The sequence below is a fragment of the Phyllobates terribilis genome, unplaced genomic scaffold, assembly GCF_046119375.1.
Source record: "Phyllobates terribilis strain yellow unplaced genomic scaffold, ASM4611937v1 Scaffold_2__4_contigs__length_985480577, whole genome shotgun sequence".
Lineage (NCBI taxonomy): Eukaryota > Metazoa > Chordata > Amphibia > Anura > Dendrobatidae > Phyllobates > Phyllobates terribilis.
In genome coordinates, this window is record NW_027362762.1 from 455,030,812 (window position 1) to 455,139,224 (window position 108,413).

At 44.6% G+C, this 108,413-nt stretch overlaps 1 protein-coding gene across 1 annotated transcript; it reads left to right on the plus strand.

The window, feature by feature from the left end:
- The first annotated feature begins 19,693 nt into the window (after nt 1–19,693).
- Nucleotides 19,694–54,632, plus strand: RNF19B (ring finger protein 19B). The gene is made up of 9 exons (XM_073665651.1): nt 19,694–20,269; nt 27,948–28,153; nt 28,292–28,436; nt 28,520–28,682; nt 34,868–34,982; nt 35,066–35,203; nt 35,792–36,014; nt 48,249–48,380; nt 52,131–54,632. The coding sequence occupies exons 1-9, from the start codon at nt 19,776–19,778 to the stop codon at nt 52,525–52,527; spliced, it is 2,013 nt and encodes a 670-aa protein (XP_073521752.1). The 5' UTR covers nt 19,694–19,775; the 3' UTR covers nt 52,528–54,632.
- The last annotated feature ends 53,781 nt before the right edge of the window (nt 54,633–108,413 follow it).

A 108,413-nucleotide genomic window follows, 5' to 3' on the forward strand; every position in this document is an offset into this window, starting at 1 on the left:
TCTCCGGTTCATGGCACAGTGGAATCACTACATAAACACGCACACGCCAGTCAGTCCGGGCGTGTGCATTACAGAATGGTAAGGAATTTTTAATTCAGGTATATTAGAAAACAGTTTAGATTATGGCTCTAAATAGATAGGGATTTAGGATGTAAATTACTTTGGATTTCGGACCACCCCTTTAAGGAATTCCACAAGTACATTAATATCAATAGACTGACTCCAATCTTATCTTTTGTAGTTAAGCATCTAATGAGCATTGGCAAAATTCATTGTGGAGGGGGAGGGGAGTAGTAAGAGCTGTGAAATTACCTATTATGATTGTTGGATGCTGTGTTGGATGTGTTATCAGTCACTGTAATGCTGTAATTCTACTTTGCTGATAAGGAAACTGCTGTCAACTCTTCTTGAAACAACATGAAGTATGAGTCTAAAATGGCTCCTAGTATGAAAATTCCAAGGCTACGAATTTTGTTTAATACAGATTGTGATACAAATTTTTATTTATTTTTTAAATTTTGGCAAGGTTTTTTTTTTTAACTCAAAAACCTGTTTTAACCCCTTCACCCCTGAGCCTGTTTTCACATTCTTGGCCAGGCCAAATTTTACTATTCTGACCACTGTCACTTTATGAGGTAATAACTCTGGAACGCTTCAATGTATCCCAGTGATTCTTTGACTGTTTATTTGTGACTTATTGTACTTCATGAAAGTGGTACATTTAGGTCGATTTTTTTTTTACGTTTATTTGTGAAAATATCGGAGTTTTGGCGAAAATTTTGCAATTTTCAAACTTTGCATTTTTATACCCTTAATCCAGAGTTATGTCACACAAAATAGTTAAGAAATACATACATTTACCACATGTCTACTTTACATCAGCATAATTTTTGACAACATTTTTTTTCGTTAGGAATTTAGAAGGGTTAAACGATTATCAGCAATTTCTAATTTTTCCAACAAAATCAATTTTTTTAGGGACCACATCACATTTGAAGTGACTTCGAGGGGCCTATTTGACAGAAAATACTCAAAAGTTTCACTATTTTAAAATCTGCACCTGCACCCCTCAAAATGGTCAAAAACACATTCAAGAAGTTTATTAAACCTTTAGATGCTTCACAGGAATTAAAGCAATGGAAAAAATTAAAATTGTACTTTTTCCCACAAAAATGTTGTTTAGCCTCAAATTTTTTATATTCATAAGGGTAACAGGAGAAAAAGGACCCCAAATTTTTTTGTGCAACTTCTGAGTACGCTGATACCCCATATATTGTGAAAAATTACTGTTTGGGCACACGGCAGAGAAGGATTATCATTTGATTTTAGAATGCAAAATTGGCTGGAATCGATAGCAGACGCCATGTCGCGTTTGCAGAGCCCCTGATGTGCCTAAACAGTGGAAACCCCCCAAAAGTGACCCCATTTTGGAAACTAATACCCCTCAAGGAATTTATCTAGATGTGTGGTAAGCACCTTGAACCCCAGGTGCTTCACAGAATTTTAGAACATTGAGCTGTGAAAATGGAAAAATACATTTTGCCATAAAAATGTTGCTTTAGCCTTAAGTTTTTCAATTTTACAAGGGTAAGAGGAGAAAATGGACCATACAATTTGTTGTGCAATTTCTCCTGAGTATGCCCATACCCCATATGTGATAGAAAACTATTGTTTGGACACACGGCAGGGATCGGAAGGGAAGGAGCACCATTTGACTTTTGGAGCACAAAATTGGCTGGAATAGACAGCAGACACTGTGTTGTATTTGCAGAGACCCTGATGTGCCTAAACAGTGAAAAAAAAAACACAAGTGACCCCGCTTTGAAAACTACACCCATACAGGAAATTATCTAGAGGTGTGGTAAGCATTTTGAGCTCACAGGAGCTTCACAAAATTTTAAAGCATTGGTCTGTGAAAATTAAAAAAATTTTTCCCTCCAAAAATGTTGTTTTAGTCCCAAATTTTTCACAAGGTTAACAGGAGAATATGGACCATATAATTTGTTGAGCAGTTTCTCTTGAGCACTGGGATACCCCATATGTGAGTAGAAAGTCTTGTTTGGGCAAACGGCAGGACTTGGAAGGGAAGGAGCACTATTTGATCTTTGGAGTGCAAGATTGCTTGAAATAGATTATGGACGCCATGTCGCATTTGGATAGCCACCAAGTTTCCAAAACAGCAGAAACTCCTACAAGGCATGTTTGTTCCTTGTATGTGGTATTATTTGGTCACTATGTGATGGTAATATATGGTCTGGTCATGGGGTGACTGTATTTGTCCCTAGTATGTGGTATTATTGGTCATCTTTAAAAAATGTATGTGACACATTCCCTTAAAGAAAAATAAAGAAAAACATATCTAAAAAGAGTATTGGGCATTATAAGAAATGTTTAATAGGTTAGAGTAGAGTAGGGCCCGGCCAGAAGAGTCTCCTTGTCCTTGTGGCGGCTTAAAAAATCTTTTGGCCAAAACAAAAGCTGCTGGCTATGTATGTGTATGGTTCAATGGGAGCTGGTAATGTGTGATTGGTGAGGACATGGGGCAGAAGTTGAGTTTTTCCAAGAGTAGGCGATGGGACTGTGGAGGGTTCGAGGGGTGGAGGAGGAGCTGGGGTGGAGCCTGGGGCGAAGTCTCAAGGGGGCCCAAAAATTTTGCCAGTATGGGGCCCTGAAATTCCTGGTGGTAGCCCTGATCACCCACACTTGGTTTTGGCTTAAAAATACTGAGGTAAAATACTGACCAAATGCTGATAGTATTTAGTTACTGTCACTATATGAGTGGCTGTAACCATGGATACCTAAGCTACTGCAATGCCTTGCACATGGGGTAAGCAACATAGGAAATCGGAACTATACTACATTTCTAGTTGGAGGTATTTGCTAATATTATTATTACACCTGCTACATATTGTGATAGGATCTTGGATATGGGAATACTCCGTTAAAGAACATGACGTGTATAGCACATCATGATGCGGGAACAGACACTTGCTCATGATGTGTTATGTACGTCATTGGTTGTTAAGGAGTTAAAGGGAATGTGTCATCAGAAAATGCACTACTGTTTACAATTCAGTTTTTGTAGGGAAAATAATAGCTAAGTTTTTTCCATATCAATCAGTAAAAAAAATAATGAAGTCTTGCAATTTTCATACTGGCCACTGGAGCTTTCTAGACTTCCTGTTCTTTCAAGAAATCCACAAGTACGTCAGTAGCAATAAACTGACTATCTTTTGTATGGAAGCTTCTAATGAGCAGGTGCAAAGGTGACTTCTAAAAAGGCTGTAAAGAACAGGAAGTACAAGTCTAAAATAGCCCTAGCAGTCAATGTGTGAATGTAGCATTGTTCTGCTGACAGAGTCCTTCTGTCCTATGGTAAACAGCTGTGCATGAAGGAATAAACTTGGTCAGGTACAATACTTATGTGAGAGAACAGACTCCATTTTGTGTCGGTGGTGTCCGTCTTGTCTTATAAGGCTGAGTGCACACGATGCGGTTTTAATGCTTTTCTGCGGCGTTTAAATTGCTGCGAAATGCATTAAAATCGCTTGGTAAGAGTTCTGCCATGCTTAGCAATGATAATCCGCATGTGCTGTGCACATGATGCGGAAATTTCCACTGCGGATTATCATTGCGGCACAAACTGCAGCACAACCAATTTACTTGACTTGCATTGAATCGCAGCAAACCTGCATGCATAATATCTACACATGCGGATTTGCTGCATTTCAATGTAATCAATAGGCGCAAAATCGCATCGGAATCGCGCCGCGGCTGGTACCCGGGTTGGGAGAGGAGGCTGCTACTTCTCTCATCCGACTGCTGCTCTAGCAGATAACAGCAAGAGCAACGTGGATGGGAGAAGCAGCAGCCTGCTTCTCCCGGCCCGCATGCCAGCGGCAGTGTAAAAAAGAATAAAAAAGTAAAAATTAAAAATAAATCTTCATACTCACATCTCCGGCGGCCCCCGGTATCCTCCTGGGCGATGCTGTCCCGTCGGGGGCTCGCTGCACACTGTGGGGCGTGACCATCAGGTGATCAGGACCGGCAGCAATCAGCTGGACACGTGACCATCAGCTGATTGCTGAAGCCGGAAATCAGCTGATCGGTCTGCTTCACAAGGTTCCCACGGTCTCTAGCTCACCGGGGCTCATCAGCTGATCTTCAGCTGATGAACCCCAGTGACTCCCTGCAGCATGCACACTAACGGGGTGATTTTACACACCTGTCAGTATACAGTGCTGTATTCTACAGCTGTGACATCAGTGATGGCTTATGTGACAGCTGTAGAAATGATTCGTATCATTGCGGGACAGTCGTGATTGTGGATTGCGTCGTTGACGACAGACAGGTGAGGAATATTGTTGCTTGTTTTTTTAATTTTTTTTCAGGAGATCGAGGACTTCGCGGAGGCATGTAATAAAAAAAATTGTAGAACCGTGTCTGTTTTATTTAATTAAAATTCTTTATTCTGGCCGTGTCTTTTATTGAAAATGTGCCGACCATTTTACTACACAGTTAGTAATGGGGGCGTCTTATAGACGCCCTCCATTACTAACCTAGGCTTTACGTCAGCCGCCAATAAAAGGCTGACATGAACCCCAACCCCATTACCCCCTGCCACCGCTACAGGGCAGCGTGGAAGAGCAATGCTAAGCGACCAGATTTTGCGCATCTTATGGATGCGCCATTTCTGGGACTGCTGAGGGGTGATATTAACCCCTTTACCCCCGAGGGTGGTTTGCACGTTAATGACCAGGCCAATTTTTACAATTTTGAGCACTGTCACTTCATGAGGTAATTATTCTGGAACGCTTCAACGGATCCCCCTGATTCTGAGATTGTTTATTCGTGACATATTGTACTTCATGATTGTGGTAAAATTTCTTCGATATCACTTGCGTTTATTTGTGAAAAAAACGGAAATTTCGCAATTTTCAAAATTTGAATTTTTATGCCCTTAAATCAGAGAGATATGTCACACAAAATAGTTAATAAATACCATTTCCCACATGTCTACTTTACATCAGCACAATTTTGGAACCAAAATTTTTTTTTTGTTAGGGAGCTATAAGGGTTAAAAGTTGACCAGCGATTTCTAATTTTTCCAACAAAATTTACAAAACCATTTTTTTAGGGACCACATCACATTTGAAGTCACTTTGAGAGGTCTTTATGACAGAAAATACCCAAAAGTGACACCATTCTAAAACCTACACCCCTCAAGGAGCTCAAAACCACATTCAAGAACTTTATTAACCCTTCAGATGCTTCACAGGAATTTTTGGAATGTGAAAGAAAAAAATGAACATTTAACTTTTTTCACAAAAATGTTACTTTAGACTCAATTTTTTTTATTTTCGCAGGGGTAACAAGAAAAAATGGACCCCAAAATTTGTTGTGCAATTTCCCCTGGGCATGCAGATACCCCATATGTGGGGAAAAACCACTGTTTGGGCGCACGGCAGGGCTCGGAAGGGAAGGAGTGCCATTTGACTTTTTGATTGTAAAATTTGCTTGAATAATTAGTGGACGCCATGTTGCGTTTGGAGAGCCCCTGATGTGCCTAAACAGTGGAAACCCCCCACAAGTGACCCCATTTTGGAAACTAGACCCCCCAAGGCACCTATCTAGATGCATAGTGAGAACTTGGAACCCCTAGGTGCTTCACAAATTGATTCGTAAAAATGAAAAAGTATTTTTTTTCCACTTTTTCATTTTTACGAATCAATTTGTGAAGCACCTGAGGGTTCCAAGTGCTCACTATGCATCTAGATAGATGCCTTGGGGGGTCTAGTTTCCAAAATGGGGTCACTTGTGGGGGAGCTCCAATGTTTAGGCACACAGGGGCTCTCCAAACGCAACATGGTGTCCGCTAACAAATTGAATGGAAAATCGGCTCAAATTGTTAGCGGACACCATGTTGCGTTTGGAGAGCCCCTGTGTGCCTAAACATTGGAGCTCCCCCACAAGTGACCCCATTTTGGAAACTAGACCCTCCAAGGCACCTATCTAGATGCATAGTGAGCACTTGGAACTACCAGGTGCTTCACAAATTGATTCATAAAAATGAAAAAGTGGAAAATAAAAACACTTTTTTGGACTCTGCTACATCTAGTTAAACTGTGAACTGTCAGTTATAGACTTTTACCTGCTACTTCCCTTATTTTTCCCCATATTTTCCCCTGTTACTCCCTGCGTGGAGATTGACCCTGTTATCATAAACCTCCCCTGTTTACTAACCCTGTATTAGCTGCTGTGTTTCTGTGTCACTGCATCTAAAGTACCTGTGTTACATTTGGCGTAGTCGGCAGGATGCAGTCGTTAGACACAGACACTGCAAAGCAGTCCATCCTGGGAGCCCCTAAATCTAGCTTGCCACTGGGGGCCATGCTCAGCAATCTCCCAAAGTTCACCGGCGACAATACGATGCTGTGGGACTGGATTAAGAGAGTTAGGAGTATGTTACGTATGCATCCGATGACCCCAGCTATGCAAGCTGAAATAGCCTTACTGGCCCTGGACGGCGAGGCCCGACAATCCGTGATGTACCGCCCTCCCCATGACCGGGATACTGTAGAAAAAGTGGTGCTGATACTGGAGGAGATGCATGGGGATCCCACCAATGTAGGAGAGCTGAGGATACGGCTGTTTCACCAAGTGCAGCAGGAGGGGGAGACTGTGACGCAGTATGTTAATGCCTTACAGAGGGTGCATGCCTATATCACTAGAAAAGACGACATGGGGAATTTGGGAATGGGCCCCCCTGATGTGATCTTAAGGGACCAGTTTGTGGCAGGCCTCAGGGATGTGCAGCTGAAACAGGCCTTGCGGGAGCGCCTGCGCACCAACCCACGTATGACTTTTCTAGAAGTGGGGGCAGAGGCACGTGTGAGAGAGCAGGAGATGGGGGTGACGGCCCTGGCAGGGATGGTCCGGAGTAACGAGGTACCCACCCACCTGCAGCTGAACCGGAATGGGCTCGAGAGATGCGAAAGGAGATACAGGAGATGCGGGATGAATGGTCCAGTCTCAAGAAGACCCCTGCCCCCACACCAGATGACCAGCCCAGGGGATGGGGATGACTCGGTACCAGGGCCTTTGCCTTGGGGATGTCGCGGTGGTCGGCTCCCGGGCCCGTACCCTGGGGTCACTCTTTGAAAGGGTGGATATTTGTTAATTTTATAAGAGTTTATGACGCCACCTGTGGTTTCTGGTGAGAATCACCAGCGCTGCGCAGTCCACTGAGGCCGGTGATAAGGCAGCTTGATGGTATAGCTCCCCACAGGTGGAGCTGGGCCTCAGGGCACCGTACGGAAAGGGGATGCAGGACAGGCGAGACCCAGCCGGGTCAGGGCAAGAACAGGGACGGACACGGTAGTCACTTCAATACCTTTTACTGATGGAAATTCAGGCACGTCCCGGAGCACTGTAGGGTGAAGGGTGCATATCAGGATCCTCCCCAATGAGCGGGTGTAGGGCCTCCTGTTTCTTGCTTCTGCGTAGTAAGTTTCTGACCGGCCTGGAGCTAGGCCTAACTTTGTCTCTGTCCTGCGCTGGCTGACCTTGTGGTAGGGCCTTTTCTTGGAGTACACGCTCCTCAGCTTGCGGGGCCTATGTGTCTCCTGGCTCTGCTACGTATCAGCACTTTAGCGATCCTGGGACTTGTAGTTCTCCAGGGATTCCAGTTATGCCTTTCTGGGTCATAGAGATCCTGGTACACTTCGGACCCGGTGTCCGGTAACTGCTTCAGGGTGAGCTAGTTAAGTTCCTCTGCCCCCTATGTACTAACTCTCCACTCGCCTTCGGCCTACTCGGGCCCTCACTAGGCTATACACACTAACGGCAGTTTGCCGCACTTCGCCGATCTTATGGCGCCGGCACACCTAAAGCTCACTATTCTGAGCTACAACTGAGTCTGGACTGTGCTCCACTGCAGACTAACCTCTCTCAGGCTTCTCTACTGCAGGATCTCTCTCAACAGACTTGGCTCTCTGTCGACTCCAGACTGAACTGCCTGGCTCCACCTTCCCTATTTATATCCCTAACGGGCTCCCTCTGGTGGTCTGTGGTGGAAGGTGGAGATGTGTGAATGTTTATGGGGGCCTCTTGAAGAGGAATCCATCAATGCACTCTTCCATGATCTGTGATACCAAGCGCAGCTGGGCGTCACACAGAGATACCCAGATCGATTTCCCCAGTTTTGGAAAGAATTGAATTCATGCCCCCCCCCTGCAGGTGAGTTTCGTAGAAGAGTGAGGCAGCTCTACACAGGCAGAAACACGACCTGCTGGAAGTGTGGAGGCGCAGGACATTACGCCAGGGCCTGTGCTAGCGAGGGCGGCCCCTGTCGCGGCAGCCGCTAAACTAGCAGGCTCCGTGTTTGGGGGACACAGCCCGGAGCCTAAGGAAGGGGAAAGAAAAAGAGGAAGTCCCAAGGACCTGGTTTCCACCAGCCTGACAGTCTGGGCCGAAATAAGCGGTCGGGCTGTTCACTGCCTGATTGACACGGGATCCCAGGTGACTATGATGACAGAAGCCTACTTTCAACAGCGATTTCCAGAGATAGCGCGGCCTGAATGGGGACCAGTAATTAGACTCACGGCAGCTAATCAATTACCCATCCCGGTCGCAGGGGTGGTGTGGATGAAGATCCGAGTGTGTGGAAAAGATGTGGGAAAAAAAGGAGTCGTCCTGGTCGCAGGGGGAACTGAAAGAAATCGGGTAAATCCTGATCAGTGAGCCGATGGATGTTCCTCTAGACCAGTGGGACCCGCGAACCCCCCAAAGGAGGGTCTTTCAACAACTGCCCAGGCTCAGGAGAAGTCGAGTGAAGGGAAGATCCTGGGGAAAATAATAGTGCCAGCAGCTACGGTGATCACCTTACTGCCCGGACAAACTGTACTCACGTTATCCGCACAGGCCTGCACACCTCCTGAGGGGGTCGAAGTTCAGATAGAACCAACATCGATGGACAAAGTACCCCCCAGAACTCTTGGTGGCTCGGACACTGGCCACTGTTCAGGGTGGCAATGTTATAGTGCGGTGTTGTTAGTCTGGGTGAAGATGATCTCACATTTCCTCCCAGGGCGGAAATAGCCCAGATTCTGGGAATGCCAGAGAAGTTGGTGCGACCTGATGTGGTACAGCTGTCCGCTGTACGAGGAGACCCCTGGACTCTGGCGGTCACTGTGCCGCCGGAATCCCACCGGGCTACTGCAAAGGGGGGACGAAGAATCCTAGAACGAATGCGGGCTGAATTGATGGGACTTACACCTCGACAGGTGCAGCAGGTTGAGGAGATACTGGAGCAGTACCAGGAAGTCTTTGCTCGCCATGAGGATGATTTTGGTTGCACCGAAGCCATTACCCACGAGATTCCCACGGGGAGCACTGCCCCAGTGCGGGAGAGATACCGGCAGAAACCTCCCCAGATGTATAAAGAGGTTAAGGAGATGGTGTGATACGGGGGAGTCAGAGTCCGTGGGCAGCCCCGATTGTCCTGGTCCGGAAGAAAGATGGGACCCTGCGGTTCTGTTTGGACTATAAACGACTGAATGCCTGTACAGTACGGGACTCTTACCCACTACCCTGAATCGAAGAGTCCCTGTAGGCCTTAGGGAAGGCAAGATACTTCTCCTCCTTGGATCTGGCCAGTGGGTACTGGCAGGTGCCCGTGGCCGAACATGACCGTGCGAAGACGGCGTTCATATTACTTATGGGACTGTACGAATTCAATCGGATGCCCTTCGGCCTGACTAACGCCCCAGGACGTTTCAGCATCTGATGGAGAGGTGCCTGGGCGATTTGAACTTCGACTCGACACTGATTTACCTTGACGACATAATTGTCTATGCCGCCACCTTTGAGGAGCACCTCCAGCGACTGGAGCAAGTACTGAGTCGCCTACAGAGTGATGGCCTAAAGGAGAAGCCCCAGAAGTGCCACCTGTTCCGCAAACAGATTGAATATCTCGGTCATACTGTGTCCGGTGAAGGAGTCAGGCCCACCCAGGAAAAGGTGGCCGCCGTACAGGCGTGGCCTACCCCGAAAACAGTGAAGGACGTTCGGGCCTTCCTGGATACTACCGAAGATTCGTGAAGAACTTCACCCGCACAGCCAACCCATTGCTGGAGCTACTTAAGGGAGTGCCGGTGGGCTCCAAGAATCAGGCGATTCGTTGTGGAAGCAGCCAGGAAGAGGCCTTCCGTGCCCTAAAAATGGCCCTGACCGAGGCCCCAATACTTGCCTATGCGGATTTCTCCCAACCATTCATACTCCATACTGATGGGAGCCTACATGGTCTGGGAGCCGTGTTATCCCAAGTACAGGAGGGGAAAGAGCGCGTGATTGCGTACGCCAGCCGCTCCCTTCACGACTCCGAGAGGAACCCAGATTATTATAGCTCTTTCAAATTAGAGTTGCTGACCGAGAAGTTTGCAGAGTATTTGTCCGGGTCCGAAGTACTGGTGAGAACAGATAACAACCCGCTGGCCCACCTGGAGAATGCAAAATTGGGGGCCCTGGAGCAGCGGTGGGTGGCCCGCATGGCCAGGTACCTGTATAAGATCGCCTACCGACCTAAGGCAGAGAATACTGACGTCTCTCCAGAGTGACATATGAACGGCCTGATCATGACCGCGATGAAGATTTGGAGGCGGATGAGACCCCTAGCTTCCGAAGTTTTGTGGGACCGCTGGCCGCGGCACAGGGACAGTTCGGAGAGACGTCGGAACAACAAGTGCTAGGGCGGCCAAGAGATGACTGGATCCGACTTCAATAGACTGACAGAGAAGTTGCTCAATTACTTCAATGAGTGGCTTTGCGGCAAGTCCCCAGTCGTGAAGAGAGGAGTACCCTGTCCCCGGGAGCACTGAAAATGCTGGGACAATGGGAGAGACTGTGTTTGCGAGACGGACGGCTGTACCGACGGGTGCAGCTACTGTGAGAGTTCGGGACCACCTGGCAAGTGGTGATCCCAGAGAAGTTGATCGGAGTAGTGGCTAAGGAGGCTCATGAACAAGGGGCTCACTTTGGACCAGAGAAGACGTTTCAGTGGTTGCAGAGGCTGGTGTATCATCCCCGACTGCGAGCAACAATAGAAGACACTTGTCGAAGATGTCGGAGCTGTGTGTTAGAACCCTACTGTTTGTTTTTTCCATCTTGTGTTTTGAGGTCACGTGACCATCTGCCTTTATATTCCAGCTCCGCCCTTATGGCTGTGCTGGACTTCAGAGTTTGACTATTTCTCTAGCCTGGTGCTTCGGTGCCTTTCTCTGTCAGTTCGCTTGGTCCTCTGGGACCTCTAGTACATTTTTGTCAGTTTGTCTTTTTGTGTTCTGCAACAACTTCTCTGTTTAGGAGGTGTATCATTTTTGTCCCAGTCCTTAGTTCTTTTAGGGACCCCTCCCTTAATTCTATAGGTCTTCGTTCAGACTAGCCGAGGACTAAGGCGGGTCTGTTCACTAGGAACAGGCAGCCCGCTACATCGTAGGGATTCAGCTTAGTTTTACTGTAGGGACAGATCTCCTGTCTTTCCTTAGTATGTGTTGCAGATCATAACAGTAAGTCCAAACCAAAAAACTAAAAGGAAAGAAATTCGGGGATCAGTATGGTTTCCATCCAGAATTTGGCTCAACGCCTGCAGGGATTGTCTCTGGAGGTGGCCGAGCTCCAGCAACACGTAAGTAGCTGTTCTGGAGCGCATTTTGTTGAACCCAAGGTAGAACTACCTGATTTTTTTTATGGTAAACAACAAGATTTTTTTTCCTTTAAAAATGCTTGCTTGTTATATTTTCGTTTGAGACCAAGGTCCTCCGGGAATGAATCACAGCGCATTGGTTTTATTATGTCACTTTTGCGCAATGAACCACAGGGGTGGGCCTTTTCTCTCCAGCCTAATGATCCGTGTTTAAGGTCTGCTGAAGAATTTTTTTCTGCTATGGGGCTATTATATGATGATCCTGATCGAATCTCATCTGCTGAATCAGAACTCAGGCGTTTGAATCAGGGGTCAGATGATGTTGAAAATTATTCCACACACTTCAGGAGATGGGCTTCAGAAGTTAAGTGGAATGATCCTGCGCTGAGATGTTTATCTCTTGCTGGTCTGAGTGAAAGGGTTAAGGATTTGCTAACTGCATTCCCTGCACCTGAGACTCTGCAGGATGCTATGCAGTTAGCTGTTCGTATAGAGAGGAGACTGAGGTGCAGGCTCAATGAGGTAAAGACTCCTGTAATGCCAGGTCCTAGTCCCCAGAAAATCTGCTCTGACGGCGGAGAACTGATGGAGGTTGGGGCGATGTCACTCCGCTCTCAGGAAAGAGACCGGAGGTTTACCGAGGGATTGTGTCTTTATTGTGGTAAAGCTGACCATTTGATTAAGTATTGTGAGCGTCGTTTAAGTAAAGAAAAAAAAAAGGTCAGTTACACCCGTATAGCTTGTTTATGCTCTGCAGGAGTATTTCTTTCTGGGAGCACTACTCTGCAGGGAGATTTGATTGAATTTCAGGTATTTGTGGATTGTGGTTCAACACTTAATGTGATTGATAAAGGGTTTTTGGAAAACCTTAAATTGAAATCCAAACCTTTGTCATCACCTACTTCTGTGATTACAATTGATAACACTCCTTTGAAATGTATTACTTACAAGACTGCTGCATTTCCCCTCACTATCAATGGAGTTCACCAAGAAATTTTGGACTTGGTTGTTTTAGATAATTTACCCTCTCCAGTTGTTCTAGGATTGCCTTGGTTAAAACTGCACAATCCTTTATTGGACTGGTCTACTAATGTGATTAAGTCTTGGAGTCCGAAGTGCTATGATAAATGTTGTAATGGTCGCATTGCGGCTGTGGAAAAAGGGGAATTACCGGTACCTATTCAAGATATTTGGAGGGTTTTTTCGGAGGAGGAGTCGCAAGTTTTACCTCCTCATAGGGATTATGATTGTGCTATTGAGTTTGTTCCGGGAGCTACTCTTCCCAAGAGTCGCTTGTTTAATCTGACTATCCCTGAAAGAAAGGCCTTGGAGGAGTACATACAGACTAGCCTGGCTGCTGGTCACATTAGACCTTCTAAGTCACCTGTGGCAGTTGGATTTTTCTTTGTTAAAAAAAAGGACGGCGGTTTACGTCCATGTCTGGATTTTCGTGAAATTAATAAGATTACTGTTGCGGATCCGGGTGGTGGAATCTCTGTGCTGCGGTGCAAGGAGGGACCCAGAGGGGCGTAACTAAGTATCAACTCAGACCGACCTAGGTCGTACGGCGGCTAACGACTCTGTGACCAGGGAGGGACCGAGCAGAGGGACCAGGTGCTACTCTGGGGACGACCTTGTAAGAGAGCAGGTGACTCCCACGGGTCAGATGGCTGAGACTGACCGATACTGCAGATGGGCACAGCAGGCAGGCTGACGAGAGATCCGGGTAGATGAACTGGCAGAGACAGCAGGAGACAGGCAGGAGCCTCTAAGTAGGCTGTCAGGTGGTCACGGCAAGTGACAGGCAGGATCCTCTAGGTAGGCTGTCAGGTGGTCACGGCAAGTGACAAGCGGGAGCCTCTAGGTAGGCTGTCAGGTGGTCATGGCAAGCGACAGGCGGAAGCCTCTAGGTAGGCTGTCAGGTGGTCACAGCAAGTGACAGGCGGGAGCCTCTAGGTAGGCTGTCAGGTGGTCACGGCAAGTGACAGGCGGAAGCCTCCAGGTAGGCAGACAGGTGGTTACGGCAAGTGACGGGCAGGAGCCTCCAGGTAGGCAGACAGGTAACAGGCAGGTGCTTCCAGGTAAGCAGGCGGGCAAAGCCCATAGACAGACTGGCGGACTGAACAGAAGACAGACTGTCGGGCTGGGGAGTAGTCAGGCTGGCGGACTGGACTGATAGTCAGGCTGGCGGGCAGGACTAGTAGTCAGGCTAGCAGCGGGACCTGAGGGCTGAAGCAGAGGTAAGTACAACGTGCATCAACTATTGCTCAGGCACCTCCATTTTGGAGGAGGTGCCTTATACATGGGAGGGCCTCCGGCAATTGGCCGGGGACTCCTTAGGGCGGCGCGCGCGGACCCTTTAAGAGGGAGGGAGCGTGCGCGCGCCCTAAGCACAGTGCCCGGGAAGCTGCGCGCGCTGGCAGCAGAAGCAGGAAGAGGAGCGCTGGAGGACGCCAGGCAGGGAGCGCGGCGGTGAGAGGGACGGCGTCTCTGTCTGGCAGTGGGCAGAGACGCCGATGCTACAATTACCGTACACAATTCCTACCCATTACCGTTAATTCCTGACTTGTTTAACCAGTTAGTGGATGCCAAGTGGTTCTCCAAAATTGATCTCCGGGGGGCATACAATTTGTTACGAGTGAAGGAGGGTGATGAATGGAAAGCTGCTTTTAACACTCCGGTAGGTCATTTTGAGAATCTGGTGATGCCTTTTGGTCTTACCAATGCACCTGCATTTTTTCAGAACCTTATTAATGACATCCTGAGACCTTTGATTGGTAAGAATGTGGTTGTGTATTTGGATGACATTTTGATTTATTGACCAGATCTAGAGTTCCATTGGCAGAGTGTACGTGAAGTTTTGCAGTTATTGAGTGATAATTCACTCTTTGCTAAGCTGGAGAAATGTGAGTTCGCTGTGCAGAAAATTAGTTTTTTTGGGCTACATTGTCTCCAGCGAGGGCTTTGAGATGGACCCTGTGAAGGTTCAGGCTGTGCAGGAATGGCCTAGGCCTATTGGTTTGAAATCTATCCAGAGATTTTTGGGTTTTGCCAATTATTACAGGAAATTCATTAAGAATTTTTCTGTAATTGTTAAACCTCTAACCGATCTCACCAGGAAAGGTGCGAATACGGCCCAGTGGACTACTGAGGCCATTGAAGCGTTTGAGTATCTCAAAGAGAAGTTCAGTTCTGCCCCTATCCTTATGCAGCCTGATGAGACCAAGCCTTTTTTGGTCGAGGTCGATGCTTCATCGGTGGGGGTCGGAGCAGTTTTGTCTCAGGAGAACAAGGGTGGAGTACATCCTTGTGCCTTCTTTTCTAAAAATTTTTTGGAAACCGAACTGAATTATGATGTTGGAAATCGGAAGTTGCTGGCTATTAAACTTGCTTTTGAACATTGGCATCATTTTTTGGAAGGCGCTAGATTTCCTATTCAGGTTTTCACAGATCATAAGAATTTGATCTATCTGGATGCTGCCAAGCGCTTGAATGCCCATCAAGCTAGGTGGGCACTTTTTTTTTCTCGGTTTCATTTTTCTGTTACCTATATCCGTGGTACTAAGAATGTTAAAGCCGATGCTTTATCTCGCAGCTTCTCTCCTACGGTCGGTGCCGAGGAAGAGGAGAGCATTTTACAGAAAGGAGTTGTGGTGGCGGCATTGGACTCCGTTTTGGAGAATGGGATTCTGAAAGCTCAAGATGATGCTCCATCTAACACTCCCCATGGGAGGTTGCTTGTGCCTAGAGCCTTTAGGAGAGATTTGTTTGTGGAGTGTCATGAGTCTCGTTTGGCAGGTCATCCAGGAATTTCGGAGACTAAGAGACTTATCAGTCGCAGTTTTTGGTGGCCTGGACGGCAGAAGGAAGTCATCAAGTGGGTGCGTCAGTGTACTGTGTGTGCTAGGTCAAAGGCTTCACATACTCCTGCTGCGGGGTTGCTTTGCCCTCTGGAGGTTCCTAGTGCGCCTTGGACGCATCTCACAATGGATTTTATTACTGATCTCCCTGTGTCCGAGGGCTTTACTGTCATCTGGCTGGTCATGGACCGTTTTCGTAAGATGTGTCATTTGGTTCCATTCATTAAGTTGCCCGGCGCCAACACACTCGCTAAGGAGTTTGTTAAGGAGATTGTCAAGCTCCATGGCGTTCCCACGGATATTGTTTCTGATAGAGGACCTCAGTTTGTGGCTCCCTTTTGGCGTGCTTTTTGTGACAGGTTGGGAGTCCATTTGTCATTTTCGTCTGGTTATCATCCTGAGTCTAATGGACAGACTGAAAGAAAGAACCAGGATGTTGAACAGTTTTTGCGTTGTTTTGTGGCGGACAATCAAGAGGTGTGGTCTGAGTTTCTGTCTCTCGCAGAATTTGTTCTTAACAATCATACATCCTCCTCTGCTGGGTGTTCTCCTTTTTTCTGTTGTACTGGGAGACATCCGTCTTTTGGTTCATTCTCCAAATTGGGGTCGGCGGTGCCGGAGGAGGAGAATTTTTCCGCTGATTTGGAGAGAGTTTGGACTAATGTACATTGCAACCTTCAAGAGGCTAACAAGAAGTCCAAGAAGTATTTTGACAGAAAACGTAAGGAGGTTTTGTTTACTGTGGGTGACATGGTTTGGTTGTCCTCGAAGAACCTGCGGTTGAGGATTCCCTATAAATAACTGGGTCCTAAGTTTGTGGGTCCACTTAAAGTGCTTCAGGTTGTTAACCCGTCTGCTGTTAGGTTGGATGTCTCTACTTCCTGGAAGATTAATCCTGTGTTTCATGTTTCCTTGTTGAAAAAGGCTGATGTATCTGATAGGAACGCCACTGTCACTGTTCCTCCAGTTGTGGAAGACGGCTAATATGAAATTTCTCGTATCCTGAATTCTAGATGGCATAGAGGGAGATTACAGTATCTTGTCTCCTGGAAGGGTTTCGGTCCCGAAGACAACTCCTGGGTAAGGACGGATGATGTCTCTGCTCCTAGGCTTGTTAAAGCTTTCCACAGGAGGTTTCCGGATAGGCCTGGGCCTGGAGGATCCGGATGATCCTCATAAAAGAGGGGGTACTGTTAGAACCCTCCTGTTTGTTTTTTCCATCTTGTGTTTTGCGGTCACGTGACCATCTGCCTTTATATTCCAGCTCCGCCCTTATGGCTGTGCTGGACTTCAGTGTTTGACTGTTTCTCTAGCCTGGTGCTTCGGTGCCTTTCTCTGTCAGTTCGCTTGGTCCTCTGGGACCTCTAGTACATTTTTGTCAGTTTGTCTTTTTGTGTTCTGCAACAACTTCTCTGTTTAGGAGGTGTCCCATTTTTGTCCCAATCCTTAGTTCTTTTAGGGACCCCTCCCTTAATTCTATAAGTCTTCGTTCAGACTAGCCGAGGACTAAGGCTGGTCTGTTCACTAGGAACAGGCAGCCTGCTGCATCGTAGGGATTCAGCTTAGTTTTACTGTAGGGACAGCTTTCCCCTATCTTTCCTTAGTACATGTTGCAGATCATAACACTGTGAGCTGGTTAAGCCCCCGGAGCAACGGGTCCCCATACAAACCATTGTGACTTCTTCCCCCTAGGAGGTACTGATGATCGACTATTTGACTGTTGGACCGGCGCATCTCGGGTATGAACATTGCCTGGTAATGACAGACCACTTCACAAAGTTTGCAGTAGTGACCCCGACCAGAGACCAGACCGCCGAGTCAGCTGCGCAGGCCATCTGCCGAGACTTCATTCGGGTGTACGGCTGCCCAAAGAGGATCCATTATGATCAAGGTGCCTGCTTCCAAGGCCGGGTGATGGAAGAGCTGCACCGGTTGTACAAGATTGAGAAGTCACGGACTACTTCTTACCACCCTCAAGGAAATGGGGCCTGTGAACGCTTGAATCGAACACTGATCCAAATGCTCCGCACGTTGGAGGAAGATTGGAAGGTACGATGGCCTGAGTTTGTGGCTGAGCTGGTGTGGGTCTACAACAACCGAGTGAATAGTACGACGGGGTTCACTCCTTATACCTTGCTGTTTGGGCGAAAGGGGCGAGAGTTAGAGCTGGATCCCGAGGACGACTACCCACGGACGGGGATGTCTTCCTGGGTCCGGGAACATCGGCATCGACTGCAGACCCTCCGACGGTTGGTACAACAAAAGTTTCAGGAGCTCAAACATCATGAGACATTGCCTCTTCGAGGGACAGCTCTGAGGCCCGGGGAGCGGGTGTTGGTTCGGGACAGGCGGCCCCGGGGTAAATTGAGTAGGCGGTGGGAACGGACCCCACACCGAATGAAGTGCAGGATTGGCGCTGAAGGACCTGTGTATGAAGTCCAACCCGAGGGGGCTGAAGGAGCCGCTACCAGAGTGGTTCATTGTAGTATGCTGCGACCCTGTCTGTCTAAAGATGACAAGGATGGAGAAGAATTACCTGCTTCTAGAGAGGGTCCTGTCACAGTTGCCCCAAGCCACGATGTGGATGAAGAAGAATTGATGATTCCACCTCCGAGCCCCAGCACTCGATTACCTGCAGTCCCCAGTGCAGGCAGCGAGGGAACAGCATCGGTTTGAACCACCGGGCAGGCGGAGATTGGGAATCCGAGTGACCCTGCACCCCCAATCGGTCAAACTGAGTTACGCCGGTCAGAACGGACAACAGCAGGAGTGCCTCCTCACCGTTACGAACAAGATCAATTCATATGGCACCATATCGTCCAGGAAGTCCAAGAATGTGACCGCTTGGTGAAGGAACTCTCGTCCATGGAATGGCAAGTTAAAAGAGAGCGGGGTTGTAAGAGGGAAGACCGGGGTGTAAGTACTTTCAGAACAAGGGATCCGAACTGCCAGGGCCGTACCTCTGGTTGCAGGGGGGAGACAGACTGCGAGCACAGGAGTCAGGTGACTGGGAAGCTGGGGGCGTGTCCAGAGTGAGAGCTGGGAGGTCAGGTGACCGGGAAACTGGTGGCGTGGCTAGACAGAGGGGGAGACGAGGACTTATGCGCGGGAAAGCGGCAGGAGAGTCCCGCTCAGGAGAGCAGTGTGAGAGGGTCCAGGCTCCTGGCTCCAGTACTTGGAGCAAGATCTGAGTGCAGTGGACTGGAGGAGTCAAGCCGACTAGAGGCAGAATAGACGCAGGTTCCGTGGAGCTGAGCACGTGAGGTGCCGTGTTATGGACTAGGGGGTCAGCGGGTAAAACCGGAGACCGCCCGCTGCCGCCTGAAGACGGAGCATTGTTTGGGCGGGGAAGCCTGAAGAAAGCAATACCGGCATCAGCTGGCAACTGACTTGTGGAGGAAAAGAGTCAGCTAAGTGTAAAAACTGTCAATTACAACCGGTTCGACCCTGCTACATCTAGTTAAACTGTGAACTGTCAGTTATAGCCTTTTACCTGCTACTTCCCTTGTTTTTCGCCATATTTTCCCCTGTTACTCCCTGAGTGGAGATTGACCCTGTTATCATAAACCTCCCCTGTTTATTAACCCTGTATTGGCTGCTCTGTGTTCCTGTGTCACTGCATCTAAAGTACCCGTGTTACAGCCACTGCTGCAGATTCACAACAAAGCAGCAGGGAGGCAGAGCAAGAGCAATGAGTATAGCTGACTTTCTTATTTTTAACCTCAGCAGCCTGAAGTTTAAATGATTTTTTGGGGGAAAGCCCCTTTAAATTTGCATTGCTGATAAATAAGCATTAATCAGTCCCATTTAATCAGATTTTCCACGAGTGTTTCTTAAAATGTAATCTGCCCATGATATTATGCATCACATTACTAAGCTACTGATGTGTCTAGTAATAATTTCTTGTTTTATACTACACTGCACGGAAGCAACTAACGGGTCAGCAGACTCAGCACTCCTATATCCCTCCCTCCATGATATCATATCACTTTATACAAACATACACATCCGCCAGTAAGCTGATAAGGCACTTTAGGTTTCTGCGCCTGCTCCGTGACCGTAGTAAGGCGTGGTTTAGAGTCTCCATATGACAGCACGTATTTCTCTCCGCCACTTCCATTCGCGCATGGCTCTTATATCGCGCAGGGCGCGCAGGCGCAGTCCACACCCGGACTCTGATCACTTCCTGGTTTGTAGCCCTCGGTGCTCGTACCATGACAGAGGGCTCCGCGGAGCCTCCCCCCTGCCCCGGGGCCCGGCGCCGCCGGCTTCTCTTGTCTTTGCCCAATGTGTTCCCCGGACGGACTCGAGCAGTTCCAGAGCCTTCGGTCCCCTCTCCACCCCCGTCTCCACCTCCTCCACCGGCGGTGCCGGCCTGTCCTCCCCAGCCCCCGTCTTCTCCAGGAGGCCAGGACTCGCTCCTCGAGTGCCCGTTATGTCTGGTGCGTCAGCCCCCCGAGGAGCTGCCCGAGTTACTCAGCTGCCGGCATCGCTCCTGCCTGCGCTGTTTGCGGCAATATCTTCGCATAGAGATTACCGAGAGCCGGGTGAACCTGCGGTGCCCGGAGTGCGCGGAGCGGCTCAGCCCCCAGCATGTGCGGGCCATCCTGCGGGACCCCCAGCTCACCCGCAAGTACGAGGAGTTCCTGCTGCGCCGCTGCCTGGCGGCTGACCCGGACTGCAGGTGGTGTCCTGCCCCCGACTGTGGGTGAGCCTGCATTGTGGTGGGGGTGGTCCTGCTGGATGTGTGTGATGGTGGGGGTGGTCCTGCTGGATGTACCTGATAGTGATGGGGGTGGTCCTGCTGGATGTACCTGATTGTGATGGGGGTGGTCCTGCCGGATGTACCTGATAGTGATGGGGGTGGTCCTGCCGGATGTACCTGATAGTGATGGGGGTGGTCCTGCCGGATGTACCTGATAGTGATGGGGGTGGTCCTGCCGGATGTACCTGATAGTGATGGGGGTGGTCCTGCCGGATGTACCTGATAGTGATGGGGGTGGTCCTGCCGGATGTACCTGATAGTGATGGGGGTGGTCCTGCCGGATGTACCTGATAGTGATGGGGGTGGTCCTGCCGGATGTACCTGATAGTGATGGGGGTGGTCCTGCCGGATGTACCTGATAGTGATGGGGGTGGTCCTGCCGGATGTACCTGATAGTGATGGGGGTGGTCCTGCCGGATGTACCTGATAGTGATGGGGGTGGTCCTGCCGGATGTACCTGATAGTGATGGGGGTGGTCCTGCCGGATGTACCCGATAGTGATGGGGGTGGTTCTGCCGGATGTACCCGATAGTGATGGGGGTGGTCCTGCCGGATGTACCCGATAGTGATGGGGGTGGTCCTGCCGGATGTACCCGATAGTGATGGGGGCGGTCCTGCCGGATGTACCCGATAGTGATGGGGGCGGTCCTGCCGGATGTACCCGATAGTGATGGGGGCGCTCCTGCCGGATGTACCCGATAGTGATGGGGGCGCTCCTGCCGGATGTACCCGATAGTGATGGCGGCGGTCCTGCCGGATGTACCCGATAGTGATGGCGGCGGTCCTGCCGGATGTACCCGATAGTGATGGCGGCGGTCCTGCCGGATGTACCCGATAGTGATGGCGGCGTGCCTGCCGGATGTACCCGATAGTGATGGCGGCGTGCCTGCCGGATGTACCCGATAGTGATGGCGGCGTGCCTGCCGGATGTGCCCGATGGTGGTGGTGATGGCGGCGGTCCTGCCGGATGTGCCCGATGGTGGTGGTGATGGCGGCGGTCCTGCCGGATGTACCTGATGACGGTGGTGATGGCGGCCAGGTGTGCGTGGTGGTGGTGGTGGGTCAGGCTGATCGTGGTGCGTGCATTAAAGGATGCTAAGATAAAAGCTGACCTCAGTCCTGCCTGATGAAGCTTTAGTCAGATCACTATAGACATAGGTGGGGTTGTGCCATGTCTCAGACTAGCTAACAAAGTCCTTATTGTGAGAACACTACCATCTATGAGCTACAGTAGATCCAAAAACATTTTGGTTTTTGGCCTTCACCTACTTGTACAGGGACAGTTTGGCACAGCGCTGTATTTGGGTTATTAGTCAGGGCTGTAGCTCAGCTTTTCTTCACCCGCAGCAAAGATTCAGCTGATACGAAGCCCTATATAAATATATTAAACATATGCTGTATATAGGTCCTAATGTGAAGGCGGTTAAAAGTATCTCTCCTTCATGGGGCTGCTATTTTGTTTTTTTTGAGCTGTATGCAATAACGTAGTCTAATGCTACATAGTTGTGTCTTTTCTAAAAAGTGCCACTCCATTCTGCACAGATCTGTAGTATTTGTTTAAAGTTGCTCACACACGTTACACAAATTCACACTTTCTAGCAGCTATGTGGTGAGTAAAGCCTGCTTTATGCTCTCCCTCCCCTTTGGTCTGCCCAGACAGATCTGCTTGGATCAAGTTACAACAGCCAGTGAGGCTCTTTGCCGTTCCATGGGTAATTATTGTATACCAATGTGCTAGGAGAAAACATTAAACTGAGTTGCTGCTTGCCTCTCCCCTCAATACAGTATGGAGTATTTCCTGCTGCTCTCATTGTTGACAAGCTACAGCACTCCTGACCTCTGCAGCGAATCACTGGGCTCAGCAGCTTATGTTGTTTGCCTTGACATCACTTGCCAATTCTGGGATTGGTTTCAGTGGTGATTTACATTATTTTGACTTGCCATTGCTAACAAAGGCGGGAGCCACAGCTCAGAGGCATTTCTTAATCGGAGGAACGTGATTACAATCTTCATTTATTATTTTGGTCTAGAGTAAGCCCATCTACAACAATGAATTCTACATAGAAAACCCCTTTAGGTTCACACATAGCGTTTTTGATGTTTGTGTTTTTTAACCACTTTTTTTTTGTGCAGGGGGAATGCATCATTTCACAGTACAGCAAAATGAATGAGATTTGTAAAATCTCATTCACATGGTGAAGTTTTCAACCTGTGGTGCGTTCCCGCATTGAGAGCCGAATGGCTTAGCCATTAAAAGCGCAAAATTCTAATCAAAACGCATTTAAAAAATGCATGTAATTTCTGCTGCGGTTCTCTGGCCGCAACCTGCTTTTTCCACTCACAAAAAATGTTTTTTTTCCCCATTGTAAAACAGAGGATTGCAGGAAAATCGATGCATACACTTGCGTGCGTTTTTTTTTTTTTTGTCCAAGTATTTTTTTTATTTTTTTTTTTCGTCAGTGTCATGTCACTCTCCCACCTTTTGGATAATGCAATATCCTATGTGTTAAAAAAAAGAAAAAGTTTAGTGACCAATAGACATCTTTTTACTGACCTGCGATATAAGAGACTAGGGCTCCCCAACAGGAGACAATCCTGTAACTGTCACCTGTACGTTATAGCTGACAACTTGCTGCATCAACCACAATCAGTGTTGGCACCGACCATGGACGTTTAACCCTGTAGATTCTGCTGTCATTGGTGACTACAGAATCTAAATACAGAATCTAAATAGTCAACAGAGTTTGGGGGGGGCTCCCTCTTTAACCTCATCGGCACCCTGAGATCTTGATTGTGTGGTCCTGTTTGCCATGGCAGGTAATGGCCAAATAACGGCCGTAGAGTCTGCCGGCTATAGTGACCTGTTCAGAGGTTATCAAAATGTAGGTGGTAAAAATAAACTTTTTCATGCCACTTTCCATTCCTGAAAAGAACCAGAAGGGTTAATGAACTACCTGAAAGCTATTTTAAATACGTTGAGAGTGCAATTTTTAAAATGTTATGACTTTTGGGCGGTTTCCAACATGTAGGACCCCGAAAGTCACTTCAAAACTAAACAGGTCCCTATAAAAAGTTTTGTAAATTTCCTTGAAAATATGAGAAATTACTGCTACATTTTTAAACCTTCTAAAATGCTAACAAAATGCATCAGCACCATTTGTAAAGTGTTGTTTTAAGGCAGACATGAGGGAAATGTTATTCATTCATGTTTTGAGTGGTATGACTATTGGGATTAAAGGGACAGTCATTCAAAGCTTGAAAATTGCAACTTTTAAAACATTTTTGTCAAATTTCTGATATTTTTATAAACGCAAAATATATCAACCTAAATTTACCATTATTACAAAGTATCATGTGTCACAAAAAACAGTCTTAAAATCAATGGGATATGTTGAAGCGTTCCAGAGTTACTACATAGTGACACTGGTCAGATTTAAAAAAAAAAAAAAAAAAAAATTTGGTCTGGTCACTAAGGGGTTAAGGGCAAAAAAGCATGAAAAATGCATGTAAACTTTCAACTGTTTTTATTGCATTTTTTTTAAAGACCCCATTGATCTCAAAGTGTAAATAATGTAGCAAATATGCTGAAAGAAATCAAAGCAGAATGCGTTTTGAAAAAAAAATATGCTACATGGGCATGAGATTTTACCCATTATCTCATTTATTTTACTGCCAGCACTGCTCTAAAATGCAGCGTTTTTATAAATGCAAATACATGTGGAAAAATTGCGTTAAATATGCTACATGTGAACAAGTCCTTAAAGAGTAACTGCACTCGAATAATTTTTGACTCATCCCAGTGAAATGTGTTTACAGATGACCTGTGGCCAATTTGTGCTCTCGTTTCATTTCTGTTGCTTTCCTGATTACTCCAGTTTTATATTTTTTTCCATCTGTCATATGGTTCCAGAGATATTGGCCTGTATTTAGTGCTAACTTTTATGGCTTTTACCAAGGGGCTGTGGCTTGCTGGATTCCTTGGGGGCATGTCTTTAGGCTGCGTTGCATGAATACCCTGTGAGCAATGCTGTAAACAGCATAACAATTAGCACTAACTGAAGACCCATATCTCTGGCACTGTATGGAATACTCAGGGGAGCAGTGGGAATTGAACGAATACAAACTGGCCATTTTTGAGTAGGTGACAGGTCCTCTATAAACAATTTAGGTAGCTAGACCCTTATTTCTGACACATAACTGTTGTCAAAAACTATGAGTGCACTCATGTTGCTGTCTGAAATATATTGTTGTCAATACCTTTACTAATGAATGCAATCTGTTCTTTTAGGAAGAGTTTACAGGAGTTATGTTTTCAGTAGAAGCAGAATTACAAGGCTAACGTGCGTGTGTTATATCCTGAGACAAAAGGAAGTTATCGTGTTTAAAAATAAATTTAACAGTAAAACCAAATTGAATCACTAGGTCACTTGCAGTGAGTGACAGGTCTGTGCCAGTTGCTGTCAGCGGATGGGGAAAAGTGGTGTCTTGTGCTTCTCTGTTAGTGGTGCCCAGCGCTCTTGCAGAGATCAACTGACTGTTGGTACATAAAAAAAGATCGAAGGCTTGGTTTTAGCCGCCATCGTCCTCTCCTCTTAAATAGACCCCTCCGGTACTTCATCTCCCTGTAACTACACAGGAGCATCCTGTGTTGCTAAGCAGTGGACTGGGCGGATATAGAATGCCTCTTGGCAAACGGCGGAGCTCGGAGACCATTCACTGGGGAGGCACCAGTGGGAGGATTTCTATTACAAGTGTAGAAGTGGTGATCACATACATATTGCCTTTGATATCTTGAACATTGTTTATTACGAGAGGCTAGAAATAAAGATTGAAGTTGTTAAGAGGTTATGCCAGAATTTATTATTTCTTCAAGCTCCCTGAAGTCTCATATCCTCTTTTAATTTAACCTCGCCATGCCCTCAGATCCTCACTAACTAATTTCTTATAACTTTCTGTATCCATCTCCTCTATAATTGTGTTCCTCTGCTCAGTGGGTGGTCCTTCATTGCTGCCCATGTGATCATTGTAACTACATTTCTCACAACCACCTGCTCCTCCAAACCCACTGTAGAATAGCAGCCGTCTACTGAACATGTGACCTGTCATATCCATGGGCAACCAGGCCTGCAAGATCCTAACATGAGTGTCAGCAGGGGGCAATATCTGGAGCAGCGAGCACTTTTGGAAATTGATTGCATTTGATAACTTAACTTAATTTAGTTGAGACTAATATCTCACTGAGCTATGATTGATATTGTGGCAATAACCCTTTAGTTAAAGGGAACCTAGCAACTAGGACGTGACATGTACTGTACACTGCCCCCATAGCGTTGTTAGTGATGCAATGTGCATCACTAACGAGCTGTTTTCATGAAAATTGGTGGTATCCTAATGCTTTTCTAACATTTTATATACCTGCTAATATTCAGTCATAGGGGTGTGATTCTCAGATTCAGTCATGGACGGGTGTCGAATTCAGTTAGTGCTGGAGCCGCCCATGACATCTGAATACTGCTCCTGGCAAGCGCTAGGTTTGAGGGGCGCATGCGCATTTGCACACGTCAGGCTGATGCTGTGTGATTACCAGCTTCACTGCGCACACGCCGTCATCTGTGGCTCCCGATTTGTGCGCAGTCAATGTATCTTGTGACCGCATCACTAAGGCTATGTGCCCACGATGCAGAAATGCTCAGGATTTTTCCTGAGCGTTTCTGCATCTCCTTGCCAGAAAAAACGCATGCGGATTGTACATGCGTTTTTCCTGCCAGGGACAAGCGGATGTGAAGCGTTCTTCACATGCATTTCCGCATGCGAGTTGTCAAGTTCTTTCCAAACGATTTTAGCATCACTTGGAAAGTGCTTGACAACTTGGTCACACTATATAAATCCATGCAACCGGCATGGATTTATATAGTGTGGCCTGAGAGAATGGTAAAAGATAAATATTATACTTACCTACTGATGGCCCCCGGTGTCCTTGTCCAGGCTTGCCGGCAGCTTGCGGTAGACTAAAGGACCTTCCGACGTCAGCGGTCGCTTGACCTGTCACATGACTAAATGACGTCACCGCATAATATAATATAATATAATATAATATAATATTTTTTTTACAGGTTCTATGGTACCCGGGGTCCGGAGGAGAGTCTCCTCTTCTCCAAACCCGGGTACCATCCGCACATTGAAACGCATGGAATCCGCATGTACAGATGCAGTGATGCGGATGAGATGTGGTCCAATGCAAGTCAATGGCTCCGCGCTTCTGCAAAATAATTGGTAGTGCTGCATTTTTTTCCGCAATGATAATCCGCAGCTTAAATTTCCGCAGCATGTGCACAGCACATACGGATTATTGGGGAACATAGCAGACCTTCTACCAAGCGTTTTTTAAGCGTTTCTGCAGCGGAATTGCCGCTGCGGAAACGCTTAAACGCTTAGTGGGCACACAGCCTTACAAAGCAATGGGGGCAGTGTAGATAGTAGATAGGACATGACAGGTTCCCTTTTAAGACAAAATGATGGCAGTAGAGAGAGGGCATGCAAAGCAGTACTGTTTTCATGACCATTGTCATAAGTGGAGTTATACAGATCAAAGGCTGGGGGCATTGGATCAATGCCTGCACCCTCCACCCCCAGTGTCAACAGATAATTGAAGCAGGTTAATTACTCTGTATACACACTGTCAATGTTGCACAACCGACTGGCCAGCAGATGTGTCCCTTTGTCTCCACTGGCACATAGGTATGCTGGGGCGTCAATGTTTTCACCTTGTGTAGGTCTGTCTGTATGTAGACAGGACAAGGTAAAACAATAGTTTTTTTTTTTATTACAATTCTACTTTTACATAATACATAGATATATCAATGATCGGGAAGCATATTCTCATCTGTGGGTGAAAGTACAAAAGTTTTAGTAGCTGGCAACCCACAGGAACGAAATATCTCCCTGAATTATGGATATATCCTATTCATGTGTGGTATGTAGAATGCTTCAAGGATGTTTATTAAGATGAAGGCCATATTGTTTCTCTACAAGGTTCCTGAGGGAAATATGACCCAGACCAGAAATGAGGGCTAAAACTGGTTTAGAATCAGCCGTCCCCCTTTTACCTCAGCAGAGTAAAGAGCGAGGGGTCTGGTGAGACCCTTTATAATATGTCATCTATGGAATATCCATGTCATACCCCAGGAGAAGCAACAAGTATTGCAGATCTACTATTTCTCGCGGTCCATAAACTTTCACGGATTCAGTTCAGAAGACATATCTATATTGGCTATATTATTTTTTTTTTTTTTAAGCACTGTACTTTTTTGTATTTTAAGTCAAAGATGTAGTAATTTTGTCCCTTTTTGCTCTAACATACTCACAATCACAAAGAGAAGATGGCTTGGTTATATATCCTTGTAGTAGCCCATTCAGGAACTTGGGAGAGCTGGGTGTGCTTATTGATCAGTGTGTTGCCAGTGCAAGCGTCTTGCTCGCCATTCGACCAGGCCAGTGGTGGCAGTGAAAAGGGTGGCGTGGATGTGGGGAGCGCATAGCTCATTGTTGGCCTATTGCGATCTGAGGCACGGGTGTTATAAGCGAGTGGTGTCCGTAACCTCCATCTATTGTGTTGTTTCAGGTATGCAGTTATTGCCTATGGCTGTGCCAGCTGCCCCAGACTGGTTTGTGAGAGAGAAGGTTGCCAAACAGAATTTTGTTATCACTGCAAACATGTGTGGCACCCAAATCAAACCTGTGACATGGCACGCCAGCAGCGGGCGCCTTCATTTGGGGTGCGCAGGAAGCACCCATCTGGGATCAGCTATGGTCAGGAATCTGGTTCAGGTATGTATTTCTCTGATCTATCTGGCATATATTGTTTAGGCACTATGTGAAGTTTATAGCAACATATAAAGCTAGAGGTTATGTTGGAATCTTCTATTCTGACCTTACGACAAACTGCCAAATATTGTCTTTTCCCAGCCGATGACATGAAATCATGCCCTCGATGTAGTGCTTACATCATCAAGATGAATGATGGGAGCTGTAATCATATGACCTGTGCAGTTTGTGGTTGTGAGTTCTGCTGGCTCTGTATGAAGGAGATCTCTGATCTACACTACCTCAGGTAATCCTTTTCACTTCTGAAGTTCTTAGAAGCTTAATTTTTATTGATGGCATTAAAATCTCATTGAAATTATTCTCTTACAGCCCCTCAGGTTGTACATTTTGGGGTAAAAAGCCATGGAGCAGGAAGAAGAAAATTATTTGGCAATTGGGAACTTTGATTGGTGCTCCAGTTGGCATATCCCTGATTGCTGGTATTGCCATTCCTGCCATGGTCATAGGGATTCCAGTTTACGTGGGAAGAAAGGTTTGTTTTCCTTCTAGTAATAGTGTGTACGTTTAGCAGGATCCTTGCTGTATCTTAGTTTCACATGTTCATCATTAGATGAATGACTAATAAAAATGCTTTTAAGGAAACGTTTTCTCAGGAATGAACAATGAGCCTTATTTATCAAGTGTCTGGGAAAGAACCAACGGAGCTCCATTTTCATTTCTTAGAAGTTGAAGCTCTGTTGTGATTGGTTGCTGTCAACAAGGACATTTTCTTTTTGGCTCTGTTCACATGCCTGTTTAATACACGTTCAGTTTGTTTGTTACATTTAGAGATTCAGACCTACAGAACTACTCTGCTAAACAGATCAGTTGTATAACTGATGCAAAGTGGCACCTTTGATTATAATGTGTTTTTTCTGGATTCCATTTTGTGTCTGTTCAGAACTTTATTCTTCTGTTCTAAAAACAATGTGTTTTTTTTCTTCTGTCCTGAAAACAGACACAAAACAGAACCCAGACCCATCTCCTAATTAATGGGGTCCTTCTGCTTCAGTTGGTATTAGTAATGTTTCATATCCGTTTTTACATGAATTTCTTTAAATGGAACAAATGGAATGTGCAAATAGAAATGTAAACTTAAAGAGAGGAGTGCTGGGAGAATAGATTAAAATGACCACCATCGCATATTTCAAGCAAGCTGCAACTGTCAGGACTGGTGCAGCCTGAAGAAACACCTCTTATCACGTGTCTCAAAAAAACATCCAGATTGTGAGAATTGTGAACAAACATAAGTGGTCTGCTCACTCAGCCATGGAGCAGGGCTGTAGTAGGAGGGAAAAAAACAACTTCTCTGCAGTCTGATTCTGATTGCTGAGTAAATCTAAGCTGTACAGCAGGGCACGGTGACAGGCTGAGCGCTGAGGGGGATTGAAGCAGGAGAAGAAAAGCCCATTCTACCTCTTTTTTTTTTTGTCCTTTTTACAATCCTGCTCTGTGGCTAAGTGAAGCATGTTTGCTCATGATGAGGCTTTGACAATCAAGATGCAGGTTTTGAGGGGTGTTTTTTCGAACTGCAATGCATTCTGACCCATGATTGGGATGGGTTACAGGCTTCTAATATGTGTCTGATGCCATTTTGATCACATTATCAGAGCACCTTTTTAACCTTAGACGGTGTTGATAAATGAAGCTTAAAGGGAACTTGTCATGTAATGAAGAAACGATATTTACCTGCAAATTTAGGGGGCTAATCTGTGAGTAAATGGTATTAAAATCATGCATGTCTCACTGTAAGCCTGGCTACAGGGGGAAAACTACCTTGCATCTTTCCTGTAGCCATTTGTTTTCAATCATAGATCACAGCTGCCCCTCCCTGTATAGTGAGTAGTAAGTGTAACCGCTCTCTGCACCACCCCTATGACTGAAAGTGAGCAGCTATAGGGAGGATGTCCGTTCATGATCTCCCTCTAGCTGTGCTTCCAGTAAGGCTGCCTGGCATGGGTTTAACACTATTTGGTGATTGATTAAAACTAAATGTTCAGATAAATGGCATTTCTGCACATAGGTTCCCTTTAATATTTGTAGAATGTTGCTGTCTCCAGTAAGGCAACTGCTCCTCCTGCTCCCACACTCTACTGGCTGCCTAGAATTGAGTGGTAGATGTGTTTTGCTGATTCCTACTTATTGCATTTCAATATTAGAAACTGGTCTTATTTTCTACTGATATACACTGTAAACATAAAAAAAAATGATTCCTACCCCTCTATTCTTTCCTCTGGCACAACCTTTGTTTTGTTAGCTAATTCTATTCTCCCTTTGCAATTCAGCAGACTTGGACAAAATTTTCTTATATTCCCCACTATTTTCTATGCATTTTAAAATATTGTGTCCACCTCTGTAGCAAAGTTAGGCCTATCAATCCATTGTCCCCATTTTTTTTTAACTTGTTAGGGAATCCCCCTTTTGACATATCTCTCTTTATCAGTATAATCACAGTCGGTGCATGTGATTTCTGCCTAGCTAAGTAGGACTACCAGTAACCAATGTTTAGCATTTTTCTGATGTGGTCCAATATTTTGACAATAACTTGTTCTGCACCTCTTCCCCTACATAGCCCAAATGTCCAACGTTCAGATCCAGGGGTCCAGTGATTTCATAAACATACCTGAGCAGATCTGTTTCTTTCATCCACACTGTACGTCAAACATTGGGGCCCCGATTCATTAAGTCTGGCGTTGTACAGGCCAGTTTTAAGCAACGGGGCTGCTAGAGTAATGTGTCTTAATTCATTAGGAGTTGCTCGCTACGTAATGAATCGGGTGCATCTTACAAGTGCCGGTGTCTCCGGAAGAAATGTACTTCAGTCAAGGATAATAATGATGATTAATTTGACTGACAGACTTGGCCACGTCATGCCCCACTCACGTTTCTTTCATATTGGCGTAGCTGGCCGGAAATAGCATGAAAATGTCAGTCTCAAATCTTTTTTTTTTTTCTTTGCAACTTCTGATTTGCTCAAAAATTTTGCTAAAATTATTGAAGCCTTTTACGTCAGAATTCTAAAAGCCTTAATGAATCTGCCCCTAAATGTCAAATATTTGTTCAATCTGCTATCGCATAGGTTTTGCTGCAGATCTCACCCTATACATTGCAATAAAAATGTATTCAACAAGAAGAGTTGACATGTTGTAAATGTGAAAAATCTGCACAACATATGCATTAATATCTGCAATTTGTGAATGAGATTTGTTACATTCCATCAACATTGCTGGTATTTGATTCTAATCTGAGGCTAAATCTGTGCTGTGGCCATTCATTCTTATGATTGGTGAGGGTTCTAAAGGCTAACTGCTCATAAAATGAATTTCTTTAAATGATATTCATTAACTGAAAAGAGCAATGTATTTGGCATAATTCTTTCATCCAAGTAGGCACATACTTTCCTTCATATATTTGGTGCTGGTCAGTTTTTGTTTTTTTTTGTTTAAAAATACTGTATGTATATATTCCACAAAGGGAGACCACACATTCCATTAAAGGGAATCTATCAGCAGGTTTTTGCTGTGAAATCTGAATACAGCATGCTGTAGGGTTTAAAACATGGATTTCATCCATGCCTCTTTTATCAAGCTTCCAACTTTTGTTTACTTGTAGTAATTGTTTTATCACAGAGAGCTTATCATTGGTCAGACACAGCAGCCTCCTGGTCTGACTCCGGCCCCTCCTGTGATAAGCACCTCACTGTCTATAGCTTTGTACACTCAGAGCCTGTTGTGGGCGGGGTTAGCTTTCTCAGCTCTGCTGCATTGGTAAATCTTACAATCAGCTTTATCTGCTGCACCCAGTAATCTAAGTGATGCACCGTTGCATTCAGCTTCTCTTTGCCTACATCATGCTGCTCTCAGATGAGGTAGCAAAAACCTACTGACAGATTGCCTGTAAGAAAAAGTTAAGGTTCCTTAACTTTCCTCTCTATTGGATGTGCTGCCTCTTTTAGTGGATTTTTATAAAGAAAACAGGAAACTGCAGTTCATTACCCCTTTTTAACCCTTTCATGACATTTGACGTACCTATACGTCATGGAAGGGAAGGAGTTCCCAACCAATGAAGTATATGTACGTCATGCTGATCTGCGTGGCACAGTAACTGTGCCCACACGATCGCCGCCAGGAGCTCAGCTTACATGACAGCTGAGACCCGGCTCTCACAGCCAGGAGTGGTGCCAAAACCGTCTATGGCTTTATTGATCGCAACATTTAGGAGGCTGGGAGCGTCCGATCGGCGCCCCCCCCCCCCCCCCCCCACCCCGAGACGTCATCGCAAGGACCCAATGGTTGCCATGGGGACCCAAGGTAGTCATGACCACATCTGGGTCACCAAACTACGGAAAGTCTGATAGACCATGCTCTGAAAGTCTGATCCAGCCGTGTCAGTCTCCTTTTAAGAGTGCATAAAAGTGCTGTCAGCAACAGTTTTTTTTTTTTTGTGCTCCGCTGAACAGAGGCCAGACTGAGTCCAGAGTAACTCTGCTGCCTCACTATAGTGAGTGGATCTTTTGGGGGTTTCATATGAATCACGTCATTCAGAGACCTACATGGAAACCCTGATGTAAGTGCTCAGCATAGAGCACAGGATGAATGTTATGTAAAATGTTCCCAACAAAAGCTTAAAATCAATCTACAAAAAAAAGCAAGTCCCCACTCAGGTCTGTCAATGGAAATATAGGGGACTTCCATGTTACTGGTTGCACAAAAGCTCTCAAAAAGAGTGAGAGTTGACAGTTCCAGAAATCTCACGTTACATACATGTCATATAAAATATATCAGCTGTTGACTTCCGAGGCTGACAGATATTGCTCAAGGCCTTTTTGTTAATGTCAGAGTACGCTTTACAATTAATCGCTGGCTTCTAAGTAAGTTTTTGTGATGCCATTCTGGAAGGACTCTGCTTACCGTTCCTTCATATTAAACCCTTCAACCACCCCTTGACTTTGATGGGCCTATCTGACAGAAAATACCCAAAAGTGACACCATTTTAAAAACTACACCCTTATGGACCTGAAGGAGCGCTATTTGATTCTCAGATATCCTGGAGGAGATCCCACAGGAGACCATCCGCAACCTCATCAGTAGCATGCCCAGGCATTGTAGGGAAGTCATACAGGCACGTGGAGGCCACACACAATACTGAGCCTCATTTTGACTTGTTTTAAGGACATTACAGGCTGATCCAACTTTGATGTAGTGTGTTTTTCCACTTTAATTTTGGGGGTAACTCCAAATCCAGGCCTCCATTGGTTAATAAATTTGATTTCCATTGATGATTTTTGTATGATTTTGTTGTCAGCACATTCAACTTTGTACAGAACAAAGTATTCAATGAGAATATTTCATTCATTCAGATCTAGGATGTGTTATTTGAGTGTTCCCTTTATTTTTTTGAGCAGCGTATAATATGCAATAGTCGGCACTCCGTTCTTGTGGCGGTGGACAGTGAAACTAAGAGAAACCCCGTCACTCGCGTGTTAGTGGTCACTTCATTGAATCGTATGCCACATAATCCACACAAGATGTTTCAGCCCATCCCAGGATTTTGTCAATTGCCTGGGATGGGCTGAAACGTCTTGTGTTGATTATGTGGCATACGATTCAATGAAGTAACTAGTAACACGTGAGTGTCGGGGTTCCTTTTATTCTACTGCATAATGCACTGCCACGAACAATGATCTTTTGTGTAATTTCGCCCAACAAAGAAGCGTTTTTTGCTTGTTGTGCTGTGAGCACGTTTATCAGGTAACATGCACTGGTAGGTAAGCCCGTTCACGATAATTGTGCAGTGAAGGGGGGCCTATAAAGCCATGTATATCTGGATGAGATCTAATTTCTGCCTTTGGCTTAATCCCTGGCTACCTGCACTTTATTGGCACCTGTCCTTTCACTCAGGACAGCATTTGTCTCAGCAGGTGTTCTTATGTGGATGAGATAATATGCTGAATACATTGGTGTCTTCTGTTAAAATGATTCTGGTTCCTTTTAAGTTATTGCTAGGATATGCATTCACTTTTTAGGATGGTAAAAACCCCAAATTGACAGTAATCCCCCATCCATCTTCCTGATTGGTGGTATTGACAGCTGGGACCATCTCCAATTATGAGAGTGAGACTTTGGATACTGAATCCTGTGCTCTGCAGACCCTTGTCATGAATGGGCAGAGGTGCTCATGTTCCATCTTTGTTCCTTTCATGGTCTATAGCAGTGTTCCCCAACTCCAGTCCTCAAGGCCCACCAACAGGTCATGTTTTCAGGATTTCCTTAGTATTGCACAGGTGATGGAATTACTGCTTGTGCAGGTGATGTAATTATCACCTGTGCAATACTAAGGAAATCCTGAAAACATGATCTGTTGGTGGGCCTTGAGGACTGGAGTTGGGGAACCCTGGTCTATAGGACTGGCAGAAATGGCTACACACTATACTCTGCTTTCTGCGGTAGTACCATAGATTGAGCATGTGCACCTCGGCCACATTCGCTTATAGGAATAACCCTTGTGATAAATGTCTGGAATCAATAGGTCTTTCTCTTTTTGTTATTTCTTGTTCTTTCTTCCTTCTTGCCACAATCGCCTCTCTCCTTTTTCATTATGGTTATTCGTAGTAGTAGTAATCCCATCCACAGAAGGAGTCTCGTGTATCTCTTATATTTACCTGTGACTTCTCTACAGATTCATGGCCGCTTTGAGAACAAGAAAACCTCTAAACACAAGAAAAATTTGGCTGTGACCGGAGGAGTTATCTTATCTGTAATTGCATCTCCAGTGGTGGCGGCAGTCAGTGTTGGTGAGTTAGTGACCAGGAAAATAAGAATTTCAGACTTGTATTGTTTTGGTACGGACTTATGTCTCTGTTCTGTATATCTTTAGGGATTGGTGTTCCCATCATGCTAGCTTATGTGTATGGAGTGGTGCCAGTTTCATTATGCCGTGGGGGAGGATGTGGCGTTAGCACAGCTAATGGCAAAGGGGTCAAAATTGACTTTGAGGAAGATGGACCGATTACAGGTAATTTAGCAGTGTACTTACTATGAAATGTGCACTTTAAATTGGGACATCTTTAGGTGACTGTCTTAGACAATGTTCACACACGTTTTTGTTTTTTTTCTGCAACTAAATCTGCTGACAACTTTTCTCTGGCAGGAAAACAGCTGTCAAAAATGCGTGTTTTTTAATGCATTTTTTTTTTTTTTTTTTTTTTTTCGGTCCTTCTGTCTCTATTTAGGCATGTACATAAAGTTCTGTGAAAAAAAGAATCCCATTTTATTTTGCCATCAAAAATGCGGGTTGCAGCATTTTTTTTTTAACCACCCATTACTTCCTATGGGTGAAAAAGCGCTGCAAAAGCGCTGAAAGAAGTTACATGCTCTATTTTCCAAAAATACGCAGCAAACAAAAAGCCAACATGTGTGAACAAAGAATTCTGGTTTCTCATACTCTTTGCTGGTACTGCAAAATGCAGCTGAAAATTTGCATAAAAATCTGCAAAATACGCTGCAAAACACAACGTGTGAACATAGCCTTATGGCCTGTAAACAGATTTATTGGGCCTGTTTAATATATGTGCTATTGTTGATGCTCCTTTTCTATTTTTAGTTGCAGATGCTTGGAGGGCACTGAAAAACCCAAGTATTGGGGAAAGCAGTATGGAGGGCCTTACTAGCGTCCTGAGCACCAGTGGAAGCCCCACAGATGGCCTTAGTGTTCTACAAGGAAACTACAGTGAAACTGCTAGCTTCGCTGCTCTCTCTGGGGGTACTTTAACTGGTGGGACATTAACTGGTGGCATGCTGAGTGGAGGAAGAGCCAAGTACTGCAGGTATTTAATGTATATTTAAGGAAAGCACTTTGGTCTCAATCAAGCACTTCACAATCACATTGCATCTGTTTTCCTAGAGCAGTTAAGAGAGATGAGTTTCAGGACTGTTTTCCTGATGCATTCTTGTTGAATTAGACCCATGTCCTTAACCCCTTCAGGACCTGGCAATTTTTAGCTTTTTGTTTTCCTCCCCCACTTCTTCCCAGGACACATACCTATTTTTCCTCCTCTTTTCTCCATACATACAGACTTGAGGGCTTGTTTTTTGCATTGTTTTTAATAACTGCATTTGCTTTACCACGCAATGTACTTTAAAGGGGTATTCCCATCTCAAAGACCCTATCCCAATATGTAGTTGGTGTAATAATATTAGCAAGTACCTTTTTAATTTGATATGTAGTATAATTCTCCTGATAACCTATATTGTTTACCTCATGTGCAGGTCATTGCAGTAGCTTAGGTATCCATGGTTACGACCACTCATAGTGACAGTTAGCTACTAGTGGTTGTAACCATGGATACCTAAGCTGCTGCAATGCCTGCTCATTGAATAAGCAACATGGCGAATCAGATGAACTATACTACATCTCTAATTTGATGATATTATTGCACCTACTACATACTGGAATAATCTTGGAGATGGGAATATCCCTTTAATTACAGGGGGAAAATAAGCAATTTCTCTGTAGTTTTTTTGCATTTTGTTTTTACAGCGTTCATTTATGGTAAAATTTGACCTGGTAGCATGATTCTACAGGTTAGGCCATGGCCCCTCTATCAGTATTTAGTCCGTATTCAGTCGGTATTTTTTTCTCAGGAGTGTGAGCCAAAACCAGGAGTGGGTGATAAATGCAGAATTGGTGACTTGTTTCTATTATACCTTTTCTCTGATTGTTCCTCACCTCGTTTTGGTTCCCACTCCTGAGAAAAAATACTGACTAAATACTTCTATTGGGGCCATGACCTTCGTACAATTACAGTGATGCTAAACTTGCATGTTTTTTTTTTTCTACACACAAAATCAGAATATTTTGTTTAACATTTAGATTTAAAAAAAAAAAAAAAAAAAAAAGTTTGTCACCACTTCCTGAAACTTGTAAAGTGTTTACTTTTACATAGTGCAGTATATAGTTAAAATCATGGTCTCCTTTTAACCACTTCGCGCCAGAGCCTGTTTTTGCCTTCGTGACCAGGACAATTTTTTCAATTCTGACCACTGCCAGTTTATGAAGTAATTACCCTGGAACGCTTCAACGTATTCCCCTGATTCTGAGATTGTTTTTTCGTGACATATTGTACTTCATGATAGTGGTAAAATTTCTTCGATATCACTTGCGTTTATTTGTGAAAAAATCAGAAATTTGGTGAAAATTTTGAAAATTTTGCAATTTTCAAACTTTGAATTTTCATGCCCTTAAATCAGAGAGAGATGTCACACAAAATAGTTAATAAATAACATTACCCACATGTCTACTTTACATCAGCACAATTTTGGAACCCAAATTTTTTTTTGTTAGGGAGCTATAAGGGTTAAAAGTTGACCAGCGATTTCTCATTTTTCCAACAAAATTTACAAAAACATTTTTTTAGGGACCACATCATATTTGAAGTCACTTTGAGGGGTCTTTATGACAGAAAATACCCAAAAGTGACACCATTCTAAAAACTGCACCCCTCAAGGTGCTCAAAACCACATTCAAGAACTTTATTAACCCTTCAGGTGCTTCACAGGAATTTTTGGAATGTGGAAGAAAAAAATTAACATTTAACTTTTTTCACAAAAATGTTACTTTAGACCCAATTTTTTTATTTTCACAGGGGTAACATGAAAAAATGGACCCCAAATTTTTTTGTGCAATTTCTCTTGAGCGTGCTGATACCCCATATGTGAGGGAAAACCACTGTTTGGGCGCACGGCAGGGTTCGGAAGGGAAGGAGCGCCATTTGACTTTTTGAATGTAAAATTTGTCTGAATAATTAGCGGACGCCATGTTGCGTTTGGAGAGCTTCTGATGTGCCTAAACAGTGGAAACCCCCCCACAAGTGCCACCATTTTGGAAACTAGACCCCTTAGGGAACTTATCTAGATGTGTGGTGAGCACCTTGCACCCCCAGCTGCTTCACAGAAGTTTATAATATTGAGCCGTAAAAATAAAATTTTCACATTTTTCCCATAAAAAACATTTTTCATCCCTTAATTTTGCATTATCATAAGGGTAACAGGATAAATTGCACCATGAAATTTGTTGTACAATTTCTCCTGAGTACGCCGATACCCCATATGTGGGGGAAAACCACTGCTTTGGTGTACGGCAGGGTTCGGAAGAGAAAGAAGCGCTATGTTGGCTGGGATAGGCAGCAGACACCATGTCACATTTGAGAGTCCCTTACATGCCAAAACAGCAGAAACCCCCACAAGTGACCCCATTTTGTAAACTACACCTCTCAAGGAATTCATCTAGGGGAAGTAGTGAGCATTTTTTAATTTTTAAATTTATACCATTGGGCAGTGAAAAATGCATAATTATATTTTTACCACAAAAAAATGTTTTACCCTCAGATTTTACATTTTCACACAGGGCAATGGGTAAAAATGGTGCCGAAATGTGTCACACAATTTCTTCTAAAAGTGGCAATACCCCATATGTGGCTGTATGGTACCGCTCAGCCATACGGCGAGATCTGGGGGGGACGGAGTGCTATTTGACAATTGGAGAACAAATTAATGTAGAATAGGCATTTGGATTTGGGAGCACAAAATTTTCTGAATTTCTTTTGGGGGGCAAGGACCATTTTGCTTTTCCAGAGCCTTTCTGCTACCAGTAACTTGGAAGTCCCTTATATTTTTAACAGATGATGGACCTGAGTGGGGACTAGCTTTTTTTGAGGACTGAGTTGAAGCTTTTATTGGGAACATTTTACGTAACATTTATCCGGCGCTCTAGGCTGAGCACTTACATCGGGGTTTCCATCTAATTTTCCAAGTGATGTAATTCAGATGAAACCCCTGCGGGATCCATTCACTGTAATGAGGCAGCAGAGTTACTCTGGACTCCGTCTGGCCTCTGTTTAGTGGTGTCCTTTTTTTCAGAAGTGCACAAAACTGTGGCCAACCGCACTTTTATGCACGCCTAAAACAAATGACACCGTGGGATCCCAGGCTAGACGGCATCCACAGTGGCCTATATCTGCCTCATTACAGGGAATCTTCCATCATGGGTTCTGGCTGAATCACGTATTTCAGAGATTTCACGGAAACTCTGGTGTAAGTGCTCAGCGCAGAGCACAGGATAAATGTGAGCAGAGCCTTACTGGGATCTTTGGGAGACATAATAAACAAATCAGTAGCAGGTGAATAATATTTGTTTTATTTATTTTTTATGCCGTTCCTCGTGTGATATAACTGATTAGATTACTTTATTCTTCGGGTCGGTGCGATTACAGAGATACCAGATTTATATCGGGTTTTTATGACTGACAGCTGTCACACACTAAAATACGCTTTTTTTGCAAAATCTAGTTTTTGCATCACCATATTTTGAGAGCTATAATTTTTCCATATTTCGGCCGATAGTCATGTGACGGCTTGTTTTTTGCGGGACGAGTTGACAATTTTATTGGAACCATTTTTGGGCACGTGACATTTTTTGATCGCTTTCTATTCCGTTTTTTGGGAGGTAAAGTTAACAAAAACAAACACTTCAGGAATTGTTTTTTGAGTTTTTTTTTTTATGCCGTTCTGCGTGTGGTAAAAGTGATCAGGCAGCGTTATTCTTCGGGTCAGTACGTTTACAGCGATACTACACTTACTGTATTTTTTTATGTTTTGGCGCTTTTACACAATAAAACAATTTTATAGAAAAAAAAATATTTTTTTTGCATTGCTTTATTCTGAGCGCTATAACTTTTTTATTTTTCGGCTGATGGAGCTGTATGGCGGCTTGTTTTTTGCGGAACAAGATGACGTTTTCAGCGGTAACATTTTTATTTCTATTCTGCTTTTTGATCGCAGTTTTTTCCACTTTTTGTTTGGCGATATGATGAAAAAGCATATTTTTTTGCTCCGTTTTTTATTTATTATTACGGTGTGCACAGAAGGAGTTAATTAGTGTGACAGTTTTATAGCTCGGGATGTTTCGGACGCGGCGATACCAAATATGTGTACTTTTTTTAGTTTTGTAATTTACGGATTTATTGGTTTAATATTTTTATTTATTTTGTGATTTTTTTTTTTTTTTTTTTTTTTTTTTTTTTTTTAATAGTTTAAAAACTTTTTTTTTACTTTTTTTTTACATTTTTACTTAGTCCCTGTATGGGACATTAATTTTTATTTTTCTGATCACTGATCTCATGTAATGTAATAGACATATATTACATTACATGAGATCTTCCCTGACTGTTTCAGTCAGTCTCCTGTCTGGTATCAGCTACATACAGGCTGAAGCCAGACAGGAATGACACCATATATGGCAGAGCTGGAGGCGGTCATGTGACCTCCAGCTGCCATAGCAACCCCAGGTCCTCAAACGAAACGGAGGTCTTCGGAGGTAAGTAAGACGACCCCCTCTCTTCCTGCTGTCTCCTATATGCCGCGATCACTATAGATCACAGCATATAGAAGACAGCAAAGGGTTAACATCACTGGGACCTGATCTAATCAGGTCCCGATGATGTACCCTGTCAGAGCTAACGCTCTGCACCGGAATCGCAGTGCTTGCAGGACCCTAGGGGTCCTGAGCACTGCGAGACCACCCACCGTTTTTAAACGTCGGCGCTGCACAGAGCCCGGCAAGCGCCGACGTTTATCTACAGTGGGCGGTCGGGAACCGGTTAAAGCTTAAATAAGTACCAAGATGGCAGCAACGGGGCCTTCAGGCCCCCAGTTATCATAGCATTCACTGTTAACCATTTCAATTTTGCTGTCAGTCTTTACACAATCCAATTTACACAATCCTTTTAATACATCATCCTCTGTAACCTCTCACAATATGAGCCAAGCACAGGAGAAATGAATGTTCTATTAAAGGGACTAACATTCTGTCCTACGAAACAACTTGATGCAGCTCAGTTTTCTAGTGATATCTTCCGCAGATTACGGCTGAAAGAATTCTTTTATAACCATGCAGATATCACATCATAAGACAATGTGAAAGACACATAAAAAAGAGGACAAACTAGACCCCACAACCTGTACACAACCAGATTCTGGATCGCTACATAGACTGTTTCCGTAAAAAAAGTTAAATCTGACATTTTGGACAGACAGCGCAAAGTGCCAAACATTATCAGCATGGAGGAAAGAAAAGCCATACAATCTTTAAAAGCTAGCAACAATATCATCCTCAAACCAGCAGACAATGAAGGAGTTGTAGTCATCATGAACACGTCAGATTACATCCAGGAAGCACACAGACAACTCTATGATAGAAAATACTAAACTCCACTTCAGGAAGATCCCACCAAAAAATACACAGATGAACGAACACATATCCGTGATTGATTCTACTTTATACTCGCTACTGTAACTAATACCAGACAATCCCCAAACAAGTACCTTATACATGTTACCTAAAATACATAAAGAAGGTAATCCTGGGAGGCCAATCATTTCTGGCATTGGGACATTAACGGAAAATATCTCAGGCTGGGTAGAGAACATTCTGAAACCCCTGGTGAGATGCACACCCAGCTATATCCAGGACACCATGTATATTCTCTGCAAACTGTCAGCCCTGGGCCCACTTTCAGAGGACACAATACTAGCCACAAGGATGTAGAGTCTCTCTACTCCAGCATTCCTCACGAGGATGGGATTGCAGCATGCAAACATTTCCTACAAAAAAAACAATCTGGCCACAGAACCAACTCTGCAATTCATCAGGTTTGTGCTCCATCAGAACTATTTCTCCTTTGGGAATAATTTATACCTGCGATATATGGGCAGCGCCATTGGAAGCAAAATGTACCCACAATATGCTAACCTATTTATGGCTAAATTAGAGAGAGTTCTTGTCATCTTGCTCTATTAAACCACTAGCATACTTCTGCAATATTGATGATCTGCTAATTATCTAGACAGGCTCCAAAGATCTGCTCACCATCCACAATAACTTCAAATTCCACCCAACCATCGGGCTCACCCTTAACTTCTCAGTCTCAAATACATTTTCTGGACACTACCATATACATCAAAGAAACACCATACAAACATCAGTTTACCATAAACCCACAGGATGTCTGATAAATCTTGGATGAAACAGCTTTCATCCAAGACACACACAAAAATCCATCATCTACAGTCGAGCTCTGCGGTACTGTACATTCAAATCTGTTCAGACATTAAGGACAGAAAACTGCAGCTGCTATTACTGAGGAATACATTCCTACAACAAGGATGCCATCCACTGGTAATACAACCCCTGGCAAAAATTATGGAATCACTGGGCTCGGAGGATGTTCATTCAGTTGTTTAATGTTGTTGAAAAAAAGCAGATCACAGACATGGCACAAAACTAAAGTCATTTCAAATGGCAACTTTAGGGCTTTAAGACACTCTCTAAAAGAAATCAAGATTAAAAATGTGGTACTCAGTAAGGGTAATTTTTTTCAGACCAAGCAGAGGGAAAAATTATGGAATCACTCAATTCTGATGAAAAAATTATGGAATCCTGAAAAACAAACACACAATAGAACACTCCAATACATCACTAGTATTTTGTTGCACCACCACTGGCTTTAATAACAGCTTGCAGTCTCTGAGGCATGGACTTAATGAGTGACAAACAGTACTCTTCATCAATCTGGCTCCAACTTTCTCTGATTGCTGTTGCCAGATCAGCTTTGCAGGTTGGAGCCTTGTCATGGACCATTTTCTTCAACTTCCACCAAAGAATTTCAAATGGATTGATATCCAGACTATTTGCAGGCCATGACACGGACCTTATATGTCTTCTTTCAAGGAATGTTTCCACGGTTTTTGCTCTATGGCAGGATGCATTATCATTTTGAAAAAATGTCATCATCCCCAAACATCCTTTCAATTGATGGGATAAGAAAACTGTCCAAAATATCAATGTAAACTTGGGCATTTATTGAAGATGTAATGACAGCCATCTCCCCAGTGCCTTTACCTGACATGCAGCCCCATATCATCAATGACTGTGGAAATGTGCATGTTCTCTTCATGCAGTCATCTTTATAAATCTCATTGGAACGGCACCAAACAAAAATTCCAGAATCATCACCTTGCCCAGTGCAGATTCGCGATTCATCACTGAATATGACTTTCATCCAGTCATCCACAGTCCATGATTGCTTTTCCTTAGCCTTTTTTGCTGTTTAGGTGTTAATGATGGCTTATGTTTAGCTTTTCTGCATGTAAATCCCATTTCCTTTAGGCGGTTTCTTACAGTTCAGTCACAGACATTGACTCCAGTTTCCTCCCATTCGTTCCTCATTTGTTTTGTTGTGCATTTCCTGTTTTGGAGACATATTGCTTTAAGTTTCCGGTCTTGACGCTTTGATGTCTTCCTTGGTCTACCAGTATGTTTGCCTTTAACAACCTTCCCATGTTTGTATTTGGTCCAGATTTTAGACACAGCTGACTGAACAACCAACATCTTTTGCAACATTGTGTGATGATTTAACTTCTTTTAAGAGTTTGATAATCCTCTCCTTTGTTTCAATTGACATCTCTCGTGTTGGAGCCATGATTCATGTCAGTCCACTTGGTGCAACAGCTCTCCAAGGTGTGATCACTCCTTTTTAGATGCAGACTAACAAGCAGATCTAATTTGATGCAGGTTTTAGTATTGGAAATGAAAATTTACAGGGTGATTCCATAATTTTTTTTTCCTCAAAATTTAGTGATTTCGTAAATTTTTTTTTTTTTTTTTCCCCTTGCTTGGTCTGAAAAAAAATTACCCTTACTGAGTACCATATTTTTAATCTTGATTTCTTTTATTGTTTCTTAAAGCCATAAAGTTGCCATTTGAAATGACTTTAGTTTTGTGTCGTGTCTGTGATCTGCTTTTTTTTCAACAACATTAAACAACCGAATGAACATCCTCCGAGCCCAGTGATTCCATAATTTCTGCCAGGGGTTGTAGATGAACAGATCCACAGAGCGACAAGGATCCCAAGAAGCAGCCTCCTGGATTAGACCGAGGGAGGACAACAACAGGGTGCCTCTTGTGGTCACATGCAACCCCCACATGAACATCCTAAAGAAAATTGGTGCTGATCTCCAACCCATATTCCACAGAGACCACAGACTGAAAGGAATATTCCTAGTACTACCACTTATCTCCTATAAACAGCCCCCTAACTTAAAAGGGTTGTCCCTAATGATAAATAGAAGCTTCTTTCTTATTACCTCCTGGTGCTGCTTCTGCCTGTGAGCGGCGCTATCGGTGGCCGCTCACAAGCAGCACGTGACACCCCACTGACATCATGTCAAGTGAGGCGTGACTCAGCGCTGGGGTCCCCGCAATGGCTGCTGGGTTGTGGGCGGGGTTATTCCTCGCATCACACCCAGCATCCACCGTGCGCTTTCCCAATGAATGGGGACAGGGAGAGCGCGCGGTGGATGACGAGTGTGACGCAGGGGAATAACCCCACCCACAACCCAGCAGCCACCGGTGGAACGCGGAAGAGGAACCCTCGGCTGCAGCCTGGACTTGTCGTGATGTCAATGGATGTCAGAGCCGGCTGCAGCCAGGGGTCACGTGATGCCTGTGAGCGGCCACCGATAGCGCCGCTCACAGGCAGAAACAGCACCAGGAGGTAATTAGAAAGAAGCTTCTATTTATCATTAAAACACATTTGGCATATTTTTTAAAAGTACTGGGCAACCCCTTTAAGGAATTTACTTGTCAGAAGTGTCCTCATCACCATCAGTGACATTCACATTCGCAAAACTTGTACCCACATATTACCATCTAATACAGTCCGCATACCAAACACAAATCAGGACTACAAAATCATGGACTTCTTTTCATGTACATCCTCCAATGATACAATCTAAAAGGTGCCCTGAAGGTGTCACTATGGCGCCCCTGAGGGTTCGACCGCCACAGGAATGCTGCACTTCTCTAATGGAGTGTGGTGTTCCTCCTCTGAGGTAAGCCCAGTGCGATGGTTGTGACCTAACCTTTTGCATCCAACATCACACTTCTCCACCAGAGGGAGCTAGTATGCACTAGGTGCTGCTCCCCTGGTTACAGGGAGACTGGGGAACACAAAGTGGTAGGAACCAGTTAGTGGGTGTGGGTGCAGGAACAACAAGTTGGTTACACTTCAGATTTCATATTTAATAAAAAGCCATCTTGGTTCTTGGTCTGTCAAGCAGTCTTGGTTGCTGTCAAACTACTGTGTGTAGTGACTTCCCTCCGGGAGCGCAGATCCTGTGTGGGCCTGCACCGAGAAGGGACACAGCCTTCGTACCCTGGCTTTGGGACGAGAGGTAGGTTGTGGACAAGGAATGTCTCAACCCGGCCAAGGACCAGAATCAAGAAGGCCCGGGAGCTTTAGAGTGTGGCTCCCTAGCAAATGGGTCCCGGGGAGGATGCAGACGGAGTGGAGCACGCCACCTGTCCTCGCCTACCTGATCTATTCAGAGGGATTCCGGCTGCAAGAGGGGTACCGGCCCCCGACACCCGACCTTGTACTCAATGTCCTGGACGGGAAAGCCCGGTTAGGCCCTGAGGATCCCACTGGGCATCGGATGGAGAGGAATTGCCACCCGTGCCCTAGTCCTGAGAGGAGCTCAGAGGGAGACCCGGCCTATCCACACACGCACAGACGGGAAAGGGTGAAGTCCGTAGTGCAGGAACACTCTGGTGTAGGGTCGCTACTGAACACTGGACTTTCTCGGAGGTAGTCGGACCCCTGTCCCTGGTGGCCGCAGGACTCCGCGAGGAGCAGGGAGTCGCTTTCCCGCTGTCATCTCTAAGTGAGTAAAGGCTTGGAAGTTCACACCTATGGCCTCCGGACTGTTCATTACGCGCCATACCTTGCGACGCGGTGCCCTTACTCCTCGCACTGCTACTACCCCCCCCCCCCTCTATCCTGTTTGCCTGCCCTGAGGCCTTGCTCCGCCTGTGGGGAGCAGTAATAACTTTAGCCGCCACGACACCGGGCCTCAGCGGACTGCAGCGGCGCTGGTGACCCTTCACCAGGCACCACAGGTGGCGTAGTCGTTAATCAGCCACTCAACCCGGACAAGCCCACACCACCTCTTTCTAATGTGACGGCCCTGAGCACGGGTCGGGCCCGGGCCACGGCTGCACCCCATCTCTTCAACACAGGGCCCGACACCGAGTCCCCCAACACCCAGGGTAAAACACGGGCTTGTCTGAGTAGAGGCGTCACAACCATATTTGGGAAACCGTGCAAAAACTACATTCAAGGATGTGTCTGTAAATTCAATCAGTAATGAACTGGACACGCCTGTGGGAAAATATTTCTCTAGTCTGGAACCATTGTATGACAGATCTAAAAGTCTTAAGTCCCCGTCTCACATAGCGAGATCGCTGCGGAGTCACGGTTTTGGTGACGCAACAGCGACCTCACCAGCGATGTTATGTGTGACACTTTGCAGCGATCAGGCCCCTGCTGTGAGGTCGCTGATCGCGCAAAGTGTCCTGGACCATTTTTTGGTCCTTGCCCTCCCGCTGGTCAGCACACATCGCTGGTCCCGCTAGTCACACACAGTGATCAGGCTGGTAACCATGATAAACAGCGGGTTACTAGGGGCACACGTGCTCTTAGTAACCCGCTGTTTATCATGGTTACCACTGTGCTACGGTGAGCGGTAACCTCCCGCTCACCGTAGCAGAGTGGTAACCATGATAAACAGCGGGTTACTAAGTGCGCGTGTGCCCCTAGTAACCCGCTGTTTATCATGGTTACCAGCCTGCTCCTGCTTCAGCAGCAGGCTGGTAACCAGGAGCAGGACATCGTGGAAAGATTCTTTCCACGATGTCGCTGCTCCCCTGATCGCTGGTGAGCCTGCCTGTTTGACAGCTCACCAGCGATCACTTAGCGACGCACCAGCGATATCGGCCAGGTCACATCGTTGTCGGGATCGCTGGTGCATCGTTATGTGAGACTGTACCTTCAATGCTAAAAAGTAATTTCAGGGACGACAGAGAGAGGGAAATTTGGGAATTCAAATTGATAATAATGATCAATTCCTTGACAATGGGACTCAATTTAACACCTGGATTTATGGCTCCCTACATGGATACAATTGACACCTTCACCAGACATACTAAAGGTAACTAAACATTCCCACAGCCTCTCCCATTTGTAATGAAAAACTCTTAATTTGAGTTCCTTGGCTTATCATTAGGAGGCATCACCCCTTACACCTCATGAACAAATGTCCTGTTGTAATCTCTTAAATGTAGGGTTGAGCGAGTAGGTTCTATTAACCCTTTCGCCGAGTATGCTTGGGCCGAGCTCCGAGTATTTATAGCTGCTTGGTGATGAGGTTAAATCGCTCCCGTCTGCATGATTTGCAACTGTTTGGCAGCTTTATTACATGTGAGGAATGTGTAAGAAATAGACATTCCTCACATGTAATAAAGCTGTCAAACAGTTGCAAATCATGCACACGGAGCGATTTAACCATATCACCGAGCAGCTATAAATACTCGGAACTCGGGCCGAGCGTACTCAGCGAAAGGGTTAATAGAACCTACTTGCTCAACACTACTTAAATGTTGTGCCTTCATTTTTTTTTTTAATTCATTTGTAATCCCGCCTGAAGAAGGAGCCTCAGTTCTCTGAAACCTTTGCTTATATATATTCTTTATGGTTAGCCAATAAAGTTATAACTCCTAGAATACTTTTGTCATTTTTGGACATGAAAGTATTTACATTTTTTTTTCCATTTCCTGGCTGACACGGTACCACAATATAACTTTGTATTGTACATCATGTTGTCAATCTTAAATTTTGTCACAACCGCGGCCAGAACTCTACTTATAAATAGATGCCAATTGTTTAGTATAGCCGCTATCTGACTTGTATGTGGAGGAAGCTGAGCTCCTGAGCCCCTTCCACTTATGCCACCCCAGCGCAGTGCATGGTTTTTTCTATTTGTATAAAAGGAGTTAAAGGGAACACTCCAGATTTGTTTTGCCTAAATTTTAAATTTATCCACCTGAAGTGTAACCATAGCAACATGTTTGTTTTTGTCCCTTTTAATTACTATTACTGTTGTTGCAGGCTAGAAGTTCAGGCAGATGTACAGAAAGATACTTGCCAAAAAGATTCTGTCAGCCTTGGAGCCGCAAGTGATAGTGCCAGCACTAGGGCAATGGCTGGCTCAATCATAAGTTCATACAACCCACAGGAAAGGTAAGTCTTTGTTTTTCAGAAAATGTTTTTCTTTTCTTTACTTGCTCTATATATAATTCCACTTATTTAGATCCAGAGGTGTAGAAAAATGGCCAGTCACATGAAAGGAACAAGCTAACTGGAGCCTTTTATAGAGAGCTATGTATTGTACTCTATGTATGGAAAAGTTGGTGGGCCAACATAGTGTAGTCATAAGAACCAGGCACAGACTTAAAGAAATAGTCTCATCAAATTTATTTTATTCAATAATTCATCCTAATTAAAGTGTTATAATGGTGTGTAAGTGTATTAAAATCCTTACCTATCGGAGTCTTCCCCAGTGCTGCTACGGTCCTCTTTTGGCCCACATGACTTGAAAATAGGCTAACTGGCTCACACAGGGATTTATGTATGGACTGGATGTCTTTATCAATGTCAGTCTATGGAGCCTCATTCTGAGTCTTATAGACTTAAAGGGAATATGTCAGCAGGTTTTTGTTATGTAATCTGAAGACTTCAGGATATAAGGACTAAAACACAGAATTCAGGGATGTTTCACTTGTGAAAGTGCTGCTGTTTACTAACTTTGAAGGATTTCTCACTAAGAGTTTAATTGCCAAACTAGTCTACGAAACACCTCACTTTGTACATGGAGAGCCTGGTGGGGCAGGGTTAGCTTCCTCAGCTCTGCTTCATTCTGAATGTAAAGGCTCTGATTGGGTGCAGCCGCTCTCACACAGTCATCTAAGTGATACATTGTTGGATTCAGCTTCTCTTTGCCTTCATTTACGTTGGTCTCAGATGAAGTAGCAAAAACCTGCTGACAGATTCCCTTTAATTTGGAAAGCATCCCACTGTGAGCCACCATAGCTGCAGAGAGCGTTCACATGGTTACCGGAGAGCAGCAATGGAAATCAGAGAAGACTATCTGTGAGTATTTTAATACACTTACACACCATTGCATAGGTAATTAAGAAATATTATTAGTTATACATTTTGCGGGGATGACTTATTTCATAGATTTATGTTGCAAATAATGCAAACACTGTTACTTAAACAATACAGTAGATAGACCCCCTAGGCACTGGGTTCCCTATTCACAGATTGGCTCTAATAGCTAGGTTAATTGTGTGTTCATATGACAGATGGCTTAGTTTTGCCCAAAATACTTCAGTGTTCTCCCAAATCACAAGATATTACAATTCCAAATGAGAAGCTGATGTAGGAGACTTATTTCCAAGTAAAGTGGCAACTAAGTGCTGTATTTTCTGCAGGGTAAATAAACCATTACACATTCCCTATTGTATTTGATAGGCTGATCATGTAATGTACTTGGATGTGACCCATTCTATGCAGTGACTCTCCCCCCTCTGGCTGATGAAGGACATGATTGCCAAACTTATTCAGTTGCCACTATGCTGACTGACAGGACGGAAGGGGTGAAAGCTATTCAAAATCTCTGACCTGCTCAACGAGGACATGGTTCCAGAGATATGGGCTATTTTATTTAGTGCTCATTTTTTATGGTTTTTACCAAGGAGCCATGGCTCAAAGGATTATCTGGAACTGTGTTTTAGGCCTATTCACACATCCGATTTTTTTTATTTTTTTTATTATTTTTTTTTTTTTTCCCCACGTACACGAAAAATTGATTATTCTGATCAGACTTTGAGCAGAATGTGGTCTGAGTGTCATCCGGTTTGTCTCGTACACGGAAAAATAAAAATAAGTTTCTCCGTTCTGACAGTCAATGAAAATCGGACTGCACTTTGTCATCTGAGTGCAGTCCGGGTTTTTTTTTCCAGACTCATTGACTTGCATTGCCGATTTTGATCCGACCCTCGGAAATGTCTCCATGATTTTCCACAGACCTCTGTCCACGAAAATTCAGACATTTGGTTGACCCCATAGACTATCACAGATATTGGTGCTATCTGTGAATAAAAACTGAGAGAACTCGTTCACGAAATGAGACCTTTGACTGTTCAGCCTTAATACACTCTGAGCGACGCATCCTTTGTTAAAGAAGACCCATATCCGTGCAACCTTATGGCAGATTAATAATCAGGGATCCAGCAGCACTAGAATAAGAGCACAAGCTGGTCAGTTTGGAACTGGTGATGGGTCCTTTTTTTATTTTGCGAAAAACCTCAGGAGGATTTATTATGGAAACATTGTTCCCAGTACAGAGAAACCTTACCAGTATTAGTTCACTCTCTAGGGACCGCAATCTGTGCAAACCTAATGTAAGCCGAGTTGTGTGAAAGCTGTAAATAAAGATTTATTAGGTAATTGTTCTTCTCAGAATCGTTCCAAACGGGAATGTTTTTAGAATAGCACATAGCAGCAAGGATTTCTAATTGCCCAGAGCTTCCCAGTTAGCAGGTTACAACGTTTCCTAGTGATTATAATAATGTGTATGACCTTATAATACACCTGGGTTGTAATGCATTTTTGTTACAAAAAAAAATCCTTTGCTTGCATTATTATTTTGTTTTTCTGTAAAGCTGAACTTCCAGTAAGTTGCAATGTATGATCCTGCTTATATGTAGAACAATGTTACAAGGAATGACTGGCATGACGTGGCAAATATGTCAGAAGGAATTGTGGCTCTTTAAAAGTGGTTTAGTATGACAATGTGGTCCTCTGATTAGGAAAGTTTGTGCACCCCTGCTTTACATAATCCCCAGGGATGGGTTGGGAACTTTAGTTCTAGTACAACGGATGTGATACCAGTTCTTAAAAATATAATTTATTTTGCAGTCAGTATACTCTCTTACTATTTTTAGAGAATTATGTAAGTTTTTTTGTCCCATCATCACTGATGAAAATGTAGACCCAATCATAAGGTCACCGTTGTCATTTGTTGCAGAGAGTTATTCTGTCATTATACTTTAGCACCCATGATGTCGTAGGGTAATAAAGTAGACGTTTCACCATCTCTTTTTATGTCAAACATTTTTGCATTGAAGCTGAAAGCCTTTCCTGACCTGATGCTATTTTCACACTGTTAGTTTGTAACAATGGATCTGTTCAAGCAATCCGTAACCATAGCAGCTGCATAAATCCCTCTCCTAGCCCTCCACTCTAGATTGATCGTGCTTACCTACATTACATTACTAAATAAACAGTCTATAGCTACTTGAAAGTAGCTTTGGCATTTTAAAGTGTATCTGTCTCCAGATTTTATAATAGAGACCACATACATTATTGCATAGATTTCATGGACTTGCTTTGAAAATCCACGGCAGAATGGCTGAATAGTTCAGATATTAAAATGAGCATTTTCTGAGATCAGCTATAAAATAAAATGCCTCTCAAGTCCAAGTGTATTCACTCTCTGCCCAGTCTGACAGCTGCAGTTTTTACTGAGCAGTGTGAGATCGTAGCAGCAGGAGGGACACTGAGGCGCTGTCAATTGGGATAGGTGGGCGGAGATTGAGCAAACCTTGATAAAGGATTATACAGCTATGCTGATGGATTGACAAAGTAAGTACACCAGTTTCAATAGGTCTGACATTTTAATTTATGGAGTTTGTTTTGTGAAATATTTTGACAAATCTGCTTTGAAGAAACTGTTTGTACAAAGTTTTACTGTTAAAGCAAGGTATACCTTGTATTTATGCAAATGCTGTATTGCTAGTCCTGTTCAGGATAGAGATACAATTTTCCATATGTGTGGTACCTATCCATAGATTTTTTTTAAACAGTTGCCAAAGTGCTGATGTCTGACCCTGTTCTTGAGTTTTTTTCCTTATTGTTTCCTAATAGGGAAGTCAATAACCTGGAAATCCAAGTTCATATAGAAGCCAAACCTTCTCGATACCAGCTGATGAGTGAAAGCAGCACAGAGGAATCTTTACATGCAGGTGCTCCTCTTGTAGAGGGGGAGGAAGATGATGCTTGCAGGGGCCAAGTGACTACTCGGGACATCACTTTAGCACAACCTGAGAGTATCCGCAGTGACCTGGAAAGTTCTGATGCTCAATCCGACGATGTGCCTGACCTGGCATCAGAGGAGTATGATTCTCCCCATGTCCTTCCACCATCTCCTCCTGAACAGTGTCACGAGAGCCCTCCTCCTCCTCGCATGTGTGCACAGCAGGAAGGGCTGTGTGGACGAGAGGAAGGCCTCTCCAAACTGGAATTTATAGAGGTGAGAGTGTGAAGGAAGGTGCTGCTTTACTTGCCTCAGATTTTTAATTTCTCTTTAAAAGGCTTAACGCCTCTGTGTGAATGGTCAGCCGGTCGCGGGATCCAGTCCGGTTTGTGGCAAGAAATTGCAGCAGCCATTCAGATGAAGGTGGGAATGAAGCCTAAGGGGGGGGGCAGTTCTCATTCTGCTAATGGAGAGCCAATTGGTGCACAGCCCCCCGCCATACGCCAGAAATGCTTTTGTCTTGGACCTTTATATTCCACTGTTCTGCCTGTCACTGTGAAAGGCCTGTGTCTCGCTCCTGTAAATTTCCTTAATTTATTGACTTTGGATGTATAGAAAATTAATTTGGTTCTGTGGAACGTTAAAAGGGATTTGGTGAAATCAGATTTTTCTTTTCTTTTTGTTTCCTTTGTAAGGAATTGTTGATTAAAAAATAAAACCTTCATAAAGAAAAGCTACTAAATAATTTAATTCTTGAGGTTGCAGATGTTGTACTGTAGGACGTGATGTTTACATCTGATGTACTTGAAAACCCTGAGTAATATCCAATAAAATGACTGGGTATCCTTGGATCTCCTCTGTATAGTCTGATTGGTAACACAAATACATATGGAAAATGCCAGTCTATACAGGTTCATCAAAATATGGGTCAATATTTCATTTCCTGTGTGCAGCTGGCAAAAATCTTCTGGAAAAGCTTGATACGTGTACATGACAATTATTCCGTATTGCACTGCATCTTAAGGGGGTTGTTGGCATACATTATTGATAGTTTATCCTTAGGCTTGGCACCCTACTGATCAGCAGATTTGCTCAGCCAATGGCCGGATGTAAACTTTGAATGGAGCTGTGCCGTTCACCTTTGTTCAATGTGTACAGGCTACTGCCGAGAACGGCACATTGGCTCCCATTCTCTTAAATAGGAGCTGAGCGACAGTACAGTTCAATGTTTAAGTACGGCTGCCACCAGAGCCAATGACAGGTAATCTTGGGGATGCTGCTATTCGGACCCCCACTGATCTGATATTTATGACCGATCATGAGGATAGGTCCTCAAACTTGTATGCCTGGACAGCCCCTTTAAAGGGAATCGGTCATCAGTTTTTTGCCATGTAATCAGAGAGCATAATGTAGAGACAGAGACCCTGATTCCAGCATCCCTTATTGGGCTGCTTAGTGTAATTTTGATAAATTGCCTGGTGATAGTGATTTTATCATTAGAGGACTAGTAACCATGCTGCAAGGTAGTCCTCTATTCATGAGCGCTGTATGCCCCCCACCACTGGTTGGCAGCTTCTGTGTACACTGTACATGGGCAGTATGCTGTCACTTAGTGGTGTAGGTTATACAGAGCTCAGCATTCACAGAACTGCTAGATCTGCAGCAGATAAAACTGGGATTTTATCAACATGACCAGCCCAGTAAGTGACACCGCTGCAATCATGGCAGCAAAAACCTGTTGACAGATTATTTTTAATAAGGTATTTTTGGCTACACAAAGTCAGAATTCCTTTGCCACTAGGATGGTGAATGAAAACCTACCTCTATGTTTTATTTAATTTTTAGAAATTGTGAATGTAGATAAATATGCAGTCCAGAAAAAAAAGAATTGTCACAGTTTGATTGTATAACACATTTGCAGGGTTTCCAGTATAATTAATATGCTTGTACATTGTTGCCATCTTAAATATTTATATTTAGGCTTAAATCAGGTACGATTATTGGATCTATTTTATGTAAACTTAAGAATTTTTAATGTTAATTAAGAATATAGAAAGAGTAAAACATTTCCCATAAAACGCTTTGCATATATAAACCTTCATAAATCCTGAATTGATTGTATTCAGAGGATACGCTGCTGAAGAAACCAGACTTTCTCAATAAATCCATCTAAATAGATTTGTTCATACCATTTTATGGCCTATAAAAACAGGACTATTGAGAGCTGTATAATTGTATAAATAATGGCTAATAAATAGCACTGACATATATTACGATGCTACCGAGAATGTATTTATTTACAACAAAGCGTAATCACTGTATACATTAAAATGAATTTAATTTCAATTATTTACCATTTTAAATATCTGAATAAATACCAGACCCTGAAAATCTTTTAGGCTATGTTCAGATCAATGTATGTTTGTCAGTGTGCTGTGTGCATAACAGACTGCAGATGGACCGCTAATTGACCATGTAGTACACCTTTTTTCCCTAGGTCTTTGGTTTCTTCCAACACTCTGGCATACCCAGAGGAAGACCCATGCACCCCATTTAGATATCCCTGGACTCCAGTGCTAACCACTGAGCCGCTGTGCTGTTCAGGAGTGTATGTGATCTATGTGGAAAGATCCCAGTCTGTATTACCCATGTCTATTTTCCACACTAAACAATGCTAGTTTCTGTGGCGCATATTTCCCACAGCCATGCCGACAGTATGCAGATGTGAATGACTTGTGGCAAAATGTTTTCAAAATATAGTCTTAGGGGGTTATTGTCACGGGAATACTGCTGGGGATGGTCACAGGTAAAATACAGTATAAAACAAGTGGGTGACATTTTACAAATGTCCATCAACAGTGCTCAGCATATACACCCCCTTTGTTCTTGTATTCAGTGAGATATTGATTAAAATCTACAAAATGCAGTCCAAATTTTGGAAATTGAAAAACTTTTTTTTTTTTTTTTTTTAGCATGAAAGTAAGATTTTGTAATAAGTTACATTTATTAGTCCATTTTACTCAGATTAGTTGATGCAGAAATGAACATACCCCACATCAAAACGGTCTAGTATTTAGTCTGACACCCTCCCCACTGATTTTTAACCCCTTTACAGCCTGGGACGCACCAGGCTGTAACCCCCTGTTCAGCGTGGGCTCCAGCGCTGAGCCCACACTGAACTGGGCACATGTCAGCTGATTCTTACAGCTGACATGTGCCTGCAACAGCCGGGGGTGGAATCGCGATCCACCCACGGCTGTTAACATGTTAAATGCCGCTGTCAATCTCTGACAGCGGCATTTAACATCGCCGGCCGGAAGTGCGTCACTTACCCCGTCACATGCTCGCGGGTCACTGATGCGTGGGCATGACAACCCTGGGTCTGCAACAGACCCCAGTGGTTGTCATGAGCTGATCGCTATGAGCGCCACCTAGTGGTCGGCGTTCATAGCACAGGAGCATTTCTGCTACATAGAGGTGATCTGCTCATCACCTGTATGCAGCAGAGGCAATCAGACAAGTGCTGCTTCTAGTCTCCTATGGAGACTATAGAAGCAAGCAAAAAGTGAAAAAAAAAAATGTTTTTAAAAATATAAAAGTTTAAATCCCCCCCTTTTCGCCCCATTCAAAATAAAATAAAAAAAACACATACACATATTTGGTATCGCCGCGTTCAGAATCGCCCGATCTATCAATATATAAAAAAAAAAATTATCCGATCGGTAAACGGCGTAATGAGAAAAAAATTCTAAACGCCAGAATTACGTTTTTTTTGGTTGCCGCAACATTGCAATAACGGGCGATCAAAACATCAGATCTACCCCAAAATGGTATCAATAAAAACTTCAGCTCAGCGTGCTAAAAATAAGCCCTCATCCGGCCCTAGATCCCAAAAACAACTTTGGAATTTTTTTTTCACCACTTAAATAAAAAATAACCTATACATGTTTGGTGTCTACGAACTCGTAATGACCTGGAGAATAAGAATTGCAGGTCAGTCTTAGCATTCAGTGAACGTGGTAAAAAAAAATAAATAAAAACATCTGTGGTATTGCACTGCTTTTGCAATTTCTCACCGCACTTGGAACTTTTTTCCCTTACACTATATGGTAAACCAGTAATGTTGTTCAAAGATACAACTCGTCCCGCAAAAAATTAAGCCCTCACATGGCCATATTGACCAAAAAATAAAAAACGCTATGGCTCTGGGAACAAGGGGAGCAAAAAACGATAATGCAAAAAAACGGGAAATCCCAGGGTTGCGAAGGGGTTAAGGACTTTCCAAAGTGGGTGTACTTAAATAGGAGGAGTACTATACAGTGCATGCTTTGGAGTGCTTCAACAAAATACAACCATAATGCAGATTTTCCCACTTTGTAGAGGTTTGCCATCTGCAGTGAAACCACCAGAGCGTCTGGCAAGATCCGACAAAGTTTCCACTAAGTTTGGATCAGGTCTTGCAGACTTGGTCCTGCTCTAAGCTGATATACCGTATATTCCGGCGTATAAGACGACCTGGTGTATAAGACGACCCCCCTACTTTCCTGTTAAAATATAGAGTTTAGGATATATTCACCGTATAAGACTACCCCTTTTCCAACGCATACCAAACACCGGTAAAAATAAAAAAAAAACAGATTTGAATTTAACATGGTCCTTTTTTAATTTAAATTCTTATGACATGCAGGTATATAGCAGGAAAACTGTCACTCATAAACATATTAAAATAGGGGGGACCCCACGTCATTTTTTGGGGGGGTCCCCCATTCTAATAGCTAGTAATGGCTAGGTATTCAGCTGGGGGCTGATATTAGTAGCCTGGGAAGCTCCGTGGGTATTACCCCCTTCCCAGACTTCAAACATCTGCCCCAGCCGTCTGCTTAACCTCCGCTAGAGACTATAATGATGGTGGATCCCACGCCAATTTTCTTTTTAAAAAATCCTTTATTTTAACACTAAATGACAATTGAGGGGTTAATAAAGATGCAGTCCCTAAATTATTATTAATTTTGTAATTAATTTTTCCCAAAAATGTTGACGTGGGCTTCGCCATATTTTTGTGTCCAGCCAGGTACAGCAGGCAGGAACGGGCTGCCCCCAACCACCAGCTGCCTATTTGTACCTGGCCGGACACAACAATATAGGGAAGCCCTTTTTTTTTTAATTATTTCATGAAATAAAAAAAAAAAAAGACGTGGGGCTTCGCCCTATTTTTGTGTCCAGCCAGGTACAACTAGGCAGCTGGGGGCTGGAATCTGCAGCGCAGGGAGGCCCAAGCTTTCTGGCCCCCCCCCGCTGCAAATTGCAGTCCGCAGCCACCCCGGAAAATGGCACGTTCATAGAAGCGCCATCTTCTGGCGCTGTACCCAACTCATCCAGGGCCCTGGTGCGGTGGCTCACTGGGTAATAAAGGGGTTAAGGCCAGCTTGGCATTATCAGCTGGCCCTAAGCCCGAAATTCATGGGGTCACGCCAATATTAGACATGACCGCCATGAATTTCTAGTAAAGTAATTAAAAAAAACACAAACACCCAGAATAAAGTCCTTTAATTGAAATAAAGACACAATTTTTTAATGTTCTAAATTAAACCATACTTACCATCACGCCCATTCCAGCTGAAGCCAACGATCTCCTGCAATAAAAGTAAAATAATAAAGCAACCTCATCCTTACCTCTCCATGGTTCCCAGGACCGGTCCAGCTCTGCTACATTCACATGACAGGCTGCACCGCAGCAGAACGCTGCCATCCAGCCTGTCATCCCGCAGACACTGAGAAGCGCAGGCATGCTTGTGCTCCTCAGTGTCTGACTGTGACGGCATCCAGATGAGCCGAGATCATGTCCAATGAACTCGGCTCACCTCATGCACGTCACTGACAGCGTGGGAAAATTCTCCTGCTCCCCGCATGCGCAGTAGAAGTTTCCCACGCTGTCAGTGACGGACGTCCAGGAGGTGAGCTGAGTTCATTGTCGGCTCATCTGGATGCCGTCACAGCCAGACACTGCAGAGCGCAAGCATGCCTGCGCTTCTCAGTGTCTGCGGGATGACAGGCTGGATGGCAGCGTTCTGCTGCGGTCCAGCCTGTCATGTGAATGTAGCAGAGCTGGACCGGTCCTGGGAACCATGGAGAGGTAAGGATGAGGTTGCTTTATTATTTTACTTTTATTGCAGGAGATCGTTGGCTTCAGCTGGAATGGGCGTGATGGTAAGTATGGTTTAATTTAGAACAATAAAGAATTGTGTGTTTATTTCAATTAAAGGACTTTATTCTGGGTGTTTGTGTTTTTTTTAACTTTTACTATGGGGTTAGTAATGGGGGTGTCTTATAGACGCCTCTCCATTACTAACCTGGGCTTGATGTCAGCTGGCATTATAAGCTGACATCAACCCCAGCCCTATTACCCCCTGCCACCGCACCAGGGCAGCGTGGAAGAGCGAGGCTAAGTGCCAGAATTGGCGCATCCTATGGATGCGCCATTTCTGGGGCGGCTGACGGCTGGTGTTTCTAGCCTGGGAGGGGGCCAATATTCATGGCTCCCTTCCTGGGCTATTAATATCAGCCCCCAGCTGTCTGCCTAGCCTTTGCTAGCTATTAAATTAGGGGGGACCCCACGTCATTTTTTTGGGGGGGTCCCCCATTTTAATAGCTAGTAAAGGCTATGTATTCAGCTGGGGGCTGATATTAGTAGCCTGGGAAGCTCCGTGGGTATTACCCCCTTCCCAGGCTTCAAACATCTGCCCCAGCCGTCTGCTTAACCTCCGCTAGAGACTAAAATTAAGGGGAACCCCACGCCAATTTTTTTTTAAATAAATCCGTTCTTTTAACACTAGATGACAAGTACAGTAACCAGCACTGTCACTGTACTTCTTATATATGTGACTGACATGTTTCTATCTATCTAATCTATGTGTGATGCTCTATCTTTCTGTTATAAATTGTCGGGTACAGATGCTGAAATGCCGGCCGGCTTTTTTAAAGAGACGGTGCATGAAAACACTAATATTTGTTTTAATAAATCCTTTACACTAAATGACAAGTACAGTAAGCAACACTGTCACTGTACTTCATATATATGTGACTGACATGTTTCTATCTATCTAATCTATGTGTGAAGCTCTATTCTTTCTATTCTAAATTGTCGGGTGCCGGCTTATGCCGCTGCTGAATTGCCGGCTTTTCATATATTGTCACAGAAGCGATGCGAACTTCCCAGCTCCGGACACAGCGCAGCGCTTCTGTGACAAGTGAAAGCTGTCGGCACAGAAGCCCTGCGCTGTGTCCGGAGCTGGGAATACGCAGCGATGTGTCAGTTTCAGCACAGAAGCGCTGACTGTCTGGACCTACCGCCGCCGTATTTTAACTCCCTCCACCTTATATTAACTCCGACATGGCAGGGATACGGCCACGGCAGCTTATTAACACCCCCAGAGTATCCCCACATGTCAATTTCTGAAAGTTCAAAAGCATTACCGGCGTATAAGACGACCCCAGACTAGACAGAAGATTTTTCAGTCTTCAAAAGTCGTCTTATACGCCGGAATATACGGTAGTTGTATCATGTATTGGGTAATACTCTGTGTGAAACAGCTTGGATCTTCATAATGCTGATGCGTTGTAACAACAAAAAAATTGGGAACATTTATGCCGTGAGAAGTATTTAGCACAGAACATTGCCTAGATTGTTTAACATTGTATCCTCTTTTTTACCTATGAAAGCTCTAGCGAATAATGGTGACATAGGGCTTGTTCACACGACCGTATTTTTGGTGTGTGGGTAGGGACCACACTCAATATTATTCAGTGGGGCAGTGCAGATGATCAATTTCTCACCCCTGCACCCTTTCCCTCTGGACCAAATCTTCATGTGAGAAACATCACAGTATGTACTTTCAGAAATCTGATGAGACTTACCCATTCAAGTCTATAGGTGCCCAAAAAAAAAGCTCTGATGCCATACGAATAGCAAGTGGTTTACCGATACATTGTAATTCTATATCGTCGAAAGCCATAAAATGGTTTTGTAAATTAATAGTTGCTGCTGTAGAAAAAAGCCCCCCAAAAAACAGATTGCATATAGATGATAAGTTAAAAAAACTCGTCTTGAGTTTTCAGGGTGAAACTGACTTTTTTTCAGTCATAAAGCCACCAGGAAATCAATGCATGGAGAGCTAGTAAGCCATCAGTGACAAGCTGAGTATCTGGTATCTGCTTCATGCAGAATACTGATCCAAATGATACTCTGGGATGGAAAGTCCTTCCTGGAAATGTGCTAATTTCTTTTACAGCCCACTGATCTACAGACCTATGCCACTTTTCAATGGAGGATAATTAATTAATTACTACCTGCTTTTGGACAGTGGGAGGAAACCAACACAAATGTCTAAAAGTGTTCTGGGTGTTCAAAAGTCTTAACATTTTGCAAAACTCTGAATTTTGTATTGAGAAGAATCTTATTGGCCCATCGGGAAATAAATTGCCTTATGGAAAATACAACTTGAAAATGAATTAGATAGTGAAACAGAAGGATATCATGCTGTTTTATAAAATATATTTTTAATGTTTTTTTTTTTTTTTTTTTTTTTTTTTTACATTGAAGCTCTGTTGAATAAAGGGGGATAGTTGACGTATTAGGGTTTCTTGACACTAGGATCACAATTTTTTTTTTTCTTTTTTTTCTCATAAAATGTGTTTTCCTTTTAAATATTAATGGAATAGTTTAGTTCTAAAAATGTTTTTTAATGTGTACTCCCATTTTCCAGGAAACCATTTTTTTCATGGGTTTCATATTATCTGCTAGCTTATATTCAATAGGATCCTATTAGTTTGCTTCCAGTTTTTTTACAATCCTTCCTTGACATGTGATGGACACAGCATTGCGGGACTCTCTACCATTACCAGCACCCGTGTAGCCATCACATTACCAACACAGATTTCTATCCACTAGAAAAAAGAATGGATCAAGTAAGTATATTAGAAAATTGTACAACATTCCCTTGTACAAATACCATTAATCTGTAGAAACTAGAATACCAATAACCATTATAGAACTTAAACATTCATTTCCCAAAAAAGAAAAATATTTTATAAAGAGTAAATGTGTGCAGTAGAGCTGGAGATAGGAATGTTCTTTTCAGAACTCATCTCATATGCTGCACCTCTCAAACAGGGAAAAAAATCTGCCACCTTGATCAGAAAATGGATGAGTTGGAATGGAGAAAGCAATTACTTTTCTCCTTCGCCCATTGCAATACCATTACTGGTCCTCCAAGTGCCAGGATACCAGTAAAAATGAAAGTAATTAACTCTCCTATAACCTCCATAACCTGGAGTAGAGAATTCTGGTATTAGAGCGTTGTTTATGTGAAGTGTTAAGATGGAGGTACAGGGGCTGGAATAAGGGGGGGGAGGGGGACACAGCAAAAGCTGTGTCTCTGTTTGTGTCGGTGGTATGTTCCAATGTGCCATACTCTGCATATTCATTGATCTCCATTCCAAGCTGTGTCTGTTTGTGTCGGTATGTTCCAATGTGCCATTGTCTGCAAATTCATTGATTTCCATTCCAAGCTGTTTAGGCCGCCTCTGTCTCCTAATTATCCTCTCCTGTGTTTGTGAATTGTCTCCTTGCTGCTTCTCCCTCCTACTTACACCTGGCCTATTCCATGTGCTTTGGAAGCTTTATAAATTAAGAGCTACAGGTCTGTCTCCACGAGTATGTCTCTTGAGTAACCTGCAGAAATATGCCAGAAATGGTCCAGAAGTGAGTGACCAGAAGGTACAAGTTACTACCTATTAAATGTACTCATCTTCTCTATTCTCCCTTTATACTTTCACCATGCTTACATATGCATTAACAGTTTTTGCTACACTAATCCTCACTCTTCTTCGTTATCCCCAAGCCCCAGCACTCGCAAGCCAAATAAGCATCTCTCCTTCCCTCTTACCTCCCCACCTGACCTCATCTGCTGACCTGCTTCTCAACTTCAGATCTGTCCTACTCAAACATAAAACAAGCTGGCCACTCTCCTCCCACCTGCTCTCCCTCTCTGCTTCTTCTCACTGCTGGTGATATATCTCCCAATTTTGGACCCCACAGCTTACACCCTCCACTAACTCCCCCTCCTATCGCTCCCAACCAAATACAAACTACCCCAAACTCTCCTACGTTAAACCTGTGCCCTTGACGCCCACCCCCTTGCTCCCTCTCTCTGGAGCACTCTTGAATGCCCGCTCTGTCTGCAATAAGCTACATGTTATTTACAACCTCTTTACCTGTCGTAATCTCTCCTTCCTGGGCATCAGACACCCACCGACACTGCCTCCCCTGCTGCGCTGTATTGTGGCTTGCACTTCACCCACACGCCTCGTCCTGGTAACAGACATGGTGGAAGAGTGGGTCTTCTCCTTACTGCCAACTGCACCTTTAACCCTATCCCACCTCTACCTTCCCTCATCCTCCCTTCTTTGGAAGTCCACTCTGTCCGCATTTACTCTCCCTCCAACTGGCTGTGATATACAGACCTCCGGGCCCGTTCACTCCCTTCATTGACCAGTGTTCTCCACCTGGCTTCTCCACTTTGTCTGCTGACATTTCCACCATCATCATGGGAGATTTCAACATCCCCACTGACACTCGCCAGTCAGCAGCATCCAAACTTCTGTCGCTCACTTCATCTTTTGGACTTACTAAGTGGTCCTCCTCAGCCACCCACACAAATGGACATACATTGAACCTTATCTTCACCCGACTCTGCTTCCTATCTAACCTCTCAATCCCCCCCCCCTCCCTCTATCTGACAATCATCTACTCACTTTCTCATCCCTGTCCTCCTCACCTGTCACCCATATTCAGCAACAAGCACACACCTGCAAAAACCTTGCACATCTAGACACTCACACACTCTGACTCTATTCTACCACTGACATCCATATCTTCACTCCACGACTCCGACAGCGTCACTGCTTTCTACAATGCCACTCTCACATCAGCTATTGACTTGGTCGCATGGCAGAGTGCGACGAATCAATAGACAACCCTGGCACAATAACCTCACTAAAAAGCTTTTGCAAGCGTCCTGGGTTGCAGAGCGTTGCGAATGTGTTTTCTTTCAACAAGATAACTTCACTGCATTCAAACAAGCAACACTCGCATTCAAATCAGCCCTCACCTCCAATAAACAGGCCTACTTCCCAACCCTCATATCCTCCTTATCCTACAACCCCAAACAACTATTCAACACTTAACTCCCTCTTCTGCCCTGCATTGCCCCCACGACCTCCCTTATCACTGCTGAGGACGTTGCCACACACTTCAAAAACAAGATTGACCAAACAAGGCAAGCCTTCATTGTCTGACCACCACAACCCCTTTTGTTTTCCAGACCACTGCCCTTCCCCCATAACCTTCCTCTCCAACATCACTGAAGAGCTTACCTGCCTCCTCTCCAAATCACACCTCACCACTTGTGCACTTGACCCCATCCCACCTCCTCCCCCAACCTCACCCCCACACTCATCCCATCTCTTCAACCTATCACTAACTTCTGGTACCTTCCCCTCTCCTTTCAAACATGCCACAATCATGCCTATACTGAAAAAGCCATTCCTTAACCCAACCACTTTGTCCAGCTATCGCCCCATATCGCTTCTCCCATTCGCCTCCAAACTCCTTGACCAACATGTTCACGCTGAACTTTCCTCCCATTTCTCATCTAATTCTCTCTTCAACAACCAACAATCTGGCTTCCGTTCCTACCATTCCACCGAAACTGCCCTTATCAAAATTACTAATGATTTACTTACAGCAAATAAGACAATTCTCCATACTCCTAGACCTGTCCTCTGCCTTCGACACAGTTGACCACTGCCTCCTACTACAGATTCTCTTTTCCTTTGGTGTCAACGACCTTGCCCTATCCTGGATTTCCTCATACCTTTCCAACCACACTTTTAGTGTCTCCCATCCTCTCTCTGTTGGGAGTCTCTCAAGGCTCTGTCCTAGGACCCCTCCTCTTCTCGATCTATATGAGCTGTTCAAGGCCAAGGGTAAAGTCCCACAGTGTCCAGTACCACCTGTACGCTGATGACACACAGATCTACCTCTCTGGCCCAGACGTCACCGCTCTTCTGTCCAGAATCCCAGCGTGTCGATCAGTCATATCCTCCTTCTCCTCTCGCTTCCTCAAACTCAATGTGGACAAATCTGAACTCATCTTTCCTCCATCTTGCATATCTTCCCCATCTGATCTATCTATCACAATAAATGACATCACTCTTTCCCCTGTACCAGAAATCTGCTGCCTCGGTGTAACCCTTGACTCTGCTCTGTCTTTCAAACCACACATCCAAGCCCTTGCCATCTCCTGTCGCCTCCAGCTCAAAAATTATTTCCAGAATCTGTCCTTTCCTCAACCCTCAATCTACTAAACTGCTTGTGCACACCCCTCCTCTCCCACCCCTTCCCTTGCAAATCTCTCCACTGGCTCCCAATTGCCTAGCGTATCCAGTTCAAACTACTCACACTGACCTACAAAGCCATCCATAACCTTTCTCCTCCATACATCTCTGAACTAATCTCCCGATATATTCCCTCACGTAATCTCCGGCCCTCCCAAGACCACCTCCTCTCCTCCACACTTATTCGTTCCTCACCCAATCGCCTCCAAGACTTCTCCCGAATATCCCCCATCCTCTGGAATTCTGTGCCTCATCACGTCCGATTATCCGCTACATTCGGCTCCTTCAGACGGAACCTGAAAGCTTACAAACTTCAATGACCACGCTGCTGCATCACCAGCACCAGAGCTGCTGCAACTCCCCACCTTCTGTCTCCTTCCCAATCCTCTAGAACAGGGTTCCCCAACTCCAATCCTCAAGGCCCACAGGTCATGTTTTCAGGATTTCCTTACTATTACACAGGTGATGGAATTATTGCCTGTGCAGGTGATGAAATTAGCACTCATACAATACTAAGGAAATCCTGAAAACATGACATGTTGGTGGGCCTTAAGGACTGGAGTTGGGGAACCCTGCTGTTAGAATGCAAGGCTGCAAGGGCTGGGCCCTCTTCCCCCTATACCAGTCTATCATTTAGTTCATTTACTGTAAGTGATATCTGTATTTTGTATGTAACCCCTTCTTATGTACAGCGCCATGGAATCAATGGTGCTATATAAATAATATTATTAATAATAAAAAAAAAGGGGGAAGGAAATTTTTTTTAAAAAAGGAATCATGTCAACAGTACGGGGAATTACTCACCATCATCATATAAAAATTCTTGAGAATCCTTGAGAATTCTTTGCCGCCCTGTTTCACAAACCTGATTCATAATAGTTCCTGTAGTGATGAGCTTTAAGTGGTCATTACTCGAGTTGGCCTCTGATTCTCCGGTGACATGTTCGAGTCCCCGCGGCCGCATGTTTCACGGCTGTTAGCTACAAAACATGCCAGGATTGCCTGACAAACACGGGCAATTCCCGTTTTGTGGCTGTCTTAACAGCCATGAAACATGCGGCTGCAGGGACTTTAACATGTCACCTGAGCACCCGCAATACTTGGTTCATACCTGAGCTCCCTAGGCAAACTCGAGTAATGAACACTAGTGCTCATCACTAACTCCAGTTCAAACAAGGTGACCAGAGACCTGAACCTTGGTTGTAAATGGTCTAAAGCGAAAGCTCTACATAAAGGCAGAATTTCATGGTTTGGTATAAAGGTGATTGATACTGACATAGGGCCGCCATATAAGTTAGTCCGTCAAACCCAACAATTTTGGCAGGATTCTTCCCTCGACCGATGAAGTTGAGCGAAAACTTGGCCATGTAAATGTTATCTTCTGATCCTTTTGTTCCCAGGGAAGATAAGCCACCTCCAGAAGGTGTCTGGTGTCTAGAACGAAAAATATTCCATCTCTAGAGAATTTTATAAAAAAAAAAAACCTTTAATTTGAAATTCCTTGGGGGTTTAAAAAAGAAAAAAAAAAAATTGAAATAATGAGAACATGATGGAATAATATTTTTCCACTAAACGTGCTGTTTTATGTAAAAATGTAAGTAAAAGAGAAGACCTGTAGCATAACCCATATGATAAACACCATTAACCCCTTTCCGACCAGGTCAGTAATAGTACGCACCAGGTCGGGAAGGCCGGTTCAGCGGGGGCTCCGGCGCTGAGCCCGCACTGAACCGAGCGATCCACCTGTGGCTGTTAACATGTTAAATGCCGCTGTCAATCTCTGACAGCGGCATTTAACTTGCGCGTCCTAAGCACCGCCCATCGGTGACCCTGTCACGTGATTGCGGGTCACCAATGGGTGGGCATGACAACCCAGGGTCTGTCATGTCTCAATTGCTATGAGCGCCACCTAGCCACCTAGTGGTCAGCGCTCATAGCAAGTGAGCATTTCTCCTGCATACAAGCGATCTGCTCATCGCTTGTATGCAGTAGAAGCAATCCGACAACTGCTGCTTCTAGTCTCCTATGGAGACTATAGAAGCAAGCAGAAAGTGTAAAAAAAAAAAAAAAAAAAAAAAAAAAAGTTTTTAAAAATATTAAAAAAATATAAAAGTTTAAATCGGCACCCTTTCGCCCCATTCAAAATAATATATATAAAAAAAAACAAACCACATACACATATTTGGTATCGCCGCGTTCAGAATCGCCCGATCAAATATAAAAGAAGAATTAATCCGATCAGTAAACGGCGTAACGAGAAAACAATTCTAAACGCCAGCATTAAGTTTTTTTGGTCGCTGCAACATTGCAATAAAATGCAATAACGGGCGATCAAAACATCGGATGTACCCCAAAATGTTATCAATAAAAACGTCAGCCCGGTGCGCAAAAAATAAGCCCTCACCCCGGCCCCAGATCCCGAAAAATGGAGACGCTACGAGTCTCGGAAAATGGCATCATTTTTTTTTTATTTTATTTTTTTTTAGCAAACTTTGGATTTTTTTTCCACCACTTAAATAAAAAAGAACCTATACATGTTTGGTGTCTACGAACTCGTAATGACCTTGAGAATAATGATGGCAGGTCAGTTTTAGCAATCAGTAAACGTGGAAAAAAAAAGGACCCAAAAAACAACTGTGGAATTGCATTTTTTTTTTTGCAGTTTCACCGCACTTGGAATTTTTTCACGTTTTCCAGCACACTGTATGGTAAAAGCAGTGATGGCGTTTAAAAGTACAACTCGTCACACACAAAATAAGCCCTCACACGGCCATATTGAATGAAAATTAAAAAAGTTCTGGCTCTGGGAAGAAGGGGAGCAAAAAATGAAAACACAAAAACAGAAAGACCCAAGGTCGTTAAGGGGTTAAAAAGAATTTAAAAAAAAAAAACGCCCAAAAAGAGAGGATGATCAAAAAGTCATATAGAAAAATCATGGTATCACTGAAAACGTAATCTCCCGCAAAAAAAGTGGCTCTTCGTATTAAATTTTTTCCATGGGCAGCCCATTTGCCCGGCAATTCTGGTGGTGTATAATTATCTACACAAAAGACTCGGAGCTCGCTCAGTTTGGACACTTGATTAGTTTTCAAGAGCACGCAATTGGTCTTTTCCTCATACTTTTTTACAGACTGGATAGTGCAGATAGACGCTTGTATCTAAAATGCAAAGGCACCAGATGCAGTGGGACCCTGCCCTGAGCTTGTCTATATAGTGTGCCATGACACTGTTGTACTTGCTGCTGCCAGCAGGGTGAGCTCACGGCTACTTCATTGCTAGATTTATAAATCCATATGCAGTTAGTGCCTTCTAGTGGTTTCTTCTTGCTGCTAGATTTGTATAATTAGCAAGTCAGAATAGTAGAAAATACCTATATCATGGCTTTCTAAACTTGGGTGGGTCTTGGTGAGGTGCAACTGGGGAGGCCCTTTTGGACGGAAGTAATTTATGCTGTACAGTCCTTTCTTTACCTATAGAAATGTTTGAACTTGGTGTTCATTCACACAGGTTTTTTTTTTGTCTTTTTTGCGCACAAGAAAAATTATCCATTTTTGGTTAAAAAACAAAACCTCACTAGGATGCAATACTAATGGCATCTGAGTGCTGTCCAGTTTTTTCACTGACCCATGGACATAAATGAGCAATTTTGATCTGTAAATGGAGTACATTTTTTTTTTGCTTGTTTGTTTTTTAAATGGATAATTGATATGCAAAAATAATATGACTTGTGAACATGGTCATAGAGTATAATAGTTGTGTGTTCCATACTCAAAAGGAAACTGAACACACACATGAAATATGGCCTAATAAACACGAAGCTTATTTTTGGGTTCTGAGACGAGCATTAGGCTATGTGCCCACGATGCAGAAATGAAGCAGAAAATTTCTGCAGCATTTCTGCATCTCCCTGGCAGAAAAAACGCATGCAGATTGTGCATGCTTTTTTCCTGCAGAATACATGCGGATTCACATGCGTATCCACATGTGTTTCCGCATGCGCACTGACAAGCACTTTCCAGGCGATAGCATCACTTGGAAAGTGCTTGACAACTAGGTCACACTGTATAAATCCATGCAAACGGCATGGATTTATACAGTGTGACCGAAAAAATAAAAAAAAGCCATACTCACCCCCGATGCCCCGGTTTGTGCTGCAGCGCTCGTCCTGGCTTCTTCCGGGTTGCCGGCACATCGCGAGACAGCCTGCGGTCACATGACCGCGTCGTCATCTCAGGTCCTGGAAGGAGAAGCGCTAACTTTACTTTTTATTTTATTCTTTTTTTTTACAGGTACAATGGTACCCAGGTCTGGATGAGAGTCTCCTCTCCTCCAGACTTGGGTACCATCCGCACATTGAGACGCATGTTATCCGCTTGTACAAATGTACAGACGCGGATATTATGCGTCTCAATGCAAGTCAATGGCGGCTGTAATGCAGCGACTTGCTGGCATTACGGTAATGGTCCAGGATGTGTTTTACCTGACCATGTACCTTCCCCCTCAGGTGACTAGTCACATGACTGTGACATAGCACAGGTCCTGCGCGCACAGAATGTCTGTCTGATCACATGACTGTGACATCAGCAAGGTCGTGTGTGTGTGTGTGTGTGTGCGCGCGTGCGCGCGCACGGGATGCATATATGAACCCTGCTTCATGGGAGACAGGTGTGTTCTGTGAGAGAGGCGTAAGGCCTGTTCCTGTGTATGTGGGACACCGACCGTGTGAGGCCTAGTGAGGCCGAATGAAGCCGAATGAAGCCTGGTCCCTGAAAGGCAGAGCCTGGATCCTGTGTGGATGCTAGTGGCCTTGGAAGGCAGAGGCTTGAGTAAGAGTCCTGAAAGGCAGAGCCTGGGTCCTGTGTGGATGTCAGTGGCCTTTGAGGGAACGACGGCTGGGAGACCCCTACCTGGGAAGCCGCAAAGCCACAGTGGTGGCGGAGTAATGGACTGAGACAGCTAAACCCGGCAAAGGTAATACCCTGTGTTATATGGACATTAATATGGACATTGCTATTTTATTACCTTGCTGAAGGCTGTTACTTGGACCACTTGGGCCTGTCTGCTACTTGAGAGACTCCCGGATGTTAAGTATGTAAACATGCGGGTGGCGGACTAAGATGGACTGTGTGAACTGTGGTTTATGAAGTGTAATAAACTGCAGCATTAAGAAATACCGGAAGGACATTGCTGGTGTGCTTTGATTTACCCGCTGCAGCGAGTATTCCCCATTATGATGACTAGTGCTGCCTTACATATGGTTCGAGAATGTAGTACTGTGTGCCTTTGCTTCAAGTGTGGATCCTCCATTAGAGGTAGAAGAGGAGGTGACGTTGCCAGTAGCAACCTCCGGTACGGTACCGAGTCAGAAGGATCTGACAGCCCTGAAAGAGGAGGCGGCCAGTCGTGACCAAGAGCTGGAGCCTATCGGCCAGCAGGGTCAGAGTGACGTGCAGCAATTATGTGAAAACCTGGGGAACGTGTCCTCAGACCAGTTGATCCTGGAGTCTGAACAGCAGAAAATGCACCAGCTTATGAGGAACTGGCAGCGAGATGTGGAGCAAAGCCACGCGGAAATTAACCAGTTGAAGCTTGAGAAGGAGGCGCGGCAGGATGGTGTTTCTGGACGTGAACAAATCCTAGAACGACTGCGCAAACCGCTCAACCAGGAGCTGGGTGACTCCAAGAAGGAGTGTGGTGAACGCAGTAGGGAACTGCAACAGAGTAAGAGAGATTATGAGGATCTCCTCAAGGTGAAGGAAAAACTAGAGGAGGATAAGGCGGGTGCAGAGCAAGTGCGCCAAGTGGTTGAGACCACTCTGCAAGACACCCATGAGGAGAATGATGATCTCCGGGGAAAGACCCTAGATCTGGAAGCTCAGGTGAAGGCGCTACAGATGTCCTGTGATACTCTCCAGAAGGCGGAGACGTACCTTAAGGAAACAGTCAGCAAGATGGAAGCCGAGCGAGAGAGGATGGAGGAGTCCATCGGAAAAACCACAGACCAGGGCCAGGAGTTGACCGTTGGTGATGGGAGGGATGAAGCAGATACCTCCTCGAGTGATGTGGGCTCGGAGGATTCGGTGGATGTCAGAGCCGAGATCAAGCAGCTCAAGGAGTTGCTACAAGCCCAGTGGATGCGAGAGAAGCGTGAGAGACTGGCTATAGAGAGCCGAGTGGGCGCATTGGAGACGGAGAGGTCTGAGAGAGCTCTGCTGCTGGAAGAGCAGTTGAAGCAGGAAGAGCTTCAGAGATGGACTGCTGAGAGGCGAGTAACTGAGCTGGAAGGAGAAGTTTTAGAGCTCAAAGGTCGCTTAGCAAAGTGTCAGTCACGCGGTGAACGAGGCCTTCTTGGAGAAGGAAAAGGGCGAACACGTTGCACTCACTCCCTTATACCATGAGAAGGTGGACCTGAGGAGAGCTAAGAGAGTGTTAACCACAGATAAATATGAGATGGAAGTGGTCAAGACGGAAATTCGTGAAGTTGTAGCTGTGAGTCAACTCGGAAAGCATACTGGGTGAAGAAGCTGGAGGTCAGTTGTCCCTGAAACCTGAGCTGGTTGATCGTCTGGAAACCACTGGTGAGACAGAAACGTCTCGTTACAAATGCCTCGTAGATGTACCCGAGGATTTGAGGGAAGAATGCACCAGTGAGTCCGTGCATGAAGAGTTTAGGAAAGCCGTGGGAGCCTGTAAGGTGTACTTGACCTCAGAAGCTAAACAGCTGGTGGTCCTGTCCACGACCGAAGTCACAGTGAAGAGGGTGGCTATCCTAAGTGACATGCACTGGCGATGTATTCGCACGAAGCGGTTTCTCCGGTTGAAGACGGAACAAGCTGTTAGACTACTGGAGTTGATGAGGGAAGCTCACAGTATGCGTGAAGAGGTCATCCGGGTGCCTCATGTTCTGGTGAGGAACCTCGTTGGGAGAAATGGTTGAGCCATGCAGGTGATGGTCAAGAAGTCTGGTGTGGTGAAAGTAAGCAGTCCACGTGATCGTCAGGACTGGATACCAGACGAAGACTACATGGTATCATTCTCCGCTGTAGGAACAGAAGAAAGCCTGGGATATATGCGCATGCTGTTAGAGTACCGAGTGACCTACCTGCAAGAGGTAGAACAGTTGAATCTCGCTAGACTGCGAGTGGATAGACAGCATCATCTGAGTAGCAGAAGATGGCAGCTGTCTAGAAATTATGAGACCAGACAGAGAAAGGGCCCCCTAAATAACAGAACAGCTATAGCTGGAGTTAGGGACTTTTCAAGATGTCCTGAGAGTAGTGGGCGTGGGTTTAGAGGTAGTGAGACCTCCAGTAACTCAGGTTTGAGCAGCCCATACAAACGACCCAATAGAGGACGAGACATTACGGAGTCGAACCGGACCTTAGATACCAGGGCATGTGAGTCACACCGCTATATGACTGACCGCTGGGAGCGGGGGAGACCTGATAAGGTTACGACCCGGAAAGGTGATCTGACGAAGTCAGTGACAGTGACAAGTGGTAGGTCCCTAAGGAATGGGCTAATGTCGTTGACTAATGTTCCAGGGGCTGAGTAGCACAATTGTAAAGTACATGGTCTGTATGTGAACTGGGGGTTATAATGTCATTGTGTATATTATGTGTTCAACCCCTCAAGTTTGAACAGAGGGGGGGGATATGTAATGCAGCGACTTGCTGGCATTACGGTAATGGTCCAGGATGTGTTTTACCTGACCATGTACCTTCCCCCTCAGGTGACTAGTCACATGACTGTGACATAGCTCAGGTCCTGCGTGAACAGAATGTCTGTCTGATCACATGACTGTGACATCAGCAAGGTCCTGTCTGCATGTGTGTGTGTGTGTGTGTGCACGGGATGCATATATAAACCCTGCTTGATGGGAGACAGGTGTGTTCTGTGAGAGAGGCGTAAGGCCTGTTCCCGTGTGTGTGGGACACCGACCGTGTGAGGCCGAGTGAAGCCTGGTGCCTGAAAGGCAGAGCCTGGATCCTGTGTGGATGCTAGTGGCCTTGGAAGGCAGAGGCTTGAGTAAGAGTCCAGAAAGGCAGAGCCTGGATCCTGTGTGGATGTCAGTGGCCTTTGAGGGAACGACGGCTGGAGACCCCTACCTGGGAAGCCGCAAAGCCACAGTGGTGGCGGAGTAGTGGACTGAGACAGCTAAACCCGGCAAAGGTAATAAACTACGTTATATGGACATTAATATGGACATTGCTATTTTATTACCTTGCTGAAGGCTGTTACTTGGGCCACTTGGGCCTGTCTGCTACTTGAGAGACTCCCGGATGTTAAGTGTGTAAACATGCCGGTGGCGGACTAAGATGGACTGTGTGAACTGTGGTTTATGAAGTGTAATAAACTGCAGCATTAAGAAATACCGGAAGGACATTGCTGGTGTGCTTTGATTTACCCGGTGCAGCGAGTATTCCCCATTATGATGACTAGTGCTGCCTTACACGGCGCTTCGGCAAAATTAATGAACATGCTGCGGATTTATGAGCGCTGCAGAAACGCTGCGGAAAAATCCGCAGCATGTGCATTGACATTGCGGAATGCCATTGGGGACCATGGGGTGCGGATTACCGTGCGTTTTTGAAGCGTTTCCGCTGCGGAAATTCCGCAGCGGAAACGCATGAAAAACTCATCGTGTGCACGCAGCCTTAGGCCACGGCCCCACTATCAGTATTTGGTCAGTATTCGGTCAGTATTTTTTCTCAGGAATGGGAGCCAAAACCAGGTGAGGAACCATCAGAGAAAAGGTATAATAGAAACAAGTCACCAATTCTGCATTTACAGTGGGTATGGAAAGTATTCAGACCCCTTTAAAATTTTCACTCTTTGTTTCATTGCAGCCATTTGGTAAATTCTAAAAAGTTCATTATTTTTCTCTTTAAAGTACACTCTGCACCCCATCTTGACTGAAAAAAACAAATGTAGAAATTTTTGCTGATTTATTAAAAAAGAAAAACTGAAATATCACATGGTCGTAAGTATTCAGACCCTTTGCTCAAACACTCATATTTAAGTCACATGCTGTCCATTTCCTTGTGATCCTCCTTGAGATGGTTCTACTCCTTCATTGGAAGAATCCAGCTGTATTTAATTAACCCCTTTACAACCCAAGGTGGTTTGCACATTAATGACCAGGCCAATTTTTACAATTCTGACCACTGTCACTTTATGAGGTAATTACTCTGGAACGCTTCAACGGATCCCCCTGATTCTGAGATTGTTTTTTCGTGACATATTGTACTTCATGATTGTGGTAAAATTTCTTCGATATCACTTGCGTTTATTTGTGAAAAAAGTGGAAATTTGGCAAAAATTTAGCAATTTTCAAATTTTTAATTTTTTTGCCCTTAAATCAGAGAGATATATCACACAAAATAGTTAATAAATAACATTTCCCACATGTCTACTTTACATCAGCACAATTTTGGAAGCAAATCTTTTTTTATTGGGGAGCTATAAGGGTTAAAAGTTGAGCAGCGATTTCTCATTTTTCCAACAAAATTTACAAAACCATTTTTTAGGGACCACATCATATTTAAAGTCACTTTGAGGGGTCTTTATGACAGAAAATACCCAAAAGTGATACCTTTCTAAAAACTGCACCCCTCAAGGTGCTCAAAACCACATTCAAGAACTTTATTAATCCTTCAGGTGCTACACAGGAATTTTTGGAATGTGGAAGAAAAAAATTAGCATTTAACTTTTTTCACAAAAATGTTACTTTAGACCCAATTTTTTTTATTTTCGCAGGAGTAACAGGAAAAAGTGGACCCCAAAATTTGTTTTGCAATTTCTCCTGAGTAAGTCGATACCCCATATGTGGGGGAAAACCACAGTTTGGGCGCACGGCAGGGTTCAGAAAGGAAGGAGCGCCATTTTGACTTTTTGAATGTAAAATTTGCTTGAATAATTAGCGGATGCCATGTTGCATTTGGGGAGCCCCTGATGTGCCTAAACAGTGGAAACCCCCCACAAATGACACCATTTTGGAAACTAGACCCTTCAGGGAACTTATCTAGATGTGTGGTGAGCACCTTGAACCCCCAGGTGCTTCACAAAAGTTTATAACATTGAGCCATAAAAATAAAATTTTCACATATTTCCCACAAAAATGTTTTTCAGCCCCCACTTTTGCATTTTCATAAGGGTAACAGGAGAAATTGCACCATGCAGTTTGTTGTACAATTTCTCCTGAGTAAGCAGATATTCCATATGTGGGGGAAAACCACTGTTTGGGTGCACGGCAGGGTTCGGAAGGGAAGGAGCGCCATTTGACTTTTTGAATGTAAAATTTGCTTGAATAATTAGCGGATGCCATGTTGCATTTGGGGAGCCCCTGATGTGCCTAAACAGTGGAAACCCCCCACAAGTGACACCATTTTGGAAACTAGACCCCTCAGGGAACTTATCTAGATGTGTGGTGAGCACCTTGAACCCCCAAGTCCTTTACAGAAGTTTATAACACGGAGCCGTGAAAATAAAAAAAATCAAACTTTTTCCACAAAAATGATGTTTTAGCCCCAATTTTTTTATTTTCACAAGGGTAAGAGGAGATAATGGACCCCAAAAACTTTTGTGCAATTTCTCCTGAGTATGCCAATACCCCATATGTGGGGAAAATACAGTGTTTGGGCGCACGGCAGAGTTCAGTAGGGAAGGAGCACTGTGTGACTTTTTGAACGCAAAATCGGCTGGAATCGAGAGCGGACGCCATGTCGCGTTTGGAGAGCCCCTGATGTGCCTAAATAGTTGAAACCCCCCACAAGTGACCCCATTTTGGAAACTACACCCCTCAAGGATTTTATCAAGGGGTATAGTGAACATTTTGAACCCAGAGGTACGACACAAAATTTGATGACATTAGGTCATCATATTGAATAAGTTGTCATTAGTCTTGAGCGCAAGTGCTCGCTACTTGAGTTTGCATCGGGTACTCAGGTATGCACCATGTATCACGGGTGCTCAAGTGAAATGCTCGAGTCCCCACCCGCATGTTTCATGGTTGTTAGACACCCCCAAAAAAACATGCGGGAATCGCTCGTGCATGGCAGGCAATCCCCGCAAGTTTTTTTTGGCCGCGAAGCATATGGGGCGGAGACTCGAGCACCCGCGATACTCAATGCATACCCGATGCAAACTCAAGTAGTGAGCACTTGCATTCAAGACTAGGTGCCATATCGTCATCTTTTTTTTTTTTACTTTTGAAAAAAACAACAACTCTAACCCCAACTCTAACCCCAACCCTAACCCTACCCTAGCCCAACCCTGACCCCAACCCTAACATTAGCACAACCCTAACCCTAACCCCAACCCCAGCCCTAGCGTTTATTTTTTACGCCGTTCCTAGTGCAGTATAAGTGATTAGACGACCTTATTCTTCGGGTCGGTGCGACTACAGAGATACCAGAATCATATGGGGTTTTTATGACTGACAGCTGTCACACACTAAAAGACACATATTTTGTAAAATCTAGTTTTTGCATCGCCATATTTTGAGAGCTATAATTTTTCCATATTTTGCCTGACAGAGTCATGTGATGGCTTGTTTTTTGCGGGATGAGTTGATGTTTTTATTGGTGCCATTTTCAGGCATGTGACATTTTTTTGATCACTTTCTATTCCTGCTTTTGGGAGGCAGAATAAACAAAAAATTCAGGAATTGTTTTTTTTAAAAAAAAAATTATTCTGTTCCGCGTGTGGTAAAATTGATAAGGCAGCTTTATTCTTCTGGTCAGTACGTTTACAGCGGTACCACATTTATATCATTTTTCTATGTTTTGGCGCTTTTACACAATAAAAGCCATTTTATAGAAAAATTATTTTTTTGCATCGCTATATTTGGAGAGCTATAACTTTTTTATTTTTCGGCTGATGGAGCTGTATGGCAGCTTGTTTTTTGCGGGACAAGATAATGTTTTCAGCGGTACCATTTTTATTTATATTTGTCTGTTTGATCGCGTGTTATTCCATTTTTTGTTTGGCAGTAGGATGATAAAGCATTGTTTTTTACTTCGTGTTTTTTTTTTTTTACAGTGTTCACTGAAGGGGTTAACTAATGGGACAATTTTATAGGTCAGATCGTTCCGGACGCGGCGATACCAAATATGTGTACTTTTATTGTTTTTTTTGTTTTTTTTCATAATAATATTTATTGATGGGTACATTATATTTTTTTTTCGGTGTATTCTTTTTTTTTTATATATTTTTACAATTTTATTTTTTTTTTTTTTTTCACTTTCTGATTTTTTTTTTACTTTTTTTACTTTGTCCCACTCTGGGACTTTCACTTTTTTTTATTCTGATCGCCTGCATAGCATAGGGATGGAGCACCATCGCTGTGCCATGCAGGCAGTCAGCGCTGCACAGTGAGAAGATTGTTTGGTCATGCAGTGCGCATGACCAAAAAATCTTCCTGCTGTCTAGTGACCCGGATGTTGTCATGGCCGGAAGAGAAGGTGAGTATACCGATCACCTCCCCTTAGCCACCGCAATGCTGCGATCGACTTTGGTCGCAGCATTGCGGGGGTTAATGTGCCAGGAGCGGTGCGGGACCGCTCCCTGCACATAGTACCGGGTGTCAGCTGTGACAATCAGCTGACACCCGGTGGCGATCGCGCCCGCACAGCCTGTGTGCGCACGCGATCGCGATGATGTACTAATACGGGTCAGGCTCTTAAGTCCCAGGGCACAGACGCGTATTAGTACGTCATGGGCTTTAAAGGGGTTAAACTGATAGGACTTCATTTGGAAAGGCACACACCTGTCTATATAAGACCTCACAGACCAAATGAGAATCATGAGCTCTAAGGAACTGCCCAAGGAGCTCAGAGACAGAATTGTGGCAAGGCACGGATCTGGCCAAGGTTACAAAATAATTTTTGCATTCCTCAAGGTTCCTAAGTGCACAGTGGCCTCCATAATCCTTAAATGGAAGAAGTTTAGGACCACCAGAAGTCTTCCTAGACCTGACTGTCCAGCCAAACTGAGCAATTGTGGGAGAAGAGCCTTGGTGTGAGAGGTAAAGAAGAACCCCAAGATCACTGTCGCTGAGCTCCAGAGATGCAGTCCTCCACCAGTCGGGCCTTTATGACAGAGTGGCCCAACGGAAGCCTCTACTCGGTGCAAGACATATGAAAGCCCGCATAGAGTTTGCTCAAAAACACATGAAGGACTCCCAGACTATGAGAAATAAGATTCTCTGGTCTCATGAGACGAAGATAGAACTTTTTGATGATAATTCTAAGTGGTATGTGTGGAGAAAACCAGGCATTGCTCATCACCTGCCCAATACAATCCCAACAGTGAAACATGGTGGTGGCAGCATCATGCTATGGGGGTGTTTTTCAGCTGCAGGGACAGGTCGACTGGTTCCAATTGAAGGAAACATGAATGGTGCCAAGTACAGAGATATCCTGGATGAAAACCTCTTCCAGAGTGCTCTGGACCTCAAACTTGGCCGAAGGTTCACCTTCCAACAAGACAATGACCCTAAGCACACAGCTAAAATAACAAAGGAGTGGCTCAGAACAACTCTGTGACCATTCTTGACTGGCCCAGACAGAGCCCCAAACCCAATTGAGCATCTCTGGAGAGACCTGAAAATGGCTGTCCACCACCGTTCACCATCCCACCTGACGGAACTGGAGAGGATCTGCAAGGAAGAATGGCAGAGGATCACCAAAAAATTCTACATTTCTGTTTTTTCTCAGTCAAGATGGGGTGCAGAGTGTACTTTAATGAGAAAAAAAATGAACTTTTTAGAATTTACCAAATGACTGCAATGAAACAAAGAGTGAAAAATTTAAAGGGGTCTGAATACTTTCCGTACCCACTGCATCACCCACTCCTGGTTTTGGTTCTCAGGAGTGGGAGCCAATACTGACCGAATACTGACCAAATACTGATAGTGGAGCTGTGGCCTTAGGTGATATCTACACTATGCGTCGGCACACTGCGATTGATGAATATATGAACTCCACTATTGCTGTAAATATTAAAAGCCGAAGGTAATTAGTGTTTTTTTTTTTTATCAAACAGCTCAAAAGCCATCCAGCCACGTCACAGTGTACCTAAATATGGATGGTCCCGATTATTAATGTCCTACCTCTTCATGTGCCAAACCAAGCCTCATCTGAATGGGGAAGTGAAAAAAAGGTGTAGTTCACAATTAAAACCTTGTATGGGAAAGATGGGTGGATAAAGGTGCTGAGCCTTGGAGGGGGCCATAGCCCCCAATGTTTGCTACAAAAAAAGAAAAAAAAGAGTCTGTCAGCACAGAATGACTGTTTAAACCAAGTACAGGCACTCTGTGCACCCTTGGTGTAGCCAAACATTCAATTGCACCTTCCCATCTACTTGTTCTCCATCTGTCTCCACTTCCTCTCTTTTTTGATTGACAGCGTTGGCTTTATAAAGCCAGAGAAGGGCGTAGATAGATGGAAAATAAAGGGTGCACAGAGCTCATGTACTTGGATTGAACAGTCATTTTGTGCTGACATTCTTCCTTTAACCCCTTTACGAACTTGGACGTACCCAGTACGTCATGGTTGAGAAGTCTTCCCAACCTTGGATGCACTGGGTACGTCCTGGCGATTTTGCGTGCACAGGATCGCCGCCGGGTGTTCAGCAAATATCATAGCTGACACTCGGCTCTCACTGCCATTTAACCCTGTAAATGCTGCGATCGATATCGATTGCAGCATTTAGAAGGCAGGGAGATGGCCGCCTCTGCCCACTGATTGGTATCGATTGCAGCATTTAGAAGGCAGGGAGAGGGCCGCCTCTACCCACCGATTCGTATCGATCGTAGCATTTAGAAGGCAGGGAGAGGGCCGCCTCTGCCCACCAATTGGTATAGTTTGCATCATTTAGAAGGCAGTGAGAGGGTCGCCTTTGCCCACCGATTGGTATAGTTTGCATCATTTAGAAGGCAGGGAGAGGGCCGCCTCTGCCCACCGATTGGTATCGATTGCAGCATTTAGAAGGCAGGGAGAGGGCCGCCTCTACCCACCAATTGGTATCAATCGTAGCATTTAGAAGGCAGTGAGAGGGCCGCCTCTGCCCATCGATTGGCGCCCCACAACGTCATCACGGGAACCCAACCGTTCCCATGATGACCCGACGTCATGACAACATCCGTGTCACCAGGCTCTAGGAAGCTTGCTAGTCCATGCTGAGACCATGATTAAGAAGCTTGTGTGAGAGCAGAGCTGACAGTTACAATGCATTGTAATGCTGGTGCACTTTCTAAATGGAAGGAAGAAAGGTGTATGCCAGGCACCAAATATCCAGAATAATGCAATAGATGCAAAAATATATTAAAAAGATACTTTATTGATACAAAAAACATACACAAATACACATATAAAAACAATTTAAAACAAGCAAGGGGTAGAGGAATACCCTTTTGCAACAAAGCACATTTACCATGTCATAAGGCTAGAAACAAAAGACTGACTCCCACAATAGCAAGAAATACATGCAGAAAATTAATAATGTTAAGTAAGTGAGGGTTGCCCACAGCACTATTAACCGGTTCTTATAGTATAAATCAAATATTACATATGGCATAGTACCTATAATGACATTGCTGTGGCGTAACGTGTGGGGTCCGTGACTCTCTCCCTCCATGAAGTTCACATTGTGGTTTGCATATGCGGTGGTCTGTGTGAAGATGTGGGTTGTAATTGTGGCGCCCCTGAGGGTTCAGTCGCTACAGAGGTACTGCACCTCACCCAGTGGTGTGGTGTCTCCTTCTCTCAGGTAAGGAGGGAGTGCTGCCCGGAACCCCAACACCCACATTCAACACTACACTGCTCCATGCCGGCTGGAGGGGCAAGATGCATGCGCATTGCTGAGCCCTGTCCCTGGCTGGAGTGGGGGGAACCCAAAGGTAGGGGGAACCAGTAGTGGGTGTTGGTGGAGGAATCAGTTTAGGGGAGCACCATAGTGGTAGGTATATAAATATAATGGGAAGCCATCTTAGGGTGGCAGTTCAGTCAGTGAGTGAGGTCAGCCTGGGAGCAGAGTCTCTTTAGGAGCTGTGCTCCGCAGGTAGGGCCCAGTCCTAGAGGCCCAGGAGGGGAGCAGAGGAGTAGGCTCCGTTCTAGTAAAGGGATCCTAGGGGGTACGGCGAGTGCGGGACGGCACCCGTACGCCCCAAATCTGTCAGAAGACAGAGGTATCATAGGCCGCAAGAAGGGGACCGGCCCCTGGACCAGTCATGTAACTTCAAGTCTCGGCTGGAAAAAGCGGAGGCTTCTGGCTTTCATAGTCCAGTTGTCAAAGCCTCATTCTAATCTCCGTGAGGGTCAAGCAGGTCCGGGAACTCCAGTGAGACAGGAGGGACTTCAGAGCACCCAAGCAGGACTGAGAGTGGGGAAGCGCAGCGCAGGAGGGAGAAGACCCAGCGTGAAGACGGTCTAGAGAGGAACACAAAGCGGGGTTCTGTCAGGTGCTCTTAAACTACCTGAGGAAGAGCTGAACCCCCGTTCTGGTGAACGCAGCGCGACGTGGGAGGCTGTAAGCTGGACAGTGCAACCTGAGGAACTTAACAACTGTGAGTAAAGACTCTGATGACTGCACCATCCCTGCTGCAGTAACATCAGCTCCAGAAGACTGCTCCGCAGCGGCGGCTCCCCTTTGGCCGCATTCCACAGGTGGCGTCACGAACACTTTCTAAAACTACAAACCCCTTACAAATAATATTTCCCCTTTTTGTTGACCGCCCTGGGCCACGGACCGGGCCAGCCACCGTGATATCCCCCACCAGCATCCATAGGCCCGGCTTCCGAGCACCCCACGGCCCTGGGGGCGCGTCATAATAATCACCTAGGCAGGTTAATGATGCAGCTATTTTTTATTCCTTACAGCCATGGTTTTACAACAACTCCGGGGCAGGTAGTTCCACTGTCCCCATAACAGGCGATACTTACTGACTCCCAACTTTTGGTTGGCCCACAGATTTTGTATCTCTCGCCAGTATAGTCTGTAGTCATAGTCCACGTTCCTTCAGACGACAGATAACACAACCGAAGCTGGGGGAACCAGTGCAGCTGGCAACCGATCTCCAACCTCCATAGGCCATCCATCCATGGGCTCCAGGACCTCAGCCTAGATCCTCTCCCTTCGCCGTCACTCTCCCAACACTCTCACTAAACATTTGGCTTAAAGGAAAGGTGCCATCAAAAAAAAAAAATTTCAACAATTGAAAAAATTAAAAGTATTAATGTTTTGGTTTTTTTTTAAATATTATCATTTGTTTTTAATGAAGAAAAATATGGAAAATAATTTTAAAAGGTTTGGTATTTCTACTTTTAAACACTAGGGGGAGCAGCTGCTGAAATTTGCCATGAAAACCTAGTGTACAACTAGTTCACATTAGGACTGCAATAAATGAGGGCTGAATCTTCTCACATGTATGTGACGTCGCTCCCCTCCTCCCCTTCTGGGTGTTTGTAACAGGATAAGAGAGGATGAAGTTTAGGATCACAGTGTGGAGCCATTTTGTTGGTGACTGCCAGTGATACTGACAAGTACAGTGTCACTGAGGATGGCTGGTGGCACAGATTCTGTTGGATGGTGCTGCTTGCTCTATCATAAGCTGGGGTTAGATACGCGAATACTCCCGATGGGGAGTGCATTCTACTGTGTGGAGTGCATTCTACTGTATGGAGTCCGACAGGGAGTGCATTCTACTGTATGGAGGCCGAAGGGAACTGCATTATACTGTATGGAGTTCGATGGGGAGTGCATTCTACTGTATGGAGTGCGATGTAATGTGTGACCTACACTCCATCTACTATATTACTACTCCTATTGAAGTGGACTGAGTGGGGTCACACATTATACCACTGCTCCCTTAGAAATTGCTCTGTCCACTTCTAAAGGAGCATGGGTGTAATAGAATAAACATCCAGTAGATCTAGAATTTCACAATAATACATACTACATATAATACACTTGCACCCTTTAGTGCCTTTTATGTGGCACTAAAGGCGGTTTACCCTAATAAATGAAAAAAACATGTGGGGTCCCCCCCTATTTTTCCTAACCGGGCAAGGTAAATCAGACAGCTTCGGGCTGATATTATCAAGCTGCAAAGGTCTCTGGTTATTAGGCCCTTTCCAGCCCAAAAATACCAGCCCACAATGGCCCTAGAATTGGCGCATCACATTAAATCGCGCTTTGCCTGCCCCTTCCCGATTGCATTGGTTTCTTTGGCTATCGGGTTAATAGTAGTTGGGGTTTAGTTCAGCTGTTACTTGTCCAAAATCACATCTGGCATCAAGCCCTGATGGGATTAGACACACCGGTCTGGGGCGTATCGTGCATGATGATGGGATTAAGTACACCAGTCTGGGGAGTATTGCGCATGATGATGGGATTAGATACACCGGTTTGGGGAGTATCGCGCATGATGATGGGATTAGATACACCAGTCTGGGTAGTATCACGAATGATGATGGGATTAGATACACCGGTCTGGGGAGTATCGCGCATTTTGTTGGTGACTGCCAGTGATACTGACTAGTGATGAGCGAGCACTAAAATGCTTGGGTGCTCATTCCTCAAATGACATGGGAACAACATGGGGAAGACCCCTGGAAGCATTTCTGACTCCCACATAACTGCTGTCAATAATGCTGTCAGAGGTATTGCGCCACTTTACGGACTCACGATAAAACATACAAAAATTAAACCAAAATGGATTTTCCTGGGAAAAATGTTAAGGAACATCCTTTCCAGGGTAATGACTTGTATATAAGGCAAAATAAATAACCAAAAACAAAAATGCTCCTCCACACCTTGGGCTATGTTCACACGTAGCTTTTTTGCACTTTTGCATTGCTTTCAATGGTGAAAAATGCATTCACCGGGAAATGTAATTTTAACATTTTACTACCTTATGTGGCCATGTGGTGTGTGAGACATCATCAGACACATCCTGTTTCATTTATGAAGGAGGGACTCTGAAAGTCACAAAATATATTTTTATAGGGCCATCAGGCGGCCCTTACCATTCCTAAAGGACCAACAGTCGGCTATGCTTTGTTGTTCCCATTATTAAAGAATGGGTCTCCTATACTGTTATTGCGTATGCAGTGACTGCAAGTGCTGCCAAAAATTTGGACGCACCCCAATATGCCTTTGAAGAGACATAGAGGAGGGTCTCGGTAAAAAAAAAAAAATGTTCCCATTATAAAGTAGTTGGTCTCCTATAGTGGTAATGCTCACGCAGTGACTGAAAAGGCTGCCAAAATTTGGGAAAAACCCCAATAACAATTTAAAGACACATAGAGCTGGGCCTCAGTAACGACATGTTCCCATTAGAAAGTGGGTCTGCTATACAGTTATAGGGTATGCAGTGGGTCCAACAGCTGCCAAAATTTAGGAAAAACACTACTATCAATTTAAAGACACTGGGTGGTATATATGGCCCCATCATCTTCCTGGTATATGGCCCCATTATCCTCCTCATATATATGGCCCCATCATCCTCCTAGTATATAAGGCCCCATCATCATCATCATCATCATCATCATCATCATCATCATCCTCCTCCTCGTATATATGGCCCCCATCATCCTCCTCATATATATGGCTCCATCATCATCTTCCTCCTCATATATATGGCCCCATCATCATCCTAGTATATATGGCCCCATCATCCTCCTCCTCATACATATGGCCCCATCCTCCTCCTCCTTGTATATGTGGCCCCCATCCTCCTCCTCTTCGTATATATGGCCCCATCCTCCTCCTCCTCCTTGTATATGTGGCCACCATCCTCCTTATATATATGGCCCCCCCATCATCCTCCTCCTCATATATATGGCCGCATATATTCAATAAATAAAAATAAAAAACTCTTGTACTTACCTTCCCAGCGCTCCTACGCAGCATTGCGTCCTGTTCAGTGTGTTCAGGGCACAGCAGATGGATGATCTCCCTGCTGTGCCCTGAACAGGTCTAGGTCGGCGGTGATCTGCAGCCTGTAGTGTAATACTGACAGGCTGAGATCACCACTAGCCACCGACGCACCTCCGCTGTTCCTGACGGGGAAAATAACAGTGCTGGCTACAATGAAGTGGCCGTGATTATACTCTCACAGCTGCGACCTGGACTACCAAGGGGGCGTTCCCAGGTCGCAGCTAGAGGCAGGAGGAGCGGCCTCTAATGTAAGAGATAGGGTCAGTGTCCGACCGCAGTCTCTTATGGCCAGGGCTGCCGTAAGTGAGGTGTGTAAGGTGCTGCTTAACTTCTTACACACTTCCCAAATTAAAATGGCAGCCCCCTGTTGGTGATGTAAAAATTAATAAACTAAATACTATTAAAGTGGTACATTTAATTTTGTATTAAAAATAATTGATTATATAATCAAAATTTTTTAATACAAAACTAAAAATCACGGCACCTTTCCCTTAATTGTCCTCGCTCCCTGGGATCAGTTCCCTGAATGGGCAGAAGTGTTCATACCCTCTCCCTTCATTCTTTGATCTACAAGCAAATGTTTAAGAATATTCCAGAAGCCCATCACCTGGGACTGCTTGTGAGACCCCCTGTGGTGACAGCTCCTCTGGGTCTACTATCCCCATCCACACAATGGAACTAGTGGCTGGGAGAACAATGACTTGATTTCTTTTATTGATTACCAATCTTGGGTCTGGCCTTCTATATGCATAAGATCCAGAGTGCGTGTCTTCTTCTGCTTACTGTCACTGTCATGAAACAATGCAAAAATTGGTTCCTGATATAGGTTTAATATATGTTATGTTAATAAACAAAAAAGGATGTATTGACTCATCTTAGCTATTATCATTAATTATAAATTATGGAGGTACCATATAAAACAACATATCCCATCATTCAAGAAATAGAAAATCCAAAATTATCTTATACAATTTCTTTAAAGGAATCATAAAGTTTATTATTTTCAAAGACACCCTCACAAACAGAAACCATATAAAACAGCCCCTAAAAGTCAAATCCAATTTAAAATAATTGGGTAGTGTGGTTTTAGATGACAATAATTAAATGGCATAGGTAATTATTGAAATATAATATGAGTGGCATATACATGTATATAGTTGGTAATACACACGATTTTCATATATAATTAATGATTATACCCTAAAAAATTTCAGAATTACATAGATACAGTAAATACCATAAATAGGTAAATCAATACATTTCAGGATTTCATATATTTGCATACACATAATTACTTGCAAATAATGCCACAAATACGTGTGTAAACATATAGTACAGTCACAGAGGGGTTGCCCAATACCCATCAATATCCCTATATCACAACACAATATATAGGCAACCATCAATGACAGTTAGTAGATAAGTACCCAAAAAGTACAAACCATGTGCCATGATGTTGACCCACAGTGTCTTAGTACCCCAACACACGTTTCGTGTTCAGCTTCGTCAGGAGGTACTGAGGCAGTGTTAGATCCGGACTTATATAGTGGAAAAAAAGATATAGATGGATCACCTGTAAGCAATCCATGATTGCAGGTGCATGTATTCCGCCCATCATGCGTCGCTCCCCGTGGCCGGCGTTCCGGAAGTCCAGCTGCGCATGTTTGCACAGCAAAGCCATGGGGGAGGTAAGAGGTCACGATGACATGGCGCACATGCGCACCTACGGAGAGTCCCAAGGTGCCATTTGTGAACCGGGCAAGCATGCCCTGACGGACAAAAAGAAGCGCTCCGCAATATAGTAACTTAAGTACACTGTTCCTAATGTCAAAAAAGCAGCAGCATTTTCTTATTTCTCCTATTGAGTCTTTCTGTATATTATCTGGATACTGAACAGGATTTTCATAAGCGAAGAGCCAATCCTGAAATTTATTGATTTGCCTCTTTATGATATTTACTGTATATACAGTACAGACCAAAAGTTTGGACACACCTTCTCATTTAAAGATTTTTCTGTATTTTCATGACTATGAAAATTGTACATTCACACTGAAGGCATCAAAACTATGAATTAACACATGTGGAATTATATACTTAACAAAAAAGTGTGAAACAACTGAAAATATGTCTTATATTCTAGGTTCTTCAAAGTAGCCACCTCTTGCTTTGATGACTGCTGTGCACACTCTTGGCATTCTCTTGATGAGCTTCAAGAGGTAGTCACCGGAAATGGTTTTCACTTCACAGGTGTGCCCTGTCAGGTTTAATAAGTGGGATTTATTGCCTTATAAATGGGGTTGGGACCATCAGTTGTGTTGTGCAGAAGTTGGGTGGCTACACAGCTGATAGTCCTACTGAATAGACTGTTAGAATTTGTATTATGGCAAGAAAAAAGCAGCTAAGTAATGAAAAACGAGTGGCCATCATTACTTTAAGAAATGAAAGTCAGTCAGTCCGAAAAATTGGGCAAACTTTGAAAGTGTTCCCAAGTGCAGTTGCAAAAACCATCAAGCGCTACAAAGAAACTGGCTCACATGAGGACCGCCCCAGGAAAGGAAGACCAAGAGTCACCTCTGCTTCTGAGGATAAGTTTATCCGAGTCACCAGCCTCAGAGATCGCAGGTTAACAGCAGCTCAGATTAGAGACCAGGTCAATGCCACACAGAGTTCTAGCAGCAGACACATCTCTACAACAACTGTTAAGAGGAGACTTTGTACAGCAGGCCTTCATGGTAAAATAGCTGCTAGGAAACCACTGCTAAGGACAGGCAACAAGCAGAAGAGACTTGTTTGGGCTTATGAACACAAGGAATGGACATTAGACCAGTGGAAATCTGTGCTTTGGTCTGATGAGTCCAAATTTGAGATCTTTGGTTCCAACCACCGTGTCTTTGTGCGACGCAGGAAAGGTGAACTGATGGACTCTACATGCCTGGTTCCCACCGTGAAGCATGGAGGAGGAGGTGTGATGGTGTGGGGGTGCTTTACTGGTGACACTGTTGGGGATTTATTCAAAATTGAAGGCATACTGAACCAGTATGGCTACCACAGCATCTTGCAGCGGCATGCTATTCCATCCGGTTTGCATTTAGTTGGACCATCATTTATTTTTCAACAGGACAATGACCCCAAACACACCTCCAGGCTGTGTAAGGGCTATTTAACCAAGAAGGGGAGTGATGGGGTGCTACGCCAGATGACCTGGCCTCCACAGTCACCAGACCTGAACCCAATCGAGATGGTTTGGGGTGAGCTGGACCGCAGAGTGAAGGCAAAAGGGCCAACAAGCGCTAAGCATCTCTGGGAACTCCTTCAAGATTGTTGGAAGACCATTTCCGGTGACTACCTCTTGAAGCTCATCAAGAGAATGCCAAGAGTGTGCAAAGCAGTTATCAAAGCAAAAGGTGGCTACTTTGAAGAACCTAGAATATAAGACATATTTTCAGTTGTTTCACACTTTTTTGTTAAGTATATAATTCCACATGTGTTAATTCATACTTTTGATGCCTTCAGTGTGAATGTACAATTTTCATAGTCATGAAAATACAGAAAAATCTTTAAATGAGAAGTTGTGTCCAAACTTTTGGTCTGTACTGTGTGTAATTCTAAAATGTTTTGGGGTATAATCATTAATTATAAATAAAAATCATGTGTATTACCAACTATGCTTACAGAATTATTACCACATAAAATGACACTGGTCAGAATTGTAAAATTTGGCCTGGTCATGAAGGTGAGAACAGGCTTGGGGGTGAAGAGGTTAAAATAGATTAAGGAAATTTAAAAGAAAATAACATGGACTATGACCTATGTTGAGGCCACGTCCTGGTTGTTGAGACCCCAAAGCAAATATATTATGAAATTAAAGACAAGCTGTCTGCACGCTTGACACGCCAACTTTTAGAAATACTTGTGTACTTCATGCAATAATAATATATTTCTGGAGCATGTTTTCTTCACCCTCTCTGTTGTTCTGTTTCACTGTTTTTCCTCTTAGAAATTTGTGATTATATTGATAACTGGGTGTTACCAGTTGGGGAAATGGGTTTCCCTACACATCAACATTGTCCAGTAAGAGCTAAGAGTATTAGAATATGTAGTGATACACCTCTAACAAGGAGAATGGCAACACCCAATTGTCAATTTATTCAAAATAATAGTGTCACATCTTCAAATCACTTTAAAACGTTGTGCCTGAATTCCAGCTTTAAACTCTCATGTAGCTATCATCTTTTATCGCTCTAAATAGTCATTTACTCTCCTAGAACCTGTGAAAGCACTCTTGGGCTCTCACTCTTATTTTAGTATGTTCTGGTGACTGTAGTTCACCAGAAGAGCTGAAATGTAAAACTAAACTATGTATGACTAAAATGTATAACTAAATTATAGGCTTAAAGGAAATTTGTTACCAGGTTCTTGCCATTTAATCTGAGATCAGCATAATAGACATAGGGACCCTGATTTCATTGATATTTCATTTATTTGGCTGCATGCAGTAGTTTTGACTGCCATGTAGTCCCCTGTATTAATGAGCTCTGTATAACACTGCACTCACCACTGATTGACAGCTTTCTGCCTATGCACAGTATACACAGAAAGCTGCCAATAAGTGGTGTGGGTGGTGTTATACACAACTCAGCAGAAATTTTAGCAAAACTGCAGCAATCAGCCCAGTAACTGGTATATCATTGGAGGCAGGGTCACTGCTCCTGCATCATGCTCTCAGATGGGGTAGCAACAACCTGATGACAGATTCCCTTTTACAGTTCTGTCCTCTGATGTTGGACAAAGCTTCTTCCCAATGTCTAGCGTTCCTGTAATTAGGAGGCAGAAACTCTCTCCAGGGCCTCAGTAAAAGTTTTGGGCAGTTTTACTATTGTCTTCACTCATAGAAGAAATAACAATGGGACTTAGCAGTCCTTTTAAAAGTCTTTCTTTGTTTCTCTCTTTACAGCACTTTAAAACAGCATTTTACTATTTAGCAAGTGAGGCAAAGGCAGTTTCCCGTTCTCCAGGATTCCTCTGGCCTTTGACCTGGTGCCTATGCGGTGACGCTGTATATGCAAGTCTCCATGCCGCTATCTTGACATGAAACTATATAAACATATTACTGTGAACAGCGCAGCGTTTCGCTTCCCTACCTGCTGCGCATAGACACAACTTCAGATATAATGTGCTTCTTTAAAAGCAAGTATTATACATGCAGTGAGCAATCAACAAAAATACACCTAGATCTTTTCAATCATTTAAGCCTAAAGGGCCAATAGCATTAGTTGTTATTATCCTTTTAGCCTCACATCTTAAGTGCTCAATTTCAATCACCTCCTCTTAAAAGTAAATCTACTACTTTTATACTTGCAAAGCTTAAGGCATCAGGATTGCCCCAATGTTCATCCATTATGTGAGACATAAGACTTGGACAACCAACACCAGATGATATTGATCGATAGTGTTTCCCAAACTGTACCTGCATATTTTTTATCGTCTTTCCAATATAAAAATAACCACAGGGCCATTTTACATGCATGGGCCATCCTTGTGTCCATATTTTACATCCGTGTTGCATCCATTTTTATACATCAAAATTTAAAAATGTACATGACCAAAAAGAGTTTCCTATGTTAATAATGGCAATGTAGCCATAAAAATGAAATGTTACATAGATGTTCCATATGGGATCTGATTATTTTATGCGCACCCATACACTTGAATAGACAAGTCTTATATGCTTAAAGGGAATCTGTCAGCAAGTTTTTGTTATGTAATTTTCAGCAGCATAATGTAGGGACAGAGACCCTGATCTCAGCAATGTATCACTTAGTTTACTGGGTGCAGCAGTTATGATAGAATTACAGTTTTCTCTGTTGCAGATTTAGGAGAGCTCAGATGTTGAGCTGTATATAACCCCACCACCAGCACAGCTTTCTGGAGGCACAAGGCATGTTGTCCTGTAGTGGCAATCTCCTGCTGATAAAACACTGATTGTATTGAAAGAGCAAAACACAGCCTAATAAGTGACACATTACTGTAATCAGGGTCTATTACACTACACTATGGTGCGCTTAGATTACATAGCAAAAACCTGCTGATAGATTCCGTTTAAAGGGGTTTTCCCATGAACAAAAGTTGATGTTAGATCTTGGAATAATAATAAGCTTCACAATTGTATGTGCTTAAATAAAATGTCCCTCTGCTGAGATAATCTTATAAATGTGACCCTGTTTAATGGCTGTGTCTGAACATACAGGAATATGGTCTGATCATACCACAGCTCCTCGACAGGGGAGGAAGCAAAAGAGTTTCCCCCACTATGCTTCATGGTTGGGACGGTGTTCTTGGGGTTGTACTCATCCTTCTTCTTCCTCCAAACACGGCAAGTGGAGTTAATACCAAAAAGTTCTATTTTGGTCTCATCTGACTACATGACGGTCTCCCATGCATCCTCTGGATCATCCAGATAGTCATTGGCGAACTTCAAACGGGCCTGGAAATGTGCTGGCATGAGCAGGAGGACCTTGTGTGCCCTGCAGGATTTTAATCCATGACGACATAGTGTGTTACTAACGGTAATGTTTGAGACTGTGGTCCCAGCTGTCTTCAGGTCATTGACCAGGTCCTCCCGTGTAGTTCTGGGCTGATTCCTGACCTTTCTCAAAATCATCCTTATGTTACGATACTGGCGTAGAACTGTTGGAATCCAGTGGCCGAAGGAGCACAAGCAGGAACAGCAAGCGGTAGTAGAATTTCTTGGAGTTAGCAAAGGAGTTGTAGGAAACAATGCATAGATAGGTGAGAACAGTCTGAGTAAGACAGTCCAGGAGCTGGAGACTGGAACTAGACTAAACAGCTAGAAACAATACTCAAGCAATGAGTGAGAGATCCATGCAGCTTTAAGTAGGCCCAAACAGGAAACAAGATGGATTCCACAGGTTCAGAATCTGCCATCTTAATTCCATTTTCTAATAATTGCGCCAACAGTTTTTTCTTTCTCACCAAGCTGCTTTCCTATTGTCATGTAGCCCATCCCAGCCTTGTGCAGGTCTACAATTTTGTCCCTGGTGTCTTTAGACAGCTCTTTGGTCTTGGCCATGGTGGAGAGGTTGGAGTGTGGTTGATTGAGCGTGTGGACAAGTGTCTTTTATACAGGTAACAAGTTCAAACCGGTGCAATTAATACAGGTAATGAGTGCAGAGTAGGAGGTCTTCTTAAAGAAAAACTAACAGGTCTGTGAGACCCAGAATTCTTGCTGGTTGGTAGGTGATCAAATACTTATTTCTTGCAATAAAATACAATTTAATTATTTAAAAATCATACAATATGATTTTCTGATTTTTCTTTTTAGATTCTGTCTCTCACAGTTGAAGTGTACCTACGATAAAAATTGCAGACCCCTCCATTCTTTATAGTTGGGAAAACGTGCAAAATCGGCAGTGTGTCAAATACTTATTTTCCCCACTGTACATGTGAAACTCATATTCATAACATTGATCGAGTTCAAGGATTCAACTAAAGCAAAGAAACTTTCACCAGTGCCTTGCCACACTATAAATATGTCATCGCCATATCTGAAAGTCTATTTGATATCGATAAGGAATGAATTTTCAATTCAATACATATACAGTATATTTCTTCAAAATATGCTAGGATACCATTAGCATAAGTACAGGAGACCAGAGTCCCCATTGCTGTTCCTTCTCTTGGTTTACATTTCCCATCCAATTGGAGGGTGTTATTAAATGGGACAAAATCTAAGGCCTCATTAACAAAATCCACATTCTTGTTTTGTCCTATTGAGGAAATATCAGACCCACTCCCAAACTTTACTAATGTAGTTGGAGTGGAATTCAGAATTTTGTCACAAGTCCTTTTAGACAATTTATTAATTAAATCAACTACAGAAAACAAATGTTTGCCCCCCACTTGATACTTTTCAAAAGTGTCTAGAAAGGAGGATGTGATTTTGTTCAGTGTCAAGGTATGCCAAATTTATTATTGATGTGTGCCACTTTTTAAGCATACATTTTTGGATGAAAATATATCACCCAAAACGTGGCTTAGAAAAGCAAGGAGTGTCTAATATGCATCTGTCAAACAGTGTGCACAGCTATGATGGATTTGGATCTGTCTAATAAATGATACCAATAGCTTATAAACCCTAATATTTCTTTTGCTGATCCAAATATATAAACAATAGGTGGTCTGTGACATTACATTTTTAGATTTTGCAAAAGCATTTGATTTCAGGAAGCTCATGTGCATTCTCACAGTCAAGGCATCCGTCTGCTATTAGGCAGCTGACAGCCGGTGTCAATTACAGAGCATCTACACTTGTAGCAATGTGCCTAATTAAATCTAATTTTTTTTTTTTAAAGAACAGAGTGACTTCACTGTAGAGCTGTACAAACTAACCGAGAACTGTAATAGACACCGTTCAAGTATGCCAACCATTACAATTTTTTCCTAAAAAAAACCTGATTCCTATTATTCTTGATTATGCTACAATGTGTTATAAGCATACAGCATTATACATTGGACACCCGGTATAATACCTACCCTCCCTAAGTACACCTCCTATAACTTATTTGCACTCAAGCTCTTCCTATCCCTACAGCCTCTTTATTCTATGCAGTGCTGCCTAGACAGTTACAGCATATCTCAACTGACTACTCCCATCCTAACAGATTGCCACTTACCAGAAGGACTGTAATAATCACCTTCTGATTCCTCATTCCACCTCTCCCTGTTTTTTACTGAAACTTCAGCCTTGGCCCTTGAACAGTGAAAAAAACCCCGATAGACTTGGTTTCTGTCATGTGATCACTATGATTAACCACTTCCATGCTGATCATGTTGCTGACAAATGGGGACAGTGGGGGGCCTTTATCACTTGTCAGCCAATCCCAATATTAGGTTTCCTCAATCTGATCATTTCATATAGAAAACCCCAGGGTCCAACAAAGGCTTCCAGGGCTATTCAGGTATAATACATGAAAGGACATACCTTTAGGAGTGTGGGCCAAAATAACAGATTATAATGTAACCATTTTTGGCGGCTTCATCAGGGCCTGAAAATCCCGAGAAGTGTAATTAACTGCCCAAACGTTAATACTCTGCATGTTACCAAGAAGAGACCTGCAGTCACCATACCGCCTCTACAGCACCAGAGCCACTGTTAGTACATAATTCAGGATCAGAACCACTGTTGGTACGTGAATGCAAGTACCAGAACCACACTCAGTATATGAATGCAGCACAGAACCACCTGCATTACATGATTGCAGCCTCAGAACCACAGTCAGTATGTGAATGCAGCACCAGAACCACTGTCGTGACATCACTGCAGCACCAGAACCACCACCAGTACATGAATACAACACCAGAACCACTGTTGGTACATGAATCTTTCGCCAGAACCACAATAAATACATGAATACTGCATGATTCAAAAGTAATTTCTGGTCCCTCTAAATGATCAAGCTGTTGCTAATAGCTCAATCATCTATCTGGGATTACACATGTGACGCGCCCCCTGGGCCAGTGCTGTAGGGGATACCCGGAGCCGGATCTCGATGGGGGTAGTAGTCCTTGTGGCGGTGACCCGGTCCGTGCCCAGGGTGTCAAACTACGTGGCAGTCTATGGCAGTAGATGTTACTTTGATTGTCGACTACGCCACCCGTTGAGTGCGGCTTTGAAGCCGCCGCTGCAAAGCAGTCCGCTGAGGCCGGTGGTGTATGTGCAGCAGTGATGATATAACCCCCAACGGGAGGGGTGTGGCCTCAGGGCAGCAGGTGTGGATGATGGGGGTTGTTGTGGTGTAGAAAGGAGACTCTGAGACGGGAGGTGCAGTTCAGGGTTTTTACTTACTGATGTTCTTTTGGTCACTCTGGCCTTGAGTGACCACCCGAGCAGTGCTGCGTCCACCAGGTCCTGGACTCGGCCAACCCCCAGGCAATTCTGGAGCGTGGTCCTGAGCTCCTTTCTGACTTTCCCTTTCTACTGGCCGTTCCCACCAGGGATCCACTTATGTCCGGCTCCCTCGGGTCTCTTGGTGGTCAAGCCTCCTCTGGGCTCCCTGACCCTATACTCGGTGTGCCTTTCTAGTGGATTTGGTGAGGGTCGTGGCAGATCCTGACCACGACCTCCGGTTCCTGGCTAAGGTGTGCTTTGGCCTCTGCCAGCTTGGGTTCCGGTACCCTGGTCCGCCAACCCTTCACCCTTCTGTCTGTATTCTGGGGTCTTGGGGTTCTTTCTTCTTTCCTCTCTGGGTCCTTCTGACTCCTCTCTCTCTCTCTGCAGGCTCTGCTCTGGAGCTGGGCCCAGCCGGAGCCACAGCTCCCTGTCAGCCCTTCTGGCTGAGCTCCTCTGCTCTGCTCCTCAGGCTAAACTCTGACAGCTCTTCCTGTTCTAAGATGGTGCCCACCTTATATACTCCCTCTATGTGTGAGCTCAGGTGACCAGCACCCTATGAGCTCCTATCTTTACCCAGACTACTCCCCCTATCTGCCCCTACACTACTGGGATGTTCCACCCCCCTCCCACTCCAGCCAGGGACAGACGCTGTCGTACCTGCACATAAACTGGTGGGAGTACCGTTGATCTGTCCCCCGGAAATGGGATGTATGTAGTGCATGCAGCCTACTGAGCTCAGCTCCACACTCCATCCTTACCCGGGAGTGGAATACCACACCTCTGGCTTGAGGTGTAATACCCCTGTAGCAGCCGAGTCCTCAGGGTGCTACATTCCCCCCTGGTAAATCACAGCACGTCCCCGGGCTGTAAAAGAATAAAAACATCCACAAACATACAATTTTTTTTCAAAAACATCATAAACATATAAAACAATATATATATTATCAGCATAAAACTTTTTCATATAAACATTCTTGTTCCTCCGGCCACGGTGCAACTTGTGACCGGGTAAAGTGCAACAGTCTCTTCAAGAAAAAACAGTTTCCTATAAAACCGGTAGGGGGCGCCTTAGAAAGCGCAACTATATACAAGGAGAGGTATGGCCGCTCTCAGTCCTCGACCAGTGGGGAAAAGGGATGGCTGTTCACAGTCCTCAGCCTGATATTAGGAAAGGATGACCGCTCTCAGTCCTCGGTCAGTGGGAATATGGGATATACGGGTAACAGTTTAAACTTGTCCCAACGGGGAACATATTTTAAACGGCAGCAGTTCTTGTACCCCGACGGGTAACTATTTTACAGTTTCACTATACCGTACTCTAATGACGGCGTCCTCCTGATCCTTCTCGCAAGTAGGCTTCAGACCCGTCCGGGTCCTCTTACTCCTCCTCACACCGCAGCTCCTCCTCCGTCAGCCGGTGTACATGGAGGGTGTAGGGTCCTTTGGCACACTTGTGACGGGTGAATGTGACCTCATCCCCTACGTATAGGTCAGGACCTCTGTGTCCCTCCGGTAGGTGGGACTCGACGTCTCTTCTGGTCACGAAGACGTCGCCGGGGGTGTGGTGATCTCTTATGAAGCCCCACCCGTGCTGCAACTGGAATTTAATTACAGTCCCGGTGGCACGGGGACCGTGGGCTGCACGGGGGTTCCTCCTGGTCCGGCTCTTCTGTTCTGCACTTTTTATTTGCAGCCGCTGCTCGCGGACCCGCCTCTCTCTTCTTTCTCGGTCAAAGGCTTCCAACTGCTGGCGGCAGCACTCCGCACGCTCAGCTGCGGCCGCCCGAGTTTCTTGGGTGAACCCCATGAGATCTCCTCCAGTGGGGTCCCACTCAAACTGTGTCTCCTCTAACAAGAGCGGGGTCATCTTGACGGGCGCCGGAGCCGGGATCAGGGGCTCATCCAGAGGTCTTTCTTTCCGGAGTCGGGGATGGTGGAACTCCGGTGGCCACACAAAGGGCTGCCCATCCGGGCAAGTGTGCTGGGCAAACAAGTCCTCACCCAGGTGCGGCACAGTGGAAGTTGAGGGCGCGGTGGTGGTAGCGGCGCCCAGGTTTACCAGGCCTTGCGACCAGGCTTGGGGCACCCTGAACGTAAAGGGCACCGTGAAGACGGCGGCGCCCGGGGTTACTTGACCTTGCGACCAGGCCGGTGACTCAGCAGAGGTAGAGGGCGCTGTTGGTACTGCGGCGCCCGGGGGTACTCGGCCTTGCGACCAGGCCGATGGCGCTTCCTGTTTGGTCGCACTCTGATTTGAGGCGCGTGACGTCACGGGGAGCGCGGCCGCGGCTTCTGTTTGAGGCCTAGTCGGGAGCGGTGACGGTGCAACGACGGGCACGGCAGGGGAAATTTCGGGCTCTGCGACGGGGAGCTGGGGCAGGCTCACGGCTTCTCAGCTCGGGGTAGTGACGTCCCCTTTACCTGCCTCCGTTTCTTTAGCTCCCTCCTCGGCGTCGTCTCCGGCCTTGATTCCTCCTGCGCCATCCTCAGAGGCGGTCTGACTCCTCGTCTCGGATGGCGTGCTTCGTTGGCGGGTTCCAGCCTGCTGGGCCATCTCTCTGCTCCATGCGGCCAGTACGTCCCGCTGCACTCGGGCCATCCTCTGAGCCAAGCCCTCCAGTGCGGTCCGTGCATGCTCCCGATCTCTGGGGAGCTGCGCCAGGATCTCCACCAGGCCTTCTGGGGTTGTCGCTTGCAACAGGCTCCTGACCACAGGGTCGGTGCTGCCTGACTCTCCCTCCATCTCCGGGTGCGACTCCTCCAAGCTGCTCCCATCTTCTCTCTTTTGTTTTGTATACTCCCACATTGAGGGCGGTCCTGGGGCAACTTTGTGATTGTCAGTTCCAGGGGCAGTTCCCTCACGCTGATGGACACTTCTATCATCACAGTCTCTGTTAGTGTGGGCGGTTTCCGCTTTTGGCGCCATTCCTTGACCTGGCCCACGATGGGAGGTGGCCTCTTGCCACCCTCCGGCACGCCCATAATGGCGTCTGCTCTTCCAAGGCGGGAAATCTTCTCAAAATGGCGGGAATCGTCTCCCAGTGGCGGGAAACTCCGTGGATGGCGGGAATCTTCACCGATGGCGGGAAGAAGGCTGAAGATGGCGCCGGATGGCAGGAAAACTTCACGGATGGTAAGTTTTAAAAGTCTCTTTTTCAGGCACGCAGCACCCGGTGGTTGCGGGCACGTTATCCTGCCGACTACACCAAAGTTGACGCGCCCCCTGGGCCAGTGCTGTAGGGGATACCCGGAGCCGGATCTCGATGGGGGTAGTAGTCCTTGTGGCGGTGACCCGGTCCGTGCCCAGGGTGTCAAACTACGTGGCAGTCTATGGCAGTAGATGTTACTTTGATTGTCGACTACGCCACCCGTTGAGTGCGGCTTTGAAGCCGCCGCTGCAAAGCAGTCCGCTGAGGCCGGTGGTGTATGTGCAGCAGTGATGATATAACCCCCAACGGGAGGGGTATGGCCTCAGGGCAGCAGGTGTGGATGATGGGGGTTGTTGTGGTGTAGAAAGGAGACTCTGAGACGGGAGGTGCAGTTCAGGGTTTTTACTTACTGATGTTCTTTTGGTCACTCTGGCCTTGAGTGACCACCCGAGCCGTGCTGCGTCCACCAGGTCCTGGACTCGGCCAACCCCCAGGCAATTCTGGAGCGTGGTCCTGAGCTCCTTTCTGACTTTCCCTTTCTACTGGCCGTTCCCACCAGGGATCCACTTATGTCCGGCTCCCTCGGGTCTCTTGGTGGTCAAGCCTCCTCTGGGCTCCCTGACCCTATACTCGGTGTGCCTTTCTAGTGGATTTGGTGAGGGTCGTGGCAGATCCTGACCACAACCTCCGGTTCCTGGCTAAGGTGTGCTTTGGCCTCTGCCAGCTTGGGTTCCGGTACCCTGGTCCGCCAACCCTTCACCCTTCTGTCTGTATTCTGGGGTCTTGGGGTTCTTTCTTCTTTCCTCTCTGGGTCCTTCTGACTCCTCTCTCTCTCTCTGCAGGCTCTGCTCTGGAGCTGGGCCCAGCCGGAGCCACAGCTCCCTGTCAGCCCTTCTGGCTGAGCTCCTCTGCTCTGCTCCTCAGGCTAAACTCTGACAGCTCTTCCTGTTCTAAGATGGTGCCCACCTTATATACTCCCTCTATGTGTGAGCTCAGGTGACCAGCACCCTATGAGCTCCTATCTTTACCCAGACTACTCCCCCTATCTGCCCCTACACTACTGGGATGTTCCACCCCCCTCCCACTCCAGCCAGGGACAGACGCTGTCGTACCTGCACATAAACTGGTGGGAGTACCGTTGATCTGTCCCCCGGAAATGGGATGTATGTAGTGCATGCAGCCTACTGAGCTCAGCTCCACACTCCATCCTTACCCGGGAGTGGAATACCACACCTCTGGCTTGAGGTGTAATACCCCTGTAGCAGCCGAGTCCTCAGGGTGCTACACATGCATGTGCAATCCTGACATGAAAACAATACACCCAGCCATGTATTTTAATGAATGCTGGCTGCTAATCATGGGCCAGTGATGTATGCTTGCTCTCCAGGATAAAATTTGCCAGTCAGCCCCTTAGTATGTCTTAACACATACCTTGTATATGCCAAGGCAGTAACATAGTGTCAATGTAGATTTAGAAGACTGATTTATAACATGATTAAAAACAATCTTAAAAAGTAAAGTTTAAATTACATTAAAAATAACGATGCAAAAGAGAATCAACATGGATTCATAGAGTGATCTATATCATGATTAAAAACAGTCTTAAAAAATTACATTGAAAATAACAATGCAAAAGAGAAAAGTAATAAACACATTTTTATGAATAGTTTTGTTTAAATAAAAGTAAATTAATAGTTAAAACCTAAACACTTTTGCTTATCAAGACAGACTGCCAACACACCTCTTATTATACTCTACGTAGAGGGGAGGTAAGAGAAGAGGTGAGAAATACAGTGAGAAAACAAGCAGAGAGAGACACAGAAGATCATGCTGAGCTTCCTAACAAGTCTTTACCTCACCACAAAGTTGGATTCACAGCTACACTTTTCAGTACTGCTGTATAATTTCCACCAAGCTGGTGCTGCTGCTACTGTCTGTGTGCTAACTAGGGAATGTGTGTATGTTATTCCTCATGTACAGCTTATTAAGAAAAGTTACTTGAAAGTATAGTTACTAGTGTTGAGCGAGTATGTTCTGTTAACCCTTTCGCCGAGTACGCTCGGGCCGAGCTCCAAGTAGTTACAGCTGCTTGGTGATATGGTTGAATCGCTCCTGTGTGCATGATTTGCAACTGTTTGACAGTTTTATTACATGTGAGGAATGTCTATTTCTTACACATTCCTCACATGTAATAAAGCTGCCAAACAGTCGCAAATCATGCACATGGGAGCGATTCAACCATATCACCGAGCAGCTGTAAATACTCGGACCTCAGCCCGAGCGTACTCGGACAGAACATACTCGCTCAACGCTAATAGTTACCCTTGAAATACGTGTACCATGTCAATTATAATGCACTGCTTAAAAAAATCAATGCTGGAAATGTTTTCTATTTTCCCATTATAAATCATAAATATTTATTTTCAACTGATCTGTACCCCAAATTCTCCAATTAGTATGAAAACAGTTGTGAAAACAGAGAAAAGCAAAAGCAAAAATATTTTTGTTGTCTTTAAAGCAGCATTTCAGCAAAACGTATTTATCTATATAGTTTAGCATAGGTTATTTCTGGGTTGTCTGCCATTTTGGTTTCTTATGTCCTTCTGATATGATTCTACTAATGCAGACTACATTTCCCATTATGCCTTTGGCTTTGCAGAGGAGCTGTAGCCTCAACACATGTACTTACTTTGCTCAGAGTCATATATAAGGGCAGCAGTGATAAATTATTGACTGCTGATATTGCAGATTTTCTGAGTATTGCATGTGATGCAGCTTCAGTCTTTTCCTCTGCCTCCTGCTTGGCATAGGTTTCTCCCTTTCAGCTCTTAGAAGCAGGAGCATGTAGAGAGGTTGAAGGTATATCTCATAGAAATACACTTGAGATTTTGCACACAACGCTTACAAACAGAATAAGTCAGGGGACATTTGTAAATCTGCAGCAAAGTATTGTATGGATTCACCTATTGTCACGGGTGTGTCAGATGTAACAGACAGTCGCCCTGCAGTTGGTTGCAGAAGATCTCTTCATTTGGCATTACAGACACCATCTTGAATCTGTCTCACTCTAGGACCCAGCGGCTGCCTCCCTCCTGCTAATTGACACAGAGGCCTGGGTGTGTAAATACTTTCTGTTTGCAGCAGGGTGGTGCCGGTGATATTCACATGTTTCCTTGTGAAGGTGGAGCTTCTGCAGTCTGCTTATTTCCTGCTAGGAGGATGTTTGGTGCAATCTCTCTGAAGTCGGCTCTAGCCAAGTTACTTTTCCCCGTGTGTGTCTCCCTTGTTGTCTTTAGTTGCTAGTGGGGACTGACTAGTGCTCATCCACCCCTTCCCTATCCAGGGCCTAGCGCTAGGGAAATACAGGGTTTAGTTTCCTATACGGCGATTGGTGAGGAACCAATATAGGGACGATAGGGGAGTCAGGGTGATATCAGATCAGCCTAGGAGGTCTCCAATCCCCCTTACCCTAACGTCTGGCCTAAGAGTTCTGGCGCATGTGCACTACAATACTTTGCTCTGCCTTCAGCAGGGCAGAGAAGTGCACCTGTGCAGGAGTGTGAGGCCGAGGATACTGTGTGGATGACATAGAACGCTTCATCCCCATGAAACAAGAAAAGAGGAGGCGCTGGATCAAAACCAGCGATGCCCATTGGACTGGACCACTCCGTAGGTGAGTATAATAAAAGCTATATTTTATTTCATGGAGAGAGCATTGGGGACATAAATATAGCATTCTAAAATCCTGTCTCATAGGGATTACAGGTGCTGGCCATACTTTGCATGGGAAAAACTTGGTGACAGGTTCCCTTTAAATATCATATATGCAAAAAAAGTTTGAAGGAAATGAAGTTAGAAATATCACATATAACTTTCTACAATACAGGTATATCAAGAACCTTTAGAATATACGTAGATGAGTCAAGCAATTAAAGTGGACTATGATCTATATAACATAACATCCCTAATATGACTCATGTTATCTGTTTACATTTTCTTTTACAAGAAGAAGGAAACATCTGTGTGATTAATGGCATAGATAGCCTAAAATGTAGATGTGAAACTTCACCATGTATGGATAAAATAATAAAGTGACTATTTAATATTTTAATATTAGATGCAGTGAGATCTTCACAGATGTTCACTACACAACACAAAGTCATTGTAAAAAGTTATTGCAAAAATGTCTTCATGGACTTCACTAATGGGAGATGGTGTATGTACGTTCCAACCAAGAGCAGTTCAATCTTTATAAATAAAAATATAAATGTTCGTTTGTTCAAAATCTTAAATCTCCGAAAGTTCTTCACAGATTGCTTTGAAATTTTGACACAACGTTGCATTCAAATACATGCATGTTTTTATATACCTACTATGTTTTTATATACCAGCTGTTGGACGTAAAAGCAACAGCGAGAGGGGGGGTGTTACGAACTCAGTCCCAGGCTGACTCTCCCCGGCCGCCCGGCATTTTCCCCCCCTTAGTGACATCTCATTCATAAGCCCTTCTCCCTCTCCTTCATTCGCCCCAGCCGCTGCCTGTGCTCTGCTCCTTTTGTGTACCCCGTGGGGGTAGGGGGGAAGGGGAATGACGAGACCATCTGTTCGAGGCCGAAATACGCTGTTGCTCATCACCATCCCCGCCTCTGCTCTCCGGCACCGTTGATGCGGCGGCTTCTTCTTCTCCGGCAGGTGAGTCTTATTTCCGACTGCGCAACAATAAGCGGGGGAGGGAAGGAGAGAGGGAGGCTGCACGGAGAGGCGCAGGCTGCGGCCTCCGCTCTGGACGCTGAGCTGGGCCCGAGCCTCGCAGCAGTGGGCGGATAGCGAGCAAGTGCAAATCCCACTGCGCCACCAGCGGGAGTGGCGCTGTGATCTGACCGGTACCGGCCCGGGACATGTCAAGCGGATCACCCCCTCCTCCTCTGCCACCTGCCTTCATCTTGTCACATTCCCTCTGTACTAGGGAATTGCATATCTAGCAATCCCTGACATTACCAGCTCCATTGTGACACCTGACAGCAAGTACCGACCTCTTTAGTGACCTGTGCAGAGTAAAGGCCTGCAGGGGTCACAGGATACAGGCTGCCACGATGCCTGCCTGATGGGCACAACTATCAACAGCACCAGCATTGCACCATCTGATATATATATATATATATATTTTAAATAAAAATGTAAGTATATACAGTACAGACCAAAAGTTTGGACACACCTTCTCATTTAAAGATTTTTCTGTATTTTCTTGACTATGAAAATTGTACATTCACACTGAAGGCATCAAAACCATGAATTAACACATGTGGAATTATATACTTAATAAAAAAGTGTGAAACAACTGAAAATATGTCTTATATTCTAGGTTCTTCAAAGTAGCCACCTTTTGCTTTGATGACTGCTTTGCACACTCTTGGCATTCTCTTGATGAGCTTCAAGAGGTAGTCACCGGAAATGGTCTTCCAACAATCTTGAAGGAGTTCCCAGAGATGCTTAGCACTTGTTGGCCCTTTTGCCTTCACTCTGCGGTCCAGCTCACCCCAAACCATCTCGATTGGGTTCAGGTCTGGTGACTGTGGAGGCCAGGTCATCTGGCGTAGCACCCCATCACTCTCCTTCTTGGTCAAATAGCCCTTACACAGCCTGGAGGTGTGTTTGGGGTCATTGTCCTGTTGAAGAATAAATGATGGTCCAACTAAACGCAAACCGGATGGAATAGCATGCCGCTGCAAGATGCTGTGGTAGCCATGCTGGTTCAGTATGCCTTCAATTTTGAATAAATCCCCAACAATGTCACCAGCAAAGCACCCCCACACCATCACACCTCCTCCTCCATGCTTCACGGTGGGAACCAGGCATGTAAAGTCCATCCGTTCACCTTTTCTGCATCGCACAAAGACACGGTGTTTGGAACCAAAGATCTCAAATTTGGACTCATCAGACCAAAGCACAGATTTCCACTGGTCTAATGTCCATTCCTTGTGTTCTTTAGCCCAAAAAAGTCTCTTCTGCTTGTTGCCTGTCCTTAGCAGTGGTTTCCTAGCAGCTATTTTACCATGATGGCCTGCTGCAAAAAGTCTCCTCTTAACAGTTGTTGTAGAGATGTGTCTGCTGCTAGAACTCTGTGTGGCATTGACCTGGTCTCTAATCTGAGCTGCTGTTAACCTGCGATCTCTGAGGCTGGTGACTCGGATAAACTTATCCTCAGAAGCAGAGGTGACTCTTGGTCTTCCTTTCCTGGGGCGGTCCTCATGTGAGCCAGTTTCTTTGTAGCGCTTGATGGTTTTTGCAACTGCACTTGGGAACACTTTCAAAGTTTGCCCAATTTTTCGGACTGACTGACTTTCATTTCTTAAAGTAATGATGGCCACTCGTTTTTCATTACTTAGCTGCTTTTTTCCTGCCATAATACAAATTCTAACAGTCAATTCAGTAGGACTATCAGCTGTGTAGCCACCCAACTTCTGCACAACACAACTGATGGTCCCAACCCCATTTATAAGGCAAGAAATCCCACTTATTAAACCTGACAGGGCACACCTGTGAAGTGAAAACCATTTCCGGTGACTACCTCTTGAAGCTCATCAAGAGAATGCCAAGAGTGTGCACAGCAGTCATCAAAGCAAGAGGTGGCTACTTTGAAGAACCTAGAATATAAGACATATTTTCAGTTGTTTCACACTTTTTTTGTTAAGTATATAATTCCACATGTGTTAATTCATAGTTTTGATGCCTTCAGTGTGAATGTACAATTTTCATAGTCATGAAAATACAGAAAAATCTTTAAATGAGAAGGTGTGTCCAAACTTTTGGTCTGTACTGTATATATTATATATAATCTATATAAATAAAAATGAACGTTGCCTTCGAATACACGCATGTTTTTATATACCTACTATGTTTTTATATACCAGCTGTTGGATGTAAAAGCAACACATGCTATACCCATCTGTTGTATGTAAAAGCAACACACGCTATACTAAATATTTTACGATTCCATACTCTACTTTGTGGCGACACGTAAAGACGTTAAAATTAACTACAAATATGCGTGTCCAGCTGCAAAACGATTGATCAACTGAAAAATTCTCACATCAATTGCTAGAAATTGGGAACGGAAAGGTGCCGGTTGATCTGACCTCAGGACAAATTTCATTGCCTCATAACTTCTGCAATTTAGTGACGTCAAAAGAACAATTGGTTGAAAAAATATTTCCCAATATTCAAACCAATTATAAGAATCACGATTGTCTGAGTAAACGAGCTATTCTTGCGGCCAAGAACAAAGACGTCTACGAACTTAAAAATATTAATCAGTCTAACAATCAAAGCGAGGCAGTCATATACAAGTCCGTCAACACTGTTGTGGAAGCAGATGAAGCGGTTAATTATCCTACAGAATTTTTTAATTCACTCGATCTGCCAGGGATGCCACCGCACGTACTGCAATTGAATATCGACGTGCCAATTATCATGTTGCGAAATACCAACCAGCCAAAGCTTTGCAACGGCACTCGGCTTGCAGTAAAATAATTAATGAGCAACGTCGTTGAAGCAACAATCTTGACAGAGCCTTTCGAAGGTGTCCTCATTCCTATGATTCCAGCGGATATGCCATTTCAATTTAAGAGATTGCAATTCCCAATTCGATTGGCGTTTTCAATCACCATCAACAAAGCTCAGGGCCAATCTTTAGAATTGTGCGGTTTAAATCTAGACACGCATTGCTTCTCACATGGACATTTTATGTTGCATGTTGTAGAGTCAGCAAACCAGACAATCTCTATATCTACACAGACAATGGAACAACAAAAAATACTGTATACCCACAAGCATTGTGAAATTAATTATTTTAGAAACGTGCGCTTTCTCTTTTCTTTCTTTTCCATTTAACCAGACTGAGCCACAGCAACGTGTGGCCGGGTACAGCTGGTGGGTAAATATAACTGGTAAGATCTTTAAAGATTACATTAATTGCAATCCAAGGGGAGAGAATTTGCACTAATTGCAATGGTATGTTTATATTTTTATTTTCTAAGTGAAGAAAATCAGACAGAGAAACTTTGAGGGCATTTTGCAAGTTATTTCATGCTACAAAATACTAAAATGTTGCATTTCGTAAAACCAGTGTAATTGGCTTTATGTCCCTGATTCTGAATCATTTGTAATACACACAAGTGTTAGTTTTTGCTGCAATATCACTGCTTACAAATGTGCATACATCAATTTGTCACATACATGGCTGTTATAGTGGCAGGTCACTCCAAGGCAATGCCCTTACATTTTTGGGGGGATGGGGCTGAAAGCGGCATTAGGCATCCCACACATTTCAGCTGCTATGCCCCCCTGCCGGTTGCTTTCTCACAGTTGTTTACTAATAATTGACCAACTATCTGCAGTGCAGAGTATTATCATGACGCGTTTTACCCTATAATTACATTAAAAGGGAAAAAAAACACCCAAGGAAACTAAGGCAATGTGCACATTACGTCTTTTTCTGGTAGGTACTCTCTGTAACCCTCCTGGAAAAGTGCTAAAAAAAACCCCAAAAAGCATGAACGTATACACAGTAATATGAAAACAACTTGGTGTTCATATGTTCAGTCTTTTTAACCGCTGCAGGTTTCCAAAGACATTAAAAGGTTTAAAGAAGTGGTAGGTCCATTCCTTATGTGGCTTCTGCTTGGAAGCTGCTCACTAGTTTATGTATACAAGTGAAGAAAAAAGGCGCCAAAAAAATGCCAAGAAAGACACCAGAGAAGAAGCTTCAGGAAAAACACCCCTGACTTTTCCCTGAAGCATGTTCTGGTAGCAAAATTTGGCAGGTAAGCCGGTGTCCAAAATACGTCGTGCGCACATAATATTACACTTCTACAAGTCTTCAGACATTGAAATCCCCACCTTTCTCTCCATGCCATCTTTTCCATTTTAGGTTAATCTACACAATAATCCTCCAACTTGGCACCACCAGCCATAAAGACTTTAGTAAAACATGTTTACAAAAATAGTCTCTCATGTTATGTTTTAACTTATGTTGTAACAATCCAGTGATTTTTAGCTAGGAATTAATTCAGACTACAGGCAGAGCCATATTCTTAGTAATATTGACATAGCCATATAATTCTAACTGGCCATTGCACTCCACAATGCCCTTTCTGAACAAATTCTCTGTGACAAACTTTATAAAGTCAATCTTACATATTGTCGCTTACTAAACAGGTTAAGAGGTCTGCCCTGTTCCCTAATAATTTTACTACACTCCTTACATTACAATGCACTTTATACCTCTTGTTACCACAATTGCATGCTTTACTCACACACCCCAATGTGCATTGTCACTGGCTGCCTTCACTTTTTGCATTGATCCCCTTTCCCTTTTAGATTGTTAGCTTTTATGGGCATTCTTTTGTTTCATTGAGGAATGCTCATTTTTTCAGTAATTGTCATTTTGTTTGTCTAGTACACTGCTGAATAAGGGCTATTATTAATTATATGGGCACTCACTGGAAAGCAAACCTTAATGGTAGGTATTCAGTGATTTACAGTAAAACCATTCTGGTAAAAGCACTGATAATACTAGAGCTGGACATCTGTGGAACCAAATCAAACTAATACCCTACCAAAAGTTTCCTATATCACACTTAAAGGGGTCATCTGGACACCAGGCACCACCGCTGATTAACTGTTCTCAGTGCCGGCTGAAAGTGATCAGCTGTGAGTGGAGCGGAACTATAAAGCTCCGCCAATTAGAAAAGTGGCCGCAATGGGGTACTACAGATCCTCCCCTATTTAAATAAATAGACATGTGCAGTACCTGACCATGACCACTATACAGTTGACAGAACTGTGTAGTTCCGCTCCGCAACTGAGCACATTGGTCCACCTCCAGTATCAAAAACAGCTGTTCAGCGGGGGTGCCAAGTGTCCCACCCCCACCGATCTGATGACTTATAATAAGGACTAGATGGTGGCCCGATTCTAACGCATCGGGTATTCTAGAACATGTATGCGGCCGACCAGGCGCAATCAGCAGAGCGCTGTTTAAACTTGGCGCCAATCTCGCTGATTGGTCGCGGCCGCGACCAATCAACGAACCGTATTACTGAGGACCGGGCAGCGGCGACGTCCCTCCCTTCACACTTGCCGTCGGGAGATGAGCGGGCCAAGCCGCTGATCTCCCGACGGTAGCCACATGGGGGTCAGCGGCGCCGCAGGTCGGGGTACTTATGCTGCTAGCAGCTGGGAGATGAGCGGCTAGCGCCGCTCATCTCCCGGCTGCATCGCCGCTGACCTCTGTGCGGAGCGGTGCTTAAACTTGGCGCCAATCTCGCTGATTGGTCGCGGCCGGCGAACCGTGTTACTGAGGACCGGGCAGCGGCGCCGTCCCTCCCCTTCACACTTGCCGTCGGGAGATCAGCCAGCCAAGCCGCTGATCTCCTGACGGTAGCCGCATGGAGTTTCGTGGCGCCGCCCGTCGGGGTACTTGTGCTGCCAGCAGCGGGGAGATGAGCGCTCATCTCCCGGCTCCATCGCCGCTGACCTCCGTCCCGCAGATGAGCCGCTAACGGCCGCCATCTTTTTCTGAAATCCCGCGTCGCTGATTGGCCGCGGCCGGACCAATCAGCAATGCGGGATTTCCTGGACAGACTGGATAAGACGATTATATATATTAGACTAGATGGTGGCCCGATTCTAACGCATCGGGTATTCTAGCATATGTC

Excerpts from the sequence above, each read along its gene's own strand:
- RNF19B (XM_073665651.1), top strand. The coding sequence starts at position 19,776 with ATGACAGAGGGCTCCGCGGAGCCTCCCCCCTGCCCCGGGGCCCGGCGC. Across the intron at positions 28,683-34,867 it reads CAGTTTACGTGGGAAGAAAG|ATTCATGGCCGCTTTGAGAA; the intron begins GTTTGTTTTCCT and ends ACTTCTCTACAG. Across the intron at positions 34,983-35,065 it reads GGTGGCGGCAGTCAGTGTTG|GGATTGGTGTTCCCATCATG; the intron begins GTGAGTTAGTGA and ends GTATATCTTTAG.